The 144,179-nt window shown below is 42.1% G+C and overlaps 1 protein-coding gene across 1 annotated transcript; it reads left to right on the top strand.

Moving 5' to 3' along the window:
* Positions 1 to 76,893: 76,893 nt before the first annotated feature.
* On the top strand, positions 76,894 to 136,761 carry WDR11 (WD repeat domain 11). Its single transcript, XM_073904106.1, has 29 exons — positions 76,894 to 77,042; positions 78,020 to 78,131; positions 83,061 to 83,214; positions 84,125 to 84,298; positions 86,337 to 86,523; positions 88,636 to 88,801; positions 89,483 to 89,597; positions 90,459 to 90,654; positions 91,128 to 91,231; positions 94,281 to 94,457; positions 97,877 to 97,961; positions 103,355 to 103,461; positions 105,354 to 105,429; positions 109,990 to 110,098; positions 111,897 to 112,021; positions 112,711 to 112,858; positions 116,951 to 117,057; positions 117,678 to 117,792; positions 118,094 to 118,265; positions 124,098 to 124,206; positions 125,304 to 125,366; positions 126,573 to 126,638; positions 127,423 to 127,600; positions 128,633 to 128,728; positions 129,244 to 129,409; positions 129,892 to 129,989; positions 130,440 to 130,585; positions 131,542 to 131,622; positions 132,862 to 136,761. The coding sequence occupies exons 1-29, from the start codon at positions 76,957 to 76,959 to the stop codon at positions 133,016 to 133,018; spliced, it is 3,675 nt and encodes a 1,224-aa protein (XP_073760207.1). The 5' UTR covers positions 76,894 to 76,956; the 3' UTR covers positions 133,019 to 136,761.
* The last annotated feature ends 7,418 nt before the right edge of the window (positions 136,762 to 144,179 follow it).

Genomic DNA, 144,179 nt, shown 5'->3' with positions numbered 1-144,179 from the left:
CCCCTGCCTGCATCTCAACACATGGGTCAGAAGAAGCACCTGCTCACCTGCATTTTGTCTTTGATCCCCCAAGGGTATAGTCTGTTTTTAAAATCTCTCCACCTGTAGGGCTGGATCTGTTCTGAGCACCAGCAGTTAATCAATCATACTCATTCAGTGAAGGAAATGAATTCATTTAATGTAACTACGCCAACATGTTCGTTCTGATGTGTCTCTTCCCCCTGGAGTATTTAGCAATGTCAGGGTCGTACAGATGGGGCCTGATCTGAGGGAGTTTATCTCCTCTGGCACAGAGTCTCTCTTCTCCTTCAATCAGACCTCACTATTCCCCCCACTCCCCACCACAGCATTTCTATGCTCAAGGTTTTGAAATCAGAGTCCATAGTTTAATATGAACAGGGCCCCTGTCCCCAGCCCATGCTGCCCCAGAAGTGTGGTCCCAAGCCCCTCTAGCCCTTGTCAGCAGTCCCTGGAACATGTCAGTGGCTGTGGTCTGTGTTGGCAGACGCTGATGGTGTAGGCACAGCTGACGGGCACCGACACTGGGGGAGGGTATATGCTCTGCTAACGGCAGGGAGGGCATCATCAGCTAATTGTTCTTCTTTCTGAGGTTCGGATCAATGCAGCAGCAGACCCTGAGAGACAGTGCAGAGATACTCAAGACATCTGGGGCAGAGAGGAGCGCATTATCGTCGAGAGGCCCCGACAGTTTTTTTTTTTTTTTAAGATTTTATTCATTATTTATTTGAGAAAGAGAGAGAAACAAAGAAAGAGAGAGAGGAGAGGAGCAGAGGGAGAGAGACAAGCAGACTCCATGCTGAGCACTGAGTCTGATGCGGGGCTCGATCCCAGAACCCTGAGATCATGACCTGCGCCAAAATCAAGAGTCGGACGTTTAACTGGCTGAGCCACACATGAACCCCCGTATGCACAGTTTAATACTCATAAATGCAATTTTGCTATTTTGCTACTACCACGCAGATCGAGAGACAGAATTTGCCTACCAACCCTCCAAAACCCCTTTTCTAATCACAGCCAATATGTTGATTTTCATAATAATCATTTCCCTGGCCTTCTTTATAGTTTTAACACCTCTCTATGTATCTCTGGACCATATGCTTAATTTTCTTGTTTTAGAATTTCATATGAATGGAGTCCTACTATATATGGTCTCCTGTGATGTGTCTTTCACTCAATATTGTCTGTGAAATTCATTCACGCAGCTGTGTACAGTTGTAATCCATTCCTGTGATGCTGTATTATTACATGATGTACCTATGACCTAATTGACCCATCCTACCTTCCATGGGTTGATGGACATTCAGGCTATTGACATTTTGCTACTGGACTCCTTCTTGCTCCTATACTCTGGTATACGTATGCAGAAGTTTCTCTAGGGTATTTATCTTGATGGTAAAGTTTCTGGGTATTTAAGTATGTGTATCCTCAAATTTAATAGGAATGCCAAACTCTTTTTCAAAGTGGATGTACCTATTCACAGTCTCACCATTGGTGGGTTTGTAACATTTTTGAAGGTACCCTAAAATTCTAACTGCAGGGTCTCCAAGGTAACTTGCATTGCCTACATACAAACAGGAAGCTAGTCCTTGGAGTTTGTCTCAACTCCCGGAAAGTGGCCTTTGATTTCTTGCTATTAGAACTTAAATCCACCCCCCACTGCTCCAGAAGATGGAAGAGCATCACACAGTACTAATTCATCTAATTTGGAAAAACAAAAGGGCAATTTAATAGCTGTTATACAGATACTTAACCCTCTAAAGTTGAATACAGAGATGTGTTCATAACAAGAAGATACATAGAAAACTGAATGCCTAAAAGAGTACTACAGTTTCTTTCTTGGGCCTGTACCTCTGCCGAGGAAAAGAGGAAGCAAATTAATACATTGCATTCAGAGTCTGAATTAAACACTTATTCGTGCTCTCTAGTTTGTTAAGAGAAGCAAAAAGCATATCCTGAGAAATTCAGTCCTGTATCTGTTCGGGAATTTTTCCAAGAGAAGCTGCAGCTTTGTTTTGACCATTTTTTTTATAGAACATGGTCAGAATCAAAGACCTTACATGTTCTAAGACCTCCAGAGAATTCCATTACTGTTCTTTCTTCAGGTAAACAAGCCCAGCCGTACTTACCTACCAGCTGTCTTGACTTTTATCACCTCTCCCCGGTACCCAGCAGAGGCCTTGCATACAATGGGTGCTCAATAAAAGTTGAATGAATAAACAAGTTCTTACAACCTTGAGTTGAGGAGATATTTACCAAAACAAAGAAACATAATTTGGAAAAAAACCCCACCTGTTTTTATAAGATTCAGTTCTTTGCATTCCTGCCCCCACCAAATAAGTCTCAAAGAATCTGACCAAGTCAACTTTTGTAAAAAACAAAAAAACAACAACAAAAAAACACACATTACTTCAAGTCCTAATTACGGTCCTTCTAAATAGTTATCATTAAATTCAGTTAACCCAAAGCATAAGGAGATGCTTCACGCCTCCCATGGCCCTTGCCTGGCCTGTTAGTAGGTAAGCGTTCTCCCGCGTGAGTCCTGAAGTTACTGCTTGGAGGCTGGTGACATCAGGGAGGAAAATACCTTTCCACGTGGAGGTCCGCGCTATGGGAGGGATCACAAGGGAGCTTTAACCAACCACAACAAGACGCCGATAACAATGAAAGCAGGTAATAAACCCTCCCCGCCTTAATAAATCTCTGACAGAAGAGGACCATCTGATGTCCTAGGGCTGTGAGCCTACAGATTAAATCAGAGGAGATGTCCTGTTGATTGATAGCACAGGTAGTCAGATAATTGACCAGGCCTGGGCTGATAATGAAATACTTGGGCTAATTAGAGGAGGACCAGTGCACTGAATGCAGATGAAAAGCTGCTATAAAAGCCATTGTGGAGAAAGGGCGGGTAACTGCCTCGAGGAAGTTCTATCATTCTGGTTAATGAATCAATCACTTATTCAATGAGCCAGGCTCAGAAACACCAGAGGCCAGGAAACTTCCCCAAGGCGGTTTGTAATCCAAAATCTAATGGCCCAGGAGAGCATTTGGGGGGGAAAAAGTGGTGGAAACAGTATTCTAATAATGTGTTTCTATATTGCATTTCGGTACCCCTAAGGTCTGACTTGAGAATGGAGTGGTCAGATTTGGGGGAGGGGGCATTGGAAAAAAGATTTACACTGAACATGGATTTTTAGGAATGAGGTTCCAGTGGGGGCTCTTGGATCCAAAGGGCCACAGTCTGAATGACTACATGTTCTATAGGTACTTGAATGAGGATATATATATATATTTTTAAAGATTTTATTTATCTATTTGAGAGAGACAGAACGAGAGATAGAGAGCAAGAGAGGGAAGAGGGTCAGAGGGAGAAGCAGACTCCCCGCTGAGCAGGGAGCCCGATGCGGGACTCGATCCCGGGACTCCAGGATCATGACCTGAGCTGAAGGCAGTCGCTTAGCCGACTGAGCCACCCAGGCGCCCCGAGGATATATTTCTTGACTTCAAGGATTATGAAGACAATAGCCCCACCTCACTCTTCACACCATCTCCTCTCCCCCTACCAAGACGCATTGTTTTTATTTTATGATTTATTGGTTTCAGTTGTTCTTTATTTTATTATCAGTGGTGTCTGTCCCATTGGAGGGGCATTCAGACGTTGTCATCCTTCTCACGTTACCTCGGACATGGTGGTCGCATCTAGGGTATTCATTTTGGTTGTCATGGCAGTGCTTTGCTTTTCATAAGAGCCAAAGCAAAAATGAAACTTGTTAATTCCTTGACTCACCCACACTTCCTCCACCTCCTTTCTCTCTCCTAAAGTCATCGCTCTTCTTTGGAAGTAGCCAAAGTAGCTGAGTTTTTCATTTCTACACTTAGGTTTTCCATGCCCAGGATCTCTCATTGCTTCTTATTTACAAGTGCTCACTCTTATTTCATGTTTCAGGAGGCCTCTTTCCCTGTTTAAAGATATTTATTGGGCTTATTCTAAATTTCTCCACTAGGGGTTTCTCGGTACCTTGTCTTTCAGGATGCATGTGCAGAGCGGAGATCTCATTACTTCCCCCCACCCCGACCCTGTACGTTCCCTTTGGAATCTCAGTTGATGTAGAGAGTCCTATGGACCTGAGGGAGAGCCAAGTGCTAGCCCGCGAGATGGGAAGCAAACTTCAAGCAGGACCACCTCTGAAACTGCACTTCAAAATCAACCACTCCCGGTTTGCTTTTTGCCCCTACCTTCCATCCCCTAGCCCCTACCTCCCCAGACTCTCACCTTCAGAGAACCTTGGTAACTGCTCTTTCCCAAAAACTATCCGTCTTTGCTTTTGCGACTGGGGGATGTGAGGGGTACATATTCAGGGGCTGACCAGCCTCCCTACATGTATCACCCCGAGGGGCTCCAGCTCTGCCCCAATGTCACCTGATTGTCCCTGGTGAGTGTTGGGCCGGGGAGGTGATTTGCCACTGAATCAACAAGGGTCAGTAGTCCCCTGAGGTCAAAGCGGGAGAAAGGTAAAGTGTACTCAGCCAGCCCTGCCAAGCGTACCTCCCACCCGTGGCCCTCCGCTTCGCCTGATGTAGGCTGTCATTTTCCTTCCACACAGAGACTCAACAACCTTCTCTCTTCCTACGGATAATTCATGGTTTTAATATTAAGTCTGGGGTACATCCACAGGTCTCTCTGGTTTTTTTTCCTAAAATCTCCAAAGTTGGGTTTGAGGAAGGGAGACAATGTGCTTATGTTAATTTCCCATTTCGTCCAGAATTGAAATTTCCTCTAAAGATTATGCGTGTCCACAATTGTAGAAACCATGAGGCTTATATCCCCATTAAATGCAAAATGCCTAGCACAGAGTAGGTTCTCACTAAACATTTCTTCAATAAATGGATAAATTCATTCAAAGGTATTTTACATGATATGCAAAGCCATGTTTTTATTTTAACTTTTACCTTTCTGCTTTGCTTGAGAAAAATTATATTGCTTCAGGTAGCCTAAAAAGGGAGAGTGATTGCATTTTAATAACCTAATTACAAGGAAAGCCCCCAAACAGAGTAAATAGCACATAGCAGATACGAGGCTGGGAGAGATTTCCAATTAAGTTTACATTTTTCTCTCCCATACCCAAGCTTCTCTGGCTCTGGGATCCGTTTCTAGGCTGCATATCATTATGTTAATACGGTAAGGCTTTCAACATTCATTAGTGCTATTATTTCCCTTTATACAGCTCCTTCTTCAGAAGAGCTCAGAATGTTTTACAAGAGCCTACAGAATGAACATCAATTCTTTTAGTCTCACATGAAGGTAGAAAACACTGAAGAAGAAACACTTAGGAACTCTTGCTACTGCTGGGTCCCCCTTCAAGGGGAAAGGAGAGAGCTAGAGGGTGGAGGGAAGGGGGATGGAGGAAGAGAAAGGAAAGACAGACAACAGACAGACAGACTGTCCTTACCTCCACTCTTTTACCCTTTGTTTCCTGAACTTCTCTGTCCCAACTTGCCCTTCTGGCCCGGACTGTTCTTTTATTTCTAATGGGCTCTGGGGCTATCTGTAATCTCCCTGCTCATCTCCTTTTTTTTTTTTTTAAGATTTTATTTATTTTATGGGGCGCCTGGGTGGCTCAGTCGTTAAGCGTCTGCCTGCGGCTCAGGTCACGATCCCAGGGTCCTGGATCGAGCCCCACATCGGGCTCCCTGCTCCACAGGAAGCCTGTTTCTCCCTCTCCCACTCCCCCTGCTCGTGTTCCTGCTTTCACTATCTGTCTCTCTGTCAAATAAATAAATACAATCTTAAAAAAAAAAAAGATTTTATTTAGAGAGAGGAGGGGTGTGCGCTTGCTCGAGCAGGGGGAGGGGCAGAGAGAGAATCTCAAGCAGACTCCCCGCTGAGCATGGAGCCTGACATGGGGCTTGATCCCACAACCCTGAGATCATGACCTGAGTGGAAATCAAAAGTTTGACACCCAATGGACTGAGCCACTCAGGCGCTCTCCATGCTCACCTCTTAATGAGCGTTTCACAAGGGCAATCCTGGACCCTCTTCTCTCTCTCCTAACTGCCCCTCCCTGCTATTGTTTCCAAGAAAACCATGTGTCCTTTGCTGAGGAGACTGGAAACGTCCATCAGGAGCTTCCGCTCCTACCTCTTTGCCCGAAAGCATCTCTCTTTATGTGCATGTCCATCCATCCTTTTTTAAATCTGGTCGCAGACAGTCCCTTTCTAGCTCCTCCAGTGTCGTCTCCTTCCCCACCTCTTCCTTCTTCTGTTGCTGCTTTGGCTGCCTCTTTTTCTCCCTCCTCCTTCTTTTTGCTAATCAACATCTTATTTATCCATCACTTAATGGGTGCCACGTACTATGTGAAGCTGAGCATTTCATGAATTATTTCATTAGCAATGAAATATATGGTATCATCCCTATTTTACAGAAGAAAGTTCCCAGGCTCAGAAAAGTCAAGCCACTCGTGCAAGATTGCACAGCCTACAGCTGGTAAGATCTCATTGGCTCCTTCCCCTTGGTCTTGAAACATGGGCATGCTTTGGTTGTAAGTAACTAAGAAAATAAATGCATGACCTCCTTTGAGGCATTGTTCTATTCCTCTCCTTTCTTCCACTGCTAATGTATCTGTCAAGCAGGTGGGTATCTGTACTTCTATTTTTCCAGCATCCAAACCTGCCTTAAGTTCTTGCATTTCTGGATTCTCCACTGCCATTCTGTCATTCTTACCAATGGCCACCTTCTCTCTCAACAAATGGCCTTTATAATTCTTCTCCTTAACTTTTCTGTAGCTGTTGATGCTGCCAAAGGTTCTGTCTTTGAAATTTCAGATGCCAGCCAATGTGTCTTAGGAAGCAGATTTTTGTGGTCATTCAGATGTGTTATGATGTGGGGCGGTGCTGGACAGATGGGCATACCACTAATGGATTCATGCCAATTCCATAGCCAGAAATGTTAATTTCCTTAGAGGATAAAGAGATATGAATTATCTTTAGAGTGGGAAGGATCCTTCATAGATTTAAGTCTATTCTTGCAGGAAAACAAATTATTTACTTTTCCTAAATGGTATCTAAGCATTTGAGGTGACACTACGTGTCAAAATAATAAATCCTAAGGGCCTAGATAACTAATATTTATATTTACAACAAAATATAAGTAACCCTGATAATACTACAAGGATTTTATGTCCTCAGGGAATGAGATGGGGGTGTGGATAGAAGTGATTCCCCTTTTTATGGAATGGTTGAGTAGAAAAATGAATCTCCTAGGAGATATTTTATGTATAATTTTACCTATGAGATTCTCCTAATTACTCCAATAGGGGTACAGCTGTGAATATCACAGAATGTTTATTTTCTTTGAAGACTTCATAGTTTCTAAAATGAAAGAGCAGTTCAAACAACATAATTCAGATTTTGTTTCTTTGCCACATGGCCCAGAGAAAGTAAGGTCTCCAGTTGATTGGAAGCTTGGATGCATGTGGTTTAACCACCTAAGAGATATGGGTTGGCAGATTTTAAAATGGAGAACATACTTAACATTTACATAGAGCTTTACAACACCCAAAGTATTTTCACATACGTTATCCCATCTGCCTTCTTCCAGTGCCTTGAGTAAGATGGGCATTCTGATACCGTCTTATAGATCAGGGGATAAAAGTCCTGATGGTCAATACTATTCGACCAAGTCTCCATCAGCAGTATAGGCAGATCCAGGGCAACTTCTCAGTCCCTGATCCCAGCCAAAGGCTAAATCCCACCTCCCTCCAGCCCACTGCGTACAAGTTGATTAGTGAATGGCGGGCAGTTCACCGTAGGAAAGACAGGATGACACATGCATGCAGGCAATCATATCACATGCATCAGGCTCACGAACATTAATGAAACGGCATAGAAGAAGAAAATTTACTTTCCAAAGAGGTGAAAACCTATTAAGTTGGTGTCTGAGGGCAGCCTATTTGGAACATGGGATTCACTCTTGGCAGTCCCATTACAAAGGGCAGTAGGTATTTCTAAGTGGAACCTGTCATCCACCCGGCCAGCTGCATTTTCCACTGAGGTGAACTCCCCAAGTGCTGGATGATGTATGATGGGCAAGCAGCATGAGTGTTCAAAGGGCACTTAGGTATCATCTATGCAACTTGGTTTGGGTCCCAAAATCCAGAGAGAGGAAGTGATCAGCAACGATATTATTAAAATGTAAGAAATATAGAAGTCTCTATCCCTCTGGAACAAAAGTGTGTGTGGAGGAAACATCTGGGGATGTCAGTCCAGTCACAGATCCCTGAGAGTCATCCCCTCCACCACTGTGCCCCTTGTCACACATCCGTAAACATCTACACAAACACATATACACACACACACAGCATTGGCCCCCAGCAGTCATGGTCCTATAATGACGCCCTGCTCTCCTGGCCATAGGTGGTGTGGGAACAAATGTGACACCTGACTCACAGTGGACTACTCAGCCCCTCTTTCTCTGGAAGTGAAATTGAGAGACAATGTCAATGAGAAAAGACTGCTGAGTGTTGTGGGCAACAAGGCTCTGGGAAGGAAAGACCACAGACTCAGGCTGGATGGGCTCCTACCTCCTTTCTCCTCTCCCTAAACTTCCCTTGGCCTTTTCTTTGACCTAGGGAGCCACAACCTCAGTGTCTTCCAGTAAATTCCACTCTGGGCTTAAGCTCATTTGAAGTGGGCGTCTGATATTTGCAACCCAAAGAGTCTCAACAAAACTGTGAGAGAGGAGGACCGGGGTGGCTCAGTCAGTTAAGCGTCTGCCTTCGGCTCAGGTCATGATCTCAGGGTCCTGGGATTGGGCCCCATGTCGGGCTCCCTCTCCCTCTGCTCCTACCTGCCCCTTCTCGTGCTTGCTCTCTCTCTCTCAAATAAATAAAATTAAAAAACTGTGAGAGAGCGCCAGGCAAATGATAACATGCTCTCCTAATGCTTTTTCTTCATGCCTGTGATGTATTAAGTTAAACCAAGTGCAGGCTAATCCCAGGAAAGCAATTAAAAAAATAAATGATAATTTATGCAAGGAACTATCATAAATTGAAATACTTCTAAAAAAGTGATTTCTTGGAAAGTCTGATAGCCTTTAAATAGCAGTTCTTAGAAAATATACTCTATGCTTTTAAGTGGTGTGTGTACATGTAGGTGCATGCATGTGTGTATGCAAACCAGTAAACCAAACAAAAGTTTGTATGGACCAAGCATAAAAAATATGGAAACGCAGAATGGTTACTATCAAGCAAGTCATGATACTTATACCGAGCAAATGTATGCAGAAAAAGAAAGCTTACTTGGGAGAATCTATTCAGACTTATGCTCTTCAGCCAACATAAATATGAGAAACATTCTAAGCACTTCTATCGTCTTTGGCAAAAAGGAGTAAGAAAGAGAGAGGTCTTTAATACACTTGCACTCCACTTGCTACTCAGGAAACCGGAAGTAGCACGGAGTCATAGAAAATAAAAATTCACACAGGCAGCTTCGAAGTGACTGTGACTTTGCCTCTTGGAGCCTCCATATCCGCATGAACAAATGGGGGTGAACCAGGGGGATCTGCCTCATGGGGTGATGGGATGGATTTAATGAAACAACACACATGAAGAGCTTATTGGCGTGTGGCATGTGGCAGGAAATTGTTATGGTCGCTGTTATTGCTGTCATTGATGCTGGGGTCCCACCCGCATGTAGCCAGGAGTAGGCAGGCTGTGGTGGCTGCTCTGCAGGGGACGCATGGTTGCAGGTGTTCTGCCTGCACAGGCTTCTCCCTTGAGGAGCCCCACTGGTACCCACCTCACCTCCCACATGAAGAGGGCAATCACTATGATGGAGATTTTGTGCCTCAGCATCATGTTTAAGGATATGCAAGAGTTCTTTCTCTCTAGCAATAAACTTTAAAGATAAATGACCAAAGCTATGGACCAAGAAATGAGAAGTCTCTGTTTTCAACCGTAACCTGCCCAAGGATGGTGCCCCAACCCCTAGATCTAAGCCCAAAGCATGAAGAGAGATGACTGGCTATTAGTTAATGACCCTGGAGAGACCTCCCCAGTGAAAACGTTCTAGAAAGTCACTGTGCAAAGCTAGTTGTTTTCCTTGGATCCCAGGAAGCCTGCCCTGTTGCATGAATGGTGCTGTTAGGCATCATATTAATTTTGCTCCCCTCTACCTCCTTTCAAATACTCAAAAACTGTAAGATTAATTGAACTGCTGAGATGAATGGAATTATATACACCAGCTCATTTTCCAGTGGTCAGCAAGACCCTTTGTATGTGTCTGCTCAGCGTTTGAAAGTGTGTGTTTTCTAACATCTCCCAATGAAATGCCTATGAGGAAGTAGGGCTTGACAACGGTTTTCTTTTGTGCTGACAAACTGGGAAGTAGGAGGTGTTCATTTGCCCCAGAGTCAAGAAAAGCACAACCAATTTTGAAGTCTGAGAATATCAAAATTGACTTATACCAGCAAATAATCATGCCTATGTAATTTCATTTAACTGGTTATTCAGCTCTTTTTGAAAGGCATTATTAAGCTTGTTAGTGATTCTTGAAAGGATCGGTTTCATTCAGCAACTAAACAATTAGACCTTGGAGTATTTAAAAAGATTACAAGCTGATGAGCAGGGCGGCAAAGGGGCTCTGCAGAGCATCTGAGAAGTCAATTGGCAGAGACAAAGATTTTCCAATTACCATGAATGGCTATTTTTCCAATGTGAGACAGTTGTTGTATAAATACCTTGTATATGTATACTATTTTTATAATTTATATATTCCAGATAAGTTAAAAGAAGAAAAGGACCCATTTTAAGAACTAACCACTGTTAATATCTAAACCTTCCAGAGGTTTTGTGGAGTGTAATCTGGTGGCTAACGGCACAAGGGCTCAGAATCAGAGTAACTGGATTTATGTTGTAGCTCCTTCACTTACTGATTCTGTGATCTGGAGAAATCATTTACACTTTACTTGATTCAATTTGTCTCATCTGCATAAATGGGATAAAAATAGTACCTTCCTTATAGTGTTTTAGGAGGATCAAGGGAAATATGTATTAAGTCTTAAATCAGTGCCTGGTACCTAGGAAGTGTTCAATAAATATGAGTTATTTTATATATCCTATACAGATAGTATACAATTAAAATGGGATTTTATTGTAGATACTGTTTTACAACCAGTTTTTTATTTAATAGCATATTGTATAGATTTTTCTGTTTTCCTACACACACACACATATCTCTTCCTTTTTAATGGCTGTGTAATAGACCATGAGTGTTTGATAGAGTACCAGCTAGGAGCCAAGCATGATGGCACTGCATGCCCACCACTGGTTGGATTTGGACACTACATCAGTGTTGTGATTTACTGCATTAAAAATTGTTACCTTAAAAAAGTGGAAATGAAAAACTAAATGTCTATCAATGGTAACAATTGTTGGTCTCATAAGTGCACCACCCTTGAGACAAAGATGGAGAGCAATATATATTTGATTTTGAAGAGTGTGTAAAAATGCTCTAAAAGGCCTGTCTAGGTAGAAATTTCATAGTTTATCTTTTAGAGAATAGAAGACCTCTTCCAAAACATACTACTTATTTTCAACTTTCACACATTTAACGGATGTGCAAAAGGAAGGTTCTGATGGCAGGCACCTCCTGAGAGCTTTCAGAGGAGACCTGAGGACAGTGCAGGGGACAAAGCTCCAAAGCGATGGATGGACAGACAGAGAAAAGTGGAATACTGCAGGCCGTCCTGATGCTGAGTTTCTTCAGCGCTGCATACCTAGGAACCATCACCAGAGGACTGTCCCCTGAGGACTGATAGACCAGGCACACAGTGGGGGACATTGGTGTGAGTCTGGAGAAGAGGCACAGACCAAGAGTTTGAGGAGGGACCCTTGAAGCCAGTAACATGCTCTTGGATGGAAACAGCTTTTTATCTGCATTTTGGGGTGGGGACACAGGGGAAAAAGGTGTAAAGCAGTGTGCTCTACAGAAATGAGGCAGAAATACCTCTTGGGGGTCCAGTATGCCTAGCACATAGTAAGTGTTCATTGAATGTTGAGTGGATGAATGAACGGACTCCGTTTTGTCAAGTAAAGGAAGCGAGCTGGTTGTATAATTACAAAGTTGCCCTGGCTATTCTCTTTATTTTTTGTCTACTGTCATTTAGAGGAAAGGGGATGAAGGGAACTGACATTAGGAGGTTGGTTATGCAGAGATGATGTGAATGGCACCTCAGCGTGGCACAGTGCACAACCTGTGCAGCTGGACATGATGGTTGGGTGCCTCCTGTGTTTGCAGTACTGTGCTAGATGTCATCACATCCTATTAGACCATCCTCAGACCCTGTGAGGAGAGGATTTTCCCCATTTTGCAACTAAAGAAACACTCATTTAGAAAGTAGAAGGTCCAGAGATGGCACAACCAGGAAGGTAGTGGTGGGACTGGAATGAAACTCAAGTCTGGGTCTGAGTCTGCTCATCTCCCTGCTGAGCTCTTTCAATGCCCTCAGAGAGTTTGGAGTCGAATACATTTAAGCACACACTGACCATCCCCCGCAAAAATCACAAAACATACGCAGTACACAGAAGTCCTGCATTTCTAACCAAGAAATGCTCTGTGTGCTTGCTTTACCTTGGCTGTGGGAGCCGTGCTTCCCCAAAGTCTGGGAGGAATCTTGGCTCTAGCTGGAGCCTGGGTTCTTTCATCTCGAATCACAGGCCCTCATTTGAATTTGCTTCCTTGGTTAACCCCGGAATCTTTCCCGCCCTTGTTATTCCTTGGCGGCTCTTTTTTTATCTTTGCGTGAGAGTGTCTAATGCTCAGTGTCCTCACAGCTAGGGCTGAAACTCTAAGACTGAGCTAGCAAAGCTTCAGAAGAGGAAAGGTAAGGAAGGCCCGCGCCACCCAAGAGAAAGATACTGGTGAGACTGTCTCAGGACACAGGTGCAGAACTGCGGGTACCAGGCTGCCAGCCCCAGCCTTCCCTCTTGCATAAAGTTGCGCTCAGGACACAGAAGGATGCTCTTGTGTGCTCTCTATGCGGCCCAGGCTTGGGGTGAGGCAGGGGACACCCTCCTGTGGCCACTGGGCCTTTGAAATCTGGGGCAGGAGACTCATACCCAGAGGGCTTGAGGGGCATGGTATTACTTCTTCGTCTCCTTCAAGGACTCCTCTTGTCCCCTTGGGGGAGCCCCACCATGAGGTATGGTCCTCCGTTTACTGCTGATCTGTGTGATGGTTTTACCCCAGTGCCCTCTCTAGCAGGGCACTCACGCTGTGCCTTTCATCCCTGGGGCACCAGATGGTCACTGATCGTGTTTCTGGTAGCTTGTTCTTTCCCACCTGGAGCAGCTTTTTCCCAGCTGGGGAACATTCTTTCTTCGTCCATAGGGAGAAGACTTCTAGCATAGAGCTGGAGGCCTGGTGTGGAATGGGAGAGAGAGCTGTCTGGGCTAGGAAGCTCTGGGTCGGGGTCGGGGGAACCTGGGAGTCCAAGATGCTTTAGCTGTAGAAGGGGAAGGAAGAAGGGCAGGAAGCGGGGGGAGAGGAGGAGGAACACTTGTTTCCCCTCTTAAGAACAATAAGAAATTACAGTGACAGTAATAATACAGAAGGGAGTTCTCCAGGAGCGGAAGGCAGGCAGGGAAGCGCCTAGACACAGGTGGCTCTGGTGGGAGGGAGGTGGGGACACAGTCCGCCCCAGTGAAGGCTGTTCCATCGGTGTGCAGGATGCTATCTGCGACCATCCTTCCGGAGGGAGGAACAGAAACCAAAGAAAAGGTAAAAGGACTGGAGAAGGGGGGGGGGGAGCAGATGCAGCGGGTGTCGACTACTCTTTTCAAAAGTTTGGCCAAACTTCTTAGAATTCTGAGATTCATTTCATCCCCATTAGTGTCATTCATTTCTGTGGATACTTTCAATTAGTCCACAGCCTCTTCCTTCCCACTGTTCAAGGCTTTTCCCAGGAAGAAAAAAGGAAGCAGCTCAGTTGGGATCTTCTCTCTAAATTTTCATCACCGAGGGGAAATCAGAACAGCTGAGTTCCTCCCAAGCCCTGCAGCCTCGAGTGCGGCCACAGAAGTGAGCCCCGCCCGGCTCTCTGGTGGGCTAGGGGGCTGAGGCTTCTGTCCTTCCGCGTGAAGTCTTCGCACACTTGCACGGGCTCGGGGAACTATGAGGCCTCCCCTACTGCTGTATTCATGGCTGAGGACTGCAAATAAGATCCTCTTTCCTTCCTGCTGTTCCTCTTCTCAAAGGCCTCTTCTTGATGAATACCATAAAGATGCCAATGAGCAAGTCGGGGACACTGAGGCAGGTCTGTTCCCGCAAGATGCAGGTCTCCTGTAACACGTGGAGAGCTCGAGGACTCCACTGGTCTTGCTGAAACTCTCTTGGAACAGCAGTCTTAGACTAAAGACTGCCACCCATCTTTCTTTCCTTCCTCTCCCATTCACAAGTGTCAGACCTAACCTCAGGACCTGCTGGCTCTCCCAGCTCCCCCTCTTCACGGGTGTGTCCTTAAGCAACCTCTCGCCCTGCTCATCCCATCTTGAAGCTGCTTTTGGTGGAACTGAGCTAACACAGTTCAGTGGAAGGAGAAGGTTGGCCATTAGATGTTGGGGTAGTATTTCAAGAGGCACTAGCAGGAGAATAACAGATTTGGAGTCACAAACCCTGGACTTGGTCCCTTATTAGCTTTAGAATCCTGAGCCTCCGCAATGGAAATGAGAGCAGTAATACTAACAGGTACTGATAAGACAACCGCAGTGTTGTAAGCATCCAATGAAATTGTCCAGATCTACTTTGTAAATTATAAAAACTGTACCAATGCATTTATTAATAATGATACATAATAATGATGGCAATAACACTTCGTTGTCAGAAACCCTAAACTGTTGGGGCACCTGGGTGGCTCAGTCAGTTAAGCGTCTGACTCTTGATTTTGGCTCAGGTCATGATCTCAGGGTCCTGGGATCAAGCCCTGTGTCAGCCTCTGCACTCAGTGGGGAGTCTGCTTGAGGATTCTTTCTTTCTCTCTCTCCCTCTGCCACTCCCCCTGCTCTCTCTCTCTTTCTCAAATAAATAAATCTTAAAAAAAAAAAAAAAGAAACCCTGAATTGTTTTTACTCACAACCCTTCTGACACCAAATGTGTGGGCTTTTATCCCCCACACCAACCAATTCTCCAGCTCTCCAGACACCAGCTGGGTGTTCCATAGTCTAATTCGATTGTAGCAATAACAACCCAGGACGTTAAGTGTTCGGTCCCACAAGACTCCCCCACCTCACATACCAGTTGCAAGTTGCAGGCCTTCTGTACTTCTGACTGACTGGCTATAAATCAAGGGTTCTTAGAGGCCCCTGCTAGGCTCAATAATTTGCTAGAATGGCTCATAGAACTCAGGAAAACAGTTTGCTTACTATTCCTGGTTTATTATAAAGGAAACCACATAGGTTTCCTGAATTGAATGGGGGGATTTATTTCTATCAGGTCAAGGAAGGAAGGCTGCCAAATGGAAGAGATGCATAGGCCAAAGTGTAGCGGGGCTTGGAGCTTCCATGCCCCCTTTGGGTGTGCCACCCTCCCAGAACTTCCATGTGACTACCAACCCAAAAGCTCTCCAAATCCCATCATTTAGAGGGTTTCATGGAGGTTCCATCGTGTGGGCATGATTCATTAAATCATTGGCCATGGTGATTAACTCAATCTCCAGCCCCTCTCCCTGCTCCATAATTAGGGGATCTGGGGCTGCAAGTTCCCACCCTCTAGTCACATGGTTGATTCCTCTGGCAAGAAGCCCCCACCCTGAAACTACCTAGGAGCCCACCAAGAGTCCCCTCACTAATATAACCTCCGGTGTGATTGTTGCGAATAACAAAAGATGCCCCTCTCACCCCTAACACTCAGGGAATTCCAAGGAAACTCTGTGCCAGAAAGGAGGGACGAAGACCAAATATATTCTTGTTATCACAGAAACCAAAACACATTTTGTTGCCAGAAACCAGGTCGAACGAACATGGTAGCTGTGAGAATGGATTCTGTGCATGAATTCTCTTCCTACTGTTGTAAGATAAAACTTATTCCTATCAATCCAAGAGTTGAAAGAGAAGGTTTAGGACATGGTACTAGTGGGTGTGCAGTTGATTTCCAGTGGGTGTTGTGTTCACCTTGAAACCGCATTCTATACTTCTCTCTCTCTCTCTCTGACCCTCCTGCAGTGAACAGACAGCATAACCTGTGCAAGACGGAGCCACTTCGTAGCTTCTCACGTTTTCCGTACTGCCCAAGAGTCCTGACCAGACCCCTCTGCTCATCCCAAGACTTCCTATTTCCTCTCAAGTCTATCTTTTCACCAACTTTGTTCAGTAAAACTGACATGTGGCCAAGCTGGGAAAGATTTGCTCTTGGAGAGCAGTTCCTCTAATCAGCCATGTCCATGGGGAACCTGCCTAAGATCTTGGAGCTGGCTGATGAGCGAAAGGCCTGGGGAGGTGAGCGGTTTTGTCAAGACTTCTGAGGAACGTGCGACATGTGGAAGTGAAACTGGGTAAGCCAGATAATGCTTAGCAGCAACTTTTGGTTCCAGTGGATGTTCTGGATCAGCCTCTAGAGTCTTCTGCCTGAATCTTCAAGCTTAAACTGCCCGTCAGCTTTTCCTCTCCCTGTGTCAGCCTTCCCCTGGGGTTAATTAATTCCCCCCAGTGACCTAGTTTAGCCTTACTTAACAAAGCAATTCCTAGCCAAGTGTGTTCTGCTACTCTCATTACAACCTGCTCTTGTTCATTTTTATTAACATTTATTCATCCCCCCTAAATATTTATCAACCACCTACTACGTTCCTGGCATTGGGAATACACATTAGCCCAGCTCTCACAGATCTGTTGACGGATTCTGGACAGAAAACTGGACACATGAGGACAGAGAGACTGTGGAATGTGATTCCAGGGGAAGTTCATACATAGTACAAAACAAGTGACACCTGGAGGAAAAGTTAAGCTATTTGCTTAAGGTCGCATATTAGTTTCCCAAGGCTGCTGTAACAAAGTAGCTCATGTCACGCGGCTTAAACCAACAGAAATTCATTCCCTCACCAGTGAGGAGGCCAGAAGTCTGACGCCAAGATGTCAGGGGAGGATCCTTCCTCACCTCTTCCCAGCTTTGAGGGTCTCCACCACCCCAGTCTCTGCCTCCATCATCAGCTGGCTTTCTTCCTGGTGTGTGTCCCTCTCTCTAAACCTCCCTCTCCTGATAAGGACGCCAGTCACTGGATTTCTAATCTAGTATGACTGCATTTTAACTTGGTTGTATCTCTAAAGACCTTATTTCCAAAAGGTTGTATTCACAGGCACCAGGGGATAAGACATGAACGTATCTTTTGAGAGGCTACAATTCAATCCACGACGGGGCATACCGTAAACTAACAGAGCCACGGTTGCCATTAGAGATTCATGATTCAATCAACAAAATCAGATAAGGACCACCACCAATAATGTGACCTTTCAAATGTTAATGCAATTCTCCGCTGCCCCTTGTAAGGGAAACCATTGCTCCTCTAGTTTAACATTTTGTTGGAGTAAAACTTCATATGATTGAGCACTTGTACATGGTTATGCTTAGTTAATGGCATGCAGGGCACTGGGTATGGTGCATTATCTGAAACACAGCCCTAGAGCTGGCTGACTCTCCTCTCAGAGTCCAAAAGATAGTGCAGATGCATTGTTTGCCCACCCTCATGGAGACTCCAACCCTGCTACAGGCCTGGGCTCGCCTTTCCTTTGCAGGCTGCTTCCCCTGACTCATAGCATGGTCACCGGAGGGCTGGGCTCGCTCTGGAGCTCCTGGCTGCATCCCAGAAGTGGATGTGGGGTCCAGAGTCTGAGCATTACTCTGGGGTCCATCCTGCAGAGGACGTGGGCAGGCACGGAGTGGAAGGAAGCTTGGCTCCTTTTGATTTTCAAACTAAAGCTTTTAGAGGACAAATTCATCTACCTACTTAACTCTAATGTGCTTTCCTGCCACCTGCCCCATCCTCACCCCCCCCAGAAAATTTCCTATCTTTTCATCAGTGTTGCCAGAGACTCCCAGGAGCTCTCCCGGGGCTGATGGAGGTCCGTGGAGAAGGGGCAGAGAGAAAAGCAAGCCCATCTTGCCACGTGTATAAAGTTCTAAGCATTGGAAGATAATGAACTGAAGTCACGGGATTTATTTAAATATTCCTCCACCTGAGAGAGAGAGAGAGAGAGAAAACCAGCAAGCTTAAAACCCCTAAGAATCTAATCTGAACTAAACGGGGGTGGGGGGGGAGATGTTCTGATTTAATTCCTACATTATAATGAAAGCAATTGTCCTGTGTGTGTCATTATTTTCCCATCATCTTAATACCTCGGTTAATGAAGATTTTGAGAGCCCGCTCCTGCAGCCACGGGAGCTGAGCTGCTAGAGCCTCTCCTCCCGCGTGCGGTGTGGACACAGACTCAGCTTCTCAGCGGACCCTGGTCTTCCCCGCACCAGGCTCGCCAGCGCCCTCTAGGGGGCACGAGGCCGCTTCCCTGAACCGGCTGCCTCGGCAATCCTATTGCGAGTGGAAAGCAATGGGGGGAGGAGCCGTAGGAGTGGAATGCAAGCGGCCTCGTGCCCTTGGGCTGGTGCACGGCTGCTCGTGGGCACCACAGGAACTCATGGATGGGGACAGTCTGTGCATGACACAGACTACGGAAGCAACACTTCCTCTGTTGAGAGGACACACAGTTGTGAAACGCGCGCATTTTCAGGCTCCTGTCCTTTCCTGCATATAAATAACAATGTCAGAATTACTAAATTGGCTTTTTCTTTCCTCACCCCCTCTGCCTGATTTCTGAGAGCAGAGAGGGCAAGATCCATGGAAAGCCTCCTGAGAAGAGAGACCAGAAAGGTAACTTCATGGGAAAGGGGAAGATGTAACTGGTCAAATTGGTCATGATGGGGCGGGGGGGTTCAGGTGCGGGGACAGACCTGTATGGATGAGCGAGAGGGCGCTACGGCTTAGGAGAGCAAGAAAGCCCTCAACATTGGGGTGGCAGAGAAGGGAAGAAAACAAGAGAGATTACAAAGAGTTGTTGTGGACTTCACCCTGGGACCCCCGGGGATGGCTGAGAGACACCTCACTAAAATTAAATCCCCCACAAGTATTGCAGTTCTTCGAACGTGGAATTCCTCTGAACGGGGCCACATGGGTCCATTTTATGAGCCGAATATCTTATCCGTTGACTGCTCTGTGCCCATCTACCATCCTGGCACCGGAACTGATCAGAAGGGGTGAGAACATAGAATTATGGGCTTTCAGAGGATGAAGGCACATTCGAGATGATCCAGTCTAACCTCCCACCTTCCTCCATTCAGGAAACTTTCACTGTCCCTTAGCCTACCTTCTGCTGGGAGGGGTTCAGTAATGCAAACCTCAGGTCCAGTTTAGGGCCAGCCTCCTTATCCTGCAGCTCAAGGCTTCTGTCAGAAAGCTTGCCTTCCAGACATTTATGATGACTGAACTCTTGCTCCGAGTCTCAGGTCCCCCATCTGGAAAAAAGGTCACCACAGAGCCTCCCTCGGGTCTAAAGGGACTAAAATGACACAATGGGTATGGATGTGCTCAGAGAGAAAATGCAGATTCTGAGTATCACCTTGTGACCCAGCGCCCTTGAGTGGGGTCTGTGTGTTGACCAAATACCCAGTCATTTCGGGGGTGGGAGGAGGGGACCAGTGTGGAAACATAAATAAAATAAGTGACCTGACAAAACTCTGGCCTCAAAGTAAGTTCTGCCAACGTGCTAATACACAACTATGTTTAATCGATTTGGAGAAAGCATTTTCCAAAGCCTACCTATACCAGGTGGAGAGAAGCTTAGACATCCAACACTGTTAAATCAAAATCATTCAATTTATAGTGCTTTTTAGTAGCTATCCAGATATCCTTGTATTTAATGCATTTGGTATCTAAGTAAGTATCTGTTCTGAGAATTGGGAGTCTTAGACAACCCACCAGTAAAAATAGGGGAAAAAAAGTTGCAAGAAAAATACTTGCAAAATAATTACTTAAGCCTGGAGGAATTAGAGATGAGATTATCTTTCTTCTCTCTGCATATCAAAATTTTCTACAAGCGAGTTCCAGTATGTTAATAGTAACCAATAATTGTGTTATGACCGCAGTCAGGACAATTTAACTGCTAGCTTTGTGTGGGCTCTTATGTCAATTATTTCACCTTGAACTGTCTCAGATTCTCATCTTCAAAGCCGGGCCATTCAAACAGGTGCTACAGGAGGGCCTTTCTCAGAGCAACCCTATTATTCTGGGAGGTGAAAATTTCACTTATAGGCAACAGATTGGCACCCATTCAAACAAGCTTTCCCCTTCACAGCCAGACGATTTTCCACAGAAAAATCACACATTTCATTAACAACTGTACGCATCTTTCCTCAGAAATAATAAACAAAAGGGTGATAGATAGAGTCTTGGAAATCATTGTGCCTGGCCATGAGAGGATGAGTGTTATTACATAGCGTGTTTACACCTGGTTTACCAGGTGAAAATTGCAACTCTCAGATAAGTTAGCCTCCTTGGAGTCCACCCTCTCTCTGGTGTGTAAGGCTCTCTGCTGCTCATCAGACACACACTCGGAGTGCTTATTTGTTCCAAGGTAGCTGCGGTGGCCTGAGCCTGCGTGAACGGTCCAGCAGCCATGACATAGACCAAGATGCAGTTTCCTTGTACTGAAGTGCCTTTGTAATTTGCATAGTTCATAAATATCAAACTACATCTCACATGCAAAAACTTAAAAAAAAATAAACTCATGAAGGGCAGGATCTAAGTTTTAAAATATAATTTACACAAAATAGAACATTCCCTACACACTTGAGGAATTTGAAGAAAATCTGTATTAATTCTTGGAGTGTCGGATTTTGTTGGGTGCTGTGATAAAAAAAATATGGTATTTGGAGCGAGATGGACCAGCTTGCTAGAGCTGAAGCTAAGTACTTTTCCCATCTGAGATTCAGTTAGTTCATCTGTAAAATGGGCATGAAGTAGGTTTCTTTCTCTTCCCTTGGACAACCTTAGGTATCTTTAACTAGGTGGTAAGCCCTATAAAGTCTTTGAAATATTTTCTATATTTCTATATTTCCTTTCAAGCATTTTCTGGTACATGTGATAGCAACAAATCTCCATCTCAAGCTGGGCTTCTTGCCTGAGAATCAAAGGAATCAGGAAAAGACACTAGGGTTCCTCACCACTGCGATTACTAATTTGCTAAGGCATTTAAATTAATAGCAGATCCCAGACCCTAATCCTCTGATTCAATAAAGGGATGAGGGCATTTATATTCTACCAGCTGTTATTTATGCTGTTATCTTGTTGCTGCTTTGAAAGTGAAGCTGATTCTTGTACACATATATAGCCCCCATATGACACAGGCTTTTCCTACATGCAGGGCTGTGATGAATGATTTAATACATACTGTCTCTACTGGGGGGAAAGGGAGAAGAAAATATAAGCATTTTCTTTTTTTTTAAAGATTTTATTCATTTGAGAGAGAGAGAGAGAGAGAGCACGAGCAGGGTGAGGGGCAGAGGGAGAAGCAGACTCCCCATTGTGCAGGAAGCCTGATGAGGCTCGATCCCAGGACTCCGGAATCATGACCTGAACCGAAGGCAGACACTTAACTGACTGAGCCACCCAGGTGCCCCGAAAATATAAGCATTTTCAAAAATGTTTTTAGAGTTTACCGGGGGGCGGGGGGGCGTGGGTAATAAAAGCATGGTGCTAGTACTCAACTCCTCATAAATGAGAGTGTGCATCACCAGTGCTCTTTGTCACCTCTCCAGCAGCCACCCTCCCATATCTCCCCAATGCTGGAGCCTGTGTCAATGAGTAATAGAAGTTGGAAATGCCAGAAACTTACTTCCTAGATACTCTTGATTTACTAGGAGTCATGGGACCTAGTCTGGTCCAGAGACTTCAGAGGAAATATGTTGAGGGTCTTCTTGGAAAGCTCTCCATCCCTGAGATTCGGGATGAAGCCTCCCTCTTGCTTTTGGACTTTTGGACTCATAAAAGAGCAGAGGCACAAAGTCAGTGTCCAGATATCACTGAGTTGTTGATCCAACTCCAAAAATCAACTCCTTGGGGCCCCTGGGTGGCACAAGCAGTTGGGTGCCTGACTCTTAGTTTCAGCTTTGGTTGTGATCTCTGGGTTGTGGGATGGAGCCCCGTGTGGGGCCAGCACTGCAGCAGGGAGAAAGAAGCAGGTCTGTAGCCTTTGCTTCCATGAATGATGCTCTGCAGGGCCCCACTGAGGCACCAGAGCAGGTTCCATGGAGGACCAAGCTAGAAGGTCCTGCTGAGTTTCCAGCTGGGGGGACCCTACGGCTCAAATGTCCCCAGCTCTCTATGTTCCTTTCTTGTGATTCTTCCTGACATCTGTGCAGTAGAGAAGAAATTGTTGCCCTGTTTTATTCGCTCCTCACTGTGGAGAGAAGATCGCTTTCTCTCACTGGGTGACCAAGACAGAGTGGAGGCCCCAACTCTGGAGCTTACCCAACTATAAAAGACCAAGATTCAATCTAGGCTTCAGATGGCAGGCAGCAGAGAAGAGATGTTTAGCCCTGCATTGATCAGCAGGTGGCCACCGGTCAGGTAAATCACCAACTGGCTACTTTTGTCAAGAAGTGAGACTCTTCAGACCATGAGTATCAGAGCAGGATGCTTAATTTGTGCACACTGGTAATCGTGTTTTCTGAAGGGCTCAGAAGAGCTGGCAAGCATTTAATAAATTACAACTTCTCCAGTTCTTGTGCTTCAGTGTATCTACACAGCACAAAATGAAGTGGAAGTTTGGCAAGAGAGGTCAAGTTGATCACAAATCAGTTGATTTCAATAACTTGTCTATCCATGTTGCTAGTATCAAACCACAGCAAAGTTTCCATGGAGCTGTGCTCAGGTAAGTATCACAGGACTGGTGATAATAGCCACATTATTGAATGTGCCAGATACTACTAATAATTGGTGTCATTTATCCTCACCGTATACAATAGATACCTACTATCTGTGTGGCTTTGGACTAGTCTCTTTATCCCTTCAAGGTGGTAAGCGACAAAGCCAGGACTCGAACATGATCTGTCTGACTCTAAGGCCTGGGTTTGAGACCACGATGTTGTCCTGTTACCCGTGAACCACCGTTGGGAAACCCCTCCTTCCGCTACCCATCCCTCTACAGTCTTTCTCCTGACAAGTGACCTTTATGAGGGTGGCTGACTGATAGACTTCACTATTTCCCAGGCATCTCGTGAGGGCAACCACAGACCCATTAAAATTCAACAAGTTCATGGAAGCTGGAGCTCCTGAAAGGTCACCAGCAATGATGCAGTATCACAGGATCCTCCTAGCGTGGGTGGGCCCCGAGGCCAAGAACCCACCTGCTGCTCACGCCATTCTCCTGCTTCTCTCATGCCAATCAGACTGGAATTATGTTTGCCAAATAAAATGGGGCATCCCTAATTAAATACTTCAACAACGTTTTTCTCTGTGTGTGTGTGTGTATGTGTGTGTATTCAGTGATGTTATAGCATAAAATGAGTTACAGAATATAAATGAGAAAAGAGCATATCACTGTTCTTATGAAAACAGTGATTATTTATGGCCATCCCATTACTGGGGAGATTTATTCTTTAAGGTCTAATCTATAGCTTATAATTCAATAAAGCCATGTATATTAAGTCTATATCACAAAGCTTTTTTTTTTAACCTGACACCAATCCTCATGGCTGGCCATAAATTACAGCAGAATTGAATTCTGGTTAATAGAATACTTCAAATCCAAGTCCAGAAAAAATAATTAAATGCAAGAGTAAAATAATCAATGACGAATACTTTTCATAAGTAAAATGAGGGGTGCTTGGGTGGCTCAGTTGGTTAATACTCCAACTCTTGATTTCAGCTCAGGTCATGATCTCAAGGCCATGGGATCGAGCTCCACGTCAGGCTCTGTGCTCAGATGCAGAGTCTGCTTGAGATTCTCTCTTTCCCTCTCCCTCTGCACCTGCCCCCACTCTCTCTCTCTCTAAATAAAATAAAATAAAATAAAATAAAATAAAATAAAATAAAATAAAATAAAATAAAATATTTAAGAAAAATAAAAATAAGCAAAATGAAATACCCAGAAACCTAACATGTACCATCTTGGTCTTTGTTGGTGCTGACTTTTCAAGCCAGGAAAACACGAGAGGCTCTCCAAAACAACCCTGGACTCAAACTTAACTTTCCAGGGTTCATAGAGGATCTGTGTGTGTGTGTGTGCGCGCACACACACACACACTTCAGACTATTAGTGGGGAGAAAATTTTAAGATGAATGCAATTTGCTTTCATGTACTGCCTTAAAGAACAGAGCCATGTCACTTAAGTATTTTGAAGATCCAAGTACTTAGCAAAAGAAGAGAAAAAAAAAAACTCTAAAAGAGCATGCAAGAACAAACCTTGGTAACTTAGTACTTTGACTAGGAATTTCTATCCCTTCTGCATTTGAGCAGCACAGGTGCCAATAATTTATTATAAAATTTCCTAGGTTTTCACAATATAAAAAGAGAAAAAATCTGTTAAAAACATACACATGCACCCTAACATCTTTTTTTTAAAAAGTACTTTATTTTTCCTTTCCTTTTGGTTGAATATCATCAACATGATTTCATTTTATTTAATTTCAGATAAAAGATGTGAAAACTCCATTTACTAAGTGATGGAATGATCTGCTCTAAATCGCTGGTAATTATAAAGACCACACATATCTCATAACTCAAGACTGGCTATAAATTTTGTTTTTAGCCCAGCCATTAGTGACAAATATTGGCTGCATATATTAGCGGCTGTGTTCAACAAATGATTTGTATTTAAAAACTCATTTCCACTTCTCAGAAGCGCTTTGGAAGTGATGGTTCTATTTATGCTGAAGACTGTTGATGGCTTGCGCCTCCTATGGATGCCTTAGATGGCCTCACTGGGGCCCACGGAGCCATATGTAGTGTGTGTTTAAAGGACTCCAGGCTTTTCCCTATATGGACAATTAAAACCACTGGAACCTCCCTCTGCTCTGTATTAGCAGAAGTAGAGTGGAAAACAGAACTCAAATGCTATGGGCTCATCATGTCCTCCCAAAACTCTATGTTGAAACTCTAACACCCAGAAACTCATCATGTAACTGTTTTGAAGACAGGGTCTTTAAAGAGTTAATTCACTTAAAATGAGGCTGTTAGGCTGGGCCCCAATCCAATCCGACAGGTGTTTTTATAAGAAGCAGAGATTAGGACACAGATGGGCACGTATGAAGGGGAAGGAGCATGTGAGAAACGGCGAGAAGGTGGCCATCTGAAAGCCAAGAATGGCCTCGGGAGAAACCAAACCTGCCAACACCTTGATCTTGGACTTCCAGCTTTCAGAACTGTGGGAAAATAAATATCTGTGATTTAAGTCACCCAAATTGTGAAACTGTGGCCACCTTAGCACACCAAGACATCAGTCTATTATCCTTTGGGTGCACATAGATTTAGAGTTAAGCTGATGATTCCCAAAACACAGTAAGCCTTGAAGGTCAATGTCAGCTGTGCCCCCATCCCAGTATTGGAGAGCCATCCTCTGCAAGTAGTGTTTTCACTTTCCTTAATATTTTGAGAGATGATCTGTGATCCCAGTAATTATAGCAATTGATCAGGCCTTTGATTAATAATGAAAGTGACAATCATCACTGGCATTTATTGAGAGCATATTATGTCCCAGGCCCAGTACTGCAGACTCTATGTGCATTCTATGATCATCATCACCACAATTGTATTAGGCAGATCTTACAATTATTCTAGTTTTGAGATAAGGACTCTATCATGCTCATGGTTACATAACTAGGAAGTCAGTCTTGGACCCAGGTAGCTCATCCCAGTGGCTTGTACTTTTAACCTCTAAACCACTGATATTGTTAGTGCCTCAAAATATAAGGGTATATAAATGAGATGACACCCCTGTATTTTCTTCCAAGTGAATGAGATGACAGAGAAGTCTGTTCTCTCTCCTCTCCACTCCCCCCTCCCTCAGGAAGCCTTCCAGTCCCACCCCATCTCTAAGGGCTCAGTTGTGCTTTTTTACTCCTACATTGCTTATTTTTTTTAATATTTTATTTATTTATGCATGAGAGGCAGAGGGAGAGAGAGAGGGAGAGAAAGAGAGAGAGAAGCAGAGGGAGAAGCAGGCTCCCAAGGAGCAGGGAGCCTGATGCAGGACTCGATCCCAGGACCCTGGGATCATGACCTGAGCTGAAGGCAGACGCTTAACCATCTGAGCCACCCAGGCGCCCACTCCTACATTGTTTATTGATGAAACAGTTCATTTGGCATTTGGTATCAAATGTCTGACATTATTGATTATATTCTCATGAGCATTTGTCATATTTTACCAACTTCTACTCAAGACATGAGTGTTAGATGATAGTACTGCATGGCTTTCCCTTCTTCATACAAGGCAGTGTGGGGCAACAAGCCAGGTTATCTGAAAATGACCACAAGAGCTCACCGGGGGTTGCTTAAACAAGGATCCAGCTGGACCAAGGGCTCCTTGTTTCACCAGTGGTGGGAAGGGAGATGGGCAGTTTGCAAAGGACTGGTATTTAAACCCAGACTGCCTGAGGCAAAGCCAGTGGGTTTGTCCCTCACTGGCAAGGCTGCCATCATACTTGCTCTGTGCAAAGGAACCCACCTTTCATGTCAGTTGGGCAAACCAATTTTCTCACTGGCCAGTGGGATTGGCTGCCTAGAATTTTGCATTGAGAAACTTATAGGTCTAGTCAGGGATCCATGGAAAAGAGTATCCTGAATCAACCGAAAGCACTTTTTGAGAATAAACGTGCTTAGATTCTCACCCCAGACTGAATCAGAAAATCAAGGGGAATGAGATTGGAATCACTATGTTTTCAAAGCTTCCCAAGTGAGTCTATCATACAGACAGGAGACAGGTGGGAAAACAGGAGAGAACCACTGGCCCCTGCCACCCCTCCTGGAGAGGTAACACTGGGGCGTGAATTGGCTGGCTCTGTGAAGCTGGCTACACAGCGTGTTGTCTCCATCCCCCTTCTTTGCACAGCCTCCTGGTACTCTGCTAGAAGCATAAACAGGACTTAGTAAACACTGCTGGTTGATGGATGTGTCAGCCCAAATAAGAGGGAAGAGCTTTGTCATGAGGGGCCAATGGAGGCCCCTGAGGAGTAGAGTAACCAACATGTCCTTGTTTTAAAACTGAAAGTCCCATGTCCCCTCAACCCCAGGGAAACCAGGGTAGTTGCTCACACTCTTAGGGGAACGGCAAAGGTTTCTGTAGCATCTGTACCTCCTACCTAGAGCATGAGTTCAAAATTGGCAACCTTGAACTTCTCCCTGCAGGCAGTCAGCACTGAAAGGGGGCTGTCCACTCTCCTGAGTGATAGCTCACTGTGACCTTGAGCATCTACCCAGGGGAAGATGAGTCGTGCCCCCCAAAGTGGAAGGAGTTAGACATGTCAACACTGCTGCGGTAGGTTGTAAGCCCAGAGGAAAACCTGGCACTAGGTCTTAAATATTCAATTTAACTTGTACGTATGACCTGCAAAAACACTGCCTGATTATAGGTGTGTCTCAAATATGGCCATGAGGTTTGGTTTTGTTGTGTTTGGGGACTGAGCTTTTATTGAGGTCACCCAAACTTCTGACTTCCTGTGTGGGAGCATGCCCCTAAATGCTGGTTTGTGGACATGATCAGGTATTTTCTACCATGGACAAGAATTTCAAAACAGAATTTGACCAGCTATAAAAGATATTTCTGGGACAACAGGGGAAATTTGAATATAGACAGACTATCAGATGACATTCATTTTGTTAGGTGTAATCATGGTGATGTATAGGAAAGTGTCCTAGAAATGTACTGAAATATATAGGGGTAATATATCATATTGTCTGTAACTTTATAATAATTCATCAAAAAAATAAATATATAAAGGCAAAAATATTCAAAACCCTAGCAATTTGGGAATTGTATGGAGAAGAAGAGGGTCTCCCCATACCTATGTGGTGAAATATGATGATGAAAGTTTGTAATGATTATCTTGGATCATAAAGAAATGGTTCAAGCTTGGCCTATAATTTACTATTAGAGGATAGGAAAGTGTGTGATTTTGATTTTCCAAATCTTTCCTCCAAAAAGTGGCTTAAGCATGAAAGTTTTTATAATTTTTTGAAGCCCAAAGATCTATAAAGCCTGGCCTACTGCACAGAGTACGTTTCAGGAAGCACAGGCTTGGGAGCTATCAGGGAGCTGGGACCCCAGTGCCATCGTTCACTAGCTGTGACCTTCAGCGGTGGGTTCTCACAGAACTGCATGGAGACTCAGGCCTCCCCTCTGTGAAGTGGGGTTAATAATGTCTTCCTCACAGTGCTGCAAAGCGGGGCATCTCCAGTGCTATAGGTAGGGAGGGAGCTTGCCTGGGACACATTAGGCAACCAAGAAACGGCATAGCCTGTTGTGGGGAAGAAGGAAGGAAATTTGATTTTGTCCCCTCGGTATATAGTAAATCCAAAGAGTCCCCCAGAGATACTTGAGTATCAAGCTTAATACTAACCTTCCATGCCTGTGGGATAGATGCATTGACACTTTGGATTAATAGCTATGGAAGCCCAAAGCTGCCTTGGGAACTATGTGTCATAGGAAATGGCTCTGTGACATTCACCTTATAAAAACGATTTCTAAAGGAAAATCAATATAAGCAGGTTTCCATTTTTAGTTGGTCAAAACTATTTATATACAAAGGAAACTAAACCTAATGTACGTTGGGGTTCATGGTTCTCCTATTTCTAATCTTCAACCTAATAAAAAGGACTCTGTTTATCAAACGGATACCATAGGCTGAGCATCGTTTGATGTCATTAATTTTACCTTCAGCACAACCTAATGAAGTCAGTATTATTACTGAATTATCTCCCATTTTTAGCAGAAGTGATGGGTATCAGAGGTGAGAAGAGCCACCTCAGGCCTGGAGGTGGCTGTGGGAAAGGCAAGAGCCTTGCCGAGAAGCAGTGCTGGAACACAGCAAGGTCCCCCTCCTGGCCTTGCTGCCTACAAGCCATAGAACAGGGACATAGATTCAAGGGCCGGTGGGGCCGGCGTCTTCCCAGGACCAGGAGAGTGATGACAGGAACAAGCCCATTGGATCTGAGGCATAAATGAGCTAATATATGAATATGTGTAAAGTATTTAGAACGTCTTCCAGGATATGGCCAATGTTCATGACAGGTTGCTTGTTTAACAAGGTTAACCTGACCAACTGACCCTTTGCTCTGCCTCACAGTGCATACCTTAGCTGGTGGCCCTTCTCACTGCTCACCAGACGTTACTATCAAGAGAGGGCTGGGGGTGCCTGGGTGGCTCAGTCGGCTGAGCATCCGACTCTTGGTTTTGGCTCAGGTCATGATCTCGGGATTGTGAGATCGAGCCCCATCAGACTCCACATTCAGTGTGGAGTCGGCTTGAGATTCTCTCCCAGTCTCTGTGCCCCTCCCCGCCCCGCTCTCTCTCTCAAATAAAATAAAATCTTAAAAAAAAAAAAAAGTGAGACGGCTTCAGTCCCCAAAGACCATCTCTCAGCCCCACCCACCCTCTGGTAGGCCTCGTCACAGGCTTCTCTCTGCACACCAGGCCGGTCAAGACGCGCCATGTCCCTCTGGTTGCACCTTCGAAGTGCTGTCTGTGCACTGACTATAAAGTTGTCAAATCCACAAAACTCATCAAGACAGAATTTCAAAAAACCTGCTTTGGGGATTAATAGTGTTTTGTGACCCAGAGAGCCGACTTTATCACACATGAAGAGGGAATTCCTGTGGCTAAGAATATCTTGAAAGATAGAATTCAGCCACAAACTCCTGAGGATAAACCGGGTTTGAAATATTATGTTGCAGGAGCTTAAAGAAACATCTATCCCCTCCCACATACATTCCGGCCATACCACGATGGATGGACTCTGGTTGGCTTAGGGTTGGTGTGATTTTATTTTATTTTTTTTTAAGATTTATTCTTTATTTTGAGAGAGAGAGAGAGAGCAGAAGTGGGGGTGGGGGGAGAGGCAGAGGGAGAAGCAGACTCCCCACTGAGCAGGGAGTCCGACATGGGGCTCAATCCCAGGACCCTGAGATCATGACCCGAGCCGAAGGCAGACGCTTAACCAACCAAGCCACCCAGGAGCCCCAGGGTTGATGTGATTTTAAAAATCATTTTGTACCTGTGCACAGCACAAGGATTTCAGGCTGGGTCTGGAGATAGGGTGTGAGGGCGGCTGTGCATCGCAATGTCACAAAACACAGAAGAAATGATTCAAGGAAACAAAAAGAGAATGATTCCTAAAGTAAAAAGGGGAGTTTCTTCTAACCACAGCCATAAGTTCATTCATTCATTCATTCATTCATTCATCCACATGCTCATCTGCTCATTCAACAAATGTTCACAGACTTCTACATTATTCTAGGCTTCAAGTGTGAGGATGGAGAGAAACAAGACTGGGTCCCTGCACTTGGGGAAGTGATGGTATAGATCAGTGATCGAGCTTGACCTTGGGTGGGTGCCACCCCCATGACTGTGCTTTCAGCCCTGGGTGGATGGAATCGGGGCCTAACACCAACCCACCCACAGAGCTGGTAGTTTTATGCCCCAGAGCTGGCGAGGCCATTTGAGAGCTTCCTGAGGGTGGAGACTGTCACCACAACCCCTGGTGCTCTGCCGTGCTCCTCCCTGCTGAAAAATGCTCTGGGAAATTGCAAGACAGGCCACTCCTAGCAATTCACTTTTTTTCTCATTCATATTCTCTTTCTCCTCCTTCTCTCTCTCCAAAGAATGAATTATATATCCCATAGACACATATAATTAAAGAAAGAAAATTAAATCTAATATATCCTCAGCCCATCATGTTCATGTTTACTCTGTGCTCATTGCTTGCTATTAATACTCTTATTGATTATAGCTTACTCCATGAAGAGGGTAGAACTATTAGTTGCAGCTGATAAGGAAAAATAAGTACCCTTTTACGTAGCTTGCAGTGCAATCAAGTGATAAGCCTTCATTGTGCACCTGCTACGTGCCCTGGCTCGGTACTACAGAGGACACAGATCAGAGATAGGCATGCGCTCTTGTCCAGCTAGCCAAGGACTTGGCCAGCAGCACCAGGCCAACGGATAAACTAGCATGCAACCTGAACAACCCTTCCCTCACCCTGAGCTCACCTCATTCACCCTTTCTGTCCTGAATCAGACCCTTTGACCCATCTCACCCTCCAATTTCTTCTCTCTTTTGTTTTTTAAGATTTTGTTTATTTATTTATTTATTTGAGAGAGAGAGAGAGAGAGAGTAGGGGGAGGGACAGAAGGGGAGGGAGAAGGAGAGAGGGGGGAGATGGAGAGAATCTCAAGCAGACTCCCTGCCCGAGCACAGAGCCAAGGTGGGGCTCGATCCCATGACCCCGGGATCATGACCTAAGCTGAAACAAATCAGACGCTCAGCTGACAGAGCCACCCAGGCGCACCGGCCCTCCACCTTCTGATCAGTGCCTAATCCAAAGCAGAACATCGCAGCACAGCTATGTCAGCGTGGGATGTTTTCTGACATGGTCGCATTACTGATCCCGTCACAGGGTAAAATTACTATTAGGCACAACAAGTGCTTCCAATCTCTACCTCTTCTCTATTTCCCAGTCCTCAGCCCCCTTCATCAGGGGGAACATTTTATTCCTTTATTGTCCTCCGCTATTGTCTAAACTGTTTTTGAAGTATGTTCTTTTTCTTTTGCTTAGTGGTGTTTTCTCAAAACCTATTTGAATGGAATTAATCTCTACGGATATGCTCTCTGCTTTGGAAATGTCATTATAAGGTAGGTTAGTGCTGTTAAATATAATTCACGTGTATTCCTGGGTCCTGAGGGAACAACTGGAGATATATTTGAGGTTTCCCTCTGCCACTCGGAGAGGAGACTAAGGGCTCCTGTTGGCGAGACCGAGGGGACAAGTGGCATGCTGGCACGGAGCAACGGCAGACGCAGCTACTCCGCTCAGGCTGGCTTTTACAGTAATGCCCCCTTATCTTCAGTTTCACTCCTCGGGGCTCCACTGCGGTATGGAAGCAGGTGATCCTCCTTCTGAGAAACCATCAGAAGGTCAGTAGTGGCCCCATGCTACGTTCCTCACCTCCTTCACCTCATCCCACAGGCATTGTCTTGTTTCACATCATCGCAAGAAGGGTGAGTTCAGTACAATAAGATATCTTGATTTTTAATAACTTTTATTATAGTATATTGTTTGTTATAGCTATTCTATTTTATTATTAGTTATTGTTAATATGTTATGGTAATTTACAAATTAAACTTTATCATAGGTATGTGTGTATAGGAAAAATGTAGTATATATAGGGTTTAGTACTATCTGTGGGTTCAGGCATTCACTGGGGAGGAGGGTCTTAGAACATATCCCCCACGGGTGAGGGGGACTACTGTATTTTAGGCATTCCAAACTTGTAGAAACGGCAGAGATCTCTGGCACTTACTAAGGTGTGGCCTTGACCAAGTCCCTTAACGTCTCAAAGACTTTGTTAAGTCCTCATCCATAAAACGGACATGAAAACACCTACTGAATTAAGGAGACCTCAGCAGAGAATGAACACCAAGAGCTTTTGACCCTTAATGAGAAGAGCCTGAAAAGACATTGGGTTGAAATTGGCTCAGTCTCGCCTCACCTGGGTTAACAAGTGTCTCACCTGTGGTATCATTTGAGGCTGCATGTCTTAAAAATAGAGCATGCATGGTATAGGAATATCGTATGGATCTCTTGGGGAGGCCAGAGGATTGGTCTACACACCTGCAGGTGGGGTTGGCGTTCCCGCTGTCAGTCATGTTAAAAGGAGGTCGGTCCAGGAAAGGAAGACTCGGGAGAAGAGCGATAGAGACAGCTGAAAGAGGGAAGTAAAAATCAACTTTTCATCTCCATCAATCCAGGGAACATCTGAGAGCTTCCAGGTGGTCAGGGGCCTTGGAATGCCCTTGTCCTAGTGCTGGGGTGGGGGTGAAGAGGAGCTGGGGGGCTGGAGAAAGAACATATCCTGGAGTGACTGTCCCTGGAGTGGTTGCTCTCTGCTTGTGTTAGTCATCACTGCTGATTTCCCTTATTTTCTAGGCCTCCCCTAGAGGGGCTGGGTCCTGGAAGCTCTGGGAGGCTCTGGTGGCCCCTTAGACGACTTGATCTGCAGGCAGTGGCCTCATGCCCACTTTCCTCTGATGGTGGGGGTGGGGCCTCCTGGACAAGGGCAGTGACCATCCCTCAGGAACCAGGATGTCAAGTGACCAATCACATCCATCCCTCGGGAACCAGGACGTCAAGTGACCAATCACATCCATCCCTCGGGAACCAGGACGTCAAGTGACCAATCACATCCATCCCTCGGGAACCAGGACGTCGAGGGAGCAGCACTGGTCCTTGTCTAAGCTGCCCATCCTGTCATCTCTCCCTGGGGCACCCCCTCACCCACTCAGCCTTAAGAGGGCAGGAGGTCAGCAGCCCAGGGGCTGACTGGGGAATGACGTCCGTTTCCACTTTTCCAGGCAGCCACAGGCTCACCCTGTGTTTCCGGTAGGGTGCTTCCACTTAGGGGAGGAGAGAGAGGCCAAGTGAGAGTCCCTTTCTCCTTTTCACAGAGAAGTGAGGAGCAGGGAGAGATATTCTGCCTCCTGCAGCCTGTGTCCTCTGGGAAGCCTTGGAGAGAAGAGGCATTCTGCTGAAAAGCCACCTCCCAGTAAGCCCTACAGGGAGACGAACTGCCCATAGCTGGCTCATTTTGCTTGTTTGTTCATTTTTTTTTTTATGGAGATAAAATCCACATTCCATAAAATTCATGATTTTAAAGTACCATTTGGTGGTTTTAGTACATTCACAGGGGTGTGCAACCATTACTGCTATCTAGTTCCAAGGCATTTTCATCACCCCAAAAGGAACTCTGGTGGTGTTCATTAGCTGTCATTGCCGATCTCCCCTCTTGAACACCTGGCAAACACTAATCTGCCTTTTGTCTCTATGGGTTTGCCTATTCTGGAGATTTCATATACATCGAATCATATAATTTGTGGTCTTTTGTGATGGCTTCTTTCACCTACTGCGACGTTTTCAAGGTTCATCCATGTCATCCTATTAGTACTCTGTTCCTTTTCAGAGTTGAATAATAGTCCCCTGTATGGATAAACTACATTTTACCTACCCATTCAATCAGTTGGAGGCCATTTGGGTTGCTTGGCTGGTTTTTGAACTTAGATTGTGGGCCACTTTGGGCCCCTTATTTGGGAAGAATGACAAAACACCTTTGATACTCATACCACCATCCTATAGGACTTTGACAAAATATTTGAAGATTATATAAGAGCTAAGTCTTTCAAAAACACTTCCAGGCTTCGAACTGACCCCGGTGCTCACTGTGAAAAACAAGTCTAAATCTTAAGCACAAAGTAGAAGTTAAGAAAATAGTAAATACAGAGTATAATCACCTTTATAATAGTGACTATTATTTGGATTTTCATATTTTTCTGACTCTGTACAGGAAAATATTAATTCAGTCTAGCAATCTGAAAGATTAGGTGGGACCCATTGGTGATGGAAAAGAAAAGAGGGTAGGCATATAAGGTCGTTTAACTGCTAAAGATCATTTAATTTGAAGGCGCCTATTGTTTACAGCAAAATGCTTGCTTTGCTCTTCATTCTTTGTCTTTTCATCTCGGTTCTCATGAGAAGTGCTTCAGTAAGCTTCATCAAACGGCTCTTGGCAGATCCTCCAAGATGCAGCAGGATGATGGTGTTTGTTCAGAGTTAGCAGCAAATGGTTATAATCTCATTTCATTCAAATGGTATTATTATTGCAAGACGTAACACTAGCAACCCAAACTGTCTCTGACAGTCTCATATTTCTCTTGTTTAAGGAACAGGTGTCAACAGGATCTCGGGGAGCTGAGCGACCAACAAATTATGGGGAAATTATATTTTTAATCAATCTCTTGCCTGAAGTCATGAAAGCTAATATTTGGGTTATAGTTACCCGGCCATACCATTCTGAAACTCCTCCTTCATCACAAGACATCTAGTAATTTGCATGGTTTTTCTTCTTACTACAATCAAAAAAAAAAAAAAGATGTCTAACAAAGATGCACTTTAAATCTAAAGACCTGGATAGGCTGAAAGAAAAAACATTGGAAAAAGATATAAAAAGCAAAGCATGAGCAAAAGAAAGCTGGAGTGGCTTTATTAGTAGCAGTTAAAATTAAATTTCAAGGCAAGAACCATGAGTAGAGATAAAGAGGAGCATTTTATGGGGATAAAGGGTCGATTCATCAGGATACATAACAATACAAGATGTATTTGGTCTTCAAAATCGAGACAAAATATTTAGAGAAATTAAATTAGAGAAATTTGAAATCCACAAAGAAAAAAATAACAGAGTTACAGAGAGAGAGAGATGGTTGGAGATTTCAACACCCCTCTCTCGGTAACTGACAGAAAAAGTAGGACCAAAAAAATCGGTGAGGATTTTTTACTACAAGAGATCTGAGTAACACAACCCACAAACTTAATTGGGATTTACTGAACAAGGTGGGGGACACATTCCCTTTTTGAGAACACGTGGAACATTGACTAAGAGAGACCATATGCTAGGCCATAAAGTATGTCTCAATTTCAAAATATTGAAATCTTTAAAGGTGTATTTCTGAATCACAGCAATGTTAAATTTGATATTAATAACGGTAAGATATCTGGAAAGACTCCAAATGCTTGGAGATTAAACAGCACACTTCTGAATGCACAGGTCAGGCAAAGATGAACTGTAAGCAATAAGAAAACAAGTGCACTGAAATTCAATGTTAATAAAAACAGCACATCAAAAATTCAAAGATTCTCCTATGGCACTGACTGAAGAGAAATATATAGCTTTACCTCTCAGATCACTGATTTGAAATCTTTCTTCTTTTTGAAGGTAAGTTTCCACATGATGAGCCTAGAAAAATGTTAGTAAAGTAAGCCAAAAATACATAGAAAGGAAGAAATAAAGATAAGAGCAGAAATAGAAGATAAATAATAGAATTAACAAGGACAATAGCCGATTCTTTGAAGGAATTGGTAACATTGATAATCCCTTAGCAAGATCGAATTTATTAGTTGAGAGTTAATCAGAGAATCGAAGCCAATGAGGAGCATAGAATATGGGATCTAGGAATTTGACTTGATGTGACTGGGGGCAGCTGGTTAAAGTCCACGTAAAGCAATTGCTTCAGTAACCGTAGCCTACAGGACTTTCAGTGGGGAATGAAAAGGAGACACGAAGTAGGAGAAAGTAGGGCAAACAAGGAGGACCCACTGGAATGCAGAACTGCAAACAGGAACCTGCATTTGTCTTTCACCATTGCTAAAGCATCCAACTTCTATGTCTTGAGTGACCTGTTGGTACAGTTACTGTGGAGCTGCCTAGGCACCTGGACCAGGATTCTGAGAAGCTGAAGGAGATCCAGCAGGAGCTGGAGGACCTGCAGGTCAGCTGCTGCCCCCACCCATAAAGTGAGCCCATAAACAGATGACAATGTGGGATGCCTGTGTGGCTCAGGCAGTTAAGCATCTGACTCTTGGTTTCAGCTCAGGTCATGATCTCAGGGTCCTGGGATCAAGCCCCATGTCCAGCTCCGAGCTCAGTGAGGAGTCTGCCTGAGGATTCTCTCCTTCTGCCCCTACCCCTGCTTGTGTGTGCTCTAAATAAAACATATAAATAAAATCTAAAATAAAATAAAATAAAATGACAACAAATTATACATCCTTCTCATTTCCTCACTGAGTAAAATATTTCAGTGTATTAAAGCAAAATCTTACACACTCGATCAATTAGAGCTTCAGGATTTACTTGAGCAGAATTCTTCAGGCAGCAGAACATGGATCATGGAAGGTCATTATCTCATTGACAAGCTCAAGGGCAAGAACAATGAAAGTTAAAAATCATCAGCCACTGCACATTAAAGATGGGTGAGAAATGGGAATAACATTTCTGAAATGAAAATTAATATGCCCATAGTATGTTCAAGCCGAATTGCACACAACCTTAAGACCCATTTACTACCCAAAGTGGGCATCTTTGTACACGCTCCAGCTCCTTTGCTTCCTTCTAATACAGGTTCTTTGCCTTTTATAGTCAGGATTGTATGACATGACATTCTTCACTATGAGAGCTTTTTGGGAATAGCGATCATGAGAAAGGAGCTCGCAAATTCAGTTTCTGCTTTCTCTGCCTGCGCAGAGAGAAGAGAGTCTGCAGAGAAGGCCTTTCCCAGAATAGCAGAGCCCCCTTGAAACATTGTCACACAACCTAGCACTTGCTGGAAGGCATCATGAGAAGGACAAAGGCTTGATCAAGGTCTTACTCCTCATAACTCCCATTTGCTTCTATCTCTGCTGCCAGTGAGGATTACTGGGTTAATTCACACTGGGATACGGGGGTGCCTTCTCGGAGTCTGCAGCTTTTTAAAAAGATACCTGGAGAAATCAGCTGCAGTAGGAATGCGTAATGGAGAGATTTCAGGCACCAAGGAGGCTGGGTTGGGAGAGACTGGGGGACTCTGGGGAGAATTTTCAGGCTCTGCTCAAATCTTTACCCTCCCATCCAGATTTCCTTCACTGTTTAGTGAGTCTGTTGAATGCCAACTATCCCATCGGCAGGTAAGGTTCATGCTTGCCCTGACTGGAAGCTTGATATCATTAGCTCCCCGGGTGGCAGTTTATTTTTCCAGCATTTCCAACAAAGCCATTGTTTCTGACCCCACATAGACCTGGGATGCTAGTTACCAGCCCGATCCTGTCTCCTGTCACATTTCATGTCTTTCGGCAGAATGTATGACATTCTGGCATTGTTCAAATGGATAGTGCTAAAAATGCCTCCAGAAGGAAGAACTCTGCAGCCACAGAATCCTAAAGTCATCATCCAGAGAAGACACTTTGTCACAGATCGGAAGGTGTCGAGAGCACCTTGAGGGGAGGAAGAGTTGAGGGAGACAGGTGGCTGTGCACATGCTACCAAGGGTGCCTCGAGAGAGACTGGGTGAGCCTTCTCTTCCTCCTAGACTCATTACAACTTTAAAGCCTGCCAGCTTGATTTTATATGGCAACTTTCTTCAATTAAATCTGCATTTTTGGGGGTCTTGCTTCATGTCATTTCACTAATTGCTTTCAGCATCTACTTGTGCTAGTTGCGGCCACTACATGGTGGAAAAAAAAAAAGAAGAAAAAGAAGCTGTGCTACTAGAAGAGAATGAAAAACACAAATGTATCCTCCCTCGTGTTGCTTTCTTGTGCTCTGGGGGAGATGGATGCCAGAAGGAAGGGGGAAAGAATTAGCAAAATCCAGCGATGCCAACTTGGAATTACATTTTAGCCGTGTACTGGAGAGAGTCATCAAGCCAGGCTGCTTCTGGGGCCCTGGGTTTGTTCTTTTGCAGCCAGTGTATGTTGAGCACCCACCATGCGCCAGACTCCATTTCAGACACTTCAAAATCCAAGCAGGATCCGCTGAGTGTCCTCAAGAGCGGACCCCCAGCTTCCCAACGATGGCAGAACCGTTGTTCACGCTCAGAACTCTACTGCCGGTGGCTCTTTCCCAGTTAAAGTCATGGCAGCGTCAAGTGAACAACTATCTCCGGATGTTCTTTCAATAAATGCTGGTAGCTACTGTATTACCATCTCCTCCACAAACTTCTATTTTGAAAAAAATGGTAAGTCAGGGAAAAGCATCAGGAGCAAAATAAAGTAAAACTGTTCTCTTATTAAATATCATTAAAAGACTCTTTGAGTTAAGAACAGGGACTCTGTTATATTCAGGTGGCTCGAAAGACCTAGTTGTCAGGGAAGGGCCTCGGATCTCTTATCCTCTACTGGTGCTAGAAGGGCTTGCAAGGGCACTAGGTGCAAATGAGTACCAAGAAGCCTATTGAACAAGAAAGGGACCCGAAAGGACTGTGTCCACTGCTTGTCCATCCAGATCCCAGGAGTCGTAGAAGTTCAAGTGGATGCCTCCAGGCATCTAGAATGAGCTGTGCAGGGTGGTCCAGGGGATGGACAGACTTCAAAGCTCCTGATCTTCACCCTACCTCCCACTATGGGGGCTTCCCTCTCCCCTGTCTTACAGATCAGTGCCCCCTCCCTCGGGAAGTTCTATGTATAGAAAGGGCTCTATCACTGTGAAAGTCATTGAAAACCGCTAACCTACGTCCCACTCCAGCATGCTAGAGAGCCTTACTGATGAAGCATTGTCTTTGGAATGAAAGTAGTTTGAAGTAGCAAATATTTTGATGAGTGACTAAGTCAGAGTTGGGTTGTAGTCAACACTGTTGGGTTGGTTTGTTCTGGTGTCTGGCACCCCTTCTCAGCCCTGCAGAGGGAAAACACTCCAGCAAGAGGAGAAGGGCATTCTGTCCTTGCCTGTGGTTTCTCACTCTCTCCCACCTCGTCTCCTGTGCCAGGAAGCTGAACCAGCATAACATAGCCCTGAGATAGTTTCAGACACTCAAGTCTACCTTCCATGCAGGTCTGCATAATGTAAGTGGAGGAGCTTAGCTTACTTAAAAATAGACATGCCTATGGTTGGGTAACACACTGCTTTTATTGCTGCCATAAACCAGGATTCAGCACAGGGAGCCCCTGACCATTATTCTTCTTGTTCACTCTTTTTCTTAATCCGTGAAACAGTAAAGGCTGGTTTCAGGGAAAAGTTAATAAGAATACGCATCTGATGGGTATTGCAAAATGTTTGCTTTATGGTAATGGATAAAGCCATTTTGAAGCAGACTCTAAATAGCCACAGTTCCTGGAGATCTATCAGGATGGAGTCATGCATAGAATCTACAAATGAAGCAGCCCAACTCTCCAGCAGAAACATGGGGCCATGCAGAAGTTAGAAACAAAGCTGCCGGTGACTGAATACGGAGCATAGGTCAGGGTTTCTGTAAGTGCTATCTCTGATGTTCAAAACAACCTTTATGTGAAGCATTCTCATTTTACAGATAGGATGAGGCTCAGTGGAGTTCAAGTTCGAGCCACTGAGCTTTCAATTCCAGATCTGCCTGACCTGCTCTCTTCCTGTTTCCCACACTCCAACCCTGTTTGCTTCATCCCATGAGAGGGAGGGTGGCTGCCTCCCTGGCCACACGACTGAGTGCTGGACAGAGCTGACGAGTAACAAGCGTTTTGTGTTGAACTCTTTTGTTCTCCTTTTCCTGTTTATGCCTTTTTACCCAGAACCTGACCTTCTTTTTACCCTATCATAAATGATTGTTTCTTTTCGAATGACATAAATGAAAATCGGTAGAATGATCAAATGTGCAGAGTAATCAGGTTAATGTGTATCAAACGCATGTATTATATAACCGAAGATGTTGACCTTGGTTTGTTTTCTTAGTTCCCAGTTCCAGGACCTCTAAAAGGAATATTACTAGGAGAAAACATGTTCTGTAGTTAAGATGGACGAAACTCTAGTCTGTATTGACTTTGGTAAGATAGCCAGTGAAAAACATCTTTAATTACCTGGTCCCAGGGGTTATGTTTGAATTAACTAGATTTTGGTTATTTACTAAAAAAATATTTTAAAAAATTATTACTTATTGTGCTTAACCGACCGAGCCACCTAGGCACCCAGTTCTCAGATTTCTTGAAGACAAATGGACAAATAAATTCAGGGATAACATGGAACATTCAGTGTTGGCTTTCATGTAACAATGATGGCAGGAGCATCAACTAAAACCTGAGGACACACGAAGAAGCTCCTACTACTAATGAGTTTGGGGTAGGTTATTCAAGCCTCATGCTTTGATGTCTTCAACCTTAAAATGAAAATAAAGGGGGCTGCATAAGTGACTCAGTCAGTTAAGAGTCTGCCTTCAGCTCAGGTCTTGATCCTGGGGTCCTGGGATCGAGCCCCACGTCTGGTTCCCTGCTCAGTGGAGAGTCTGCTTCTCCCTCCCCCTCTGTGTTCTCTCCCTCTGTGTTCTCTCTCAAATAAATAAATAAAATCTTAAAAAAAAAAGAAAAGAAAGGAAAAACATCTGAGACATTAAGGTGATTATATCAAATAAAATATGCCAGCTCCCTGTTAAGTATAAAATGCTATCCTACAGAAGGTTTTACAAGGAGATCCATTGTTGTAAGTAAAAACAGACACAAGAAATTGCCCAATAATATTTAAATTCTTAATAGCAAGCCCTAAAATTGTTGTGCTCCAGTTGATTCAATCCATGATTTAGTCATTCTTTTCTAATCAAAGACAATTATGGGAATTAAATGCTCTTACTAATATCCTGAAATTAGATTATGGCATTGCACCTGGAGCTTTCTCAATTACCAATGGAATAGCATCTCTTTAGGAAGCAGAAATGGTTGAGTGAGTTCTGAAATGAGACTAGAAAGAACAAAACCAGATATGAGGAGAAGAAACATGTATGAAGCAATCTTTCAATTAACTAAAACCAGATAGAAGAGACATATAGATAAAAATCTGGGGGAGAGAACTCTCTTCCCTTGTGATTTTCTGACATTAGACAACTTTTCATGTTTCAAAAGGACATCAACATGACTTTACTAAAAAAGAAGCCTCTACTGAATAATTAGAGTAGATGTGGAAGGCCAAAAAAACTTTTTTTTTTTTTTTTTTTAGAGAGGGGCTGGAGGGGGCAGAGTGAGAGGCCAAGAGAGAATCTTAAGCAGGCTCCATGCCCCACGGGGAGCTAGACACGGGGCTCGATCCCGTGACTCTGAGATCATGACCTGAGCCTAAATCAAGAGTCAGACGCTTAAATGACTGCGCCACCTGGGCACCCCAAGACAAACAATTAAAAAATAAATAAATAAAAGGCAAGCACAGTGTTCCAAAGAAGATCTTTGATTAAATAATTGGATTTGTTTTTCTGAGTTACATGGAAGCAAGATCAGCTAGAACTGCATCTTTCTGTAAAACTAAGTGGAAAAAAAATTTTCCCCTACATATAAATATGGAAACTGAGGCTCAGTAAGTTCACACTGACTGTGAATGGCGGGATGAGAATTCAGAGGTCCTCATGGCTCCAAAGCCCTTGCTCTTTCCACTTCATATCTTGAGGCTGCATATGATGGTCTCCCAACTTCATTTCTCCCCTTCCTGCCCTCCGCACTACACAGGATCCTCTTTCACAGTTCACCCTCTCTCCTTCCACCCCTGGGTCCTGAATGAGCACACAGCACCTCAAGACCTCTCTCTCTGCTCTTTCTTCTGCCTCCTCTTTCCCCACTCCCTCCATCCTAACAATTGACCAAAATCCATGAACCAGAAGGAGGGGCTCTTCCTGGGAGCCTAGACTTCAGATCTAAATGGCTCATTCACAGCTAGCTGCCTGGTTCTGTGTCAGCCCAGCCGTTCCTGCTCAACCAGCAAATTCTGCCTTTTCAGGCTTTCCAGCAGGCCGAGTTCCTGAGAGCCCTTCTGATCTCTCCATCCACCCTGGGTCTCTCTCCTCCTGCTCTGCTGGCTTTTGGGAAGGACCTTGAGCCCAGTGCCCTGGGTTTTTCATCCACCTGGGTGGGTACTAGGTGCATGTAAATTCCCCACTAGATCAACAAAGCCCACACCAGCACTCATGTACTCAGTGCAGCCCTTGTGATCCTAAAATCTCTTCATAAGCTTTCTTATTATGGAAAAATAGATATAACATAAAATTTACCATTTTAACTATTTTTAGATGTACAGTGGCAGAACATACATTCACACTGTTGTGCAACCATCACTACCATTCATCTGCAGAACATTTTCATCATCCAAACTGAAACCCTGTCCCTATTAAATAATTCCCTGTTCTCCCCTCCTCCCAGCCCCTCATAACCTCTGTTCTACTTTCTGTCTCTATGAATCCCACCCTTCTGTGTAACTCCTACAGGTGGAAGCATACAATACTTTTTTATGTGACTTATTGCACTTAGCATAATGTATTCAAAATGCATGCCTGTTGTTGCATGTATGAGAATTCCATCCCTTTCTAAGACTGAGTAAGATTCTATTGTTTGTTTATCCATTCATCTGCTGATGGACATTTGGATTGTTTTCACTTTTTGGCTAGTGTAAACACTGCTGCTATGAACATGGATGTACAACTATTCAACTCTCCACTTTCAATTCTTATGAGTATATACCTAGAAGTGGAATTGATGGATTGGATGGTAATTCTATATTTAACTTTTGAAGTACAACCATATTGTTTTCCCCAGCAGCTGTATCATTTCTCATTCTCACTAGCAAAGCACAAGGGTTCTAACTTCTCTACATCCTAGTCAACACTTCTTTTCTGGGTTTTGTTTTGTTTTTTATAATAGCCATCCTAATGGGTATGAAGTGGTATCTCACTGTGATTTTGCTTTGCATTTGAAATGCACCCACTTTGGTACCATGTAGATCCATGGTACAGAGTGCCTATTTCTCTACATCTTCATCAACACTTGGTATGAACAGGCTAATTAGTTGTCCTAAACTGATGTGTGGGATGGTATCTCATTGCTGTTTCATTTCAAAATTTGCATATTTATGTGAGAGGTTGAGAATATTTTAATCTATGTATAGGTTTCCTCCTCTGGAAATTATTCATATTATTTTCCCCAGCTTTCTATTAGGTTTGTCTTTTTAAGCAGGAATTCTATGTATATTCTCGTTACTGATGTCTCGTCGATTACATGCATTGTGAAACCTATTCTTTTCATGTTCTTACTTGCCTCTTGGCATGAGAATTTATAATTTTAATTTGACAACTTTATCAAACTTGTTATTTGTGGTCTAGAGTTTTCCTATCATTAAAAAGACTCTGTCCCTATTCTACTGTCATAATGATATTCACCTCTGCTTTTTTCTTTGAGAAGTTTTATAGTTTTTTTTGACATTTGTGTCTTTTACACAATGGAAATGATTTTTTCATATAGTCGAGATAATGACCTGATGCTTTTTCTGAAATGAAGACATCTCATCATCCTGGAATCACTAGTTGTTTGGTCCATTGTTTTCCATACTGATTTTAAAGCCACCTCTGTCATGGACCAACCTCGCACACATATGTTGTTCCGGTTTCAGGCTGCCTGAGATGTTCCATGGCCTTTGTATATATCCCCAGGCTAATGCTGCACTGTTTTATTTACCAAGCCTGTATGGTAAGCTTTGTTATCTAACAAGACAAGTTTTATTCCCTATTCCATGTTTCTCCCTTCCCATACACATGGCCACCTTCTTCAAATTTGTCTAAGCATTTCTTCACCCTTGTCAGATTGTGTGAAAAACTTCATCAGGACTTACATTAGACTATCATTAAAATAATAAAGTGATATGTCTTCTCTATGATATCAAATCTTCCCACCTACAAACTAGTATTTGAATCTCCTACATCTTAACAGTAAAGTTTTTTGTTCAGTTTGGGTTTTTTTTCTACGAATGTCTGTTACGAAAATAATACAGTTTCAAGTTTTAAAATTACATTTTCTACTTAATAGTCCCTGGATATAAGAATGCTATGGATCTTTCATATCTATCTTCTGTCCAACGACAATATAGAACTGCCTTATTTGTTCTAGTAGCTTTTCTGTAGATTCACTTAGAATTTATGTCAACAGAAAGTTTGTCTGCAAATAATGGTAATTTTGCTTCTGCTTTTGTAATTCTTATACATTTTATTTCTTTTTCTTGTTTTACCGTACTGACCTAAAATCTTTTATGTGATGTTGAATAGAAGAAGTGGTTGAAACAATGCTATCCCCTCCCTCACAGGGAATATGTGTAAGGTCCCACTCTTTTGGTATATTTATGCCTATATTAGGCAGACTCTCTATCAAGTAATAATGTTTTCTCCTATTCCTAGATTTCTACTTTTTTTAAATAAAATAATGTTGAACTTTTCATTTCTTTCTTTTTTTTTTTTTAAAAGATTTTATTTATTTATTTGAGAGAGAAAGAGAGCATGAAGTTGGGCGGGTAGAGGGAGAGGGAGAAGCAGACTCCCCAGTGAGCAAGGAGCCTGACACAGGGCTCGATCCCAGGACCCTGGGATCAGGACCTGAGCCGAAGGCAGATGCTTAAGTGACTAGCCATCCAGGCACCCCTTTTCTTTTTTATTTGACATTTGAGAAGCAGTGCAGTAGCATACTTGGAGAATGGACTCTGGAGTCAGTTCCTAGAACATAATGAATGTTGGAGGACACATTCTTTTGAAGGGCACATTGTTCTCAAACTTGTTGATGTCAGCACCCTTTTACCCTCTTAAAAAAGATCAAAGACCACAAAGAGCTTTCGTTTTTGTGGATTGTGTATCTTTCAATATTTATCATGTTAGAAATGGAAACTGAGAAATTTAAAAAATATTTTTCGATTCATTTTAAAACAACAATAAACCCAAACCATGTTAAGATAAGTAATGTAATTTTTTAACAAAAAATACCATAACCTCCAAAACAAAACCAAGTGGAGGGGTATATCTACTATACTTATTAAATTTATCCCAGAGTATTTTCAAGGATTATTCAATTACTCACCTGTTCTGCAGAAACTTATGTACAGCACCTCCCAGCCTCTAAGGTTGAGTTCAGAGATGACTTTGCTTCTTCTGGTTCTCTAATCACACTTCTACAAGGCACTGGGTGCCCCAGTTTTTCCATCTATAAAAGAGGTTGGCTGGTTACCACAGACCAATCCTGATGATGTTTTAATTAAAACCAGGGAGATTGTCTTTTAGGACTGGGCTATTAGTAATGTGGACAGTGACATAAATTTCTGGGTAAAGGAGGAAAAAATCTATTTGGGGCAAAGTGTTTGGAATTCCTCAAAATCTTACTCTCTTACCTAATAGTTGTTTGAGAATAATATTACCAATAAACTGTAAACAAGAAAATATGCTTCTTTAATCAACTGTGCCTCACCTAAACTATGGTTTATCTCTGGTCTTATGAAAGGAGAATGTTTATTTAACAAGAGCAGTTACTATCATTTGTCAAAATCACATCTTTTTTTTTTTCTGAACTTATTTCTCTGCTCACATTGTTACATACCCATGGTAGTGGCGTTTATGAAATGAGTTTATTTTTATTTCTCTCTTAGCTGGATCAGTGATCAGAAAGCTTGCTTTGAGGGAATTATTTCAAGATCATGTCAAATAACAGAGGGATCCTGTGGGAAGCATTTGCATGAGCTTCCTGAAACCCAACTTGTGAATAGCAGCAGCTGCAGATCACAGCGGGGCCGGGAGGCTCCTTCTCTTACCCAATCAAATGAGTTGTCTCCTCCAAGTTAGTTCTCCTTGTTCTCACTGAGATCTGTCCTGGTGGAGACTTGCACCCAGCCACACTGCAAAACCGATGTGCTCTAAGCATGATTTAAGTATAACCTTCTAAACACACGATGGTCATTATTTTCAATTTAGGAGAGAACTGAAGTTGTTCTCACTCTTCTGATGTGGTAGGAACCTGAAAACATGGCAGCCATGAGAACCACTGGATGCCAAGCTTCCTGGGCATGATGGCTCACTCTCAGCAGGTGAGGATTTCCTACCCATAGAGAAGAGGGGCCTGAGGTGTAAGCGCCCCCACAGGTCCTCCTCTCTGCACCCAGCAACTGGGACAGCTGCTTCACCCCAGCCCCCCCTCAGACTCTTCCTCCACCTTACTTCAGCTTCGTCTCCTCTCTCCTCCCACACCAGTCCAAGCAACTCCCTCCGGGCACTTCTCTTTTCCATTTCCATCAACAGTTGATGACTATCTGCTTTGGGTCAAGAGTTGAGTGCCATTCATCCAATGAACCTAGGAGCACCCAAATTTATCTGCCACCAGCTAACCTTTCCTTTGAGATTCCTGATAAATGTATAAATCAGGCAATACAAGTATCGGACACTTGTTGTTACTATTTCATCATTTCCAGCATGGTCATTTCAGCATGATCACTAGGGTGACCAACTGTTCTGGTTTGCCTTGGGCTAAGGAAGTCTCCAGGACATGGAACTTTCAGCTTTAAAACCAGGGCAGTCTCAGACAAACTGAAGCAAATTGGTCATTGTGATGGATTCAGTTGCGTCCCCCCAAAATGTTGAAGCCCTAACTCCCAGTACCTCAGAAGGTGACTTAATTTGGAAATAGGGCCATTGCAGTTGTAATTAGTTAATTAGTAATTAGAGGACATCATCCTGGAGTATGTTGAGCCCCTAATCCAATATGACTGGTGTCCTTATAAGAAGGGGAAGTTAGGAGACAGGAATGCACGCAGGGAGAGCACCATGTGAAGATGAAGGCAGAGATTGGGGTGACGCTGCAGAAGTCAAGAAGATAAGATCACCAGCAACCCACTCGAGGCTAGGAGAGAGTCCTGGAAGATTCTCCCTCATAGCCCTCAGAAGGAACCAACCCTGCCAACACATTGCTCTTTGACAAAAGTCTGGGCTCACAGAGCAATCATGCTGGATGGTTGCAGACAAGGGAAGGGATGGGTGAAAATTAAGTGTTCAGGGGATGGTGAAGCCACAGGGAGGGGAAAGTCACTTAGAGCTTCCCCGGGCTCTAAGAGGAGCTGGGAGCTTTTGAGGATTGCACAGGTAAGAGGAACCCAAGTCCTGTTCCCAGGCTGCACACTGGGACTGGGGCCGTGGGTGGGGCTTCGGCAGGACATCCCATGGGAATGAGTCAGGAATGAACCTCCCCATCCCCAGCAAAGATCTCCATGCAAACCCTGTACAAGGAAGCTACCAACATCAAGGGCATCCCAGTGCCCTCTTTGAATAAGGACTATGAGCCAAAGGCCAGCAGAGCGTTTGATGAATGATCTGGACTCTGCTATATCTTCAAGGCCTGGGTATAACTCGGAGGAGGGGAAGGAGGGCTCCTATTCCATAAGCAAGAAGGAATTTCCTGCCAATCTGGTTGATGGGAGTTCAGAGCCAATCGGAATTGATTTAGAAAAATGAAAACACTGTAGCATTTCTTATGTGGCACCGATGTAGGGTAATATTCATATCAACTGCACATTCATTGTGCTTGTGATAGGAGGTGCTTTCAATTTCTGCAGCTGCGGGTGTCCCAGGGCCCATTCCTTCTCTCAGCTTCCTTGCCTTAGCTGCCCAGCAGGTTCTACGGAGAGAGACACTTCTCCCCACTAACCCCAAACAAAAGTCAGTGTAGAGGACTCCTGCAGTGCTATAGCTGTGCTCTGAATTCCAAGGAGAGGGGAGCCTGGAGCATGGGGAGAGGGGCTGTGGGGTGTTGGGGAGCGGGGGAGGAGACTGAGGAGCCTGGAGAATGGGAGACAAGAAGAAAACTGATTTGCAAGCCAGCCCTCCAGAGTCCTCCTGAGCCTCTCTAGAGCTCCAGGAGGGCACCTCAACTCCAAGGCTTGCATTTCTGCCCCAGCTATTTCTGGCCTCCACTCACAGGCCAGGGTGCCCATCAGACTGGATTATAGCCCACAGCTCACTGCACTGTCACATTTGCCAGCTGCAAACAGAAGGCAGTGTATTTCAACTGCAGAGAGGGAGAACTCAGGGTCTGTGGCAAGGAAGAATGGAATGCAGTGAAGGAGAAAACTCCATTACCAACTCTCCAAGGAGCCAGGACCATCCATCTTCCTCTTCTGGTTGTCAGTGAGTAACTCTACCTACAGCTTCAACCATCTCTCTGAAGGAAAAAGAAACATGGCACACTTATTTTCTTCTTTTAATTGTAGAATTAAAGGGATGAGAGTGACAAAGCTCCACATCAACCTCAATATCTCTCTTTTTTTATTTTTTCCTTTATCAATATTATGTCCTCCAGACTGGGGGGAGAGGGAGCCCACCTCTTTTTTATTTTTTAATTAATTAATTTATTTTTTTTTATTTTTGGGGAGAGCCCACTTCTTTCCATAATGCCTCACCCCTAGTTGTAGGCTCTTTACCTTTCATGAGTATATCCTATCTGCCAGGCCATCTTTCCATGATTAGTCTAAACACAGCCAGACACCTCAGCCCTCTCTACTACCAAATTACCTCCTATTATCTTCCTAAAACCCATGAGCTTCCGCCAGGGATTTGATTTTGAGTTCAAAAGAGAAGTGAAGAAAAACAATCTGAAGAACAAAACTAGCGACAATGTCTTATTGTCTTGCTTGCTGTTTGTGTTCATTTCCCCAGAGGCAGGGCATGGCGGAGGGGAGCCCCACTCTCAAGCAGGGCACTCAACACACTGGTGAGTCATGGATAGGCTGAGATGGATCCCAGGCAGCTGCTGCTACTAATTTAAGTCTCTAGATAAATCTCTTTTCTAATAAAATAGAGTAGATCCAAGGTTATCCTTATAATGAAATGACTTTCACTCACATTCTGATACCGTCTCTTGAGGGCAAGAAAAGGGGGGAGAAGCACAGACAGCACACCCTGAATTTTTGGACCACCTTGGCTCTTCCTCAGTTCAGGACATACCTCTATTGATACCCTGTTAATAATTATGGTGGTTAGATAGGATTGTAGTAAAAACATTTTTAAGGTTTTTTTCTCAAAGTCTAGGTATATCCATGGGGGTATATTTATTTTATTTATTTATTTGTAAAGATTTTATTTATTTATTTGAGAGAGAGAGCATGTGAGCTGGAGGGAGAGGGAGAGAAAACCTGAAGCAGGGGCGCCTGGGTGGCTCAGTCATTAAGCGTCTGCCTTTGGCTTGGGTCATGATCCCAGGGTCCTGGGATCGAGCCCCACATCGGGCTCCCTGCTCAACAGGAAGCCTGCCTCTCCTTCTCTCACTCCCCTTGCTTGTGTTCCCTCTCTCGCTGTGTCTTTCTCTGTCAAATAAATAAATAAAATCTTAAAAAGAAAAGAAAAGAAAGAAAACCTGAAGCAGACCCTAGGCTGAGCGCAGAGCCCGATGTAGGACTTGGTCCTAGGACTGCGAGATCATGACCTGAGCTAAAACCAAGAGTCGGCCTCTCAACCAACTGAGCCATGCAGGCACACCCCGCCCCCCAACCCTGTGGGGGTGTATTTAGAATGTGACACCATCTGACTCTTGTCTTACGACAGAAACAGTCACGGGCCTTGAATGACTTAGAAACATGGACTTCAGATCTCCCAACTTGCTTTGCTCTCCAGAAGCACCAGCCTTTCCACATCTCCGTATACACCTCTTAAAAATGACCATAACAAATGACCTCCCTCACGGGGCACTTGACTTGCCAAAGTTCAAATGATGACCTCTCAGAAATAACAAGAAAACTGGCTATAGAGGAAAGGCTTTTCAGCTCTGCCTGATACCAACAGGTGGAGCTAGGTGTCACTTGTGTGGAGGACAGAGGGACCCAGGAACATCCTTTTAGGAATCTAACGTGTCCATAAGCTCTTGAAGGGAAAATGCACCTTTGAAGTTGGAAGGGTTTGAAGTCATTGCCAAGATTTATGTGGCAGCCTTTCATCTTTACCGCTATGCTGGCATCTGCCATGAGCACGTGTTTGCCAGCAAACTCGACAGCAGAGGGGTTGTCCATCCAGGTTTACGCTTGTTGTCATGGAATAATTGTCTCCTTTTGCAGTCAGTGTCTGGTTCGTAGGATAAAACATCTGGTCGCCCTACCTGGTGGGACCCTTGGGAAGCCATTCATTTCAGACTCAGGTTCCAGTGGCTGGTACTAAGACTGTACTTCGCATCCTTGGCAAATAACACACTGCATCGGGAGGGAGCAAATGGTATGATTTTTCTATTTTAACTTAGAATCCAGTGGTAGTTTATGTAACACAGGGGTTCTCAGCCTCAGCACTATTGATATCAGGGCTGGATGATTCTTTGTTGTGGGGCTGTTCTGTGTATTGTAAGATGTTTAGCAGCATCCCCAGCCTCTACCCGATCGATGCTGTAGCCCCCCTCCTCTTCCTCGCCCCCATTTGTGACAGCCAAAAATATCTCCAGACATTGTCAAATGTCTTTTGGGAGGTAAGACTGTCCCTCTTTGAGAAGCACCAATGTAGTACTTCTTACGGTAAAATTTAGTGTAAAATCTGAGTAGGTTTCAGCCTGAGACAGTCATGGTCCCTGAAATAGCACCTGAATCAGGAAATGAGAAACGCTTACCTTTAGGGTTTGGCAGAATATACTGGTGGTCATAAGCTCCAGATTTAGAGCCAGACTGATTTGAAGGTGGCTTTGTCACATCCTAACTAGGTAGCTTTGTACGTTACTCAACCTACTTGAGCCTGTTTTCTCATTTGTAAATGGATAAAAGAATATCCCTATCTCCCAAGGCAGTTACAAAGATTAAAAGAGACATGAAATATAGAACATTTAATGCATTTGAGGTATACAATAAACACCAGTAATAGTGTAACAGTGATGATACTAGATGTTATTGTTATTAGGCCTAGGGCAGAGTCATGTGATTGTTGAATAGGCTGCTGTGTTTGGAAGGTACTGAGGGTGAGTCAAGTTTCTTAGGAATGGACCCTTTAAAAGCAAAATCAATATACATTGCCTGCAAATATTTGGAGCTGTCATGTAGTTCTATTGGAAGCCGGCTTCTTTGGGATCCGATTTGGTAATCAAGTGGGTACATGCTTATCATATTAAAAGATTGTTGAGACCCATGGCATATGGGGTTTTCAAAATATCATATAGCCTGACCTCTGTGGTATAACCCTATCTCTCCCAAAATCTAACCTAAGCCTCCAACAGGGGACATAATCGCTGCATCGCCCATGAGCCCAGGACTAACATGTGTCAGCCCTTGGTCAGTCATGATGGCCCATGCTCCAGTTGATGGCCCCTTTGTGTCAAAGTCTTCTCCAGACTGTGACTCGCCATGAACTATTCCTGGTCCTGGGATATTTCCTGAAACTCAGTCCTGGGCTTTGCCTCGATCCCTGACTGTACTTCTAAGTCTTTACTTAACTCTCTCTGAACATCAACATCCTCACCTGTAATACAGAAACAAAAATAATACCTACTTCTCAGGTGACTACAGATATTAAAGAAGCTAATTAGAGTGTTCAACATCATGCCTAGACTCAGTAAAGGCCCCACTGGCCACCTCTCAGAGGCTCATAGAATAGTAAATGAAGCAATGCTTGGCAGAGCGCCCACCAGGTCCCAAAAAGCTTATATGTCCCCTTCTGCATCTTCCCTCTTCTACCATAATTTGGTCCTTCTTCCTCCAATCACCTCAATGAAGAGTTTGCTGGGGAGCCCAAGTGCCTGGACTGATCTTTCTAGGTGTCCTCCCCATGAGGGCAGGGTAGTCAGCTCCTGCACTGTTTTCTTGCAGCAAACAGAAAAGGGGTGGCAGAGGGAGACCCACCATTGCCCCCACCTGGATGTATTCCAGCACCAAGAAGTCAGTTTGTGAGGGAGGTCTTAGTATCGGGACCCTCTCTTCACTGATGGGAGATCCCACCTCACTTGAATATGCATGCAGCAGGATGAAAAATGTATTAACAGCAGGGTCAACTTAGGCAGTAAGAACCACAGGACTGACACCCAGGGCCAGTGATCCTTTTAGGGACCCATGAACAAGTTTTAATTTCTCTTAAAGTCGGAATTTTAAAAAATAAATATAACCCAGCTAGAACTATATTTTTCTTATACCAATGCTGTCATGAATATAAGTTTTAAAACTTTTTATGGAAGAAGTGGGCCACGAAGGTAAAGCATGTTGGGCCCACCAAAATCATCACGTGGCCCTACTCTACAGCAAAACATTGCATTGGTCCTTGGAAGGGACTGGCGTCTGTTAGGAGCCAACAAGAATATGTTGCTCAGGGAAGAACACGGGACTCTGAGGTCAGGTGCCTGAGCAACAAAATAGTAGGTCAGCTTTTCTTCAAGAGCAGCTGATTTAGTCTCTTTGGGCTCTGTGGGGAGAGGCGGGGGATGCTGAGGAACAGAAGGAGGAAAGAGAGGGAGAGGAGTGGAGTGTCCCTAAGGAGAGAAATCAGTGGGTGGCATGGGCCCGCCCGAGTGAAGGGACAACCTGAGGAGTTTCCGAGGTGGGTGGCCACTGTGAGACAAGGGAAGCTTGCTGTTCATCGTGGAGCTGTGTGTGCGGTTACAAGATTCCTTCTCTTATCTCCCGTCACCCAGCTTCCCAGTAAAGGTGATTCTACCAGTAAATTTTGTGCAAATGGAGCTTAAGTGGAAACAATCAAATAGGAGCTGAGTTCTGCGTTGACACAGGTGAAATGGAAGCAGGAACCTCGTAGTAGGGCCCGCAGCCTGGGGACCCTGAGCCCACTGTTGATTTCCTTTTTGTGGGAAAGGCTTTGAATTTGGGGATTTGACGACAACCTTATGGAGACCACAGGGCAGCGATGTCCCAGTCACCATCAAAGTCCATGGCACAGCCGCCCCATCAGCCTACATCTCTTGCTGCCATTTGCAGTTGACTCTCTGATTCCTAATTTGTTTATCTGTAACAGAGTGCCCCCCACCCAAGGTGTGAGTAGTGTCCTCAATGGATGTCTTCAATGATCTTCCTGAAAACCACACTCTCCCAGAGCAGCGATGGAAACTAAGGGGATGAAGACCCGAAGCATGAATGAACATGATGCTGTTTTAAGCCTGGGGCAACTGGAGCCTGGATGCAGGCTGCAAAGGGCTGGTGGGAGCAGGGATGTGGAGGGACAGCCAATGAGTTTCTTTGGGGGATGACAAAAATTTTCTGGTGGTGATGGTGGTACAACCTTTGCAAAGATTTTTAAAAACAAAGCAAAACATTGAATTTCAAAACAAAACAAAACAAAAACCAAAACCACTGGGACAAGTCCGCAGACCACGGGAGTGCCTGGATGCGGGGGCCTCACAGACCATCAGGCCCATGTCCCTCCACCTGCAGCTTGGCTTTGCTTGGGGCAACCCCTCCCTCCAGACCGCCTTCTCCCCCTGGTAGCTCCTGCAGTTCCAGGTCTACAGCCTCCCAGCCTTGAGGAGCTCAAAGGGAAGTTCCCTTTTCTTAATACTGCCCAGAAGTTTTCAGCTTGACTGTCCATGGTCATCCCCAAACCAAACATCGTGGCCAGGGGTGTGGAATATGCTGATGGGCCTAGACCCGAGTCACTCGGGGGGATAGGGGCAGAGGGAGTTGGCAAACTTCAAGCAAACTGCAGGCTTGAGAGTGAGGGATGGGTGGAGGAAGCTCCCTGCTACGGGAAGCAGGAATGGGTATTAACTGGGCAAAAGCAATAGAGGTTTGAGTAACTAACTTGGTGACTTTGAAGAAGTCCCTGTGCCTTAGTTTCCTTGTTTGTAAAATGAGAATAGTGGGAATACCTGCTTTCCCAGGTGGTCGTAAGGACGCAATGAGTGAAATGATAGAAACCACTGAGACAGAACATGGGGAGCACAGTGTTGTGCTTAACTACCACTACTATTATGTGCCACATCATCTGTTCTCAGACTTCTATAATTAGTCTCGCTTATTTACTTCCTCAATACACTGACTCTTTCTCTAGGTATCAGCAATTTTTGCATGAGCTTTAGCAATACTCAGTCAGCTCTTGTTGTTGTTGGTTTTTTTTTCCTCAGATAACTATAAAGCCGTTTGAAAATTTCTACAGAAAATTGAGTAAGAACAGTAACAGCCCCCAGTAACTGCGATGAGATTAGTAAAACAGAGCTCTAATCCAGGCCAGCCTTTCTCCTAAGTCTCAAGTCCAGACATTCTTAGCTCTAAAGCATCCCTACAATCAGAATCCAAAAGCACACAGAAGAGAAGGTTCTAGATCAGGAATCTAAGTGCCTTCACAAAGAGACTGTACCGTCTGGCCATTCCTGCAGTTCCCTGGAGATTCACACAATCTCTATTAGAAAAGTGGCCACTTATAATTCTCATTGATACCAGAGCCTCTTTTCCCCCTGGGTGCTCATGCAAGAGTGAAAAGGCAGAACTTTGGGTCTGTACATGTCACATTGTATTAGAGCTTCTTTCTGGAGGCAAACAGCTCCATTAAGCACTAGGAAAGCCGTCTGATACCTGGACAACCAGCTGAAAACATAGAAATTGAATTTCACACTCATAGCACAAATCCATCTATATAAAAAGTCCCCAAAAGTACTTCAAATGACTTTGCAGGACTAGTTTCTGAGATACGATTATAAGATATGATGGCTTTGGTGGAGGGGAAAATAGGGAGGATTATTTCATTAGCCTTGTCAGCTTTAGCATGAGTTGATGTTCAGAAAGGAATTAGCAACCCTGGGGATTCTTAAGGGAATAAATAAATATTTTAATATAAATTGTAAGACATTTCAGTAAGGCCCAGCATGGATAATCCACTACTGTCATTCTGATGTTCCTATGGTTGGAAGTCAAATATCTAAAAATTAAAAAAAAAAAAAAATAGTCCTGGTTATTATTAAAAGAGCAAAAATACATATAACTTTCCAAATTATGATTTGTATATGTGCTGCTGGCCTCAAGGCCCAGCAATGTGGTGGGCTCGGGTAGAGCCTTCTCAGGCCGATTCCGGGGCCTGGAGCGGAAGGTGGCTTCCATATACCTGGACAAAGAAAGAGGAACCCAAGTATCTATCCTCTGGCTGGGCGTCTGTCTTTCCTGGTGGGGCACGTAGGAAGGACGGGGGGCTATAACTCCTAATCTGTAAATATCCTCCAGAGTTAAAGCAGGAATCTATCCCAGGGATGGCAAAAGGGAGTAAGTATGTTCTCACCACATCAGAGCTGAGCAGATTCTCAGTCAGCTACCTCCATTCCTACACACAGGGGTCCATGGAGAGGGTCTCTAACCTGCTGTCTGCCAGCAAGCACCATCCCTTACTCACTAGGAAGTCTTAGGCCTTTGATCCTCAGCTTCCTTGCCTATAAAATGGGGGTGCCTAGGCATAGTGGGCTCTGAGGATTCACTGACATGACGCACATGAAGCACTGAGCACAGCGCTCGTGAGAGTTGTCCCCCAGCCCTCTCCTCCTTTCCAACATAGATGAAGGAGGGAATTCTCAGTTCTTCTTTAAACAGTACTAACTACCCTATGCTACAAATTCCTGTTTGCTATGGGTTTATGAAGAGCTGAGAAGTATGATTCTTTTGAAGAGAACCACACCCAGTTTTTATTTCCTCTAATTTTCTCTGTGACATTGAGAACACTCCTGGTCAGTCTGACCCGTGGTTACCTGGAAAACTTAGTCCTCACAGTGACTTGCCACTCTGTTGTTTGCTGCCTCTGATTTTCTGAGGTGGCTGAGGCCCTGTAGAGTGGTGAACCACTCAGGAATTTTTGACCAAATGCCTTCTTTTTCCAGAAGTGTGTCTCCATCTACACAGCTATACGGGATTTTTTGTTATTACACAGCCTGGCTTCCCTGGGCCTGAGGTGACTCTTACAAGCACCTGACCAAAGTGGGTGAATCAGTGTTCTTCCCCCATGAGTTGTTCTGGAATTGGGGAAGAGCGATGAGAAGCATGAAATATAGCTCAAAATCTGCTGACAGCCATCTTGCTAGCCATTTGGTGGAAAACAGGCTGCAACGAGAGAGAAAAAAGCCAACACAAAAGAGAAGCAGAGAGCAAAGACACAGGGGAAGTTCAGTCTCGTCAGTCCTTGACTTTCTAATCCCAATTTCCTAGATGCCCACCACATCCCTCTCCTCCCTACAGTTTGGATATTTCCTTCCTTGGATTCTTTCAGTCAGAGAATTCTCTTTTTGTCACTTGCAACCAAAAATTCTGACTTGGAGCACCTTTTTATTTGACCTAAACACTCCTCATGTTGATTTGGGATGGCACAGTTGTCCTTATTTTGTTTTGTTTTATTATGGTAAGAACACTTAACACGAGATCCATCTTCTTTAAAAAATCTCTCTAAGCCTACAATACAGTATTGTTAACGATAGTCACAGTGTTGTACAGCAGATCTTTTGAACTATTCATCTTGTACGACCAAAGTTTATGCCCAGTGATTGGCAACTCCCCATTTCCCCCTACTCTCAGTCCCTGGCAACCACCATTCTCTTCTTTGATTCTATGGGTTTGACTATTTTTTTAAAATAAAAACAATCCCACAGCACTTATTGTCCTCTGGTAATAACATAAGCGTAATCAAAACAGTACAAACAAATGTCTTAGAACTACATTCCCAACAGAGGACATCTAGAAAAACAAACTACATGGCCTTCTCAAGAATTTCTCACTTCATTGATCATTTCTAGTTGGAGACACTTTATTTTTTAAAATTTTATTTTATTGTGTTATGTTAGTCACCATACATTACATCATTAGTTTTTGATGTAGTGTTCCATGATTCATTGTTTGCGTATAACACCCAGTGCTCCATTCAACACATGCCCTCCTTAATACCCAGCCCCACTCCCCTCTAAAACTCTCAGTTTGTTTCTCAGAGTCCATAGTCTCTCATGGTTCGTCTCCCCCTCCGATTTCCACCCCCTTCATTTTTCCCTTCCTACTATCTTGTTTCAGAGGTACAGGTCTGTGATTCATCAGTCTTACACAATTCACAGTGCTCACCATAGCACATACCCTCCCCAATGTCCATCACCCAGCCGCCCTGTCCCTCCCACCCCCCACCACTCCAGCAACCCTCACTTTGCTTCTTGAGATTAAGAATTCCTCATATCAGTGAGATCATATGCTACTTGTCTTTCTCTGATTGACTTATTTCACTCAGCATAATACCCTCTAGTTCCATCCACGTTGTTACAAATGGCACGATTTTGTTTTTTTGATGGCTGCGTAATATTCCATTGTATATATAGACACCACATCTTCTTTATCCATTAGTTGGAGACACTAAGGAGTGTCTCCTTTTAGCATGATCCGACCCAGTTGTTTTCTTGACTTTGTTTTAGAATGAATCTCTTTGGCATCATCTAATATGAGGTTCATGTACTCACCAAAACCAGTGATACAGCCCTCCATCCGCATGTTCACTTGTTCATAAAGCCACACCTGAATCTGAGATCTATTTTACAAGTATGTGAAGATGAGGCTGATGGGCTGAACCATCACTTTCTGAACTCTTTGGCCCTGGCCACAGGATGCCATGGTAGAAGCTGACAAAGACCGCCTATGAGTTTGACTATTTTAGATGCCTCATATAAGTGGAATTGTGCTCTATTTGTCCTTCTGCAAATTCCATAAGGTTGCAGGATACAAATACAACATCTAAAAATCAGTTCTGTTTCTAAACAATAGCAAGGAGCCACCTGAAAAGGAGATTAGGAAAACATTTCCGTTTAAAATAGTACCAAAAAGAATATAACACTCAGGAATAAATTTAACTGAGGCAATGAAAGATGTGTACATTTCAAACTACAAAACATTGCTGAAAGAAATTAAAGACACAAATGAATGGAACGATATCTTCTGTTCACGGGCTGGAAGAAGAATATTGTTAAAATGTCCATACCACTCGGGGCGCCCGTGTGGCTCAGTCATTAAGCGTCTGCTATTTGGTTCAGGTCATGATCTCAGGGTCCTGGGATCGAGCCCCGCATTGGGCTCCCCGCTCAGTGGGAGGCCTGCTTCTCCCTCTCCCACTCCCCCTGCTTGTGTTCCCTCTCTCGCTGTGTCTCTCTCTGTCAAATAAATAAATAAAATCTTTAAAAAAATAAAAATAAAAATAAAAATAAAATAAAATGTCCATACCCCTCAAAGGGATACACAGATTCAGTGCAATCTCTATTAAAAGCCCTATGGCCCCCCCTTTTTTTTCAGAAATAGAAAGAAATTCTAAAATTTATATGGAATCACGAAAGACCCTGAATAGCCAAATCAATCTTGAGAAAAAGGAACAAACCTGGAGGTATCACACTTCTTGATTTCAAAGTATATTACAAATCTACAGTAAATAAAACAGTATGATATTGGCATAAACACAGACATATGTACCAGTGGCACAGAATAGAGAGCCCAGATATAAAACCATGCATATGTGATCAACAGTTCTCTGACAGGGGTGCTAAGAATATACCAGGGGGAAAGAAGGCTCTTTAATAAATGGTGTTGGGAAAAATGGATATTCTCTTGCAAAGAATGAAATTGGACACTTGTCTTACACCATACATAAAAATAAGTTCAAATTTGATTAAAGATTTAAACGTAAGGCCTGAAACGATAAAATTCCTAGAAGAAAACAGGGTAAAATCTTTGTGACATTGGTCTTGGCAATGATTTCATGGATATGACACAAAATCACGGGCAACAAAAGCAAAAATAGTCTCACTTGGGGCTACATCAGACTAAAAACCTGCACAGCAAAGAATTGGAAAGGGCATTTATGGGGTGGGAGGAAATATTTGTAAACCATATATCTGATAAGAGTTTCATTCTCAAAATATATGAGGAACTCCCACAACTCAATAACAGGAAACCTAATAACCCAATATTTAAAATGGGCTAACAGCTTGAATAGACACTTTTCCAAATGGGACTTACAAATGGCCAACAAGTACATGAAAAGATGCTCAGTATCACTAATCATCAGGGAATTGCAAATCAAAACCACGACGAGCTATCATTCTCACACCTGTTGGGACGGCTGTTATCCAAAACAAAAAAGACAGCAAATGTTGGTGAGGATGTAGAGAAATTAGAACCCTTGTACACTGTTGGTGGGATGGCATGGTTTTCAATACTTTATTAAACTTACTGTTACATTATCCTTGGAATTCAGCTTCGGGTTGCAATATGCTGTTACCCCAGGGGAAAACTGGGGGTCCCTCAAGGGTACATAATCCTAACATCTCTGGGCACAAAGACATCCTCTCTCTGAAGGTCCAAAAAAAAAAAAAAAATCAGAGAGCAAGTCACCACCAGCCCAGCAGGTGGAGAAATCGAACTATCTGGAATTCCTCAGACTTTGCAGGTTTCAGTTATTGTCTGTAAGTGTGGAATTCATTACAGACTAGACCTAACTTTCTGAGAAGAGAGTATGAATTTCTCCTTTAACCGGTCTGAAAACATTTGGCAGAGTTAAAAGTCAACAATGACTTTGGGCCCTGGAGTTCTGCATTCTAGCATGGCTGGGCAGGGTTACCCTGGGTGATCAGCGCTTAGATAAAGTTGAGTGTTCTGTGAAGCATCAAAGACCCAACATCTCTCAAAAAAATGCCAGGAAGAATCTTGTTTCCCAGGCAACAGTTTTTCTATTGCTGTCCTTCAGCTGGCTCCCACAAATTAATCATGAATATAAATGAAAGTGCTTCTCAAGGTAAGTGACTGCTGCCCTACTCTGCCTGTTGTGACAACATTGGGGAAAAAATAAAAGAAAGAAAGAAACAGAATGAGGTCTTAAAAAAAAAAAAATCAATGGTGCAACTCAAAGCTAAGTGTCCAGAGTATAGCTGAGTGGCTGTAAAGCTGGTCAAAATGGGGTCTGCCAAACTCAGAAGCACCTACTACAGACACATATACTGCCTTCCCAGGAGCCTGGTGTGTCTGATAGGAGATGTGCTTTCTGCATTTGATGCCATCTAGCAGGGAGTGTGGACTGCTCATGTTGCTCTTTTCAAAGCGTATCTTCAGATGCTGCTCTACCAGTAGTTTATGCTATGGTTTCACTTTTGAAGTGTGTATTCTTTCCAATGTCAAAACATGTTAACCTGAGTGCTTTAGGTTGCAGTAACAGAAAATCAGCTCAAACTGGATTAAACTAGAAATCCATCATTTATGTAAGAGGAAGTCCAAAGACAGGAGCGCTTTGGGTGGGGTGATGTAACCAGGCTCACGATGTAATTGAGACCCAGGCTGTCTCTGTGATTCTGTTCTGCGGTTCAATGTCAACTGCATCCTAAGCTGGTTTTCCTTCTCATCGTAGGGTGGCTTCTGGCTGCAAGCGGGCTGTGTGTTCTCTTGTTCATAGCCAACAGGACAAAGGGAGAGCTGCTTCTGGAAGCCTTTCAGAGGAGCAGGGAAGAATGTTATTGGAAACTTCCAGCAAGAAACTTAGCGTATTAACCAGAAGCATATCGCATGCCCATTCCAAACTACCTCCTGGTAAAAAGGAAGGGTCTTCACTTGGACCAATCAGGCACATGCCTAGAGCCACGGGTGGTAAAGTCAGCTTCTCTTGCATTATGTAGATTATTTGGGACAGGGTAGATAGCTGAGTCAAATCTGAGAACTCTTAGAAAAGACACAGGACAAGTATGTGGCTAGGCAGTCATACATTTAGCTATGTTAACCAGCTAAAAGTTTGAATAAACTACTTTCCTTTCTAGGTTGCAGTTTCAATACAAATACCCTTTCTTGTTAAATTCCTCAAGTGCTACCTCTGTGCCTGTTATGGATGGAATGTTTGCGTCCCCCCCAAAATTCACATGTAGAAATCCTAACCCCCAGTGATGTTAGGAGGTGGGACCTTCGGGAGGTGATTAGGTCATGAGGGTAGAGCCCTGATGAATGGAATCGTGCCCATAGAAGACACCAAGGGAAGCTTGTCCTTTCTCTTTCTAATTATTTCTAAAGATATTCTTATACAGGTATCAGAAAATACAGAGAATAATACAACAAGCATTCAGATGCCAGCACCTAGAACTTTCCTAAATATTAGTTCAAATCTTTTCCTTTATCAAAAAAATAAATGATGATGGATAACATGGAGGCTTCCTTTCCCATCCCTTCTTCTCAGACCAAGGACTGCTATGAATTTGATGAGTATAATTCCAGTCCATTGCTTGGGATTCATGTACGTTGTTTTTGTGTTGTTTTTTTTTTTTTCAATCACTTTTTGAAGCTCGCTGAAGTTTGTGTCTTGTTTCCTAAGCCAGGCTCCAAGGTCTTGGAGCAGTGGGAAAACAATACTTACTGAAAGCTTACAACGTGCCAGACACCATCCTAAACACTTTACATACACTATCCTCTCTAATCCTCATAATAGCTCTATTATTTGGGCACTACCATGATTTTAGTTTTACGGATGAGGAAACAGAGGTGCAGACAGACCCAAGGTCAAGCAGCTAGTCAGTATGAGGAAGCCTATGCTCACACTCTCCATGTGGAACTGCCCCTCCCCCTTTGTTCTTCCTGCCTGTTCGCACAGCTATAACAAAATGCCAGAGACCAGGTGGCCTATAAACAACAGAATGTATTCCTTTAGTTCTGGATGTGGGAGCTCTGAGGTCAGTGTGCCATCTTGGTGAGGTAAGGGCCTTCTGAGTTGTAGACCTCTTGCTGTGTGTTTTCAACATGGTAGAAGGGGTGACTAGCGATCTGAGGTCTTTTTTATAAAGGCACCTTCTCACTGATGAAGGTTCCACCCTCATGACCAAATCACCTCCCAAAGGACCCACCTACTAATACCATCACATCGGAGGTTAGGTTTTCAACATATGAATGAGGGGGACACACACACAAACAGACCATAGCACTACCCCTCACACTGAGCCCTTCTACCAATAGCCTGTCATGCTAACCTCAGGCTGTGGTGTTATCCCTGCTCATCATCTGGGCCTCAGAGGTCTTGACACACTAGCTTGACTCTTTTATCCCCAGAAGGAATGAACTAGAAAAGAAAATCTGAAGAGGATGCTGGTTACTCGATAGCATCCTTTGTGGAATTGTCCTCATTAACAAGGACCGAGCAGAGGGGATCCCGTGCTAGGCTATGAGGGTGAGGGGTACTGGGAACAGTGCAGGTCCTCCTGACTCCTGGCCCCACACCAGGCTGTCTGTAGCTGTGTGCTTTGTATCTATGTGTCAAAAAGCATAAGGCAGAAAATAAATCAATTTTAGGTACAACCCATAAGAGTAACATAAATTAACATGTCATTTTAATAATATCGAAACAATATTATAATTAATATGCACAATACATATGGCCAAAGTAATTACAACAGCTAACACTTTTATAGAGCTTACCATGTGCCAGATGTTCTAAGCATATATTAACTCATTCGGTCTTCACAACAATCTTATGACGAAGCTGACCCCCATTTTACAGATGAGAAAACTGAAGCACAGACAATTAAGAAATGTGTTTATATTGGGGTGCCTGGATGGCTCAATCAGTTAAACATCCAACTCTTGGTTTTGGCTCAGGTCATGATCTCAAGGTCTCAGGGTCATGAGATCATGCCCCGAGTTGGGCTCCACACTCAGCACAGAGTCTGCTTGTCTCTACCTCCCTCTCTGCCCCTCCCCCGACTCTCTCACTTGTGCTCTCTCTCTCTCTCTCTAATAAATAAATAAATAAAATCTTAAAAAAAAGAAATCTATGTTTATGAAGGTACTCCTACAATGAATTCAACAAATCATAGGTGCCCACTGAAGACTGAAGATACAAAAATGCATATGGCAGTTTTCTCTTCTTAAGGAACTTACAGTTTTATTCATTCATTCATCATTCCACAAAATGTACTGAGCACCTATATATTGTGCCTATCATTGATCTGGTCCTTGAAGAAAATAAGAGACAGATTCCCTTACAACTGGGTGGGAAAGGCACTCAATAAAGAGATGAACAATAAAAAGATAAACATGTACTATGGTGTCAATAGCGGTAAGAACCATGGAGGAAAAGTGGCAGGTAAGGGAGAGGAACATGAAGCGCTCATCTTCTGGGTGCTGGGAGGCCCCTCTGAGGAGGAGAACTTCATAACAAGTGTGTCTTTTATGTTGTCAAACTCTGTGGATAAGAGCACACCAGGAACTCAAAATAGGTTCCCCTACCTGCATCAAGGGCAACATTTTCCAGAGGAACCATGGAGAGTCTTGGTAGGAGGAAGTTGCAAGGGACCTCTTGCAGGATATGTTTGTTCTGGACCATTCTAAGGAGCGCTCAAGGAAGCAGGGACTGGTTCTGGATTGGGTGTTGTCAAGAAGAGGCTCAGTTCATAGATCCAGTGTCTCAGCAAGCTCTGTTCAGGAGGCTGAGGAATGAAGGCAGGGGAAGGGTGGATGGCGCTGATAAAAAGCAGTGATCACCTGGAAGGGATCCCTAGTCACTTCTGCTGTCCAGGATGGCCTCACGAAGAAGCATCGTCTGCGTGGCTTTTCCTGCCCACAGAAAACACTGTTTATGTTCTGATGATCAGAGGGGCTAATTTTCACTTTCTTAAGGCTCACTGTGTGCCAGGCACTGTAAGAAACACATCCAACCCCTACAACAACATTGTTTAAGTAGGTATTTTTCTCATATTACAAATTAATAAATTGAGCTTCAAAAAGGTGATGTGACTTGGTAGAGCAGAGTGCTTAAGCCTACGTCTGCCAGGCTCGAAAACCCACATTCTTAACCAGTCCCCCATAATCCTGCCCACAGCCAAGTATAAAGCAGATTGCATTAAACCTTACACATTTTATATTCTCTCTCCCTCTCCCCCTCTCCACCCCCTTTCCGTTCCTTCTCCTACCTAACAGTGGAAATGTTTGGGTATGTCATATGCCCAGGCCTTGTTGATCAGCATTATAAGGGGCCAGAGTGACTTACTAGACACAGTCTTTACCTAAAAGATACTCAGAAGTTATCTCTGAGGGACTGAGAGTTGATGTAAATGCAGGTAGAGAGGGGGTTCGATCGTGTCAAATCTGACAGCTGACTTGGATTTTGTGGGCTGTGCTTACCGTGTATGTCAAATGAGCATCATGAAATCAACAGGCTCCCCAAACCAGACTGGGAGAAACAATTCTATTTTAGACTCAGAGTGTGCTACATCATGCTTGGAGGACTTGAACCAAGAGCAAACTTGGCAGACACCCTCCATCTCACCTCTGTCGAGTGTCTCATATTCCAAGTTGTTCTGGGTTGGGTGAAGATTGGTCAAGAAATAATTGAATGATAAATATTTGAACAAATTTGTGTGTGTGCTGCTTGCAGATTTTGGCTGAGGTTTTAGGGTAGAGATCATAGGCATTTCTTTGGGAAGGAAGGATTTCTTCCAGAACTAGGGATCATGCTTATAAAACCCTTGCACAAGGGCGACTGGGTGGCTCAGTCGGTTAAGCATCTGCCTTCAGCTCAGGTCATGATCTCAGGGTCCTGGGATTGAGCCCCGCATTGGGTTTCCTGCTCAGTGAGGAGTTGGCTTCTCCTTCTCCCTCTGCTCCTCCCCACCCTGCTCGTGTTTTTTCTCTCAAATAAATAAACAAAAATCTTAAAAAAAGAAAAACAAAACCCTAGCATAGGGCCCCACCTGTGACTGCAGTTCAGTAAAAACTCTGCCATGTTTCCTCTTCTTCCTAAGCCCCAGACTCTGCAATTTGCTTTTGTGTTTTGTTTTAAGGAACCTCTGTACCTGGGGACAGCCCAGCTCTCATCCCTCTGGGAAGAAACTGTCTTTTCTTGGAGTCCAGCTACTTCTTAAACATCTGTGTCCAGCCCCGGCAGGGGTCTGAGATGCTGGGCAACCTCTGGGCCTAGAGCTGAGGTCACTGTTGGGTCTCCAGCACAATTCAACTTCTCTCTCTGCCTCATCCCTCTTCTGCTTGCCCCTTGACACAGCTGTTGATCTCTGGTAAATCTCTGGTAGGTCAACCTCCGTCTCAGCATCTGCTTTAGGAAAACCCAATCAGCAACAAACATCAACAGAGGGTTCCTGGAGCAATGTCTCTTCAGGTAAGTGTGGGAGGACTGGTAGAATTAGGCAGACAAATGAGGGAAGGAGGCCATAGCATGTGATGGTTAATACAAGTTCAGTTCTGGTGTTACCTGGGGCTCCTATTGCTCTGAGTCGAAGGCTGTCTTACTAGTAAATGGGAGAAAACGTAGTTCCTTCACTCAGTTAATGAATATTGAGATGGTGTCACAGGAGGATTGGGGAGATATATGGGTAGGCCTCTATGATTGGACTCAGAATATGAGAGTATTTGTACCTCGTGAGAGTTATCAAAAGTTACCCTCTGTGATAGAGGCTCTTGGTGGTAGGAGGAGATAGTGGGGAAAATGCCCTAAAGACGTCAGCTCACTTCCTTCCTCAGTCAGCCCAGAGCCTGCTCATGAAGCAGAGGCTCTGATGGGCTCAACAACATGAACTTCCTCTCTCTGGAGGTGATCCTAACACTGCTGTTGCAGCAACCAAATCTAAAAACCCAGGAGGGTTAAATAAGCTGGCGGTAGATTAACTACACCAGACTCACTCCATCATGGAAGAGCAGAGCTTCTCCCTCACTGGAATAGGCCTCTTTCTGAATCTGGATTTGCTTTTCCTGCCCACCAGGCTTCTGCTGGAACCAACCTCCATGACTTACCAGATGTATCATGGTAGCCCATACAGCGTCACTCCTGTTCAAGGAGCTTCCTTCTTGATGAGAGAAGTGTCCTTGGGAGATACCGGTCTTAGGGGCCATTGTCCCATCTACAACCCAGGGCTCTGCTAGTTTGGAGAAATGGGAGCTGAGCATAATGTCAGTTTGAACCATATGAAAATGATCATATTCAACCATTTTTTGATCAAGAATGGCAATTTCATATGATTCAGTCCAGCAACTGGTGGGATTTGGATGAACCCTTCTTCGGAGCGTGCCCTGTTGCATTTTGAGCTATAAGAGGTAGTCTTATAGCTCCTGCTTGACAGGAGACATTATTTATAAGTGTAAATAGAGGAAGAAGTGTGCATGGGCACCCAGAGGAACAGGCCATGGTAGATACTTGCTGTTTTTTGCTGTCTAGCTATAGACACATTTTTTACAATAAAAAAAAAAATGACAGCATAAAAATAGTGGCATTAAAAAAAAATAGTAGCATTAAGGTTTGAATCTGGACACTTTAGAAAGACCTCCCAGAGAAGATACCAGATCTGATTTTTAAGGGAGGAGGAAGAGCTAGTCAAAGAAAGACAACAGGGTGTCCCAGAGAGAAGAAAGAGCCTAAGCGAAGGCCCAGCAGTGGGAGAAAAGAGGCATTATCCCGGTTGACAGTGAGGTCCACCAAGCCGGCCTCACTGCTGTCTCTCCAGCAGTCATGGACGGGTGGATGGCCTCCAGCTGGACCCACAACACCAGCTCTAAGAGGCGTGACATTGCATGAGGATGGATGAGAGAGAAGGGCAGTAGTCAGGGGAGGACACCGTGCCCAGGGGGATGGATCTGATCCAGGAGGGCATTGCGAATGCAGTTTTCAGAGCATAAAGGAAATTTTTACTGTACCTGAAACACTGTTTTAGAAGAAGAGGTACTGTTCAGGGATGAAGAATTTCCCCAGTGTAAAAACTGATGCTGTGTTATTATCGCTTCCTCGAATCATTAAAGTACATATGAAAGCACCTATTATCGCCTGTTGTAGATTAATGAGCCCTAATTCAAATTCTGCAATACCAATATAACGCCGACATGAACATATTACCATGTAAAGACTGTTCTTATGGGCTAAATAAAGCAGAGAGGCAGTGGATTCCTCAATCATAGACACCATAAATGTCTTCCATAATGGCCACTCTACGTACCCTTTCTGTTTGGGTTCTCAGCAGTAACTCACATCCCCCACTTCCAGGGCCCCCAGAGAGGGCTCAGCTAGGAAAGGCAGGACTTAAAACAAGAACATTTTAATAGTGCTGCCATTTGCCCAATGGCAAGTTATGGTAAGAACCAAAACATTTTATATATTTTTTATATTTGTGATTTTATACATACATATATATAACATATATATAATCAGAAGCATGAATTTCCATTTAATATACTGCTTCTCAATAAATAGCAGTATTTGGCTCATCAAGTTTTATAGAATGCCCCTTTCTACAATTATGCAAGAATCCTAGTGGCTCTCCTTTTTAAAATAAGTGAAACTGAAGCCTGATCCAACGGAGAATTGACTTTTATAACCACTACATTCTGCCCACGAGAAGATTAATGGCCATTTTCCTTCTCCACTTTCTGTTGAAACCCTTCATGCAAATAAGACAGATGTGAGGAACTTGACACATAGCAAAGTCAGGTCTGACTTTCCTAGTTAATTTGGCTGGAAACCCCTGGGCATTAACTTCACCCTCAAGAGAGCGTCCTTCAGAGGTAGGAGCCCACTTGTCATTAATCAGCTGGTTTGGCGGCCACACAGCTAGGTGTATCCTGAGGCAGATGCGTGGGTCTGGTGGCAGTCTCTGGTCGCCTGAACCAGCCTCCCAGGTGTGGGGCTAGATGACTCACAGGCAAGGTGAGGCTGTGAAGCCCAGGCTCCCCGCAGGGTCAATGTAGACAGTAAATGAAGATTCTGGGATACAGCTGCTACTACATCAATGCCCCCATGGGAACTTGAGCAGGCCAGTGAGAGGAGCAGAGTAAGAGGGGAGGAGGGATGGCACCTCCTCCACCTGCCACCTGGCGACTTCAAAAATGGTTCCTTTCCATTAGCTTCTGTGACTGACACCTGGCCTAGAGCCAGATACACTGTGACTGATGCAGAACACCGTGTTGTCAAACGGCAGTGGGGTAAAAACAATGACTTTTTTTTTTCCATTAAAAAACATGAAATTCCTGTATTTCAAAAAATTTCACAAAATAAAGGGCAGATTAAATTAGGAAAATACTTACAAATGGCGGTATCTGGTTACCAAGTGGAATATATTTACAAATGATTACATGTGATTATTGCGTGGAAAAGAGGAGAGTAAAAATAGTGCTTATAGCATGACCTCAATTTTACAAAAAATAAAACATGTATGCATTTTAAAAGGAAGACACAGTCATTTCAAAGAAGCCAATCTGACCAGTGATCATATAATTGACTTTGTGTATTTATGCTTTTCTAAAACTCCCACATTTTCTACATTAAGCATTTCTACATTTATTTATTTTGCAATTTAGAAATTTTTAGTAAAACAGAGATAGTTATACTGGCTCCTATGAATTATTTTAGGGAAATAACTTAATAGAATGAAAACCAACTATAGGCGTAAAGATATTTACTGCAGCTTTATTTTCATTATTTTAAAAAAATGGAAATAACTTGGGGCGCCTGGGTGGCTCAGTTGGTTGGGTGACTGCCTTCGGCTCAGGTCATGATCCTGGAGTCCCGGGATCGAGTCCCACATCGGGCTCCCTGCTCAGCAGTGAGCCTGCTTCTCCCTCGGACCCTCCCCCCTCTCATGCTCTCTCTCTCTATCTCATTCTCTCTCTCCAATAAATAAATAAAATCTTTTAAAAAAATAAAAATAAAAATAAAAAATGGAAATAACTTAAATATCAGGCAATAGTGGAATAACTAAATAAGTCCACTCTACCAAATATTGTGGAGTCATTCAAATGATAATTATGAAGACTACATAAATATTATAAATATAATTTTGATAGAATGTTCAAAGAAAAAGATTGACAAGATGTAGGTGTATTAGGCAACTATGTAAAATACATCTTTGTTTGAACAACTGGGAGAAAATGTGTAAATATGATAATAGATACACTAGCAAGTGAAGATTACAGATACATTTCTAAAAATTATACTGTTTTTCATATTTCAAAAAAGTGAAACAAGATGGTTCTGAATAAACACTTTCAGTATAGGTCAGTGTGGTGGGAACCCCCTTGGTTTTAGACTGGCATCTGAGTCTCCTGATTCAGTCCATCCACACTCAAGCCTCATTACAGGGCAAATCTGAATTACAAGTCAGTCAGTCATCTACCCTGGGCAGAAACACAAGTATAACACTCAGAGATTCAAAGTTAACAGAGACAAACTGGCATTTATTTTTAATTGCAACAATTAGTGGATCCTGTGAAAGACCAGACAGCATTATAGAGTCCGTAAACCTGTTAGAGCAGCTCACAATCTATTTCCACCAAAGTTCAAGCTCATTAAGAGCAAGAAATCAATAGAATCATTTTTTCCCCCCAGAAATCATGATCATGTACCAGATACAATCTTGTTAGGTTAATCTAATTTATGAAAAGTTATTCTGTGAACACATTGTTAAAGCTCTGTTTACTTGGACTAATAAAATTCTGATGGAAAAATCAAATAAGAAAGTCCTCCAGTTTATTCTTCCTTTAAAAACAGCCAATAACTGGATAAGCGTGCACTCACAGAACCTAAGTGGCCCCAGGAATGGGATATGCTGGCAGGTCAATTTTGTAGACCAGCTGGAAATAGATAAAGGGCCAGAATGAGCTACTGGGAGGCAAAGGCAAAGGGTGACCTGGGTCCTCATCCTTAGTAGCCAGGACAGCCATTACATTGGAGAATCTTACATGTGGTATTTTTATCCCCTAAAATCACCCAAAGTCACAGATCTTGTGTCTGTCTAATGGCAAAGCCCTCCCCATTTCAAGCAATACCCCACTGCTCCTCCTGTGCTAAGGGTATAAGAGAAGCACATCCCTCACACAACCTACTTGGGAGAAATGCATTTTACCATGACTGTTTTTCTCCGAAAACATCCTTTAGTCTAATAAACCTCTATTACCATGTCGCAAAGTATAGCAACTAATCCATTGTACTGTCATAAGTACTTGTAGTATGTAGACCTGAAAGGCGATCAGTAATGACAGTAGCCAAATGATAAATCAGGCTGATGATCATTCGCAAGGAAGTAAGGGGTGGGCAGAAGGTGTTTAAGGAAAAAATTCAAGGAAAGATGAACAGATGCCAAGTCGAGGCTGTCAGTCCTGTACTCCCTCCCGTGTGGGCCGTCATCCACTCCCCTTCTGACTTTGCCCACGTAACTGGGTGCCTTTCCTTTAAAATGTTTTGACTGTGCTTAAGTGTGCACTCCCGGTCCGCATCTCATCCCCTAGGGGAATTTCACAACTATTCCTATGTCTCACGTGGAGCAGCTCTGTATCCTGGACAGAGCCCTAGCTTTGGAGTGAGAAAACCTGGTAGAGTTTTGCCTATGCCACCAGCTAGAAGCGGGATCTTGGGTAAGTCACTTAACTTGTCTGAGGTTTAAGTTCCTTCATTGAGAACATGGAATTGGGGATACCTACCACTAACAAAACAGGTTTGGTTTAGAATTCAAGAGCTTTTCTTTAAATAATAGAGGACTGATCAATTTAAAATACGAATGTATTAAGGAAAATAACAAATGCAGTAAACGTCTTGACATGCATTGATGCCACAGAGGTTTTGAGTGAGGACGTAGCCTGAGAAGGGAGGTTCAAAGGGTCCAGGCCTCGAAGAGACACGAGGTAACATCATCCTGAAAGACACTCAGGCTGCAGCGCCCCTCCTTTAAAAGCCAATCCCTGTGACCACCGGAAGTGAGCCCCGAGCCGCATCTGCTATAGTGTAGGATATGGTTCTCAGGACAGCCGTCCCTGTGCATGGCTCCTAGCAGAGCACAGGTTGGGGCTTGCTTGACAGCTCTAGCAGCCCAAGTCTTTCTTTGGCTACGTGAGGACAGCTTCACCTTGTAGAAGGTAGGCCCCTCCTGGCCCACTTTAGCATGCTCTGTCCAAAACCGTGATTTCTGAACACTGCCTGTTGTGCTCACTGTTGGTGACCCCTTAAGCTTTTTTTTTAAAAGCTGGTTACTGTGGTTTTGGTATCCTGATGACTGATAGAAAATTCAATTCCACTTTTACCCAAGTCCTTATTACTACTTCTCTTGCAGCCTGCCCCTTAAAGAGGTATGATCTTTCTTCATGTTCAAGGTGTTATAGTTTGGACAGGCCAGTGCTGCCCATGAAAACAGGAGGTCTAGATTTATTGTCCAGCTCTCAACAGAGATAATAAGAAGGTGCTTAGGAATAAGAAGGTGCTTAGGAATCTAAGTGCTATGTTAGGCTTTTAGAATATATTGTCTAATGTAATGCTCTTAATCATCCAAGGATAATTACTCTCCTCCCTCTAAATAATAGAAGGAAAAAAAAAAAAGAGGTTTATGGAGGTCAAGTAATCTATCTGTCCAAGGTCACAACAAATGTCCTTCTTTTACTGATGATAACCATCCATGACTCCCCCAGGAGAGGAGAGCCAGGAGAAGAAAATCCAGAGCAAGGATTAAAAAGTTTAGCTAACATGGAAAGTCCTGATCTCACTGCCTAACACATGATTAAATCCTCAGCAAATGAGACTTGGTATTAGTAATAGAAGGGCATTAAAAAGACCTGTAGAGTATTGCATACAGTGCACACAGAAGAGCTAGAAGACATTTGGACAAGGTGAAGGTCAGAAACTGAGCAGGACTGCCAACAGTGTGCCTGAAGTTGTTCATTATCCTGCCATTTTAAGTGAAATAAATGAAAACAAAACCACAAATTAAAGCTGCACACGTAGTAAAATATGAAAATAAAACGAAGGAAATAATAAATGATCCATAGGTTTTTCTCTTCGATCAATTTCATTATTCCTGGGAGGGTACCCTGTTCTTATACACAACGTTTTAGCATCAGAATTATGTTCCCTTCCCTTTCCTTTCCACAATTAGGCCAGAACGAGGTCACTGCTATCTTTCTTAGTTTGGGAAATATGATCTTGACTGCAGTCCTTAAACTTGTGGGCAATATTTGCTCAGCCAAGTGACTCAAAGTCTATGTTGTTACCTACAGAATGGGAGAAATTTTTCAAGTCTAATTAGAGACTATGCATCTAGAGTATATAAAGAACTTTTACAACTCAGTGGTAAAAGGACAACCAAACTTAAAAATGAGGAAAGGATCTGAATAGACATTTCTCCAAAGAAGATATATAAAAGGCCAATGAGCACATATAAAGATGCTCAGCATCATTAGCCATCAGGGAAATACAAATCAAAACCACTTCACACCCACTAGAATGACTATAATAAAAAAAAAACACAGAGATAAATAATGCTGGGATGTGGAGAAACTGGAATTTTTATACTGCAGATGAGAACGTTTCCTCTTTGGAAAACAGTCATGCAGTTCCTCAAGAAGTTAAACATAGAGTTACCATATGAGTCAGCGATTCCACTCCTCAATGTACACTCAAGAGAAATGAAAAGACATGTTCATACAAAAAAGTGTACAGTAATGTTCATAGCAGCATTGTTTGTAATAGCTGGAAAGTAGAAACAACACAAATGTTCATCAACGAGTGAATGGATAAATAGAAGGTGGTATATCCAAACTATGAAATGTTACTCAGTAATGAAAAGGAATACAGTACTGATGCATGCTTCAACATGAACAAATCTTGAAAACATTATGCCAAAAGGAAGAATTCAGGTATAAAGGGCCACATGGGATATGATTCCATTTATATGAAATGTCTAGAAGAGACATGTTTATGGAGGCAGGAGATCAGTGGTTGCCTAGGGGAAGGAGCCAGGGAGGTTGGGGGGAAATGGGAAGTGACTGTTAATGGGGCCAAGGTTTCTTTATGAAGTCCAGAAAACACTCTGAAACCGATTGAGGTGATGGTTGCACAACTCTGTGAACATCACCAAATTGTGCATGTTCAGTAGATGAATTGTAGGCATTATGAATCCTATCTCTATAAATCTGTGTTGTTGTTGCTTAATCCCATGCTTCCAGGCAACTGGAATTCACTGCAACTGGGCTGTGGAGTGGGTTGTGGCATGGAGGGCAGGATGGTGTTGCCAGTAGTTAGCAGCATGAGTTTTGGAATCAGACTCACCCGAGTTCCAATGCCGGCTCTGCCTTCTGTTGGCTGTCTAACTTCAGAAAACTCTATGAATCTTAATTTTTGTCATCTATAGGACACTTATGATCATGGTCTTGTGAATTTCAGTCGATTAAGTGAGATGATACAGGTAAAGGGTAGATCATAGCACCAGACACTTTATGAGTGCTCAGCAGTAAGGTATTGACTTCGTCTTTATCCCCAACATCTCCGTGCATGCCCAAATCTATTTAGCAGCGCTCTTTCTGATGTGACCTTGGAAAGTTTATGAAGTAAGTGATTTGTTCAGTTACCTATTATTTCTATCTTCATCCCTGAGCAGAACAGCAATCAAAAATATCACCACTGGGGCACCTGGGTGGCTCAGATCATGATCCCAGGGTCCTGGGATCTAGCCCCACGTTGGGCTCCCCACTCAGTGGGGAGTCTGCTTATCCCTCTCCCTCTGTCTCTCCCACCCCCTGCTGCCACTCATGTTCTCTCTCTCTCTCTCACTCTCTCTCTCAAATAAATAAATAAAATCTTTTTTTCAAAAAAGAAATATCACCATTATACACCTGACCCTTGAACGACGAGGGCTTTGGGATGCCAACCCCCCAAGCAGTTGAAAGTCTGCATATAAATTTTGGATCCCCAAAAACTTCCTACTAATAGCCCACTGTTGACCGGAAGCCTTACTGATAATATAAACGGTTGATTAACACATATTTTGTATGTTATATGTGTTATATACTGTATTCTTATAATAAAGTGAGCTAGAGAAAAAAGAAAATATTATTAAGAAAACCATGAGGAAGAGAAAATACATTTACAGTCCTGTATTTACTGAAAAACATCTGCATATAAGTCGAGTCCAAATTCGTGTTGTTCAAGGGTCATCTGTACTCTTATCTCCACCAACTTTAAAAGAAAGAGAAAAAAACAAGTTGTTCTAGTTTAGGGATGCAAGTAATATAGCAGTGGATGGATGCTCTGGGCCCCCATTACCATGCTTTGGAGTTGATGTCTTCTGGCATGGGCATGAGGTGAAATAGTAGTTTTTCAGGCATGGAGGAGGAGCATAGGTTCTGTCCTATGAAAGAGATCAATAGTCCAGCACGTTCAATATTCTGTCTCCACACTGGCCAAGACAGATGCTTCAAAGAAGGCCATAAAAATCCATTAACATATTTAATTCACACTCTTGCACCATGGGAGACACATTCCTGTCCCAATCCCAGCTGGTCATCCATCCTTGCCCTGAATATTCAACATTCATATCCTCAAGGTAGCTTACAGATTTAAACTAATTAATCCCTCTTCCTCCAAGAGGGTTACTTGCTGCTCTTCTCCATCTGTGAGCGCCATCACTGACTCCTTTTTGTCACCTCAAGCCCTGACTGACCTTATGCTTACGGCCATTTAAAACTCCTGCTCCATTAATCACTTATTGAGGACCAACTGCATGCCAAGAAGAGTGGTTGTCATTGGGGACAAAGAAAGATTGGGATTTGGTTCCATTCTGAAAGGAATTCTAAGTCTAGTAGGGCGTATTTTTTCACCTATATTGCAGTTGCCTAAAAATATGTTAGTCTCCCCTGCTAGACAGACATATACGCAGATAGCAATCATGTGGGGTATGTATATTGAAGTAACACAGTACAGCACAGAAGAGTGATTTCTCAGGGGTCACTATACAATATGTCCACTTACATCACATTGGCCAGAATTTAGTCTTATGGCTTGATCTGGTTGTAACGGGAGGTGGGCTATGTATTCATTTCATGGAATGACAGTGTGCCCATATACAAATTGTGCTTCTGTCCCTATGAAAGAAAGGGAAAATGAATTTGGGGAGCCAATTAGCAATCTCTGTCAGGAAGCACCAAAGATTTTTAATAAGGGAGTGATAAATTTAGACCTGTGGTTGTTGGCATCTCTGGTTGCCCCAAAAGCATCTGTAGGGAAGGATGTGCGGCAGGAAAGGAAAGGGAAGCAGCAACAGTTGCCAGAGAACAACTAAGAGACAAAGCACGTTCATTGGCTTCAACAACTTAAGATGGTATTGGAAATGATCTTTGAGAAAGCTGTTTTCTCAGAGTGAGAAGGTGGACGCAAAAACCTGAAATGACAAAATTACTCATTATTTTGTCCCTTTTGTTGAACGCATTGGAGAAGAAACAGACATCTGCCAAAATTACCGCTGGAAAGAAATCATGGCAAGTGTTACAGTAAAGGGTATTGTGAAAGATTCAAAATGAAGTAAGGATTGTTAAGAGAGTCACTCTAAACAGAGTGGGGAGGATGTGGATGCGGGCGGAAGTAGTAGCACCTACGCCCCCCTCCTGTTTGGATCCTTGGACCACCAGGAACTTCCGACTTTTGTCAATTCCAACTCCACCACCTCCTGGAATGCATCCTTCTATTTTGAACTGAAATAAAGATAATATAACACCTGTTAGCTAAAGAGCTAAACATATATCAGATGGTCACTGTAAACTCTGCCAGCACCAATCTCAATTCTTTCCAAACAAGTATGTAACCTTGCAGTTTTTGCCTTTTTAAGACTGAGCTCCCGCTCCCTGGCAACTCAGAAAATACATTTTATTTCAGCAGACTCTGTGCCCCCAGGGATTACGATCCGTAAAACCCCAAATAAATAATTTAGTTGCTTTACACGCTCTTCTTATTGACCAACAGTATAGATGATGGGCTGAGCACAGAGGAGAGGGAGGTGGAGTCTGATTTGAAGGAGAGAAAACAGAGGAGAAACTGCAAAATGAAAGCTGCCCCCGACAAGCAGCTGGCCTCAGGAGTATTGTATTTTTTCAAGTATTTTCGAGACCAGATGTGGAGTGATCCCCACATTTAGAAATTGTTTATATTAGAGCCACTTATCTCATGCATTCTATCCATTTCACCCAGTCCTATTCCTATATTTGTTCTATAAACTTCTTGAGAGCGGAGTCTTCGCTACACGCCTGCATGCCTACAACAGTGCCTGGCATTTGGTCGTTGTCCTGAGCTAACAGATCAAAGTCAGAAAGGCTAACGGGGACTTTCAGCTCTTGCTTTTCACGATTTCCTGCAGGGTACAGAAGCCTACGCAGTCCCAACGTGAAGAAAACAGACCCAATGGAAAGGAGCACCGCTGCCCCCAAAGCACAGCCCTGCCCTCCTCCGACTGGCAGCGCCAGCTGGGCGACCAGACCTTGAGCTAGGCTGAACGGCTGAGCCCGGAACCTGCAGAGGGCGGAATCCAAGGTGGTGGAAACTTGCATCCGACGGAACCAAACGGCGGCGCTCACGGAGCCACCCGGACTCTTTTGGTAACGGAAGCGCAGTGGCCGCCGCTTCCTGGTTGCCGGTGGGCGCCGAGGGCCGCCGCGTTGGGCTGAGGCGATGTTGCCCTTCACTGTGAACTTCAAGGTGTCGGCGCGCACCCTCACCGGGGCCCTCAATGCTCACAACAAGGCGGCGGTGGACTGGTGAGGGCGCCGGGCTTCGAGGACACCGGGCTCGGCCATGAGTGTGTAGGGAAGGGGAACAAGAGGTTTCAGCCCCCGGTTCATTTGGCCTCGCCGAGCCTGGGTGCTGCCCTCGCGCTAGAGGTTTTCTTTTAAATGCTGGGTTTTTGTTGTTACTATGAAAAGAGTAAATGCCCCATGTGTGAACCTTTCCTGTGCAAATATAGTGGCCCTGTTTCTCCCAAATGTGTTTCTCTTTGCTCGTTCCCCAAGCCTGCCTTCCCATCCCGTTCGCCGGTCTTTACCTCTCCTCCCACATCCAGGCTCCTCCGCCTCCACCGTCAAATTCCCCTGCCCAGTGTCTCTTTCCCGGCTTGTCTTTTCCTTCTCTCTCTTTCAGCTCCCTGTTTCTTACCTTTAGTCATTCCACAACCTGCCAGACCCAGTGCTAGGCGCCTGTACCCTCACCTGTCATCTCACCTTGACCTTTTCACTGTAAACTAACGCTGAACTCTGAACATTCGTACTTAGATATAAAGCGGAATGCTGTGGCTGGGGCTGCTGGGAATGTTGGCAAGAGGGAGGACACCTCCTGTCCAGTGTTTGTCTTTTTATCTGGTTGGAAGGACCAGGACTAGTCACAGATGCCTACGGAACATGATCTCAGGCACTTTTTTTTGTGAGTGCTCAGGATTCGAAATTGAATAAGACAAATAGACGACAGGGGTTGCCTTGTACATCTCCAGGGCTGTATATGCATGTCTCCTAGAACCTTTTTTATCCACATGAAAAACAAATGTCAACATTTTTAGTTTAGCTAGACATTTTATTTAAATGGGATAAGGTAAAAAAAAAGAAAAACTGGCTTTTGTGCTTCAATAATGATTTTATTAATGGTAGTACATATTAGATTTGTGACTTATTTTAGCATGCCTCTTGGCAAGAGAGAAGTTAAGTCTTTGTTTTGTACTTAAATTTTAATATCACTGTTTTGTTAGGGGCTGGCAAGGTTTAATTGCTTATGGATGTCACTCGCTTGTGGTAGTGATCGATTCCAATACTGCCCAAACTCTTCAAGTTTTAGAAAAACATAAAGCTGATGTGGTCAAGGTAAGTCAAATCCCACTTCCACCCTATAACGTATTGCCTATTCTGAAGTTTTAAATACCACTAGATTCTCATTAAATCATATATGTAAATGTTGAATAGCTTTTAAACATAATAATTCATTTGGGGTAGCCTAGCATTTCCATGTATATGATGTAATGGCAATCCAGGATGAGCTATTAACTACTAGCTCTTAGGTGATTTTAAAGATGATGGATAACACCCGTTCTACCATTTACTCATTCATTCATTCATTTTGAGCACTTAGCATATGCTAAGGCTATAGAGATGAAAGCCCTCAAGCAATTCGTTGTCTAATGAGGAACAGTGAAAACATACAAATACAGTATACTAAGTGAATGCTTAGGGACAAAGGAAGCTACCTAACCCTAGTGGTAGGGATCAGGGGAGGGTCCCAGAAGTCTTTCCAGTTTAGGGACTGGTAAACAGTAGTTAACCAAGTGAAGAATAGGGGAAGGAGCACCACAGATTAAAAGAAGACTGTACACAACGGTGAGTAGTGGGGTATAAAGATGGCTAAAAGTTGGGATATGGCTAGAGGGTTATGGACGAGGAGGCAGCCAGAGAAATTCGTCTGTCCTGAGAGTGTTAGGTGGTTCTGAAGGAATTTGGATTTTTAAGTAGGCAATTGATAAAGTCGTATTTGTATTCTATAAAAACTTACTCTGGCAGCAGTGGAGGGTTTCTTGGAGAAAGGCAAGATGAGGCAGTGAGATCATTTAGGAGACTTCTGCAGAAATTTTGGCAGGAAATTCTAAGGGCCTAAAATAAAGCTGAGGCATATTCAGGAGCTGCTGAAGAAGTAAACTTGAAAGCCTGTATAGTAATCAGTTTAAGGAGAGTCAGGGAGTAGAATGATTCCAAGTTCTGTTTCAATAACTGAATGATAGTGTTGCTATGACGAGGGGAGTAGGTGTGAAATCAGTGAGTTTAAGTTTTCAACATGCAAAGTCTGAGACGCCTGGTGCAATTGATTTACAGTGATCTGAAATCTTAGAGAAGATTAGAGATCGAGATTTGGGGGTTTGGGTTTGTTTGTTTTTGATAAAAGCTTTATTGAGATATTCAGACCATAAAATTCACCAGTTTATAGTGTACAATTCCATGGCTTTTAATATATTCATAGAATTGTGTAGCCAGCACTGCAATTTCTTTCTTTTTTTTTTTTTAAGATTTTATTTATTTATTTGAGAGAGAGAATGAGATAGAGAGAGCGTGAGAGGGGGGAGGGTCCGAGGGAGAAGCAGACTCCCCGCTGAGCAGGGAGCCCGATGCGGGACTCGATCCCGGGACTCCAGGATCGTGAGCTGAGCCGGAGGCAGTTGCCCAACCAACTGAGCCACCCAGGCGCCCCTACCAGCACTGCAGTTTCATCACTTTGAGAAGAAATCCTACACCTGTTAATAGCTGTCCCCGATCCCCTCATTCCCTTCATCCTTAGGTGTCCAGTAAAATACTCTCTGTCTCTAGATTTGTCTATTCTAGACATTTCACATAAATGAAATCACACATTAAGTGTCCTTTTGTGCCTAGCTTCTTTCCCCTTCTTTCACTCAAGGTTCATCTGTGTTTTAGCATGTGTCAGTACTCTGTTCCTTTTTATTGCTGAATAATATTCCAGTCTACAAGTATATCACATTCATGTATTGATGGACATTTGGGTATTTCCCAGGCATTATTTTAGGCATTTTAGGCATTCCCAGGCATTTTAGGCATTATGAATAATGTTGCTATGAACATTTATGTACAAGTTTTTGTGCGAACATGTGTTTTCATTTCTCTTGGGTACATACAGAGGAGTGGAATTGCTGATGCATATGGTAACTCTGTGTTTAACTATTTGAGGAACTTCCAGACTATTTCCGAAGAGGCTGTGCCATTTCCGTGTCTGTTAGCTGTATGTGAGAATTCCGGTTTCTCCACACCCTCGCCAGCGTTTGTTATTATCTGTCCATTCTAGCCATCCTATTGGATGTGAAGAGGTTCTCATTGTGATTTTGGTTCGCATTTCCCTGGTGGCTAATGACGTTGGGCGTCTTTTCATGTGTTAATTGGCCATTTGTATGTCTTCTTTGAAAAGTGCCTATTGAATCCTTGGCCCATTTTAAATTGTCTTTTAATTATTGAGTTATTAGAATTCTTTGTATATTCTACATAGAAGTCCCTTGTAAGATACATGGTTGGTAAATACTTTCTTTCATTCTGTAAGCTGTCTTACACTTTCTTGTTGGTGTCCATTGACACACTGAAGTTTTTAATTTTGATGTCCAATTTATCTATTTTTCTTCTGTTTCTCCCATTGTTAAGATTTACACCTTTGTTTTCGTCTAAGAATTTCGTAGTTTGAGCTTTTACATTTAGGTTCTTGATCCATTTTGAGTTAATTTTTATATATAATGTGAAGTAGGGAAAAATGCAGCCGATTTTTGTGTATTGACCTATATCCTGTGGTCTTGCTAAACTCATTAGACCTACTAACTTTGAGGGGATTTTTTTATGTAGACAATCATGTCATTTGCAGATAATGGCAGTTTAGTTTTTTTCATTGATAATCTGTATGTCCTCTATTTTTTTTTTCTTGTCATGTTGCATTGGCTGGGACCGTTACTATAATGAATAGGAATAGTGAGACTATACTCTTGTTTTGTTCCTGAGCCTGGGGCAAAGCAGTCAGTCTTCTACCATTAAGTCTTGTGTTAGGTATAGGGTTTTATTTTGAAAAAATATGTTCTCCCTCCCACCCATTTCCCTGATCTTTTTGGCATTTCTGGCATTTTCATTTCTTTGTGTGGATCCAGGTTTCAGTCTGGTATTATACTCCCTTTGCCTGAAGAATTTCCTCAAAGTTCTTGAGGTTTATATCTAATATAGGTTGATTCTCTTGGTTTTTATTTGTCTATGAAGATATTTCATCCGTTTTTCTCTCGTGTAATACTTGAAAGATATTCCACTATCTTCCAGCTTCCATAATTTCTGAGAGAAATTCTTGTCTTTATTTCTCTACATGCAGTGTATGTTTTCTTGTCTGACTGCCTTCAAGATTTTCTCCTTATCCTTAGTTTTCAACAGTTTGATTATGATATGTCTAGGTGATTAAAAAAAGTACACACACGCACTGCTTGGGGTTTACATAAATGGAATTCAAGCACTTATATACATAGATGCAATCAGTTCTTATCCATGATAGTTTTATTCTGTAAAGTTGCTACAAACACAATTGAAATTAGCAAATACTGAAATGTTGATTGCTCAGTTGATTGAATTGTTGATTGTAGGGTAAATACAGCTTAGGTTCTTGTGAACCTCTTGTCACAACATTTTCATCAACTGATCATTATATAACCTTGTTTTATATTTGTTTTGTTGATTCATTAACATAGAACTCACAGCCAATAGGACTAAAACTCATGCCTGAACAGGGCTTATCTTCCGTGTTTGTCCCATAAGGCACATCACAACTTTTCGTGCTTGGGACCACTAGGCAGCACTTCAGCACTGTGCATGGGGACCATTTTGAATTTGAACAATGAAATCATCAATAAAAAGCACAAAAATGCCTCCCCCCAAAAAAGTGGTGCTGACTAGACCACGAGAAAGACACTCGTTTGCATTATGAGAGCTGAAATAAGAACATTTTGTTTCACCTGGGAATACACATGTATATTGGGTGACTCAAATTTTTCACCACTCTGCATGTGTCCGAATGACTGTGAAAGCACTGCAGGTATTCATTTTTTAAGTAAAATCACAAATTCCAGTGAGTGGGCAAACACATCTGCAAATAATGCGGATTGACTGTATATACACACACTAAGTATAAATATACACACATTCAAACATGTACGTATATGCATATACACACTGTTAACACATTTTATTTTAAAAAATTTTGGCCTGAGGAAAAGATGTATTACAACAGAATCTTAAGGCTTATCAACCCTGAAGTTCAGAAAACTTTTTGTTTCTGTCTTTTTTTATGAATTCTTTAGGAATACTGTAGGGAAGACACACTTCCCTGCCTTGGCACTAGGTATGAGTTTGTGTTTATGTATATATACACACACGTGTCTGTATACATATGTTTATATATGTATATATTTGAAGATTCTGTGGTGTTTGAGTTCATTCATTAAACACATATTTGTTGAGCACTAGCTTTGGTGGTCTGTTAAGATCTGGGAATAGAAATGTGAACAAGGCCTGCATGATCCTACCCAGTGGAGCTTATAGTTCACGGGTTGGTGATGGGTCAAAACGGGGTAAATAAAGCAATTACAAATTGTTGTTTGTTAAGTGCTTTGAAGAAGACAAACTGGATGCTGAGCTAGAACAGAGGGGAGGGTTGTGGCCACAGAAGGCCATGGCTTAGGTGAAATGAAGACGTGTGTTTTATTCATGACTCTGTCAGTATTTAATGCTCAGGATTAACCTGATTTGTGCTGGAATCTTGTGGTTTTTATTGTAAAAACTCCATTCTTAATTATGTTGCTAGAGGTATGAAGCGTATTTCTTTTTTAAGAAAAAAACGTCTTTTTTCCAGTTTTATGAAAAGGACAGCTAGAGGGTTTTTTGCTTGCTTTTGTTTTTTTCCATTTCTTTCCTCTGCAAGGCTTTGGTAGTTCTAAGTTGTCTCCTTTTAATTAGGAGAGTAGAGTACAGAAAACCATTCTACTTAGTAATTTAGAATTTTAGATGTTTTGTCATGATTAGATTTTATGATTGTATTGCAACTTTAAAAAAATACCACATAATAAAAGTCTGACTTTCGAGATGGAAAACAGTTTCCCTTTTTTCTATTTTTGTAACATAAGTGTAGAATGTAGTTTGGGTTCTGGTTGATGTTTTATGAAAATTGTGTTTAGTTTCATCCAGTACAAGTATTTACTTGATTTGATTTCTTCTTGATACTAGGTTAAATGGGCCAGGGAAAATTATCACCATAACATTGGCTCACCATATTCCTTGCGCTTAGCTTCTGCTGATGTCAATGGAAAGATCATCGTTTGGGATGTAGCTGCGGGAGTAGCTCAGTGTGAGATCCAAGAGCATGCCAAACCTATTCAGGGTGAGGAAAGTCTGTGCTCTGCTAAGTGTTTATATTAATACACTTACTCTTAGAGTGATTTTTTTTTCCCTTTTAATTTCATCACTTCCCAGTTAACTCTTGATTGTGTTCAGCGTGTTTTATTGATCTGAATCTAGCTTTCTTGTCCTTATCAGTATATTTCTGTGCATATTTCCTCAAATCTCAGATGATTTGTGCTTTAGGAAATTGCATTAATTTTAGCATTGGCCTCAATCAAGCATGAGAAAAGTTAAGCTGCTATAAAAGTCTTGTAATCTAAGCTACAATAAAGTAAACTTGGCTGAATTGCTATTTTGAATTAGCCCTCAGTGCTTACTTTCCATTAATAGAGATGATCCAAATTTTATTTTCATTTTCATATAGATTGTGTGTTTATGTTACTACTTAAAACCAATACAGTATTCTTTCGACTCAAGGCTTTGACTGAGTGGCTGTCTTGACTGAGTGAATTTTTTAAATGACTATTTAAATATTTGTTGAGTACTTTGTACTTTGTTCTCTTTATTATCGTGTAAAAAACATGAAACTCTGCAAAGTCCCGTTAAGTAATTCCACAAAGATGTTAGGAGAGCCTGACGTTGATCATGGCCAGGATAGTCTTTGACGCAAAGTTTTAAGTAATGATTAAGTGAAAATTGTCTTGTATTTTCTTTGAAGTAATTTGAAAATGTTGATCTTGAGATTCTAATGTCCAGACAGCTCATTTTAATATAAAACTACTTTTCCTGTGCCGTCCTGACATATATACACATATATGCAACATAGGGAGAGGGGAAGTTAGGATTTTAAGGATTGTGGGGGAAAAAAAACAAAACCCTAAATGTCAAGGACACATTAACCAAGTCTTCTGAAGTGATTTCTGAATTTTGCCTTTATCTGGTTTTTACAGATGTTCAGTGGTTGTGGAATCAAGATGCTTCCCGAGATTTACTACTTGCTATCCACCCACCAAATTATATTGTGCTCTGGAATGCAGATACTGGCACCAAACTGTGGAAGAAAAGCTATGCAGATAACATTCTTTCTTTTTCTTTTGACCCTTTTGATCCCTCACATTTAACTTGTGAGTAATAGATTCTTGTGGAAAATGAGTTCTTTATAATATAGTTAATGCTCTATACATAAGATATACACAACCCGTATCATACTTCTAATATGTTAAAACAACAAAGTGGAGAAGTCCATATATCTGCAGCATCTAATATGGATACTAAATCATAATCCCATATCATTTGCAAGTATTTTGATGGCTAGAAATTTAAATCAGCAAGCTGTACCTTCACTGTGTTGAATTTGTAAATAGAATTCAATTAGCTGGGGAGAGAGAGTTGCTGTGCTATTCTAATTTGGGCTTAATTAAATTTGTTTTTCTAGGAACATATAAAGAGCCTGAGTCAAAGGTTTCATTTAGTATGTGGCCAAATTCAGTTCTTCCTTCTTAAAAATCATTTAAATTCATGCATGTGTTTTGAGTGCCATAAATAGATGCATGTGAGGCACAGAATAAGCCCAAGGGAATTTTTTCTTGCCGAGGTTTTTGCTACTGTGCTTTTGGTGTTTTCACTGAGCTGCTGATTTAAAAATTTGATTTGTTTTTAGACACATGTTTTTGTGACTGAATGATTTAGGAAATATTCTTCATTCAGTTATCCAACAGATACTTCTTGAGCTATTACTATATTCCAGGTATAAAGGGAATGAAGGGGAATGCGAGGGATGGGAATGGGCAGGTTGTTGTATTAGATAAAGTGGTCAGAGTAGGCTTCGTTTTGATTTTGATCAAAAGCTGGAAAGAGATAAGGGAATTAGCTGTGGGAAAGAATGTTTTCCCTGAATTTGAATGACTCAGAATTCTTTTATCTACCAGCATTTGTTATTACTGAGTGTGTATTTGTGTGCTGAAGAAGGAAGAGAAGTGTGTACACGCAGAAACTAAAATGGAATACGGCTGTGCAGTTACAGTAGTGTGTGGTTAGGCGTTGCGTGGATATACACATACACGGTCTGTGTGTACGAACACGTGCATACGTGCACTCACTCCTTAGTGTGCTGTGAATATGAAACGCAGGGCTGTGGGAACACAGAGGAGGGCTGCTTTAGCTGACCCACTGACTGAGGGAGGGCAGCACAAAAGAGGAATGAGACCTTGGAAGGTGAGTCTGTCATCTGAAAAGGAGACAAGGCCTCAGGCTGACTTACTGCATCTCTGTAATTTGGTTGATAAAAGCACAATGTATTTCAAAGTGTCAGTTCACCTAACAGCTTTGATTTACTCATATTGAATGTGTTAGGGCTGTCATAGCTCTTGAATACTTCTTTGCTCCCTGTGCTTAAAGCAGCCTCACTAACTGCAGGGAGCCAGGATAGATGAGACTTCTCTGTTTAGATATCCTTGTATTAGCGTTGTTGAGGGAGATTATTTTTCAGTCATAAAAAGGCAGAATTTGTATTGCTAGATATGGTGCTCCATTCTTGAATACTTCTGTTTCCTGTTCACTTAGTAAGCCATTGTTGGCACTCCACTCTGTTTTTACCCGAGATATAAAGAGAAAAAGAACACTCTTATACTTCCTAAGGTTTAATCTGATGCTCCAAAAAAGGAAATATATTTAGACTGAGGAGCTCATGATAATCATAAAAAATGAGTGTCACATCACATATTTAAACTTAGCTGAGTGTGATATGCAAAGCCTCTTATATATGGGATATTTTTTTTCTTTTGTGAATTTTATATTCCGAAAAGTCTTTGGATTTTGAAGTTAACGGGATATAATGAGGAAAGGTTTTTAATGAAAGTCCGTGCACTGAATTTATTTGGAAGAACAAACATTTGTTCTTTCTGCTTTCTGCCAGTAACCTTCTGATAGCTTTTTAATATAAAACATTAATTTAGAATGCTGAGCTTGGAGGCCTCTGATGAATTGTAATGGACCACCTGTTTCACTTCAACTTGGAGAACATTCCGGTTATGTTATGACTACATTACACTGCCAATTCTATATTATTAAGATTATCATTACCTTGCTTTCAAAATTGTATTGGAATAAAACTCTGTGCTAAACTTGATTAAACTTTAATCAGAGTTTTGCTTCTCAATATAGTACTCACCAGCGAGGGTATTGTATTCATCTCAGACTTCTCTCCATCCAAGCCTCCCTCGGGCCCTGGGAAAAAAGTTTACATATCCAGCCCACACTCTAGCCCAGCTCATAACAAGCTGGCTGCAGCCACAGGGGCCAAGAAGGCTCTTAATAAAGTAAAAATCTTAATCACTCAAGAGAAACCTAGGTAAGTTACAAGTATAAAACTAACCACGTTCATCTATTTATTTATCATCCATTCATGAAATGTCATTTTTGAAGTTCTACTAATATTGATTTTATTCTTTACCTCACCCTTTCTCATTTCCAGTTTTGAATTTATATGGAGGAGAATGTTCTCTCTGTCTCTTCCCCAAAGAGGAGATTCCACCTTTGATGTGGCTCCTTTGTTTCTAGTCATCGTGCTAACCTCTCCCCGACTGATTTTTACAGATCACAGTTTTTGGCTTCTGATTTTTAAATATGAAAATATGAGATGAAGATTCCACCGTTGGCAATTGAATACATTAAAAAATTGGGGACAAAAGCTGGATTTTCATTTTAAATACACTTTCCTGACTTAAGTGCTGTGCAGTCTCATTAGCTAGTAAAATATGGGTGTTTTTCTTAGGCATGTAAAGATGTTTCTCATACTGATTAAGGACCAGGATTCTAGGGGAAATAATAGCTACGTGACTCAGAAAATTCTTTAATCTTGCTCAAATTTCACTCTCCCAATCTCTAAAACAGCATTTTATAGGATTTTATATGGTTGTTGTGAGGATTAAAATACAGTAGCTTAACTACTTAATGTAGTGGCAGATAATTTGGTAAGCGTTTATTTGGTAAATGCTACCTGTTATTGTTTATTTCAGAAATTGCAACTGAATAAAATTTTAAGTAACTAATTTTGTGCATTGGAAAAATAGATTTCAATTTTTTTTCCTAGAGAGCTATGATTGTTCTTATTTTTATTGCGTTGGCAGTTTTTTGGCATTCATTTTAAAAAGACTCTTATTTTTAATATGCCAAGATTATTCTGCCTAGATTTTATGGGTAATTACCTGAAAAATATATGGTAAAATACAGATTGCTCTACAAATATATTCTGAATTTATATATAAATATCATTTTTATGTATTAAACCATAGGCTCGTTAAGTTCACTAATTTATCCCTCACCCTGTGCTGAAATAATTTGATTGCTCCTTACGTTTTTTAAGAGAATTTTCTATTATTTTTCATTGATTCTGTGTTATGGCTAAATCTTTTAAAGTCTGAATTGTTTTATATTATGATTTGTATGTGTTATATCTTCTTATGAGTCATAACGTTCATTTTGAGTTTTGGGGAAATGAATTATTAATCCCTTCAAATAGAACTGCCCCAGGTGCTTTTATGTACATTATTACATGTGATCCTGCTACAGTTCTGGGCAGTAATACTGTGCCTATTTTATAAGTGAGGAAATTGAGCTCCACATTGTTTTAAATATGTTCCTCAAGCTTACCCAACTAGCAAGTGGCAGAGCCAAGATTTTAATGCAATCCATGTTCCTCTTTGTAGTCCTCTAATCTAACTTTATTTTATTTTATTTTTGGTACAAAATGGTTTTATTAAAGCACGGGGATAGGACCTGTGGGCAGAAAAGAGCTGCCTAACTTTATTTAAAATTTAAAACTTTGTAATCATTATGTAAAAAAAAGTATATAATTATATGTTTATTCCTGTTGATTAGGAATAAAATGAGTCTTGAGACTCTTGAACTATCTACAATCTTTATAAAGTTTTATTCATTTTATTTACACAGAAGAAAATGCTGTGATAAGTGAATAAAATACCCTGCTTTGTTTCAGAAAAGATTTAAGACAGCTTAAAAGTGAATGAAGACAGAGGGGATGAAGTGACTTGCCCAAGGCCATACAGTATGATAATCCATTGACTCCAGGTCCAAGGGCCCTAATTACCCAGATTGTTTTGTTTTGATGCTGAGTCTTGATTTCAGCAATCTGTTTGGTACTTCTGATTGCAAAATAAAAATAAAACTACTAGTTTTGTCACTTACCATCTTATAGACTTATTACTTAAATTTTTCAAAAATTTAGAAACATTATCCAACCTATGCAATACTATTGTCATAATTGGCACAGAGATCTTAGTTTTAGATGCTAGTTCCTGTTGGTCATTTCAGGAAACAATTGTACCTTCTTATTGACAAGTTAGGTGGAAAAGGACAAAATTCAGTCCTTTATTAGCTTCTTTGATATGAATAAAGTCTTTGACTCATTTCTTGATGCCTAAAGTGTGTTTACCTTTTTCAGCGCTGAATTTATGACTCTCAATGATTGCCTTCAGTTGGCATATCTGCCTTCCAAAAGAAATCACATGTTGTTACTGTATCCTCGAGAGATTTTAATCCTTGACCTTGAGGTGAATCAAACAGTGGGTGTGATTGCAATAGAACGAACAGGAGTTCCATTTCTGCAGGTATCTATGATTTAAAAATTACATCCCTCCAAGTTGATTATGAATGTTATAGAGAGAAAAAACATAATCTTGCAGAAGTCCTTAGTTCCATTTTCTCTTTTCTATTTATTTAAAAATTAACAATGTTATTGTATGTTCCTATTTTTCTGCACTTTTGATTGATTTGATTTACCCTAGAAATTCTTCTGATCTGAAGATATTTATTGAACTATTTAAGTTACCTGGATAAAGACAAATTTTTTATGATTATAAATGGATGGTTTTTCTTTGTTTTTTAGAGATTTATTTATTAGAGAGGGAGCATACGTGCGCACATGCACACGAGTGCCAGCAAGCCGCGGTTGGGGGTTGGGGGGGTGCAGAAGGAGAGAGAATCCTGAAGCAGACTCCCTGCTGAGTGCAGAGTCTGATGGCAGGGCTTGATCCCAGGACTCTGAGATCATGACCTGAGCTGAAATCAAGAGTTGGCTGCTCAACTGACTGAGCCCCCTCTCCCAGGTGCCCCATAAATGGAGTTTTTGAATAATTCATTTAGTTTTAAAGCTCGGGATTATGTGTGTATTTTTGTTTTTCTTTTTTTTTTTCCCGCCCATATTCTCTAAATATGCGTTTATGAGCTTCCCAGCATATACTTTTTAATCTATTGTGTTTTTTTTAAATGAATACATTATCTGTTTAAAGGTAATACCCTGCTTTCAACGTGATGGTTTATTTTGCCTACATGAAAATGGTTGTATAACTTTACGTGTTCGAAGATCTTATAATAGTATTTTTACCACTTCAAATGAGGAACCAGGTGAGTTTATATCTCAGAATAATGTTAATATATTTTTCTTCAGAATTTCATAAGTTTTTATGTGACAAATACGAGCCAGCGCTTGGAGTTAATGGTAATCCCTGGCCTTAGGAAAGTAGAATATGATTGTAAAATGGGGCATAAAAAAGCACAAGCCCATGGTTAATTTCATGGTGTTATAATAGTGCTCCTCCTATATGCAGCAAAGAAAGTAGTATTTTGTAATTCCTTAATTATATCCATGAGCCAAGTAGATATTATCTTTGTGACTTTTTCTTCAGCACAAGTGGAACCTTGTAAAATACCTTTATTATTACACCCCGGACTTCTCTGCTTTAGGAACTGCCATTATAAAATGACATAGGTTAATAAGTCTCCAGGGTATTCAGTTGTCAGTTTCAGTCTTATCCTGGAGAATAAAAGCACTGTTTTGTAAAACGATGTACTACCTAAAAGCAAAAGTGACTTTCACATCTTTTGTAGAGTACCATTATTTTCAGGCTTACTATAGGCCACTATAAATTATGATGACCTGTAGTGTACTGTACATTATTTAGTCATATCACTGTTGATCCTTTCTCAAAGTTATTTTCTTTGTTTTAAAATATTAAAAAACAAACTATATTGATTGTAGTTTTTATTTTGGAAACTAAACTTGGTGTAGACCACCATTAAATGAATTATATTTATATTCTGAAGAAATTAGTAGTACTTGTAAAAGGAGAAGGCAGTTTTGACAAACTTTGTGCTAGTGAAGGAATGATGTTTCTTCTAGTTGAGGTTTTATTTAAATTAAAGCAAATAGTAGTGATATTGCTGTGTTGCTTTCTGATATTTAAAAGAAAACAATACTATGTTAAGATCCAGATCCTGTCCAGGAGCTTACCTATGATTTACGAAGCCAGTGCGATGCAATCAGGGTGACAAAAACTGTCCGTCCCTTCAGTATGGTGTGTTGTCCTGTCAATGAGAATGCAGCTGCCCTCATTGTGAGTGATGGCAGGGTCATGATATGGGAACTGAAGTCTGCCGTTTGTAATCGAAATTCACGGAGCAGGTAAGTGAATCAATAGGATTCTTTTCTGGTTTGCTTTGTTTCCTCTTTTAAGAAAATTACTAGAATCAGGGGCGCCTGGGTGGCTCAGTCAGTTAAGCGTCTATCTTCAGCTCAGGCCATGATCTCAGGGTCCTGGGATCAAGCCCCATGTCAGGCACCCTGCTCAGCAGGGAACCTTCTTCTCCCTCTCCCTCTGCTCCTCTCCCCTGCTTGTGCTCTCTCTCTCTCTCTCAAATAAATAAATAAAAAATTTTCAAAAAAAATTACCAGAATCATATGAAAATAACAGGGACTTTAAACTTTAGATTATTAGGGAATTATCTAAACCTGCTAGAAATATTTCACTGTGGTTAAGATTAATAAATACTATAAAAATGGGTAGAATGCCATGATCTGAAATTAGTAATTTGGGTTACTAAAATGTGACGTAGGTTTTAAGTGTGTAAAAACATGTAACTATTATGTCTTTGCAGTAGTTCTGGTGTATCGCCTTTATATTCACCCGTATCTTTCTGTGGAATTCCTGTAGGAGTGCTACAGAATAAACTCCCAGACCTCTCCTTAGATAACATGATTGGTAAGCTATTTTTTTCCTCTAACATTTATGTTAGGTATTCTTCTTGAAGGGCAAAATTAATAGAGTCACTGATTTGCAGTTGTTATAAAGTCAAAGTTAATACTGGAGAAGACTAAAATGGATCATTTTTTTCCTCAGTAAATCAGAGGGTATGAAATATTTAACATAAATGCATATATTGGCATTACAGTTATTGGAATTAGAAAACATTCATTCATGAGAGACTCTTGATTTAAATGAAGGAGATGACATTAGGCGTTTGAATGCTAGATCTATCCTGTGGTGGGCTATACCCTGCTCCTCAGGACTTTCATGCAGCCTGGTCCCTTGGCTTGGAACTGAATACACACTTCCTCTTTCTCCGTTTCTGCTACTCCTAATTTAAAATTCAACTCAAGTGTTGCTTTTTTTAGTCTCCCTAGCTGGCTTAAATGTTCTTCATTTGCAGTCCCTAGTAGTTATCAGTTGATTGTAACTGTGATTTTGTTTGTTTCCTCCAGTAAATTATAAACTCTGTAAGTGTGGGACATGCTTTATTCCACTTTGTATCCCCAGCACTCGGCAAAGAGCCTTGTATGTTCAAGATGTGCAATAAACATTTATTGAAGGAATAAAGTGAGCAGTATTAGAAAAAGTTATTTTAGCATCTTGATGTACATTTTTAAACTTTCATGTTGGGGATTCTTTCAACAAATTTATTTACAGATAAAATATTGGTTCAGAGTTGTTTAATTATTATAGGGTCAGTATTTATTAAAGGAAGAATGAGGATTTGTGATTTCAAATATTGTACAACTAGAAGTTGTAAATATGCCAAATAATTTTGATGTCTTAATTCTTTTAAAATTGTGGCTGTGGCTTATAAAGGATTTTCTTTGTCATTATTTGTTCTTTCATAACGTAATTGAAGATCAGTATTTAGTAGGTTTTTTTGTTTAGATGCTAGATAGATGATAATACTAGGAAGAGTATTACTAATCTTAATCAGAAATGACATTGGTGCTTAATATTGTGTTAAGTACTGTGCTAAATGCACTGTGTATTACCTTAATAACCCTGCAAAGTAGGTAATATTATTATTTCTATTTTACAAAAGTGGGAATTGAGATCCAGAGAGATTCTAAAAAGACTTGCTCAATACTACACAGCCAGTAAAAGGAAGAGCCAAAATGTGAGCCCAGTCACCCCAATCTTGAGCCTCCTTGGCCATGACCTCTAGTCCTGGCTGCCCTACCATGATCTTAGGCAAGACTTGACCTCTCCAGGGCCTTGGTTTTCTCGTGGTTCTTGTCATTTGTAAAATCCTTCTGTTCAGTGACACTAACTTGTATATTTAAAGTTCTTTCTCTTCACCTTCCAGACATAAATCCATATGAGGAAGTTTAGACACATACTTATTTTGGAAAATTCGTTTTATCAGTAACACAGTTTTCTGAGTTAATTGACCTTGGCTCCCTTTAATATAAAATGTTAAAGTGAAAAGAATTATAAACACTCATGCACAGAACTAATCAGTAATATGGAGCCCATAGGAGGTTCAAATTTCGTGCTGTTTAGGTGTCTAAGTGACATAAATTACATTTTTTTTAAAAGACAAAAGAATACAGATTGTATACAGTTCCTGACAATGTAGTTGATTTAAAAGCATTAAATAAAGGTTTGTTACTTGAAAACATTTTAATTAAAACTTTTAATTAAACTTTTAATTTGATATTCACTGTGTCCTTAGTGATAATTGAAAGCAAGTCAATTAAATATAGAGGCTTGATTTATATTCATTGGATGAAGCCTGCTGCTTTTTAAGGCCTAATCTGCCCTACCTTGTGATTTGCCTCTTATGGAAGAAGTTTGAAGAAAAATAATGGCCATTCCCAGTAGTCAGCTCCAAGCTGTGGAGGGTTTGTAAACATGGTACCTCTCTGTTGAACTCCATGTTCCTGTAGACTCCATCTTTTGTTACTAAAGGTTGAAATCAATCATACGATATCATGGGGTCATCTTATTTGGATTAAATTGATGGCCATTTTTTCTGTACAGCTTATGAATTTTAAAATAACATTGTTATTAAAACAATTTTATAGCCTCAGAAGGTTACAGGATCCAGAGTCCCATCACCCACTTAGGTAATTATTTACATTTTTCCCTTTCATGAGTGTGTACGTGTTGTGTGTACATAAACACACACTCATGTTTCCTTTATTACGTGTTTTTGAAAACTGTATCTCAGTATTCTAGAGTGGTTTATAGGTAGAAAATTTGTATACTCTTTAGTGAATGGTCTGGATTTTGTTGTACTCTTCATATTCACGTAGAATGGTTTTACTAAATCCTTTTAGTTTGAAACTTAATAACCTAAGTACAAATGCTGTATCTGAAAATAATGCCCATTTAAGATTAACTATCAACAGTGACAGCTTATATATTCTTTGTATTATGTATTTGTATATTCTTATTTATATATAATTTATTATATGGTAATTTATATATATTTATTTCATATACTTATATATGAAGTATTTAATTATAAAGCTTAGATTTTGTAATTACATTGACACATTGAGAAGATTTGATTAGAAATCTAAATGAGTTCTTTGAACCTACAGTTGGTGATCACCAGTTTCATATGTACTTGAGGAAGTGCATCAGATGGAAAAGCAACCCTTTAGAAAGGCAGGCAGTGAGATGGGAATGTCCTGCAGCATCCTGCTCCATAGAAGCTGCTCTCTAACCCAGGTCCCCTGACTTGCCTTGTTTGGTGCCTAATAGCAGGAACTTTGGCTGAAACAGTGCTTCTTAGATGACAAAAGTCCCTGAATTCTGGACAGCAGTCCTCCAGAGTAATCTGTCCTTTGAGATGGCAGACAGTGCGATTTCCATCCCAGAGCCAAGTACAGAGCCATTGTTCAGCTGCAGCCCCTGGAGTGCCACCTGGTACCTTGTAGGTGTGAAGAGTATTTCTTCTAGACTTGAAGAGTATTTCTGCTGAAAAGTTTCTTTAAATTTCAGCATACATTGTAATGAATATATTTGTACTTTTGCTCCCAATCAGGACAAAGTGCCATTGCTGGGGAGGAGCATCCTAAAGGCCCCATCCTTCAGGAAGTGCACCTCCGCTTCCTGCTGACAGGACTGCTTTCAGGGCTGCCCTCCCCGCAGTTTGCCATTCGTATGTGCCCGCCGTTGACCACCAAAAACATTAAGGTGTATCAGCCGTTGCTTGCGGTTGGTGAGTATTGGACCTGTTCTTTTCTTAATCCTTCATGCCTGTTTTACATTTTATAGGACATTTGAGTTTGGTAGTTATTAGAAAATCTTTTCGGTGGCGCCTGGGTGGCTCAGTCGTTAAGTGTCTGCCTTCGGCTCAGGTCATGATCCCAGGGTCCTGCGATCGAGCCCTGCATCGGGCTCCCTGCTTCTCCCTCTCCCACTCCCCCTGCTTGTGTTCCTTCTCTCGCTGTGTCTCTCTCTGTCAAATAAATAAATAAAATCTTAAAAAAAAAAAAGAAAATCTTTTCTTTGAGGATAAGGAAGAAGAGGCCCAGTGAAATCATATATACTCATCTTAAAATATTTTTCTTCTTTTTGTTTTTTTGTCCCTTTAATCCACCCATCTTTTTATTAATTTATTTTTAATCACAGTGTTAACTCATCCACCTGACACTGGGTGATAGAGACCCTGACCACAATGGGTACCCCTTTCTGAAATGTTAGGAGAAAAATCCCTGTGTGATGCTAAATCCAGATTCCTTGTCTTTTTTTGGACCACCCAGGGCTTATTCTGTGCATGTCATTCTGTATTGGGTTTTTGGTAACTAATGATATACATAGTTAGTAGTTTAATAATAGCAATGTTCATTTGCCAAGAATTGTATATTAAACATTGTTTAAAGTGGCTATGGTCTCTTTAAACTAAGATTTGCCTTTTGGGTTGAAATTGCATAGTTTTATATTGTAGATAGAAAATTGGTCTGGGTTTCAACTTGCTGTCACATTAAATTCATAGTAATGTGAGTAATCTAATCTCCATAGGAAAAAAAAAACATTTTAATTTGCTATTACATATATAAGGTTAAAATGAATTTCTTGAAAATTTTAAAAAGTAGTATATTCATTTGAAATTGTCAACATTTTTTCTTAAGATGCTATTTGTTGGCTTCGGGCTTTCACTCCAGGTCTATAACATGATTTGTGATTTTTTTTTTTTCTAAAATGAAAACCTGACCCACATTTATTTTGTTGCTAGTAGGTCTCAATTAGCTAACAGCCTACTCATGAGTACTAAAGGCTCACTTGGAGTAATTGTATTTGGCAGTATTCTTATTTTCCCAGTTTTTCCATTACTGTCTTCTGAAAGTGGTTTGCATTTTAATGTTTGGTAATCTGTGTGTACATGTGTCCAGATTTATATAAATGCAGATAGTTTTTGTTTTAGAAACTATTGACTTACATTAAACCTCTTATAGAGATTTTAATTGGAATTTGTCAATGTACATTATATGTACATGTATATATAGTGTCAGTATACCTAAATTGTCAATTAGGATTTTGTCAATTTCTTGGAGAAAATTACTTCTTGCCACAGCTAGATAATTGGAGCTAAGTCAGGGTCTGAGATTTCTGTTGTAGAATAAGCTGTACTTTACTGGTATAGTGTGATGATCAAGTCATTTATCGAATTTAGTATTATCACAAAGTAAAAGGAAAAAATATAAAATAAGTGCCTAAACTTTTGTAGTCACTAGGGAAAAGAGGCAGAGTTCCACTGTGGAGTTACTGCTCGTTGTGGTGCCCCTAGAGTATTAGATCATAGGTTCAGCATCATTAAAACTTACAGAATGTAGGAGCGCCTGGGTGGCTCACTCAGTATCTGACTCTTGATTTCGGGTTAGGTCATGATCTCACTGTCAGGGGATCAAGCCCTGTGTAGGGCTCTGCTCTGGGCATAAAGCCTGCTTAAGATTCTCCTTGGGGTGCTTGGGTGGCTCAGTTGGTTAAGCGTCTGCCTTCAGCTCGGGTCATGATCCCAGGGTCCTGGGATCGAGCCTGCTTCTCCCTCTCCCTTTGCTGTTCCCCTTGCTTGTGCTCTCTCGCTCTCTCTGTCAAATAAGGAAATAAAATATTTAAAAAAAATTCTCTCTCCTAACCCCTCTGCCCCCCCTTCCACCCCCCAAGTCGTGCAAGTGCGCAAGTGTGTGGGCGCTCACTCTCTGTAAAAAGCAAAACACCAAAACCAAAAAAAAAACCAAAACACAAAAAGCTTGCAGAATGTTAAAATCATTTTATTATGATGATGATTTATTAATTGAAAAGTTTTAGTAATTCTTTAGATATTGTCTCAGTACTAGAAGGTATTATCATGGAATAGATGATAAGTGTAAACAAGTATAATGTATTTTTCTAGAATAGCTTTGTAAAATATTTAATGAAGCTTTATTCAGCAGGTAAGCTAAAATTGGAACTTGCTTAGTCTTTTTATTTCTATTATTATTCTGTCATTTCTACATTCTATTACTCTGCATGAATCCATTAATTTTTTTAAAGTCATGTGCAGTGAGAAAATGATTGTCCAACCAATTATACTGTTCACTTTCTTGCTTAACTTATAAAAACATTTTAAGGACTGAAACATTACTTTTCCAAGTATGGCCATGTTTCTTCAATTTAATTATAGACACACACTCTACCTGAGGCCGTGAAAAGCTTTAGGCATAAAATAACTACAAACCAAACTACAACAATAATAAAAATAGTATTAAACATGTGCTTAGTTTGTGCCAGGTACTGTATTAAGTGTTTAAAATGTGTCTTCTCATTTACTCTCCAGCAAGTAAATTTTCTATTATTCTCATGTTAAAGGAATTAAAAACACAGATTTAGCGTGGGCAGGTTATTTTTTTAAGAGTGTAAGACAGTGGGGCGCCTGGGTGGCTCAGTCGTTGGGCATCTGCCTTCAGCTCAGGTCATGGTCCCGGGGTCCTGGGATCGAGCCCCGCGTCGGGATCCCCGCTCTGTGGGAAGCCTGCTTCTCCCTCTCCCACTCCCCCTGCTTGTGTTCCCCCTCTCGCTGTGTCTCTCTCTGTCAAATAAATAAATAAAATCTTTAAAAAAAAAAAAAAAAAAGAGTGTAAGACAGAGCCAGAGCTTGAACTCAGGCTAGTTTAACTACAAGATCCACAGTTAACCACCATACTTGACCATCTCTATGATTTATGTAATATAAAAGACAAAACAAAAAAAAAATCTTTGTAAAGAAAAATAGAAAAGATCTGGTTAATGAGTTCTGCTAGGTTGCCTTTTTGAGGCCTGGCTATTGTAAACATTCCAAATCTCAAAAAGTATGAGTTCCCATGTGTAAAAAAGCTTATAGCAAAGTGCTTCTTCAAATATCATGTATATTGAGTTAGATTTTGAAGTCTTCCCGTGAAAATCTATCCCTGGATTTAGGTAAGATCTCAGAGCACATGAGATTGTGCCCATTTTTGAGAAGCGAGAAGACCGAGAAATTCACTCTTTCTTAACACATAGTTTGGGTCCCTTTTATAAAAGATAAATGTTATAAAATTATTAAAATCTTGAGAAAAGACTTTTTGGACAGATCTGGAACTATGGCTAGATTAATACTCTTCTCTTACATCATTTCAATAGGTACAAGTACTGGTTCCGTCCTGGTGTACCACCTCACCAGCGGGCTGCTGCATAAGGAGTTAAGCGTCCACTCCTGTGAAGTCAAGTGAGTATGCGTTATGACTTTGAGATCACAAACAGAAAGCATACTGGAAAAAAGTTCTGGGAGACTTTAGTACATTGAATACTTTGCAGTGGTGATTATTTGCCTGAAAGTTTTAAATAATAAATATTCATGTTTAAGTAATGGTTACGTTAATCAAGGCTGAGCACTAATTGTTTGCTTTGTAAAAGGATATTACTCAGTGGAAAATTTTTTCTAACTTTTATTGCTGCATCTGATTTCTCCTAAGGTCTAGGATATTTTCTCACTGACTATCACTGTGTTCCCTTGTTCAGATTTATATAGTTTGTTTTTCATTTCTATAAAGATCCATCAGTAGGACTATTCCTGAAAAATTTGAAGTCATGTTAATTGTTAACTAATCTCATTTGTTTTTTTTAGAAAAGGACCAAACTGTATAGCATTTCTTCTTTCATTTTGAGATGTGATGTGTTTTATGAGTGCTGTGCATTCAGAGGTATCTGAGGGAAGAAGGTTGCTTTGTTTTGAAGTGCATGCATACCTGCTCCATAGCATTATTTTGTTGATGACATGTCTGCTCTCCTTTCTTTGCCCTAGCAATGATGGATTGTGAAGTTATGTGTGTATAATATAAATTTATTACATTTCCAGTATTTTTTGATGATCTTTTAACAAACATATAAGAAAGGCCATTTTCTGTCCTCTGTACATTATATAATTATAGGTCTCATGCATATGTTAAAATTCGTAGTTAATCCTTCGTGAACACGTTATTCTGAGTAGTTGTATTTTCTCAATGGGGAAAGGTTAACCCTTTAAGTATCACAACTTCTGATTGTGATGGAAGTACCAGAAAAGTTTACATTGCCTTATTCTTTCGAGTACATTGTGGTACAGCCCAGGTAGCTGACTATTGGTCTCCACCTCATGCTGGGCCCTCCAGGAGCTCCCTAAATACCTTTACATGGTGTCCTAATGTTTTCAGAGTCACTAGACCGTTGGGTGCAATGACACAGGTCTGTGTTTGGACCATGTCAGGCTGTTGTTCATCTTTCTCTTCTTCCAGGAGATCCTTCTGCCACTGCTGCTACCTGCTCTCTCCTTCTTTCCGGTCTACATTTCTTCTCTTGACGTTTCCTTTCACCCTTGGCTTGATGTATAGTGTTTCCTTTTGTGGCTAACACCCACCAATCAAACTCTCCATTTAATCAGTACTTGTTCCGGGGACGTGTTAAGTATTAATACTTTGCGTGACCATTTCTTTGAGTCCCCACCACAACTTTATGTGGTAGGCACTATTTTTATTCCCAATTGATAGAAGAAACTCAGTATTATAATCTGTGAAATTTAATCTGGGCCTTTCAGGCTTCAGAACTGACCTTTATACTTAGAGTACATGTGCTACCTCTCCAGCTAAAAAAATGCACATAAGGCACATTTTGGCAATAAGATGAAAATGTTGACTAAGCCAGGAATCGTGCTAGAAATTTATACCTGCTTCTGGAAAATCAAATACATTTTCATTTTTTTCTGATCACTGAAATCTTTAATAAAGACTCAATAGCCAGTTTATCAGCAAGTTATTAATTTTAAGTAAGATTTGTTTTCCTGGATCATTCAGATGGTAGATGTCACTAAATACATGACTTACTCATGCTGTGATAATATTTGTTATTGAGTAATACTTGAAATTATAGTGTTACTTGGGATACCAAATAATGGTTATGCTACTCAGGCTGATGTTGTGAGTGATCACATGGATGTGCTCCATTTTTTAATATGAATTTTCCCTCTTAATTGCCATTTTGAAGATAATCCACATTTTATATTCAGAGATGATGCCCAGGAGGATGCTAAAATCCTGCCATCTTTGTGTTTCAATTAATGTGATTATAATAATACAATTAAAAGTCATTATGAAAATTTCACAGATGTGTTATAAAAACTGCTGAACTTACTAGCAATAAACCCGACACATTCTAGATATTCATATGCAGATTTAAGGTCAACTTTTAAAAGTTGCTTTTACCTTGTGCTAAATATGTTTTTTAAAAATCACTTACGTACTTGAATCTTAAGCATATACATAGGCAGGGACTGCCTAACTGCAGATAGTTTTGTCTGTGGGTTGTTTTTAAAATCATGATGTTTTAGCCAGTTATACATTACAAATCCATATTGAGCATCTTCTGTATTCCTATAAACATAACCTTTGATCCTTATAATCTAATGGAAGATACCAAGGAATAAATAAATGGTACATGGAGGTTTTCTTAGATTATGAGATTTTTTTAGATTATTAGTTTGTGTCTTTGTCTAGTAGGCTAAGTTTACAATAATATAGCACAATACTCTTTTCAGTGTCAAAACTTACTAAATAACAGCAGTTTATATGGGTGTCAGACCTTGGACTCAGTATTCCTCTGAGTAAGTTGAGTGATTTGTGCAAAGTAAAATAATAATCTCTGTTTTGTCTGTAAATTTGCAGAAGTTAGTTTTGTAGAATTGTAGAACTTCAAGGGCCTTCCAGAGGTGGGTGCTCCCCGCAGTCCCCCAGGGTGGAGAAGCAGCCTCTGCGGCGGCCCCAGGAGAAGTCAGCAGGCCCAACCTGGGAACCTGTAGGAGTCAGAACCACAAATACCTGCTGACAGATTCTACGGTTACAGTTGTTCACTAGTTAAGAATCCAACAGAACAATCCTAGATCGAGTCAGAAAATGAGCTGCTGTGCTTATGAGATTTTTATAGAGCTCAGTGTGTAGTTAAACCCAGACAATACCTTTCTAATCCTGAGAGCCATGGGTGCTTGCTGTGTTTTCATTCTTTTCAAATGAAAGATAATCCCATCCTTATCTAATATTCTTTGAAGTCCAACTTGACTGGACTCAGATATGAAAGCTGCTGCTGGAATCTGCTCAAAAGCAACATGCTCATAGTGCTGCATTACAAATAAGCAGCCACTCCACGTTCTGTTCTGTCCTCAACACTGGGATGTCTTTGTCTTGTAGACAGCGGGGAAAGCAGGCTGAATATGTATGACACTAATAATCTTAAGGAGGAGTGCTAGGCTTTCCTTGGACATCATTCATTTAATCCAACAGAATGTACTGAGTGCCTTGCACATGCCTGGAGAGGCACGATGTGGTGTGCCTCCCTTCCAAGAGAGTGCAGTCAAGTGTAGTGGTTCTTAGCCAGCCGCACTATTTCCTCATGTTGTTCAGGCAACACCCTCCTTGCCCTTTGGGTCTCAGTGGGCCCCTGAGGCCGGATTCTATGTGATTCTCACAAGCTCCTATTGAACTCTGTACCAGTTCTTTTGTACTAGGGAGTCCAGAACACATTTTTGTAATGTCTTTTTTCTGCTAGATCATAAGCCACAGAAGGATAGCAGTCAGATCATTCACAGTGGCACTCCTAGTGCCTAGCACAGTTATGGGTATACACTGGCTACTTCACCGATACATTTTTAAAAATAAGAATGGGCGGATTGGGATTCTTAGTGTCCAGAGATCATGGCATTACTGTATGGAGTGTAGGTGTTCAGATTGCCAGCAGCAAGCCTTGGAAAGTATGTCTTTGGTTTCTATGGGTAAACAGATCTGATTGACGCTACCAGACTTACATAAAGAGCACAATAAGTTCAAAATGATTTCTCACTTTTTTTGTTCACTCTAAGTAGAAAACTTACTGAATATTGTTACGTTAGGGGAAGGAAAGAGAAAAAAGAGACAAAGGGACTTTTCAGTGAGTAATTCATCAAATTTATATTGTATTCACTATAGGGGTGGTTTGAGTTTTAGTAAATGAGGAGGCCTCATGACAAAAATAGGGCTTGAGTTAGATCTTGAAATTAGAATAATGATGATGATGATAATTGCTAATACATGCAGTGCTTACTATGTGCCAGGCTTTATGTACACAGTGTTGTTATTCCTGCAGTAATAATAGATAAGGACACCGATAGAGAACACAGAGCTCGAAGTGCTGGAGCTGGGATTTAAATTCAAATAGTATAGTATTTGAAGAGGGAAGGAAAGAGGTCATTCCAGGCATGGAAATTCTTAAGAGTACTCAGTTTTCAGCAGCCTAATCTGAGTGTTTCAACACAACTTTTACACTTAAAGAGTTATAATCCTTGATAACTACAGCAATTCCCTGCTCTAACATATTATTTTTAGTTCCTTTGGGATTATCTTTGCCTCTCTGAGAAAAGACAACTAGATGGATACACAAGGGTAAGTGAGGAAAGTTACTGCAGTTAAAATAGCAGACAAGTTTCAGAGGACTGAAAAGTAAGTTTGGTTAGGTAGGATGAGGCAGGTGACCGGCAGGCCTTGAAGGTCACCTGAGTTTGGATATGATGCAGGAGCATATCATCTTGGGCAAATGAGGCAGTATTTAATGCTAAATCTAGCAATAGCTTTCAAATTGAAGTAGATGTGGATAAACTAGATCAGGGGTTAACAAACATTTTCTATAAAGGACCAGATAGTAAATATTTTAGGTTTTGCAGGCCATAAAATTTCTGTCACAACTACTCAACTCTGCGATTACGTCATGAAAGCAGCTATAGACGATACGTTGTTAAAAATGGTCGTCCTATAATTCCGGTGAGCAATTGCACGTAGAGCAAAGGTTTGGACTTCCCTCCCAACCAGCCTCTATTACCTTGTAAGCAAGGCAGGGCAATAGTACAGTGTTTCTCCTTCTCATGATGCTGATGGTCCACTTATCCTGTGTCTCCTTCCCTGCCCCACCCCCTGCCTCCATTCTCCACAAGCCATGGCGGTAACACTCTGTAGTTAGTGTCAGTGGGAGAAACTGGACTCATTTGCTATCAGTCCTCAAAAAGGAGACTCTGAGGCATCTGGCTGATAGGTTGCTTGCTGTCTTATCATTTCTTTGAGATTTTTCATTGTGCTTTTCTCTGATACACCATTTGGAACTGTCAGCCACTTCCATATTTAATAGCTGGGTTCGAATTGTTTACTTCAAGAATTTCTGCCTCCTAACCAAATAGGAAATTTGATAAATTCCTCAGTGTACCCAACTTTAAGCAATCTGGCTCAGAATATTTCAGTACCACTCTGTCTTAAGCAGTGGAATTCTTGGACACTACTGTGATGTGTGTCTCTCTCCTCTGCCAGATTTTGATAGTCATTTTAATGCTGCTATGAATCCTGGTAACTAAACTGTCTCGCCCACCATAACATTTGGAGATAAAAGTTTTAATTAGAAATAATTTCACATATATATTGGAAATGTATGATAATTTAGGCTCAAATTAAGGGTCATATTAATATTCTTAATTACTTGTATGATAGAATTTAGGTCTTAGGAAAAACTTATTTTTCAAGTAAGTTGCTCAACCAAAAAAAGGTATTTGACTAAACTTTATTTAATTTCTCATTTTAGGGGTATTGAATGGACAAGTTTGACTGGTTTTCTTTCCTTTGCTACTTCAACACCAAACAATATGGGATTAGTGAGAAATGAACTTCAGCTGGTTGATCTTCCAACAGGTTTGTGTATTTAGACTATTAAAAGATTGAAAATGGTTGGTCATATTGATCAAAGATGTTGCTATTTATAAAACATATTCCAGAAAACTTTCTTTCAACTTGGGAGGTTTTTTTTTATATCCTATTTGTATATTCATTTTGTTGTTGTTTTTCTGTAATAATTGCCCTGGAAAGGCTCCTGGTTGTTGTTTGTATGCAAATTGTGTTAACACAAGTGCATGGTAAATGGAGTACCATTAGTGTGAACAGATGGATTCATAAGTACATATGGTGTCAGTTCTACTTTTAAGTACATTGTTATGGATAACCAAAAGTATGGTTTTAAAATAAATCTTTGTAGTAGGCTTTATTCTAAAACGTTTGGCCTTTGTTAGGAAAACCTTTATAAATTTGTCAGTAAGGATTGTCTTTAAGTGCTCAAATTTAAAACTTTTGATAGTCTCTGACTGAGAGCTTAAAGACTTTACAAGAGGAAGCATTCCAGTAAAGTAACTTGTTCAGAATTGTTTAAAAACCTACAACTCAATGAGTTTCAAAATGAAGAACTTGAAGATAGGATAAAGTGAGAGTTTCAAATTATTTTATGACACATGCATGATTTCCAATTGAATTCTTAACAAAGTTTTGGTGAGTTTCTTTAAAATGGTGTAGCAATAAGAATATATGTAGATAGTTTGAATCCTAAGATTTGTGTGTGTGCACGTGTGTGTAGTAAATTGAGTATTTTCTCAATACGTATTTCCAAGATATGGTGGTTCTTACTTATCTGAGTATGTTACTAAACCTCAAGGAGTTAGCCCCCCTGGAATCAGTCCATTGTTGTTCTGGTCTCATTTGGAAGTGACCTGCCCAGTAACCCCTGCCCCTAGATTGGGGTCTCTCTAATTACATGGTAGCCCAGGGGCGAGCTGCTGTTTTCTAGTATCATTCACTTTAAAAGAAAAAAAAAAATCCTGTTCTTTTTTTCCAGTCAGCTCAGGACTGTTAGATAACTTAAAAGTCTTTTTTTTTACAGATTATTTTTGAGCAACAAATTTATAAGTCATAGTTACTAACTTGATTAAGTGGGATATTTGAGTTTATAGATTATAGACTTTTCTAGCCTGTGTTCTAAGGAGGGTCAGGAAAGGATGTGGGTGTTTGGCAAATAAGAACCGGGGCCTCATTTGACAGCAATGAGGAGCAGGGAGGCATGCAGGCGCTCAATTGTCTCTGAATTGAACGTGCTCTCTTTTGCTTAAGGTAAATAAAAACGTGGGAAATGTTATTAAAATGTATTTGTTCAGATATAAAGTAGAATTTGCATTTTTTAGTTACATAAAACCATTTAGCTTCTTTGGCAGTTAACTAATTCTTATCATTCCCCAGTTTCAGTGAATAGAGACCTTTTGATAGGAACAGGTCAAAAGTATTTCAGTTGAGCAATTTGTACCTGGGACCGGAAATCTTAAATACCTGTTTAAAGAGTGTTTTCCCCACTGGTATTTGTGAGCATGGGAGTGTTTATGTTACTTTAAATATACCACTAGTTTTACAGTAGACAGTTCTTTTACCATAGATGCATTGAAACTTTGGAAATTGATATTTTTGAATTTTGGGAATATAACTATTTAAAAGAAACCACTGAAAGTATTCAAGAAACTCTGTAACAAAGGTAAATATCATTTTATAAAAGATCTTTGAATACAAGTAATATGTTATTGGTCTTCAACGTGTAATACTTTTGAGAATACGTTTTGAATTTAGATTACTTGAAACAGCTTAGAAGCAAGTAGAAGAATGAAAGGGAGAGTAGAGGCAGTACTGATCAGATTCCATTGGTGTGTATAGCTTCTTGTGTCTTACATGTTTCATCTGATATTTCACATTTTCTTTAATATTTGCAATTAAAGGTAGGAGCATTGCTTTTCGCGGTGAACGAGGCAATGATGAGTCACCCATCGAAATGATTAAAGTATCTCATTTGAAGTAAGTGTGAACCAAAAAAAAAAAAATGGTGTTATCACAATGGAATCTTAAGGATATTTTTTTAGTCTTTAAGAAAGTAAGAATATGCTAGAATGCATGTAGAACTTCTTAGTGATAGTAAATGGTACTTTGCAGCCATTTCCAAGAAAATATTTTGATCACAAAATTAAACTGCTGCTGCTTTTAGTTTCTACTTCGTAAAAAGATGAGATAACTTTTGTACGAGTCTTAATATTTCATTAGATTGGTAAAACCACTAATCTGTTTTGTTCTGCTGTAGCTATATTTATGTAAATGCCTATCACCCACAAAGAAAATGTCATTTGTTATCTAATTAAATTCTTACGCATTTCTATCTCAGCATAAGTTTTTTGAGTCAAAGAACTGATTTTCTTTGTTTATAATTTAGACCTGTTTTAATTTCAGTAAGTTTTTGAGTTTTTTGTTCCAAGGGAAAATACGTAAAGTAAGATTATTAAACATAGAACTTGAATGAAAATCAGAAGAACAAAGAAAGGAGTAAGCTTTCTAAAATAGTTTTCAAAATTGCTTTAGCTTTTCTAGGATCTTTGAATTTCCATATAAATTTTAGAATCAGTTTATCAGTTTTACCAAAAAAGCTTCCTGGGATTTTGATTGGGATTGCACTGAATCCATAGACCAACGTGGGGGAAAGAATTGACATCTTAACAAGTTTTGTGATTCGTGAACAGTCTATCGCTCCATTTATTTAGGGCTTTAATGCCTTTCAGTAATATTTCTTCATTGTCAGTGTCAAGGTATTGCACATCATTTGCTAATGATTTTTTTTTCTTCATTGCTTTTACACATGTTCTTTTTTTCTTTTTTTAATTTCAGTTACTAATTATTCATTACTGGTATACTGAAATAGTTAATTTTTGGTAATGGCCTTATGACCATGCTAACTTAATTATTATTTCTAGAAGCATTTTTGTTGATTCTTTAGTATTTTCTCTGTAGACATACCATGTTGTTTGCCAGTAAAGACTCTTCTGCATCTCTGTTTTCTGGACAATGGGCCTTTTTTTCCCCCTTGCTTTGCTGTACTAAGAGGACTTCCAGTACAGTGTTGAGTAGAAATGATGAGAATTGACATCTTTGTTCTGTTTCTGGATCTTATGGTGAAGTGTTCAGTCTTTGAACATTAAATATGTTAGCTGTAGATTTTTTGTAAGTGACCTTTATTACATTAAGTTTTCTATTCCTAGTTTACTGAAACTTTGTATCGTTGAATAGGTGATGGATTTTGTCAGATGCTTTTTCTGCATTTAGGGACATCATCATAATGATGGGTTTTTGTTTTAAGTCGGCTAATGGGGTGAATTACATTGACCGATTTTTTGTATGTTAAACCAACTGTATTTAAATCCCTGGCATAAATTCTTCTTGGTGATGATATATTACTGGATTTGATTTGCTGATATTTTATTACATCTATGCTCATGAAGCATATTGATCTAGTTTTCATGTAATATCCTTGTCTGGTTTTGGAATCAGGGTAATGATGACCTTGTAAAATGAGTTGTGAAATATTCCCTCCTCTTCCTTTTTTCTGGATGAGTTTGTGTAGAATTGGTATTTTACCTTAACTGAAATAGGAAGAATTCACCAGGGAACCCACCTGGGCCTAGAACTTCCTTTGCAGAAAAGATTTTAAATACATACTCAGTTCTTTCATAGATGTAGAACTATTCAGGGTTGGTTGGTTTGTTTCCTCACTGAGCTTTGGTAGTTAGTGTCTTTCAAGTAATCTGTCCATTTCATTGAAATTGTTGAATTTATTGATTAAAAACGTGTTCATGGTATTCTCTTAATCTTTTAACGTCAGTTTCATCTGAATGATGGCTCTTTTATTTCTGATATCAGTCAATTATGTTGATCAATTTTGTTGATCTTTTCAAAGTAACACTTTTGGTTTCTCTCATTTTTCTCTTTGGTTTTCTATTTTCTGTTTCATCAAATGCCATAGGTATCTTTTTTTTTCTTGTTTACTTCTGGTTTAATATGTTTTTCTAGTTTCTTAAGATAGAACTTTAGATGATTGAATTAAGGCTTTTCTTTAAAATTTAATATAAGCACTTAATGTCACATAAGCACTACTCTTTCTGTACCCTACATGTTTTGATATGGTGAATTTTCATTTTAATTCACTTTATAATATTTTTAAATTTCCATGGGATATTTATAGATACATTATTTAATTTCAAAATATTTAGGGGTTTTCCAATATCTTTCTGTTAAATTATGATTTCCATTAGAGTCAGAGAGCATATTTTATATTATTTTCATCATTTTAAATTCAACGTGATTGTTATTTGGCTCAGACTGTGGTCTGTCTTGGTGAATGTTCCATAGGCACTGGAAAAGATTGTGTATTCTGCTGTTACTGATTAGAATATTCCATAAATGTCAGTTCACATTGGTTGGTCGTTATTCAGGTCTCCTGTTCATACTGATTTTCTGCCTGCTTTTCTTTTCAATTACTGAGAGATGAGTGTTGAACTTTATTCTGGACTTACTTATCTTTTGAAGAGCTCATGTTCTTGCTTTGGGTATTTTAAAGCTCTTACTAGGTGTAGACGTATCTAGTATTGTTCTGTCCTTTCGATTGACTTCTTTATCATTGTGAAATAGCCTCTATATTTTTTAGTGTTTGCATAGTGTTATCTTTTTCTTACCTTTTACTTGTGTCTTATCTATGTCTTTACATTTAAAGTTGGTATCTTCTAGAAAGCATGTAGTTGGGGCTTGTTTTTCTATTTGGTAATCTGTGCTTCAAATTGCAGTGTTTAAATTATTCATATTGGGTGTAATTATCCATGCAGCTTATATTTAAATCTACCGTCTTGCTAGTTGTTTTCTTTTTTTAATTTAAAATGAATTAATATGGATAGTTTTTAATTTATTAGACTTAATTTCTGATATGCAAAATGTCAGTTATCAACCACGTAAACAAAAGTTCTTTGGGGCAGTGTCCTCAATAATTTTTAAAAGTGTAAAAGTGGGGCTCCTGGGTGGCTCAGTCTTTAAGCATCTGCCTTCGGCTCAGGTCATGATCCCAGGGTCCTGGGATCGAGCCCCACATCGGGCTCCCTGCTCGGCAGGAAGCCTGCTTCTCCCTCTCCCACTGCTCGTGTTCCCTCTCTCGCTATGTCTCTCTCTGTCAAATAAATAAATTAAATCTTTAAAAATAAACAAAGTGTAAAAGAGTCCTGAGATTACAGGGTTTGAGAATTGCTCAAAAGTGTGTGTTGAGAGATGATCTCAGTACATGGAGAAAACTTATTTTCTTGGATGGGTTAAGCAAATATTGCATTAGTGCAATTCCGATTAAGATTTTACTTCGATATTTTGAGGAACATGATAAACATATTCATGTTTAAACATGACAGACTATTTGGACTTCAGTCTCTTCTGTTTCCAGTCAGTCTTAACTCCATACACAGCTGCTAAATTAATACCTCTAAAACAACTGATCACTTTATCCCCCCTACTTTAAAACCTTCAGTGATCCACTATTCTCTGCAGAATAAATCTCTGTGTAACCTAGCATGGCTTATTCAGGTGTTCTAAGTCTTTTATAATGTGATCCAAAATTCACACTTTGATTTTCTTTCTCATGATGCTAGCTCTTTCATTCTCTACATTTCGAGTAGCATGTTCCCCCGCTCTGTGTCCTTTCTTGTCTTGGCCATTTGTCACATTTGTAACTCTGCCTAAAATGCCATTGTCCAGTTGTCAAAATAAATCTCCTCTTCCATACTGAATCTTTGTTGCATTCACCAGACTCTGTCTTACATTAGTTATTTATATATAAGCCATTAATGCCTTTATGTTAGATACAATAAAAAATGTAACATATTGCCTTTGTATAATCCGTAATGATGTATAAAATTCTTTCATGTATGCTATCCCCTCCCCCCCTTTTTTATTCTTAGAGCATTTAGTGAGGGAGTAAGACACATGTTATTAACACCATTCTAAAGATAAGTAGAATAAAACTCAAAAAGATTACATGGTTTATCTGAGGCCACATAATTATCAATTGGCAGACTTTGTCCTGAGCAAGAGAACCTAAGTCCTTTGGTATACTGAGTGTAGGGATTTTTTTGCTTGGTTACATTTCCTCATTGTCAGCCTAATAGAAACTTTGTGAAAACCTTTACTTTTCATTTAATTTTTTACCATAACCTGCATATCAGTCCATTGGGATAGGTAGTGGTATTCTCATGTCATGTGTGAGAAAATGAAGCCTTGGGAGGGTTACCATAAATTGATAAATTGGTAAAATATGAACTTGTGCCTTTTTTCATTCTTCTGAACTGGGCTCCTTGCTTAATTATGGCTCTATAGCTCTCAGAGTTCATCTTACGGCTTTACCTTCTTAAGGACTATTAATCATGAGAACTAAATGTTAATTTATATGGTCTATGTTTAGAATACATCATGTGACTTCTGGTTTACTCAACTTTTTATTTGTATCACTTATGGTGAAAATGTTGCAAAAGGGGGCTTATTTAGTATTTTTGTTTATTTTAGGCAGTATTTGGCAGTCGTATTCAAAGATAAACCCCTGGAGTTATGGGATGTTAGGACTTGTACCATTCTTAGAGAAATGTCCAAAAACTTCCCTGCAATAACTGCTTTGGTAAGTTACAACTGAAGAACTAGTTTATCTAGGCATGTTCTGTATGTGGTGAATATTTTTCTTTTGCTTGAATTGAGATCATTAGTGTCATGTATTTTCCTTGCTAAAAATGTGTGTTGAGAGATGATCTAAGTACATGGAGATAACTTTTAGTTTCTTGGATGGGTTAAGCAAATATTGCATTAGTGCAATTCCAATTCAGATTTTACTTCAATATTTTGAGGAACATGATAAACATTCATGTTTAAACATGATAAACATAAAAAATTTGTGAGAGAACAAAGGTCATGGTAGCTACCTCAACCTTAAAAAAAGAGGACAGTACTGGGAAAATGGTCTCACTTTATGGAGAAAAATACTGGATCTCTACCTAATACCATATTCAGAGGTGGGCTATGGGATTAAAGACCTAAATGTAAAAATATAAAGCTATAAAATTAATATAGTCAAAAATGGAAGAATATTTTTCTGTTCTGGGGCAGGAAAGGACATCAGAGGCTCAAACCAAAAGGCAAAAAAAGAAAAAATGCTTTTAATTAATCAAGACTGATGCTTTCTTTTCAATGAAGGACACCAATGTCAAAGTTAAATAGAGAAGACAAGCTGGGAAAAGAAATTTACCAATGTCTGAAGCCAGCAAAGGACTAACTAATCCCTGTAGGGAGTTAGGATTATGCGAACTCGTGCACATAAGCAGTGAAAAGACAGAAACCCCAGTAGAAAGAGGGCCAAAGTACAGGAGCAGTTCACAAATGGTGGAAAAACCTAAAAGGCCAACAAGCATATGAAGAAATAGTCAAATTCAGCAGTTTTTAGAGATGGGCAAAATAAAATAATCAGGGTGTAACTTTTAGACTAACAAAAACTGGGAAGCCAAATGACATCCTATGTGGGTGTAGTATAGGTTGCAGGAATCCTTATGCACTGCGGGTAGGAATGCAGACCGGTGAGGCACTCTGCAGAGCAGACTGACAGCGCCTGGGCAAACAGACATCCCCTGGGCACCAGCTCTTCAGCCCCTGGTCAAAAAGGAGCTTCTGTGAGGATATTGACTGCGGTGGTGTTTGTCAGAGAGTTTGGGGGCAATCAGGGTGTTCTCTGCTGGGAGAACAGAGAGACTAAAGGCTGGTGGATGCACTTGCGGAGTCTTTAGTAGCATGCAGAAACAATAGAGGTGGGACTGACACTGTGCTGAATGAAAAGAGAAATGGTGAGATATGACAAAGTCCTATTTATGTAAGTTACGAATACATGCATGTAAAATAACTACTGTGAAGAATTGATGCATATGAGAGGATATTAGATTGAATGCATTAGAATAGGCAGGAATATAAAAGAATAAATAAATCAAATGAGAGGTTTGAGGTGGATCTGTGGAGGACAGTGAGCCATGGTTGGAGGAACATGATCATCTCACCCCGTGTACCTGTTGGGGGGAGGGCTAGAGGTAGGGAAGAAAAGACACCATAATTGCATTTATTATTTTTGTTTTGTAAAAAAAAGAAAGCATCAAAAATTTAGACCTTTTTGAAGTTTGCCATTAAACTCTTCTACCTTAAGCTCTCATTAAAGATTAGAGGTAGAATGAGGTGGAGGGTAGATTATTAAAATCTGCCTTAAGCACTAATTAAAATGCATTTGTTTAGCCTTTCTATAACTAGATAAAACCTAAGAACAAATTGTGAATTCATGTGCAGTAATAATAAGTAATGCCGAGCAGTGGCTTGAGAATGCCCAGCTGTTCTGGAAGAATTGTTTGACAGCAGTAAGCTGAGGTGTGCCTGTCTTTGCTTCTCAGGAGTGGTCCCCATCTCACAACTTGAAGAGCCTGAGAAAGAAACAATTGGCCACCCGAGAGGCTATGGCCCGCCAGACCGTCGTCTCAGACACAGAGCTGAGCATCGTGGAGTCCTCCGTGATCAGGTGCAGTGTACTGTTTCCTGCCTCTGTCATTTGTGATACCAGTGTCATGGTGGGGGACTTGACAGGTGTCATCCAAAGGCATCTATAGTACCTTGTTGTGTTTCAGTGTATACCTGGAAGACTGAAGAGTTAATTTTATTTCATTGCTTAGTGCAGTCAGTAACGCATACGGTAATACCCACGTGTCAGCCTCTGTTAGCGAGCGTGATCATTCTCACTACCCAGCTGTTCCCTATTCCCTAAACTTCAGCTTCTGGAATTCAAATGAATGTGGCATGAACATCCAGATAGATCATACTGTCATTTATATACACCAAAGAAAATACATAGAGAATGCTAGATTTATATGGACTGTCCCCATCTCCATCCCCACCAGTTTTACAAATAAAAAAACCTCGGAGAGAATGATGGGTCAAGATAAGGCCTCTCTTTCTGCAGCAGAAACAGTGAGCAAGTTTCTTGTGTGAAGTCTAGATGACTACATTCCTCTGTATGGGGTAAATGACCTGCTGGAAGTAATTTGTGTTTTCCTATTATTAGCTGGGCAAAGATTAGTATCAGTACTTTTTTTTTCTTGTAAATAGTTTTGGACCTCCTGTTAATGCATCTGTATTTTGGGCAAGGTAATTAATGTGTGTGTCACTCTAGAGAAAAGAAATATCTTTATCTTATTCCTCTGTATTCCAAAGCTTGTTGCAGGAGGCAGAAAGTAAATCTGAACTCAGTCAGAACATCTCTGCCCGGGAGCATTTTGTGTTTACCGATAATGACGGCCAAGTTTATCATCTCACAGTGGAAGGAAACTCAGTGAAAGATAGTGCTCGGATTCCACCAGATGTGAGTCCAACTCTTGTTTACCTCTTCATGAAGAGTTCTTATCAGAGATTTTGTTGATTCCATATCCAGTGAAGCCATAGTTAGGTTGTGAAGCTATTTCAGGAAAGTTTAATGTAAATAATAAACTTGACTATTTAAGGAGATATTATTCCATACTGCTAGAGAATAACATTGTAACTACTTAGATTAAATACTTACCATGTGCTGCTTACTTTTTTATCCCCTCAATAATCCATAAGGAATTCTTTCCATTTTAACTATGACAGAATCAAGGGAGAATAAGTAACTTTCCCAATGTTACCCAGCTTAGTGACATGGCAGTTTTAAACTGAGGTCTGTCTGTCTGTCTGATTCCAGTATATCTCCTCTTTCCACTTCAGGCATTACCTTGGAGGATTTGACTTACAGTCTAGCATCATTTTGGGGTAATAGTAATCAGGTTGTAAGTGTAATAGCATTATTGATATTTACTAACTTATATATATCCTTCTAGGACCTTGTGAAATCCTCTGACTGAGGTTCTGTAGTTCATGATTTGTGTCCGCATGCATCTCATAGGTTGTTTTTAACGGATAGATAAGAAAATGTTTTTGTTAAGTAATACTGTTATAATGGCTAAGTGGAGGCATGAGATGATTTCATAAAATATATTTATTTAAAATTGTTGTCTAAAAATAGACTGTTTTAGTTGAATGCCAACCCCTATATTTTGCAGGTGGCTCAGAGTCTTACAGGTTGTAGTCAGGATGGTGGCTGGGGTGGGAGGGTCCACTTCCAGGATGGCTAACTCACATGGCCGTTGCAGAGAATGCTGGCTATTGATGAGTGGCCTCAGTTCTTCTTCACAGGGACATCTCCATAGGGCTGTCTGAGTGTCCTCACCACATGGCAGCTGGCTTCCTCCAGAGTGAGTGATCCAAGAGAACACAAAGAAAGCTGCAGTGTCTTTCTCAAACTAGGACCTAGTTTGAGAAAGTGCACTCTGTCGGTTCCTCAGTGTGCTGTTGGTTCATGGGTCAGTCCTGTTCATTTGGGAGGTGACTGCCAAGGGACATGAATACAACAAGGCAGGATCAGTGGGGGTCTCTTAGAGGCTGCTGCCACATCTTCCTTATAGATAACATGAGAAGAGTTGAGGCCATCCAAACCACCTTTTCTACTAAAAATGGAAACCAACATGTGAAAGTTTCATTTTTACTGTTTTTTTTTTTTTAACTATTATATAGAACAAGTCATACCTGAGACTTAGTAATGTCTGTTTTGAACTTTCTCTCATTGTCACTAGTTTGAAAGGGTGAAAGTAGTAATGCAAATAAGAAAGGTTAATAGGGGCGCCTGGGTGGCTTAGTCGTTAAGCGTCTGCCTTCGGCTCAGGTCATGGTCCCAGGGTCCTGGGATCGAGCCCCGCATCGGGCTCCCTGCTCCGCGGGAAGCCTGCTTCTCCCTCCTCTCCCGCTCCCCCTGCTTGTGTTCCCTCTCTCACTGTGTCTCTCTCTGTCAAATAAATAAATAAAATCTTCAAAAAAAAAAAAAAAAAGAAAGGTTAATATTTGGTCATAATAGGAAAAGGAACTTAGTTTAAGTGTATAGAAAGAAAAACTGCTAGGGAGAGCAGACCTTAGAGTTGCAGTGTTAATGTAGCTGTCCTTTGAAAAATCAGTTTGCTGTCTTAGGAATATAAAGAGTTCCTCCTCTAGAAACCCAGAGAAGGCCCCATCTGAACTCTACTAGTGCTACTCACAGGCAGCTCCATCTGTGTCTGATCACTTCACACTTGCGATTAGGATGTAGAAACAACCCAGTAATTTTTTGAGATGCCAGTTCCTCCCTACCCCAGAAAAAGTTTAAAGCTTTTGGACATTAGACCCTAGTTTTCCTTTTTATAAGAGTTTTTTTCAGGATGGTAATTGTGTCTCACAGTTTTTAAGATTCTGTCTCTTTTTGTGAAGGTCCAAAGTCAGGGTATAGCAGGTCTCTATCTGCCTGCCAGATCCTTTTATTCCACAGCGAGAAGCAGCTTTCTCAGGGAATGAGCAGCCTAACACAGATCCAGCCTCCAGTGAAATTAGTACGTATTTTAGAGCAGGTTGGTTTTAGGAAAAGGTATCCGAGCAGCTACCGTATAATACAGTGAGAAACTGGCTTTGGTTCATTTTTTTTATTTTCTGTAATTTAAATATTTTCTAGGGACTGTCGTATAGTATTTAGGCAGAGGTTTTGTTTGCTCATTTTAATCCAATATTTATCTTACCGTCCTCACAAATGTAACGTATTAAACATTTGCTTTGAGTTGAAATTTTCCCTCTGAATTTTGGCCCCAGAACTATAGAGTATATAAAAATGGTAAAAAGAAGAGGAAATCTTGGCATATTTTAAATTTTGGAGCATCTGTAGTTGACTGCCTTTATTCAGAAAACTGGAACAGTGGGAGAGAATGAATATCTCTGCTTTGCTGTCAGCCTTCTGAACATCGTATTTTGTATACAGGAACATAACAGTGTCAACTAATAATACTCTTGAGTTTTAATCTTAAATTGGTTCTCTTGGGATTATTTGGAGCCACAAAGCAACTTTATGCCACATCCTCTAAAAGCTCCTTGGTATCTGCATATGGCTTGTAGCCCATCAACAAACTCTTAGGTAGAAAGGTCTGGATTATTTAATTATATAGTTGTATTAATATGTCACTTATAATTCTAAGCTGATTTCTGAGCTTATTTAAGCTTTAATATTTTAATTTTAGAGGTTAGAAAGTAAGATTATAAAATGTGAAAGTTTTCAAGACTAAAAAAAGTAAACTTAAAAGCAAATGCTTAAACACTGTTAATGTGGTGAGGAAAATGGAAATCAGATCTTGAAGTGTGACTTCATATTATATAGAATTCTATTTAACGTAACTTTTAAGTTTTTTATTATTGAATTATTTAAAATACTCATTTTTAATCCATTTTTTTTTTCTTTTAATTCTTGACTACCACTAGGATTTATGCAGTATTTGATGCATGGGCCAGTCTATTAATAGTCAATTTGGCCAACCTGGAGCTTTCCCACTGTGAACTAAGCATGTGAATTTTTATTTTTATTTTGTTTTATAAATGCAAAAAACAAGATTCCTTTTAATAAGTAGAAAAGTAATTGAGCAATAATATTATTTAATAGTGAGCATTTATTGACTACTGTGTAGCAGGCATTGTTTTGACCCCTTTCCTATATAAACTTATTAATGCTAATAGGAACTCCTCAAGTTTCATGAGCTTGACCTCCTTTATTGATGATAAGTCCAAGATGCAGAAAGTTTAAGGAAATGTGCCCCAAGCCACACAACAAATATACCTGATGAGGCCCAGATTCGAGCCCCAGCAGCTGACTCTAGAGCCCAGGCTCTTAAGGTAGTCTTTGTCACACTACCTCTGTGCATTTGTTAGATAGAGCTGCAAGCTCCTTTCTCCCTGTCTCCCCCCCGCCCCCACTTTGGAGTTACTACAATAGTGTTTCATTCTTCTACTTGGGTTTCCCTATGTACCTTCTTTGCAAAGCTTTCTGTTAATTCAGAGTGTGCAGATGCCTTTAATCTACAGTATCTCTTCACCGTCATTATCCAGAAGGTATCAGTGAAGGTCTAGGTCCTCTTTTCAGTAGAAAAACTGCTGCACAATTAATTATGAAACAGCTATGAGTTTCCTCTGGAACAGATTGATTTATCCTTTTGCAGTGAGTGAGAAGTTGGAGACAAGGGCCCTTTGGAAAGGGTTTTCTTTCCTTCTCTTTATTGCTTTTAATTTGCTTTCTTTAAGGTATTTCTTCCTCAAAAACTACCTCTTCTCTATAAATTTAGTTCAGATAACTTAATGTCCATCGAACTGAAATCTCTCGTTTCTTTGTAGTTGAAATTGATAAGCTAGGTAGCTCTTTTAGTGTCCCAAGTCTGTTCGTTTTTGATGGCATTCATACCAAAGCAAAACCATTTACAGTTTTTATTAAAATATTTTTATTATTTTATCACATTTATTGAGTAAAAACATTTCTCTGCTATGAAGGCTTATAAGTAGTGAAAACTAGGTGCATCGTGTATCTGTTGCTTTTGTTTTCTAGGGAAGTATGGGTAGTATTACCTGCATCGCTTGGAAAGGTGACACATTAGTTCTTGGAGATATGGATGGAAATTTAAATTTTTGGGATTTGAAAGGCAGAGTATCCAGGTATGATTCAAGAATGCAGTATTATTTGGGGTACCTGGGTGTCTAAGTTGGTTAAGTATCTGACTCTTGGTTTCAGCTCAGGTCATGATCTCAGGATCTTGAGATTCAGCCCCTTGTCGGGCTCTGCGCTCAGCGGGGTATCTGCTTCTCTCCCTCTCCCTCTGCCCCTGCTCTTGCTCATTCTCTCTCTCTCTAAATAAAATAAAATCTTTTTTAAAAAAATACAGTATTATTTGTTTAAAAAAAAAAGTAACTTCTTGATATGGTTCCATTGGAGGCTTGTGACCTGCTAAGCAGGATCGTTAAACATGACCAAGTATAGCTTGGACCCTTGGGTCTCTTGTCGCTGAACTTGGGAGGAAGAGCCTTGAGCCAAGCCCTGGGCCATTCGTAGGAGACGCTTATCTGCAGGTGACCCGTGCAGAAGTGTTGTGATGTTATTCCATTGTCCTTAAAGGGCTGACCTTTTCTGTCAGATGGGACCCCTGTCCCAGATAGTAAAGTGGTTCTCACATCACTAGACCTTGTCAAAAGCAGAAAGAGTTGTTGGACATAGTTTCCAGTGACAAGGTATTACTCTACTTTATATTGGTGTTTTGTTTTTGTTTGTTTTTCCTCAGAGGAATACCTACACACAGAAGCTGGGTAAGGAAGATTCGTTTTGCTCCTGGTAAAGGAAACCAGAAATTAATAGCAATGTACAATGATGGTGCTGAAGTGTGGGATACTAAAGAGGTAGGCCCAGCTCCATGAGGGAACACTCAAACCAAGCTGCTGGTCATAGGAGCTGTAATTTTTTTCTTCCTTCTGATTTAGAAATGAAGCCTATATAATGGGTTTGTCAAGCTTCTTAAAATGATTTTCTTGCTTTTAATGGTATCACTGTCTTTGGGATCTTCAAAATTCAGTCTGCATGTGGAAGAGAGATTGCCAAAGACTTTTGTTTTAACTTGCACTGGGTCTTCGCCACTGGCGCTGTCTGTGATAAACATCTTCCTTTTCATTCTGAAAATGACCACCAAATTCACTCTTGAAGGTTCAGATGGTGAGCAGTTTAAGAAGTGGAAGAAATGTGACCTTTCGGATATTGGATGTGGACTGGTGTACATCAGATAAAGTGATCTTGGCATCAGATGATGGGTGTATCAGAGTCCTGGAGATGTCTATGAAGTCCACTTGTTTTAGAATGGATGAACAAGAGTTAACCGGTATGGAGCGCCAGTGAAAGAAAGGCTCTGTGACACCTTCTTTATTTTGCACAGGCTGCTGTCTTCTGTTTCATTTTAGTCTTACTTTCTAACAATCTGAGTTTAAGGAAATAAGATTAACTTCATGCTTGAGTGTTTTACCACTGAGATGCTATACTCTGTAACTGCCGATGTCAGTCATTCTCCAGCTCCAGGTTGGCAAGTGCCCCTTCTTTGACCCTTGGAGGAGTGCTTTGTCAAAAGATCAGAGATGTTTACATAAAAATGATTCACTTAGAGTTTAGGAGAACTCAGGGCTGCCTGGGTGGCTCAGTTGGTTAAGCGGCTGCCTTCAGCTCAGGTCATGATCCCAGGGTCCTGGATCGAGCCCCACATTGGGCTCCCTGCTCAGTGGGAAGTCTGCTTCTCCTTCTGACCCTCCCCCCCAGCTCATGCACACTCTCTCTTTTTCTCTCAATAAAATCTTTAACCAAAAAAAAAAAGAAAAGATTTAGGAGAACTCATCAGAGGACATCAGTCTAGTGGTAAGGTGCCACTGGCTTTTTAATAATGAGCTTTATATCTTTTGCAAACATATATCACCGGGTGTGCCTGGCTGGCTCAGTCAGAAGAGTGTGCAACTCTTCATCTCTGGGTTGTGAGTAGGAGCCCCACGTTGGCCACAGAGGTTACTTAAAGAAAGAAAAGGGTAAGCATATATCATTGAAAAGTCACTCTGGAAAGTGTTCTGAGTGTCATGAATTTAGATGCCTCTCAAAATAAAATAGATGATTGCGCTATTGTTACCTTTTTTGTAAGGTGGTTTTGAGATTGTTTTTTACCAGAATGAGGAACATTTTAGTAACTATAACCTCATATGTGACTTAAAAAAAAAAAAAGAATGGGATTGTGAATCACCCATCAGTCAGTTTGAAAGTCAGCTTTCGTCTGATGAAATGCAGTGTTCTTCATCCTTGCCAGATACTTTAGGGTGGAGACAGACATTCTGACCCTCATGGGAGCAAAGCAGGAACCTTCCTGCATTAAGTATTCTCCAGGCATCGCTTTGGTGTGCACGCCGGGCTGCTTACAATTTCAGAAGAGACTTGTTGAGTCACTGGGTTCCAGCATAGGGCAGGCCGCTCTGGGAACTGCTGGACCTTTGTAGGGTCGGCCTTTGGCACCGTCAGAGGTGGTCACGTTTTGAAAACCAGTGCTTTCACCTTGTGTTCGTGATCAAGGCACTTCCTAGTTGCTGCCGATGCTGACTGGGCCCCCTTGAAGTTGTGCTAGGTGTGCATTTGTTTTCTTCGCTGCCCCAGCCCTGCCAGTGGCTTCAGTACCGCCGCTTCCCCTCCGTGTGACCCTGACCGCCCTGTGCTGGAGCCCGAAGCTGTGCAGCGCTTTCCCGCATCTGTGCCCGGGGTGCTTGCTCACTCTGCACAGGTGGCAGCATCTCCTTCCTTCCGAGGCAAACTTTGCTATTAACGAAGTGGAGGGAACTTCCGGGCTGGTTTTCCTTGTAGTTCAGCTACTGGTTCGAGGTTAAAGAGGTTTGCGAATGTAATCACAATGTTTGGAAAGCTTTTCTAGCCTCCTTTAATTTAAAATTTGAATCTACCAAAGCCAGGGTAGCTTTTTCTTAAAGTGACTATGGAATTGGAGCCCATGATTAACACCATACTTGAACATCTGACCTGCAGACAGACTGTAGATTACATTTTCTTTTCAAGTTTTCAAGAAAAAAAAAAGTCATTCCTACCCAGTCTGTAGTGCTACAGCCTCAGCCAGAAAGGGAAAATTTTTGAAATAGTAACAGGGAAGTTCAATATTAACCTTTAAAGTCAACAACATTCAATACATGTTAAAGAATAAAAATGGTGGTGTAACTGTGGACTTAGCAAAAAGATGTCTGTGTGTTCATCTCCAGTTACATGCTGACTTGGTCGTGGAAAATATGTTTGATATATTTTTATTCTGGGGAATTAGAAATAGAGTTTGGACTTACTGATATGGGATAAAAATCATTTTAGGTCATATGCAGTGATATATTTAATAAATTTCCTTTAATTCTCCTTATTAACAAGTAGAGAATGTCCGAAAATACTGGCTCAAATCTGTGAGTTTTCCTGGAGCAGCTCGGACGGCCCTCCTTCCCCGCCACCCCCGGTTTGCATTTATCTCGGCCCTCCCCGCCGCGGGAGAGGGGAAGTTCAGACACACGTGGAAGAAGAGGAACTCTGTTTTTGAGTTGGAGAGCCCTTCTTGTCTGGTGCCTTGTTTATCAGGGCCATAAAACAGCATAAGAAAAGCATAATACGTTTTTTAGCAGCCCCTAGAAGGAGTCCAAGAGGGTGAGACTTGTTTAATAGCATTCCAGTTTATTGCAGTGTCCACATACTTTACATAGTATCCACAGGGTGTTGGAGACTGTCCAGTCCGACCTCCTCACAGCTGCTCGGGCCAGTGCCAAACAACACGTTTTTCGTAAGGGAGCACTCATAGAAAGAAGCTTTCTATAATCAGATTTATACGCAGACCTTGCCTCTTATCTGCCTCTGCTTTCTACTCATTTCCAGTGGTTTTCATCTGGGCTATTTGGAAATGTGTCAGGAGGTGCAGGTGTGTTTGGGGGCATCTGGGGGGTTACTAAACAGCATGCAGTGCTGGGAACAACCTGGACAATGAATAATGGTGTTGCCCAAAATGTCAGTCATGTCCCTTGTCTCCCTTCCCCCGCCCCCCCAATTGCATCACAGTGATGAAATCACCCAAGCAGGGTCCTCTCCTTCCCCGACTGCCTGCTCACCCTGCTGTGGGCCACCAGGTGAGGGAGGAGCAGTTTTCCTACTGTTCTTGGCTCTTGGGTTCCTGATTTCCTGCATTGCTGTCATATAGGCAGCCAGCCGTCTGGGCCTGTTTCTGTTTAACACCTCAGACAGCTGTAGCCCAGAGTAAGCAGAACAAGTGTGAGAGAAGGAACAGTGATGCCAGCTGCCTTTCCATTCTAATTGTAATTTTCAGAAGTGAATGAGCTCTTGTAGGTGAGTTTCTTCAGCTGGGAGACGATCACCTATTACTTTTTCATGGTTGATCTTTGCCTTTGAGAAGAAGGATCTGAATTCATTTGAAGGTAGGAGGGAATAGAGTTCACTTTCAGTTTGTTCCTGTTCATTGGGATGCTATCCACAATGTTTGGTTTTGGAGAAATAAAAATATTTGTTTTTAAAAATCAAACATACAGAAACTAGCATTTAGAGGCTTCCACAGCCAAATCTGGGGCAGTCTGAGCATCGTAAAGAATAACAGTTGTATTGGTATCAGTGTTGGACTTTTTTTTTTTAAATCCATTATTCCATAGTAATATTCACAGAGAAAGAGGAAGGGGCCTGGGCAGGAAGGGAAAGCTCATGTTTACAGAAGAATGCCTATTGATAAATGTAGACAGAGTGATAGAATTAGAAAATCACCAATTCCAATTCCTAATGTAACAGTTGATTCAAGCCAGGATCATTAGTGGGTGTCAGATCACTGGGTGGAAGGGTATTGGGAAATAGGAAATTCGGTCTCACAGTATCTTGCCATAATTGTGAAGGGGAGAAAGGTGCCCTGACTAAGGAGAGAGCCCGTGAGTTCACCTTAACTAGATGATCAGATACAGTGTTACCAGGAGGCCAACTAACATGCTCCCTCTGGTGGGATGCAGTAGGAAGTACGCAACATCCCCTCTGTCGTGTTCTTGCCCAAAATGTTTAGCCTGAGTCTGAATGCTCAATGGAGATCATTTCCTAGGACGTTGAACAGACCAGGACTTTTCAAAAATGAAACGGTTGTGTAAGACCAAAGACAAAAAGGTGAGCGGACTGTTCTAGATTGAGGGAGACTGAGGAGACATGAGAAGCCAGTGCAGGCAGAATATAGCTGTCAGGATAGGGAGGTAACAGAGGACCTCTGAATACGGACCGCGGTTTAAGTGATTGTAATGAATCAATATTAAACCTCTTGGGTGCAAACAAAAACTAATATTAAAAATATTTCTGACCATTTTCTGACTCTGAAATTGGAAAGTCCACATAAGATATTTTATCTATGATTTAATACTTAGCTAACTACATAGAATGACATTTTCTAAAGCAGTACTGTCTAACAGAAATGTAATGTGAGCCACATATGTTTACATTTTCTGGTACCCACTATAAAAAAGTGAAAAACAGATGAAATTAATCTTAATAAAAATTTTATTTAGGGGCGCCTGGCTGGCTCAGTTAGTTAAGTGTCTGCCTTTGGCTCAGGTCATGATTCCAGGGTCCTGGTCTCAAGCCCCACATCAGGCTCCGTGCTCAGCAGGAAGCCTGCTTCTCCCTCTCTCCCTTCTTGTCCTGCTCTCACTCTCTCTCTCTCTCTCTCAACTAAATAAATAAAATCTTTAAAAAATAAAAAAATAAAATGTGAATGGGGGCGCCTGGGTAGCTCCAGTCATGAAGCATCTGCCTTCAGCTCAGGTCAGGATCCCAGGGTCCTGGGATGGAGCCCCACGTCGGGCTCCCTGCTCAGCGGGAAGCCTGCTTCTCCCTCTCCCACTCCCCCTGCTTGTTCTCTCGCTCTGTCTCTCTGTCAAATAAATAAAATCTTTAAAAAAAAATTTTATTTAACCCAGTATATCTAGAGTTTTATCATTTCAACATATAGTCAGTAGTAAGAATTACTAATGAGATATTCACAGTTTTGCATGCTCAGTTTTCAAAATCCAGGGTGTGTTTAATATCAGAACACGGATCATGGGGTGCCTGAGTGGCTCAGTTGTTAGGCGGCTCCTTCGGCTCGGATCCTGGGATCGAGCCTTGCGTTGGGCTCCCTGCTCGGCGGGGAGCCTGCTTCTCCTTCTCCCTCTGCCTGCCGCTTTCCCTGCCTGTGCTCTCTCTCTCTCTGTCAAATAAATAAAATCTTAAAAAAAACCCCACAAAAACACGGATCAATTTAGGGGACACATTTTCAGCAGAAATATTTAAGCTGTATTTAGATTTTATAAAACCAACAACTGAAAAAGTAGTTATGTATTGCTGAGTAGACATAAAAGTTACCCAATGACTGAATCAAGTATTTTTAAGTTAGTTAAAATTAATTAAAGTCCATTAGTTAAAATTAATTAAGTCCTAAAGAACTCTTATCAGATTGAGTGTCTGACCGAGTGGGGCTATCTATGTAAGGTAGCCACAGCACAGCTGCCTGGGCACTGGGACCTTTGGGTCTCCTGCTTCCTTGCATTAGAACATATTGAAAAAGAAGCAAATCTTGTTTATTGTGTCCTAAGTAAGCCCACTGCTGCATGTAGAGGATGCTAGGGCCCATAGTCTAGGGAGATAAGAGCTGCCCTTATAAGTGAGACCTGAGGATACCTTTGATCAGAGGTGACCTGATCCCTCTAGTAACAAGCTCAAGGTTGATGGGCTGTGTTAGCTGAATAGTCTCAGAAAAGCAAAGATAACAAATGGTATAAGATGATACAGGTAAATACTATTTTTAGTATTTTAAAATAAAGAGCTTTATTAATATCTGTTGAGTCATTGCATTGAACCTTTTATTCACATAGGACCAGTGTTTTTATACCATACAGGACACTTAAATTTTAAAAAGGGGAAGAAAGAGCTATTAATCAGTTTGAATGAAGAGAATCTCTCTACTCTTAGCCCGTTTGTCTTTAAGCACTGATGACACTGAATACACTCAGTTGCCACCAGATTTATACTTTGTTCTCTGTTGACTTCTCTGTAAACTATAGCTGAAGCTTCACAGTAAAACTATAAAATTCTATTTTATTAGAAGAAAGAACTTAATTTTTTTATTTTTATCTAGAGCCTGTGTGGTGCCCCTATCTCCTTGTTCCAAGGGCCTCCCTTGCCTTGAAAGCTTTCTTATTACACCAGCCGTGGAATGGACAGTATTCTTTGGACATTTCTCAGGTGTAAGTTTTTACCATTTTTTTTCCTTTCTTAATTTGCTTGGGGTTAAAGGGCACCCATGAAAACCAGCAGGAGCCTGTACTTTGGGATTTAAAAGGATTGGAACCGTAAAAACAAGCTGAGGCAGAGACAGCAGACACACTGAAAGAATCCTTCATCTGCCTCTCTGGGGCCTTTGGGAGTGGGTGGGCATGGGGAGCTCGGGTACGTGAGGTACTCTCGGCGGCTGTGGTCTGAACGTGGGAAATGGCATGGTGAGTGTGAAGAGGGCCAATTAGGCCGAGAGGAATTTGAGGCCAGGCTTCAAATTCTTTTTAAAAGCAGTACAAGGGGTGTCTGGATGGCTCAGTCAGTTAGGGGACCAGCTCTTGATTTGAGCTCAGGTCATGATCTCAGGGTCCTGGGATGGAGCGCCATATGAGGCTCCACGGAGTCTGCTTGTCCCTCTACCTGTGCTCCTCCTCCCGTGCTTGCTCGTTCGCTCGCGCTCTCTCAAATAAGTAAAATCTTTTAAAATGGCAAGAATGAGCTTATTGCAGAGATATTTTCTGTTTTATGAATCTCACTGCCTCATTACAAAAATACATTCGCAGTAACTATTATTAGTTAATAATAGTTATTAGTTAAACCCACTAGTGTTACTGAACTTATGCCATGTGGAGAGTGCACAGATAGGCATGGGTTAGGGGAATACAAAAAATAGTGTTGATGAGGTATCTGTTTTCCAAGAAGTATCTACTTGGGGGAAATGTCCATTTTGCAGAGGAGAAAGAACAAACCCCTTTTGTCATTGTTAGGTTTCTTATTAACATGAATCTAAGCATGATAGTTTTTAGAGCCCACTGATAAATTTTCTGGTTTCTTGAAAGACAGAGAGACGTTCTTTACTCATTTCTTTGTTTTAACTAAATAAGATAAAAGCAGACATCAAAGGTGGTTGGTGGGTTCTTGAGTAGTTGCTGTTTGGTCTATAACTAGCTTTTTAAACCAGGGACTGCAAAGAGGTTATTTCTATATTGGTACAACTTTTTTTCTGGTGAAGAAATGCATGATTGTAAGTGAAGAGAGAATGAGCTTATTCAAAATCTTTTTTGTACAGTGATTATCCAGAAAATGAAGAAATAAAGAATCTCCTTCAAGAGCAGCTGAATTCATTGTCAAAGTAAGCACCCCAGCTATGTTTTAATAGAGGATACGACTATGAGAAAGAAAATATAATCATTTAGGCTTTTTGAAGTTAAAGTAAGTTGTGTTTTAGAAAATGTCAGTAGCACAAGGAGAGACCATTCTATTCAGAGGCTTATTTCCCTCGAGAATCTTTGTGTTGTAGAAAACGTAGATATTTAAAAGTTATGGTGACAGCATCTACCTTCACCAAAATCCTAAGTGTTAGATGGCTGTGGTCCCATGTCAGGGCAGGACTGGAAGCTGTGGTGTGAGCATCCTCGTACCTCAGCCTGCCTCTACCAAAGATGCCCCACGAAGCCTCAAGTTAGAGGCCATGCACAGCGTGGTTCTTCGGTGGCAGCTGACTTTTCTAAAATAAGTTCTCTGTGTCAGGTGCTGTGTGTGCACAATTCTAAGAAATTAACATGTTCCCTAGAGCCAAGAGCATTTAAAAGTACATATTGGGAATAATATTGCAAAGGAAGTAGAAAAATATGGGTCCATGAGTTCTTGGTAAATTGGAATACATTTTTTGCAGTCTTAGAATCTCTCACATGTAATCATAATATTTAATGAATTTACCATGTTTTATTGATGCCAAATTTAAAATAATTATTGTTTTCTGTATCCAAAAGTTAACATTTGTTGTTTAATTGGAGAAGATTTAAAGAGCATCTTTCCGCCCCCGATTTATGAATATTCTGTATGTGGCTGTTTTAGGAATATCAATTTATAAAAATATGCCTTTCTTCCTTAAATATTTTATTTTTTGGAATAGTTTCTGAATCTGTCTCTTCTAAAGTATATACTGTTTCTGATGAGTAGCAAAATCATTTCCAACAGTGACATTCTTGTTCCTATAGTTAGGCAGCTATTCATGTTTTCAAAACCATGAGTTGAACTATTTTGCAAGACTGTAAGCCAGAATCAGAGCCTCACCCCCTGTACCAGTTCTCTAGGCCTAGACACACTGTACGCCTTTTAAAGCATTTGTCATTTCAGGGTCATGGCAAAGTAACCTCCTTTGTCAGTTCTAAGCATAGTAACTAGTTCAAAAAGAACAAAATATTTCAGAAATAGTAAAACTCTAAGTAGATTAACAATTTTGAGTAGATTTCCCCTTTCAAGATTATATTGGCCTATATCCTTTATTGTTTGATTAAAAAATTTGGCTTGCCTTTGTCTGGATTCCTGTTTGCAGTGACATCAAGAAACTCTTGCTCGACCCAGAATTCACTCTCCTGCAGAGATGCCTGCTTGTTTCAAGGTAACACTCAAGTTCTGTGTAAGAGAGAATTTCAGATGAACTCATTTCTCTTATTGAGTGGTTTTAGTTAAGACCAAACAAATCCTTTTAGATTTTAGAACAGCATATCAGTTCATCCTTTAGATTTGCTTTACAGTTAATTTTGAAACTAGTAATACAAATAGGAAAAAAATTTTTTGAATATGAGATCTAGGCCTTCTCTACTGAAAAGGCTGCCTCCTACAGACAGCTTTTTAAAATTTGTGTTTTAAAATATCAGCTACAAAGGGCATATCCTTAATTACACCAATAAGTTATATTTAGAAGCAAAAATCTGTACTTCCTCACCAGACAGTAGTGTTGTCACTTACAACAAAGACATTTCCGTCCATTCCCCAGAGAACAAATTGCAGTTATTTCCATACCTTATTTAGCCAGTTTTCCCAGAGGAACTTCTTCCTTAGTGTGAAGCTCTGGTCCAGATTGAAAGGTGTGTGTGCTGATGACAAAGCGGGTAAATCATTGCGCAGGCCTTGGAACCATTGTGTTGCTCTTAACACAGCACAGGGGGGGTTTGGGTGTGAAGGGGCTGTGCTCTCAGGTGCCTGGATTGTCTGAGACCCAGTAACAGGGCTGTAGAATGGCCTGCTTCCTCCGTCACCCTGCCAGGCACAGGCCAGTGTCCCAGATGGTCTTTCATGTGACAGTGCTGTGCTCCTGGTCCTTGAGGTTTCTGTGGGGAGCCCCTGTCCACACCCAAGTCTGCTCTGTGCGCTCAGTGGGACTTTGGTGTCACCCTTCTCAGGCTTTACGGCGATGAGTCGGAGCTGCACTTCTGGACCGTTGCTGCCCACTACCTGCACAGCTTGTCCCAGGAAAAGCCAGCAGGCACCCCAGCCTCTAAAGAAACCATGCCTCGGGACAAAGTGAACAACCCGCTGGATATATGTTATGATATACTCTGTGAAAATGCCTATTTTCAGGTATTATATTTCATATATTAAACTCTTTAAAGCTCCCATCTTGGGGCACCTGGGTGGCTCAGTCGTTAAGCATCTGCCTTCAGCTCAGGTCATGATCCCAGGATCCTGGGATCGAGCCCCATATCGGCCTCCCTGCTTGGTGGGAAGCCTGCCTCACCCTCTCCTACTCCCCCTGCTTGTGTTCCCTCTCTGTCAAATAAATAAAATCTTTAAAAAATAAATAAATAAATAAATAAATAAATAAATAAAATAAAGCTCCCATCTTGATGACTTATGTCTTTATAAGTATCTTAAATTTGGGAAACTTTCCAGCTAAGTGAAGGTCCACATAACAGAAATGAGTCCATTGGCACCTCTGCATAAAAAAGGCCTGACTCAGGACTTGAAAAGCTCATAAATGCTTATCAAGTTTTTTAATACACATTAGAATTTTACTATTCTTTATTTTTTTGTCTTAAAATTGTTAACTTAGAAGGTTCATTTTTATTCCCTCATTTTCTATAAATAACAAATATTTCTTTCATTCGGTTTGAATTTTTGTATAAAAAGGTATTTTCACAGTCTTTTCACAGCAGGAGAGTACTTTGGTAACGTGGAGGGCCGGCTTCTGCAAGTGGGCAAACTCGCACAGAAATGAGAATTCATTTCAATGTTTTTTCTAATCAAAATCTTTTTTTTTTAAAGATTTTATTTATTTATTTGAGAGAGAGAGAATGAGAGATAGAGAGCACGAGAGGGAAGAGGGTCAGAGGGAGAAGCAGACTCCCCGCCGAACAGGGAGCCCGATGTGGGACTCGATCCCAGGACTCCAGGATCATGACCTGAGCTGAAGGCAGTCGCCCAACCAACTGAGCCACCCAGGCGCCCTCTAATCAAATTCTTATTACATTGTTGGATTTCTGTGAAGTTGATTATCTAATAACCTCAGAAATCAAAATAATCTTTATAAAAGGATTTTATTAAATATAGTAAATTTTAACTCAAGTCTTAAAATCCGGACTCAATTTTCTCCTCTTTTTTTTTCTACTCTAGAAATTTCAGCTGGAAAGGGTTAATCTACAGGAAGTAAAGCGGTCAACTTATGATCATACAAGGAAATGTACAGACCAGCTACTTCTCTTGGGTCAAGTATGTCAATTTTTACAACTCTTTTCATGTTTCACAGAGTTGCTTGTTGATTTAGTATTTCAGAGCATCATGTAGATCATGTGCGTGCGCACACACACACACAGATGGGTAGGTAGATCATAGTATTTCCCTGAAAGTATACATGTAAATTTAGGCTTTATTTCAAAATAAGACGAACAGACCTCGTGAGAAAGCAAAAATCTATAGTTGACTAGCTTGGAATTTTGGCTTATGTAATGTCAAGTGAGACCTGACTGGTTTGGTTTGGTTTGGTGTCTCTGAATTGACTGATGCAAAACTAGAGTAAGCAGTTTCTTGAGCATCTGTGTAAACCAGACTGTGGTTTTATCTTTGTCCCAAGGAAGCGGGAGGACACTGTTCAAAGCATTGGCAAGCAAGTTTTGAAAGTGAAAGTCTTCTCTAAGCTGTAACTTCAGTGTTTCAAATTATGAGTTCAATAAGATTATGTTGGAAGAAAATGGTCTCATAATTAGAAGAACTGTTCCTCTCATTAGACAGACAGAGCTGTGCAGTTGCTATTGGAAACAAGTGCGGATAACCAGCATTACTACTGCGACTCCCTGAAAGCCTGTTTGGTCACAACTGTCACCTCCTCAGGGCCCTCCCAGAGCACCATTAAGCTGGTGGCAACTAACATGATCGCCAATGGCAAACTGGCAGGTAAGGCGTGCTTTGTGGGTGCATTGGTCGGTCCTCTGGAAAATCAGGCCCCTTCCCAGCAAAGTATTTGATTATTAAGATAGTTCTTTTCTTTTTTCTGCGTGCTGGACAGAAATAGGACGATTGTTGCTAGCTGTTTACATGATGACCAAATCATTTTATCATCTGAAGCAGAACACGTGTCACGTGTGAAAGGGGCAGTAGTCAAAACCACCAGGACTGCAGGCCCGCGTGGGACGACGCCGGGCCTGCGCTTTCCTGGGCTGCGGGCTGGACTCCAGCGGTGCTGCCTGTCCTCCTGCCTCCCCTCCTGACTAGAGGGGCAGCGCTCTAAAACTCTGCTGTGGCGTTTTGTTTGAAAATTTCAGTCAAGAGCGTCTGCAGTGGGTCAGAAATGCACAAGAACGGGTGCAGTCACGTGGTGGTGGCTTGTCAGAGAGGGGCCGCGGCGTCACCTGAGGGGCTGCCGTTCTGTCTTCCAGAGGGGGTGCAGCTGCTCTGCCTGATAGACAAAGCTGCAGACGCCTGCCGCTACCTGCAGACGTACGGCGAGTGGAACCGGGCGGCGTGGCTGGCAAAAGTAGGTCATTGCCCGAGGTGCCTTGAGCGTTTGGGGTAGAGAGTTCAGTCTTGAACTTTGGACTCATGATTTAGCAGCAGTTTTTTGGCTGCAGAGTTGCTATGCAGATATTTTCTTGCAACTCTAAGGCTCCTGTTCTTTATGAGTGTAAATTACATTCTTATGGAGCAATGGATTGCTTTGGTAGCAATTAAGTGAAAGCAGGTGGCCCCTTGCCCTGCTGGGGAGCTGGGGTGTGAGCCCAGACTCCAGCCCCGAGGTGTTGCCAGGTCCCTAGCTCCGCAGGCCTGGGTTGTTACCACTGCTCTTCATGGTAAGCAGCAAGGTCAGGGCGTGTGCTAGCAGAGCCGAGCCTAGCGTTGGCTTCACAGGAACAGATTCCATTTTGATTACATTAGAGTTTTCTTCATATAGTGCAGGATGGCTTTGTAACGTGGGCATCTTTCTTAGGTCCGTTTAAGTTCTGAAGAGTGCGCCGATGTTTTAAAGCGGTGGGTTGACCACCTCTGCTCTCCACAAGTCAACCAGAAGTCAAAGGCCCTCCTGGTCCTCCTCTCCCTGGGCTGCTTTTTCAGCGTGGCTGAGACACTTCACAGGTACACCCAGAGGGCTTCGTGGCTGGTCAGGGGGACGAATACTTCGTGCTCTCTTGAGACTCTGGTGGATGGATGGAACACTCATTGTGTGGAGTGGAAGGAGAAGCCTACCTTTTAGGTTTATAAAAAAAAAAAAAAAAAAAATCCTACAGGGCAAGGAACAGTCCATAGTCCATGTTTAGTCATCTACACTTGGTCTAGGAGCTCTATTTTCCTACCAGTATACTCGCCAAACCTAACACGTATCTATTTAAAAAGAACATAAAAGAAGTCTTCAGAGAATCAGCTTTGAATAGAACAACTAAGATGAAGGCCAGAGAATAGTAGGAAGGATGGCAGAGTGTTGCCTGTGGGGATGTCCCCTCCAAAAATAATACCTATCACTTAGGGGACATTTTATTTATTTAAAACTAAAGGGGGTTGAGGCAAATATGGCAAAAGACTCCTTGTTAAATCTGGACAGTGGGTATGTGGATACTTGTCCTATCTCTGTAGATTTGTGTGTATTTCAACTATGTTACAGTTTTTGTAAATATTAATTAGAAAAAGCCTGGGGCTGGGGCTCCTGGGTGGCTCAGTTGATGAAGCATCTGACTCTTTATTTTGGCTCAGGTCGTGGTCTCAGGGTGGTGAGATCTAGCCCCGCATCAGGCCCTGCACTCAGCATGGTGTCTCTTTGTCCCTCCGCCTCTGCTCCTCCCCCTGCTCTCTCTCTCGCTAAAAAATAAATAAATGAAATCTTAAAAAGGAAGAAAGAGCCTGGGGTTAGGGACATGAGCATTGTCCCCTGCTTTCCTCTGTGAGCCAGGGCTTGGGAAGGTGCTAGGGTAACTTACTGGCACTCAGATTTCCAGGGAGAATGGGTGCAAGTCTTTATACAGAAATACACCCTTGGGTGGGTCTACCCCCAAATGCTGTAAATCACAAAGCTTAACTCACTTTGTTCTCTTGAGCAGCATGAGATACTTCGATAGAGCTGCCTTGTTTGTGGAAGCCTGTCTCAGGTATGGTGCAGTCGGAGTCACTGAGGACACAGATATCCTTTGCTGGGATGATTATGTCAAGGAGGAGACAGACGGCACGAGTGGGTTCCTCTCAGTCGTACTGCCTGGGCAAGAATGATATTATGTCAGGAACGACCCACACTCAGATTGGCCAAAGTCAGGGAAGAGGGAGAAACGAGAGAGAATCGGGGAGAAGATGAGGGCGTCGCTGGCATCAGCTCTAAGATGGATGGAGAGGCACGTGGGCTGTGAAGGGATGGGACTCTGAATTTTGTGAAGGTTTGTTTGAACGTAAAAAAAGATGAAATAATTCAGGAAAGGTGTAGGAGCCTGCTACTTTAAAAATAGTACTATTTAAAAGAATGTACTCCATGGAATAAAATTTATATATTTATCTGGAATACACATTCTGGAATAAATAAAAAAGACATTGTTATCCATAGTGACAGTCTAATGTGGAACCAGACTAGGCACCTCAAAGATGCGTGCCATGCCGGCAGGTCACAGTGGCCCCCTGCCAACACCACTTGAGTCACATGTTTTTCTTTGAAAGGATTGGGCCTGAGGATACGGGTCCCAGTTGCCCGTGTTTGCTGAGCTCTGCTTGTTCTCATCGCATCTTCTCTTGGACTTATTACCTTGTGGCCTCATTTCTACATGTCAGATACTCGGTCTTCTCTGTGTGTGTATATATTTTGTTTTGTTTTGTTTTATCTGTTACAGAAAATGAAACTGAACTTGAACTTAGTGCCCTATGTCCAGACACTGGTGAAGTTGCCTCCCGTTGGAAGGGGCCATTTGGAATGTCAGAGCACAGGGAAACAGGGCTGTCTGAAACCGAACACCTCCAGGAAGGCTTTGTTAGTGGAACCTCTCACTAAGCTGTGTCTGCCCCCAAACCACCCACCACTCAGCCTTTCAGATGCCACAGGGTATGCACTTGAGTCCTCTTTCTTTTTGTAGTCTTTAGTTGTGTTAGGCTTTGAGGTAGTCTAGGGGAATGTTAGCTACATCTTCCAGAAGGAGATGCTTTGCACTCAGCTCTTGCAAAGGGTAGTAGTGGGGCACACTGCAGATTGAGACCTCGCCTCCTCCAACCAGGAGTCGCCCTCCCACAGGGAAGCGTGTCCGTGCGCGTCCCCTGCTGCCCTGCTGTGGGCCCGCTCATCCCTCTGAGTAGCCCCACGGAGCTGGTTTCTTCCTGCCTATAGGATCTTGGTGGAGTGTAATCACATCTCTTTCTGCCCTTCTTTTCCTTAACTGTGGCTTACAGAAACTCATCTCTGCTATATATGCAGATTATGCCCGAAGTTTGAAGAACCTCGGTTTTAAACAGGGAGCCGTTCTTTTTGCTTCAAAAGCTGGAGCGGCTGGCAGAGATTTATTGAATGAGCTGGACGCCCCCAAGCAAGAATGGACCAAAGAGTGACAGACCAGTATGTGCTGGGGAGCCTGGCCTCGCAAGCAGGACCGGGGGCTGGTCTGGCAGTGCTCATGCTCATGCTCATGGCCACAGTCCGGACTGCTGAGGATGCCGTCCTCCCAGGGTCCCCAGGAGCTGCTCACCACTTCTCTGAGGCTGCAGGTGCACAGTAGCCAGTGAGCATTTACATAGGAGCAAGTTCTTCGTCCTGTGTTTATCTCAGAGAAAAACCACAAATGCTTCAGACTTGGAAAGGGTGTAACGTTTTATACTTTTGGAGACAGCTTTAAGAGTCCCTGGAAATACTTTTAATTTTTTTAAAACTTAAAATTCAAGTGACTGAATTGTTTTTCTCATTGACTGAATGGAAAGATATTTGAAAAATCTAATAGTAAGAGAAGTTTGTGAGACTTATTCCCAAATATGTGCTGTGCCTGTGTTTATATACAGTCATTCAAGAGACAGAGCAGAGATATTTCAACAGTAAAGATGACTTACCAAAGCATTCCTTGTTTCTTACCTTGAGAACATAGAACTCTTGATTCTCTGTTTTAGGCAGTTGCTACATTTTGTAATTTCAAGCTCATAGGGAAATTTTAAGCTTTATGTTTTGTTCTAGTATGTGGGGTCTTGGGTATTTTGAATTTTAACTCCTCTGATGTATTATATAACCTCCTTTTTGAACTCTGTGCTTTAATTTTCTGTCTTTGCGTTTGTCCGACAACTGAAATATGAGATGTGACTATTATAAATTATTGCTGTCTGTAGCTTACCAAAATGATAAATAAAAAGGAAATTCCAGCCAGGCATTTGTGTTCCCCGAACTGCTGTGCCGGAGGCCAGGGGCTGTGCTGGCTTCTCAGGAGTCATTTCAGCTGCTTACCCTCCAAAGCCCAGGCCGCTTGCTGAATCCAGAGAAATTAGAGCGTAGGAATTCCAGGTGTGCGGCCCAGGATTGGACCAAACGCCCTCACCCTGCACGGATCCGCCTCAGAGTTCCCGAGGGAGCAGGGCTCTCGGAGGTGAGGTGAGGAAGTGGCATTCCTGTGTCCCCTCCTGGATGCCTAGGGTGGCGCATCTCCTCACACCCTCCAGGTAGAGTCATAGCCTCTACCCTTGGGTATCAGCTATCCCCTCCGACAAGGGACTGAGGTCCATGGAGAGAATGGGCTTATCCCAGGAATGCCTGTTCCCAGGCCAGCACTTTGGCTAAAGTTCTAAAAGAAACCCGGGATGCATTCCATAGGCCTGTAAGGGGCTCACTTCCCTGGTCCTTTCTGTGCCTGGGCAGGTTTACATTGGAAGTCCTTAAGGCCATGGGCAAACACAGCCCTCTCTGTATTGCCTGTGGTTAAATGATTGCCCACATACATTTTGTTTATTCAACCATCAGCTACCTAAAGGAAAAAAATATGCTGGCCTTAATAAGCAGAGGGGAAAAAAGAAATCTTACTCTAAGTGGGACATTTTGAAAATTAAATATGCTTTGGATTTGAGGCCAACAACTAAGTGATGAGGCACTGCCTGACAGGGGGAAATGGAAGAGGGAGAGCGCCTGAGGCCAAGGGCCTGAAGTCTGTCACGGTCCAGTTACCCTTCAGGACAAGATGGAGCCCGGTCTGTCAAGATACAACCGAAAGTCCCACCAAACGACCTGGGAGCCCCGCTCCATGGTGACCTTGTGGGCCGGAAGCTGACTGTTAGCTGTGCTCACCTCTGGTGAGCGTTCGGGGACAGGAACTGACGAGGATGAATCACGCTCACAGCCTGCACTTCCGTTTGTCTTTTCATGAAGGATCGTTAGGAACCTCGTGTTACTGGTGTGTGAGCAAGAGCGGCTTCCCAGGGTGAAACCCACAGCCAGAGTGGGGACGAGAGTGACAGGGACTTTGGGGCTGCAGGGCCTCCCTGTGCCCGTGCCCATGGGAGTGCTGTCAGGGCCCCGGCCCCTCCCTTGGCAGCCACTCCAGCGGAGGTGGGAGACCTGGTGTGGGGGGCCCCTGGGTGACCCCCTCCTCCTGGCTGGGGCCATGGCCTGTCTCTCACTCGTACTTTTTCCTGGTCTGTTGCTCATGTTCTGCCAATGATGGTGTGCTTTAGGCCTCTCCGCCGTCTTGCTTTAAGTATGTTCATTGCTTTGAAAGTGGTAGTAGGACATTTTGTTCTAAAATAGTTATCCGAGGGGCTCCTGGGTGGCTCAGTCGTTAAGCGTCTGTCTTCGGTTCAAGTTGTGATCCCAGGGTCCTGGGATCGAGCCCCGCATCAAGCTCCCTGCTCTGCAGAGAGCCTGCTTCTCCCTCTCCCACTCCCCTTGCTTGTGCTCCCTCTTTTACTGTCTTCTCTGTCAAATAAATAAAATCTTAAAAAAAAAAATAAAATAGTTATCCAAGCAGCATCTGTGCACGCCTCCTGTTCCGCACTGCTGTTCCTGCTCAGAGGTCGTCGACGGAACAGACCCTGGGATAAAAACAGTGCGCCCCCAGCTGTTCAGTGCTTGGAGATGTCCGCCGGCACGAGGACAGTGTCAGGTCTCGGTGGTCACCCACCGCATCTCGTTCTCCTCAGCCCTGGCACGGGACGGAAGGGGGGTGCGGAGGCGCAGACTTGCAGGATGTGCAGCAGGACGGCTCTGCCAGCCCGAGGCGCCGCAGGAGTGCATTCTACTGGCCAGTAGGCTTCTAGTTCCTGTCCTGCTTGGAACTGATGTGACGATGCCAGTTTGTGCAAGAAAGAACTCTCTCCAGTCAAATGAAAAGGCATTTTGAATTGACCCTTGAAGGTGTTGCTGTTTTAAAAGAAGGGAAGGGAAGAAGCTGGGCTCTGGGAATCCTGTCTGAGAACTGCTGGACCAGATGGTCAGGCAAGACGGAACTTGGGGAAGCAGATCATCCTGCGGTCTTTCCTGTCCTTAAAGGATCCTTCCACGTGTTTGCTTTTGCAGCCGTGCAGGACCCACTGAAAATAACCCCCGGAAAGCCCCTCTTTTCTCTCGCTCAGGATGTCCAGTGATTCTGAAGCTCTCAGGCGAGTCCCTTCAGGCAGTTTCAAGAAGCGTTTTCCTTCAGCTTTTGGCTCTCTTGCCTAAAAAGACCAAATAAACACCACCACCACCCCTTACTTTTTTGGGGGTGGGGGGACACTGAGAAATAAGACATAGTCAAGGTAATAGTAACTGTTCTAAATACCAGAGAAGGAGAGACATTCTGGGTTCCACAGGCAATTTGGGTTGGTTTTTAGCTTTCCCTTCTTCCTTATTTATTTATTTATTTGTTTGAGTGACAGAGAGAGTGAACACAAGCAGGGGAAGCGGCAGGCAGGAGGAGAGGGAGAAGCCGGCTCCCCACTGAGCAGAGAGCTTGATCCACTGAGCCACCTGGGCGCCTCCCCCACTTCTTGCATATTTGTATTTAGCACAGCCAAGTGCAGTTAGGGAAGAGGGTTGTTCCAGACCCTGTAATGTACTGCTTCAGAAAGACTGGGCTGGAACAGGTAGTTGAGAATTTAAGATCAGATAAAAAGACATTCCTCAGTCACTGCCTTAAAAATGTAGTCCCGTTTTCTCTGCATTTATGGTATTTTTAAAGCTGAAGTGAAGTGGGCTGATGTGGGGGCAGAAGGAGGAGGGAGAGTTGCCCAGGAAGGGGCCTCTTCGCTGTGACCGTCCCTCTAGGTTAAGGGTCTGCAAACTAGCCTGGGGAGCTAATCCCACGCACTGCCTGTTTTGTAAATAAAGTTTTTCTGAAACACAACCCTGCCCATCTGCTCTTTGTCTGTGGTCGTTTTCATTCAACAGAGAGATGCAGCAGAGACCACATGGTCTGAAAAGCCTAAAATATTTAAATGTCTGGCCCTTTACAGGCAAGTTTACCCACTCCTACTCAAGATCCCACCTGCTTGCTTGTGATGAAATTTCAGGTGTCCAGCTGCCCTGTTGGGTGCAGATCAGTGTGAAGCCCTTTGCGATCTTCCTGTGACCGGGTGCACTAGAACCAACCTCTTTCCAGAAAGATGTTGTTTCAGCTTCATCCCATCTGGCTCCTTTAGAGGCCCAAGTTCCCATGGTGGTGGGTCTAGGAAACTACATACCCGGGGTGACCTTAGTTGTATTCCTGACAATTCTGAGGTAAAGGGCATCAATAGATGGTAGAAAAATTTAAGCCCAAGAGCTGTTTCATATTAACATTTTAAAGCTAATCTGTTTTACTGCAGACACCTCCTAACCTGTTCTGCTGTAAAAAAAAAAAAAACAAAACAACCCTCATTGTATTCCAATCTTTTGACATCTGAGCATCATCTTTAAGCCCTACTACTTCAGGCAGGGTAGAAGCTGGAAAACGCTTTCGTCCTAAACCGGTGGCGGGCACTGCCGTTGCTGATGCGAATCGCAAATCCATAGGGTGCACACATTTCTGACCATCCCACTTGGGGAGAGAATCCTGGGTCGGGGGAACTGCAGTGACTGATGGCTCAGGCTGCATCTAATCCATGTGGAGGACCCGGGAAGTGGAACAGCGACCAGAAGTGAAGAATGGACGAGTCTGCAATACGATCAAATGGAAGAGCTCGGGAAGAAACTGGCAAACCGCTGAACTTGCACAGACACATGCAAGGGGGTGAGGAAAGGCGGAGGCCCAAGAAACAAGCTTTCTCAGGCTGGTCTGTGGGAAATGACCGAGAGTTTTCTTGACACCTACCTGTCCAACCACAGTCAGTTCTACAGATTGTTGGCTTCCTAGTGGTCTTCTAGAATGCATGTCAGTCGGGGATTTGAACAACAGGCCCTCGCTTGTCTTAAATTGCTGATCTTTGCCAGGAGTCTGCCAACGAAAAGACAGGGTGTCCTGTCAAGCAGCTAGGAAGCTGTCCCAAGAGGATAGTGTTCTAGCAAGTCGCCAAGGCAGGTTAATCCAAATGGTGGTAAGAATCTGATCTAAGTTCGTGCTTTGGGGAATGCCGATGCACATCGCAGAGGGTCTGCTGGAGCCATACTCTGGCCAACAGAATAATTCTACCGAATCTTGGGTTTTGCCTTTTGCCTCTGAACCCACTCAGTGGTGCTTGTGAACAAATACCAGCATCTGAAATGCGGAGTCAAGGGGAGAGTGGAGCGTGGGACAGCGTGTCCTGCCGTCAGGCTGCCTGGCCTCACCTGTAAGAAGGTAGCAATGTTGCCCACCTCTCGAGGTGGTGGACAGAAGGACGACAGATGCAGGGGCTTGTCAGTCTAGAGGGTGCTCCAAACCCCAGTCATGATCCAGAACGGGTGTGGTCTAACCTCTTCCCCACCCGCTGGAGATGGATGGGGTGGTCGCTTTTGCTCACGATCCAGAGCCCTGCTGCCTGGCACTGCAGGTCGGAGCTGGGATTTGGACACAAAGAAGGAAAGGTGGACTCTTCACTTCTCGAACCTCACCCGCTCTGGCATTGTGGAAAACTTGGGAGCAGAAAGCACTTCATCTGGAGCCCAGTGGGTTGCAGTCTGTCTCTTGAGGCAGCTCTGGAAACCTCCAGCAGCTTCCAGCATTTCTGAAAATCTCCCCCATGTAGCACATCTCCTGCCTGAGACTCAGATTCCCCTTCCTACATACCAATCTTTGTTGCTGCCCCATCGCTTACCTGGGAGAACCACCACACTCCAAGTACTTCTAGAGCCACCACCGAGGCACTTCTGGGAAAAGAGGTAGGACTGGGGCTGGAGGGGGCAGGGGGTGAAGAGCAACCCCGGGGCACAAGGGGCAGTTCACCCTGACCAGAGAAGGGCTGAACAGAATCCACTGGGGGTGACCATAAAAGGACACTCCGCAACAATAGGAGACAGACCGGGGATGGCGCACCGCAGAGATGAAGGGGAGCAGGTTGACACGAGGTGGTATCAGCCCTGTAAGGTGGGCAGAATAGGGCCAGCAAGCATGAGCCTGGGGTGTCCAGGCAGATGAAACAACACAGGAAAAGGTGTGGTCATAAGAATGGGCCTGGAGCCAACACCAGCAGTGGGTTGCCTCTTTCGGGAGTGCTGGAGCATGTCCCCTGGGGCAGGGTGGGCCCCCGTATGCTCCATGTGACTGACTTTTTGGGAAAAGCCAGAGAGGGGGCTGGATTTAAGTCAAAGCTGCCCTCCGGCACAGGAAGCCTTCCCACCTGCCTGTGTCCTCAGGTGGCCCCCTTGACTCTGCAGAGTGTTCTAGAAGGGTTACCAACAGGCGTTGAGCAATCACATTGGAAAGTTTCCACCTTTCCTGACACATGCTGCGGGACTAAGCTCCTGACACGCGTTCTTCTCATCACTTTTCATTTCCTTTAGCAAATGCACATGGGTGTTTTACTTAAAGGCAATTCTCTGAAAACTTTTCTAAGTGGAATGTTTAGTCTGATGACATCTTCTTTTGTAGTTAATGAATACAGAAAAAACACTTTCGAGAAAGAAAAATGACGTGTCCTTGTTTTGTATTTTCTTTTCTGAAATCTGTATTTTCTTTTCTGTTCTCCCAAGAGACAACCTCTGTCCTGCAAAGCCAGTATTTCAGTTTCTACGGGCAAGGGATGGGGAAGGTGGGGTGAGCTCTGTCACCTGCCCCCTCTCAGCCGCTCTGTTCTACCAGAGCCTGTCCCGCCCCAGCCCACCCTAGCTCTGAACTCCAGCTCTGCCGTTTGCTGGTTGTGAGACCCTAACATGTTAATCTAGCAGTCCCGTGCCTCAGTTTCCTCATCAGTACAGTGAGCTCGATGACAGTGCTTCCCTCATGGAGTCCTAAAGCTCTTGGGACAGAGCTTGGCATGATGAATATCGGGTCTCATTATTGGTGCTGTTTTGGAGAAGACCATTGTCAGCGGGAATGTGGAGGCCTCTCATTTGTTGCCCAAAGCCCAGGTCCCTAAATCAAACAACCCTCCCTTTTGGATGGTGGCCTCTCCGGGGCCCTGTCCTCACTTCCTGCTCACATTAAGATCTAGTAACCCTGAACCCCACATGGAAGGGTGGTGGCTCTCTCACTGCTTCCCCCTCTTCCGAGGACTCTCTCATCTGGGACAAGGCTGGGTTCAGTCTGTAAGCTAGGCAGAGGAAGAAGGCCCGGCAATCAGCAGGAGCAAGATTTAAAGAACTGTCTTAGCATTGGCTGTTGGAAAGAATGTCTTTTTCAAAACATTTTAAATGTTTTTTGTTGTTGTTTAAAAAATGTAAATTTTTAAATGCTTTTTGAATGCTCCAGGTAGATTTATTTGCAGCACTGGAAGAGGTTATACCATTTTGGTTTGGAGTACTCTCCTTTCGTAAGGAAACTACTGAACAATGCTATTGCTTTGTTTTCTGTCCTTATTTTTAATGAATAGCAGGTGCTTTGGGGGAACTGAAACCCCACCTGTGGGCTGAAAATCTAAATGTCCGTGTGCAGCGCCTGCTTCATCCCTCCATCACGGGCCTTGGGACAGACGTGGCTACCTCCCGCCACCAAGGAGGTGGCTTTGTTCCCAAGTACGATGCGGGAAGAGAACAGTGCTTGCTCTCCGTCCTCGCGTGGGCAGGGCCTGTGACTGCTGGTCCTTGGAGTCCTGGTCTCGGTGATTCTCCTGTTCAGGCCGGCTTGCACTGCTTCGTCTACGTGGGAGTCCTGGTGGGATGAAATTCAGTCGACGAATCTCCAACAGCCTCATGGGCCCACACGTTATGGACAAAGACTAAAACCAGGCAGGGCTTCTGATGTCATGAGTGGTGGGGATGCCGCCTGCTCTTGCAGGGGGAGAAGAGGGGGAGACCACAGAGACAGGTCCAGAGAGGCTGCTCCCTTCGCTTGCATTTGCCTCCAGGCCCACCCCTCCCCATGCCATCCCCCTTCCCCCTTTCCTGTCCCCAAACCCCAGCAACTTGGCAGCTGGCCCTCCTGGGAGAAAATTGATCCTCAGGAGGCCACTGGAGGCTACTAGGACACTAAACGGAGAAGCAAGTCCCTACTAAAGCAGAGTGGCTGGAGCTCACTGCCCCGTTCCCAGAGAGGGGTAAAGGCTAGTCCGATCATCCATAAAGACCCAGCTCCCATGTGAAGACACAGGGCGGGAGCAGCTCACTTCTGCCCTTGGAGAACCAGTGGCCAGATGGGGGCCCGGGGAAGATCACCCTTTGTGAGCCTGGATCTGGCCCGAGCAAATGCTGCTTTATCCCTCTGATCACGAGACTGATCAGTGGTTGCAGCAATTTGATTCTAATACCGTGGTTGTGGTGGAGGGAAATGGAAGCGCCATGCCTGGGAGGTGAGTGGCCAGTAGCTTTTTACAAAGTAGTCGCCATGCTTGGAGAGTCTCTGGGCTGCGTTGGGCAACCCAGCCCCTGGGCTCCCGGACCTTCGGACTGTGATCCCGGCAGAGAGAGAGCCCATGGCCATCCTGCCATGCCCGAGCCACACACAGAACCCGCTGAAGGGACCGCTGGCTCTCCTGTAGGAGCTGAATGGTGTCTCCCAAAATTCATGTCCCCCTGGAACCTCAGAACGTGCCCTTATTTGGAAATAGAGTCTTCGCAGACCTTGGTGATTAGATCATCAATCCATGTCTGGTGTCTTTACAAGAAGAGGAGAGGACACACAGAGAAGGTGGCCCTGGGAAGAGATTGGACAGATGCAGCCGTCAGCCGAGGAACACCAAGGAGGGGCAGAAGCCTTTAGAAGCCAGGGAGCCTCCAGAACTGTGAGAGAATACATTTCCACTGCTTTCAGCCACCAAGTGTGTGGTGGTCTGTTACGGTGGTCCTAGGACTCGAACATGCTGCCACTGACCAAAACCGAGGACCCAGAATCCCTCAGGGACTCCCCGTCACAGGGCCCGCACCCCCTCCTCCCAGAATAGTAGGAATTCCGACTCCACTCTCCCGGCGGAGGGCCTCTAGCTTGCTTTTGTTTCTCTCAGAGTCTGCTTTCCAGAAGGAAAAGAAAGGCTTCCAGTTGTACCTCTGGAGCTGGAAATTTTATTTTCAACCAGCTTTCCCGAGCCAGGCTCTCCGCCTTCGGTGTTCAGCGCCTTGGTCTCAGCTGCTCTCACCACGCACTGCGGGCACATCTTTCTGCTGCTTGCTGCTGATCGGACCAACTACAGGCACCAACAATTCCTAAACCCACAGCCCAGGAAAGTCTGCTTGGCCGTTGAAACCATCCAGACCCATGATTGTGGCTCGGGGAAGATTCCACAGGTGGGACTCTGTGGTTTTAGCTTTCCAGGCTTCTAAGGCCAAGAATTTTTTTTTTTTTTCCAGTATATCCCAACCTGTGTTCCTTGGAACCATAATGTCCTGCAAAATATTAACAAACATTTTTAAAAGCATCATCATCAAATTAGTTCGGGAAATGCCAAAATAAATAGAGTTAAATAAGTTTTTTATTGCAGACCTTCCCAAGGCCTTTAATATGCCAGATACACGTTGTGTGCCTCCAAGCAATGGATTATGGAATTTGGGATTCCTAAACCTATTTGGCCACGGTCCTTACCGTGCTCTGCGTGCTCCTGGCTGGTTGTGCTCTTTGGCACTTCCCTCCCTTCCTTCTTTCCTGCCAAGGCTTTCTCTTCCAAGTGCAAAAAAAACACCCTATCCCTCTAGTCTGCCCCCATAAATCAGTGGACAATGCCGATTTCCAGCCCGGAACCCTTGGCCAAGTCTCCCCGCAGACCATTCACTTTCAAATGACATAGAAGGTCCTTGGTAAACCAGGGCCGGCCCACCTCTCCCACTCAGCACCTGCCATTTGTCCCGTGTGACACACTGGTGGTTTTTGACCATGCAATGTCATCATGGCGTTGCTCTTGCTGTCTCCCACACCTCCCCTGCCTCCCCTGCCCCCCACCACATCTCATGCCTCTGAGCTCAGCGCAAGACCTCCTGCTCAATTCCGTAATGCCCCATTCCTCAGTCTGTTTCCTCCACTGGGCTGGAGGCCCCAGGAAGGCAGGGCGGGTCTCACCCAGGCGGCATCTCTAGCATTTTCCACAGGTGTCTATACACCTGCTGCTTCATGATGGGTCAGGGTCTGGGGCATCCACAGGCCACGTGTTACTAGAGGGCAAGGTTCCTGCCACGACAGGCTGTTGGGTCCGTATCCCACTGGTTTTGGGGCCCTTTGCTTCTTGCCTTACGGGTCCGCTGTGCTTGCGATGAGCACAACCACCTTGTTTGTCGTGTCCCTTGAGCCTGGAGTATTTTATGTTTAAGGGGTATCCCTTCTAAGCACCATGGACTTGGTTTTTTTGTTTTTTATTTACTCTTTCAGTTAGAGTGCTAGACCACTTACACACAACGTAGTGACTCCATGCGATGCGGTGGAAATCTGCAATCTCTACTAACTGTTTTCAGTTTTCCCTGTTCATTTAATATCCTTTCCCCCCACTCCCTGGTCTTTCAGATGAGTATTTTTTAATACTGCATTTCCCCACTATGATCTTGTTACTTATACATTCTGTTCTATTCATTTCACAATTATCTGGGGGATTACAACACTCATCCTGACTCATTATTAAAGTCTAACATAAATTAGTACTTTTACCACTTTCCGGACAGTGAAAAGGACCTTAGAACATGCTAATTCCGTTTACCCCTCTTCTGGCTCAGGAGCTATTGTTATCATGTATTTTAATTCTATGTATATTTCAAACCTCCTCAAGACATAATTACTGTTTTACGTGGTCAGTATCCATTTAGACTTGCCTCCGCCAGGGTGGGTCCTTCCTGTCTTACCCAACTGCCACCTGGGACCCTTCTCCCTCTGCCTGAAGAACACCTTCCAGTGGGGGCTTTATTCTGTGTCTCCTGGTAATGAATTCTCTCAGCTTCCATCTGTCTCCGCTGTCTTTGTTTTGCTTTCATTTCTCTTGTGGGACATTCCAAGCATACAAAAGTAGAGAAAGTAATGTAATGAACCTCTATGTACCCATAACCCAGCTTAAACAATCATCTCTCAGCTCCATTATTTTAAGGATATTTTCACTGCATAGTCTAGCCTGGTAATTAGTTTCTATTTTTTTCTTTTTTAAAAAAAAAGGTTTTATTTATTTATTTGTCAGAGAGGGAGAGAGACAGAGAGCAAGCACAAGCAGGGGGAGTGGCAGGCAGAGGCAGAGGGAGAAGAAGGCTGAGCAAGGAGCCTGATGCGGGACTCGATCCCAGGACCCTGGGATCATGACCTGAGCTGAA

Source organism: Callorhinus ursinus, unplaced genomic scaffold (assembly GCF_003265705.2).
Source record: "Callorhinus ursinus isolate GAN/ISIS: 27379988/994484 unplaced genomic scaffold, GSC_fseal_2.0 scaffold20, whole genome shotgun sequence".
NCBI lineage: Eukaryota > Metazoa > Chordata > Mammalia > Carnivora > Otariidae > Callorhinus > Callorhinus ursinus.
This window is presented reverse-complemented; position numbering and strand designations above follow the sequence as displayed.

Bases quoted from the DNA above. Each gene is read 5' to 3' on its own strand.
- WDR11 (XM_073904106.1), top strand. From the start codon at position 76,957: ATGTTGCCCTTCACTGTGAACTTCAAGGTGTCGGCGCGCACCCTCACC. The intron at 77,043-78,019 runs GTGAGGGCGCCG...CTGTTTTGTTAG, and splicing joins AACAAGGCGGCGGTGGACTG to GGGCTGGCAAGGTTTAATTG. The intron at 78,132-83,060 runs GTAAGTCAAATC...TCTTGATACTAG, and splicing joins ATAAAGCTGATGTGGTCAAG to GTTAAATGGGCCAGGGAAAA.